Genomic DNA, 144179 nt, shown 5'->3' with positions numbered 1-144179 from the left:
TTTGGCTAATTGCAATGTAGATGAGAACCTGTGGCCAAATCCACAAGACAGAGGTGATGAAGATGTAGAAGTACAGTAATCACTTCTCTGTTTTGCTTTTTACAGTACAAGCAAGTTGAGGAACACTTGATGTTTTACAGTACTGTCTTTTCTTTTCTATTTTGTAGCTAATTATTTTGCTTTGATTCAAATAAATCTATGTTGTGATTGTACTGTATTTTTTTTCATCAATACATTTTAGATTTTTTTTTCAATGATTCCACTGTCTGTAGTATTCTCTCTACTACTGCAGTACTTGTACAGGGATGTATTTATATGTAGTACCATAATGAAACATGTATCACCTATTTTGTACAACAATATTTAATGATTGTACGAACGATGACACAGTGAAACTATGGGTAGCTTGTGTGTGGGTCATCTAAAGTAACCTTTCAATGGTATTTCACAATATATTAGTTTTTTGAACCAATGATTGTGCAAGTGCAAGCTGTCTTTAAAGATATGAATGCACAATGCAATGTTTTGAACATTGGACAGCCTGTGTTACAAGGGATGATCGTTTTGAGTTTTATGTCTAGAGTTTTGAAAAATGACATCAAGGTTCTGAAATTAGTAGCAAAGTGACTGTAATTCCGCATTACCTCTGTTTGGGGTCAACTGTAAAACACTGTTAAATACAATGGATTTTCATCTGCTCTACATCTGTGATTGGTGCTGACAGAACTCTTTAAGCAGCATTACCCCTCCCATTCCCAATTAAGTCTATTTGGATTTCTGTTATTCAAGTTGTATAAGAGGTTAACCAACTGACCTCAAACATAACATCACTATGTACGATAACATACTGTGTATCTCTTTTTCTGTGAATGACTGAGTATACATTTGTTTGTGCATGGCGCATTAAAACATGTAAAACATGATATATTTTCCTTATTTGGTGTAATAACAGTACTTTATGGTTATTTCTGTATTTTGTCACCTTTGACAAATGTGCAAGTCTAGCTTGTGTTGAAGGGAAGGGTTACCGCTTCATTACTTTTCTACATATTGGGTTTAATAAGGTCAGAAAAAAAGAAAAAGAGTATCTGGCAGAACAAAATGTCTAGTCATCATTATTATTTTTAACAGTGGAGTCTGGGAGACCACAAACATTTCAGATGAAAAAACATTGTTAACAAAACACAAGGGTTATTTACTCTATTGGCTCTTGTAAAAAGCTGTAATGATGCGCTTGCATCATATTAGATTTCTGTAGAATGTCACCTGGGAAAATACTTAAATTATGAGTAGGGAACTTTTTTTCTCCGGTGTATATAAGACATACACATAGCTGAGAATCTACTGATATCAGCAGTTTACAATTATAAAATTGTTATTCATCAGTACCATATCATCACCAGTATCATACACTTACAAAAAGGGAGAGGTGCATGATGCACTTTGTATACGGTACGGTACATTTAAACCTAATTATTTTGGATGCAAACATTTCACTGAATGAAACACAAACACTTTGAGGTGTTCAGCTGTGAGTTAAGTCTTTGCTTTTGTCCACACTGTTAATTCTTTATCCTCTATCTAGTAAGCCTGTGCTCCTCTTCACACTCACATCGTGACCTCATTCACCTCCAGACAAGTTAACTATAGTTACACCCCCCCAACCTCACCCCCAACCTCACTCTTGGTCCAATCTGAGGGAGGATGAGTGGTGCACCACTTAAAACGAGCCGAAATAGAGGCGTAGCCATCACCTCCCCACATTCACAAATACCCCATTAAACGAGGAGAAGTCAACGACTGAAATTCTAATCACTTGCCTTCCCCTCCTTTTTTGTTGAGGGAGATAAATAAAGAATAAAATTTGATTTGAAGTGAGGCCAAAGACAGGGGAGGCACTCAAAGTATTGTTGGATGATCTCCAGTTAGTTGATGCAGGTGCTGAAAAACGTGCTTTCTTGTTAGTTAGTATGTAATGAAGTATTTTCACAAGAGGAATCACAATGTTCCATTTGTGTGCTCTTAGAAAATTCACATTGAGGATGGCACTTAACTGCTTTGTTTTTAAAGAAATAATTAATTAATTAATCCTAATATCGTGATAAACAATTCATTTGTATATGGTACGTTTGTCTCATATCCGCCACCAGAGACCTGAGCTTCATCTTTCATGTAGCTGGTTAAAAGGAACGAGAGTGGAGGCATACAGAGGCTAAAAAAGGACCGCCTCTGTTTGGTAATCGTTCTCTCTCTCTATCTTTTCATATGACCAGACCTTTCATTTCATCCTTTTCACCACAAAAGAAAAAGAAAAAAGTTTGTCAGTACCCTGTTTCTTTTGTTGTGTGCTTTCTTCTCCATGCTCTTTCTACTTTTATCCTAATCCCAGCCATGCATGAGCGATCAGTTGTGTCCTGTTGTTTCACTGTTCTGCTAGTTTTCAATCAGTAGGGTTCCTGCTTTGTTCCTTTTCTTTGCCAAACACAGAAAAGGTAAGGAGAGGAACGAGTAATGAAATCTCCTCTGTAGACTTAGGCCTTTGTATCCCTCATCAGGATTTTTAGATATAGCTCTGACTTGTAATTAAGGGGGATTTTTGCTGTGATGCTGCTCTCTTCTGCCTTTCCTGTTGGTCTTTGGAGAGTTAGAGGAAGGCTGCATCAAAGCTTATATCTGACGTCCAGCAATCACAGAAACAGCACTGTTTTGATGTGTGACTCCAATAGAAAAGATCAGCGGACATCAGAACTTGTCGAAAACCGGTACTTGACAGGCCGAGACAGGACTGTTTTTGTCTTCAAGACACAAACAGACAGCTGAGCATCTAAAATCTACCTGAAACAAACTAAATTATGAACAGACCTGCTGCAGGAAACCACTCTGGGTTGTCCTTAAGACACCTCAGAAGAAGATTTGAGATTCCTTTGAAAATCTAAATAATGAAAAAAAAACTAAATTAAATTATTTGTCTTTTATACTTTTACCCAAATGAAAGTTTAGTTAAATATGATTGAGTCAGACTGCTGACATCATTATATTTTTCAAAATTCTCATTTGAATACAGAGAGATGTCCAGAGTGGTCCAGTGTGGCGACAACTGCTGTGTGCTATTGCTGAGGTGATTGTTATTAGCGTGATCATGGCACTATGCTCTCCATATGGGCTCAGCGGGGACAGAGGCTGAGGCCCGTTCAAAGGGACAGTCATTGTTACAGGCTGATCTCTAATCTCTGTGGTTGTCTGCCCTAATTAAAAGTCTTGTGGGTGTGTAGGGTGCAGGGGCCTGTGCTCTGCAGGAAATTATGATCGCAAACGTCATCCTGTCGAGTCCTGCACTTGGCACTACAAAGTGATGCGGGCCGCCATTACCTGAATGGGCTGGAATCAGAGCAGACAGCCGCATCATCCCAGCTCTTCGTCTATCAGGCCGTGCACAAGTGGCCATTGTTGACGCCAAAAACGGGATTAAGGAGGGTCTTCAAGGGAATTGATTTTCATGTGAGAACAATAGTGGGGCGCAGAACACTGGGGCCTGGGTCTGAATCACACGGCCAAAGAGCTTTATGAAAAGGGGTGCGCCGCGAGCACTGAGATTAAAGCAATCAGGTTCTTTACCCCCACTCTTTTTGGATAACCCTCCTCCTCCCTCCTTCTGTCCTCGTCCGCTCGGCACAGTAATTTCAGCCCAAATAATGACCACAGAGGAAAGCCTGTTCAAAGAGTGTGAAGGAAAAAAGGCACAAGTTGTTTACTTTTCCCCACATTTCCTTTTTCACTTTGGTTTAACAAAGGTTCAAGTGCCATCGACAGGGTGGAGGTATGTGAATCACGATGCAGAATGTCAGAGCAGATTCTGGACACTCTGTCCAACACTCCTAACAGCCAGGCCAAAGGCTCATCTGTGTGTATAGAGAAAAGCTGTTGGGAGTGGGTATCTGGGCTGGGAGGCGACATGGTTCTTTGGCGGCGACCAGTGTTGGGGTGAACATGATGTGTCACTGAGAGGGGATCAGGGGTTACGGATGAAAGGGACGGCCGCCTTGTCCTCTGTCTTTGGCCGACTGCGTGCAGCTGTGGGCACCATTGTGGACATGCTCATTAGCATACGTTTGGCAGGAGCTCCGGGAGGCAGCACAGGCCAAGAGGAGCGGCCCTGTTTAAAATGGAGGCGAAAGGGCGGGCAAGTAAACACCCAGTGTATGCAGATACATACCCATACATTATCTGCACTACAGTACACACAACAGCAGTGGCCAAGAGAGACAAAAGGTTTGTTATTCCAGTGTCAACATGCAAATATAAACAGTAGCGAGAGAGAGTGTAAGTTGTATTTCAGTGGGTGATAAGGCCATGCCACCCTGATGTCATAATGACAAAGTGAGCGACTGAAGGAGTGTGCTGCGTGGGGTTCTTGGCTGGCAGCGGAGGGGTGTGTCCTACCCGGAATAGAGACAGGTTTATTGGGCCTGATGAGTGCTAAGCTCCTGTGCCTAGCCACAATGGAGCCTGTGATCTCCCTTTGTGGCTCATTGGGAAGCACTGGTGCGCTCGGCAGCCCCCTCTCTGTCATTAGACAGATTGTGAACAGGCTGCACAAGGCCCAGCCAGGGATGACGGAGCCACCAGCCACTTCATTAGGGGCATTATGAAGAGGACTGGAGCTTTCTTCTCTCCGCCTGTGTCCAGAATTCACAGGTCTGTTTAATCACATAATTCTCCTCAAGTGCCCCGAGGAGGCTGCAGCACAGCAAGAGCCCTTTAGACCCATGACAACTTGGAGAGATTAATTATATTCATCTTTTGGAATATCTGCAGAATAAGAGGGAACTTGATATTGGCTTGCTTTTTCTTTTCGTCCTCTCGTCTATTTCCAACCAGCTCTTTGATGTCCTCCTGTTATTGTTGGGGGACGTCTGTGCAACCCTCTGCTGCCGGAGCTTTGATATGCTCCTGCAGGGGTTAAGGGTTAGCGACCAGAGGTCCATTGCCAGGACGTCCTAACTTCTTGGAGAGGGCTGTCCCCTGGACCTGAGGGTTGGTCAGAGAGTCTCCAAATTCCCGCCTCCCTTTGATGCACACTCTTTCACAGCAGTTAATTAGCCAGGGTGGCTAAACGTTTAGCCTGGGCGTGAAAGAGTCTGGGATAGCATGTGTGTCCAAGACCTTGCCCGCTTTTTTTGTGTGTCACAAGGTCTTTTGAAACAATGTGGTTCTTGGACAACTTGTTTGCATAGCATAGTGGGTGAATGCTGCAGTCTATTCACAAAATCTCATTCACCAGTAAGGAGTTTTGAGAAGGCCTTTCTGGTAATGAAGACAAGTCCTTGACATTTCACTCATTTCCTCTGATCAACTACATGATTTCCCTCTTTTTCTGTGTCTTTGTCTGCTATATGTTACATGAATCTATACTAAGGAGAAGTGAAATAGAAGACCCTCTTATCTGACGAATGGCAGCTGCATCCTGTGAATCATTTCAAGCCACTGTTACATATCTTCCCCTAATCTTCTTACAGTCTTTAGGGGGGCATTAATACACATTTCTGAGGATATGGCTTTCATCAAGTATTCAGTGTTTCAGGCAGGATCCAATTTTCTCTTCCTTCTATTTTAACAACTGCTATAAGCAGTCATGAGCAGAACTGGTAGCCTCAGCTGTAACATACTGGATTCATCACCGCTTTAATATCAGTTCTTCACTGCTGCATGTCAGGGAAAATAATTCCCCTGTGTGCCAGTAGGAAAGGGCAAATAAAGCCTGTTTGTTCAATTTTGGAGAAGCAGTAAAACTCCTTTTTGAATCCTGGCCTTGAGCACACAGGACTACAAGGTAATATATTGTGTTACAGGCAGCAATATACCTGAATCTGTGCTTCTCACTGCACTACCTGTAAGTACAGTAAGTCATTAAGCACCAGTAACGTGTTTAAGTTTTCTTTTCCTACCAAATCTTCTTTAGTCTAAGGTAACCTTCAATCATTTGACCACAGAGCAACATCAAATACAATTTCATTTCATGTTGTTTCTGCTTCGGATAGTGGGAGGAGGGAGACAGTTTGGGTCTGCTTCATATTGTAGATATATTGATCTGCTATTGAGTGCACACTGTGTCCAGACAGTTTTCATCCCAAGGGGCCCAAACACTGAATCATTCTCTCATTTTAAGTTAACTTGTATGTCTGCAGAGCTGCCAAAGCTCTCAGGGTAGACAAACTTTAAAGTGAAATCTCTCATTCTTCCCGCCTGACTCTCTCTTTCTCCTGTGTTCTGACTCCAGCTTTGCATCCATCTCCTACACCATTGTACCTTATATTGATTCAAACATAGCTACTGTCACTAAAAACTATGATCTTAAAGACGTGTTCCCAAACAAGACCCTTTTGTCTTAACAAGCATGAAAGGATTTTAGGAGATTTACACTCTGCCTGTGATTGAATATGTATCTTACTGTCTGTGTATGATCACTCACAATGTTTCCAATGTATGATGGTGCTGTAGTGTGGCCTGTTTAAGAGGAAGTTCAATCTCAAACCACAATGTTCATCCATTATGGGAAGAGGGGCATTTTCTTTTAATAACATATTAACAAATAGAATAGAATTGTACTATGAATCACAGGCTGAGCCAAGGAAGATCATTTACTTGACTCATCAAATGATGAAGCATTATGTATGAGGATCATAATGACTATTGAATCTAACAACTCTCATACTCTAAACTATTTTCTCAAGTCGGTACATCTGTCTGATCCGATGATTGCTGGAGCGTATGGTCCCTCCATATTGTATGTGCTGTTTTGTTTGTGTGTATGTGCCTGCGTATGCGGTTTGCTTGGTAGTCAGGACAGGTTTTGGAGAGCTCAGCACCTGTTCTCCAGCTTGGCCACCTGCAGCTGGGGATCGATCAGCTCTCTGGCACCCCATACTAACCACCCCAACAACCGGCCCCCACCTATAGAATCCCATCCCACCCCTGGCAGTATCAACCAGACCAACAAGCCCTGTTTCTTCATTTCTCTGGTCTGAGTGAAGATCACATCCGCGAGATGTCAAAGGACACTAATACCAAAATAAGTCGACACAAAACTCACAAAACGTAAACCACTTACCAAAGCTGTAATATGTCATGTAGAAAAATCAGGCATATCCTAAACATGCATTTTTCTAATTTTTATTGTGCATTTATCTGTAACACTTTACTATTGCTGGAGCTGCTCCCCCCGCGACCCGACACCGGATAAGCGGACGAAGATGGATGGATGGATGGATGGACTTTACTATACCTCACCATCTAGCATTAAGCTGTAAAAAACATTTATTATAAATAGATTATAACATATAATGTAGTTGTATGCAGATATACATGTTTATTAAGGTATTTGACAACAACTAGAACTACAAACTTCTGTAGGGCACTAATAAGTAGATGCTAGTGTATGAACAGATAATGAATTATAGAACACAGTTTAATAGTAATATAGAATATGTCTTTAGGAGAAGTTAGAAGGATTGAAACATATTGTACACTTAAAAATGTATTCATTTTTTATATACTGCTCATTACCCTTCTAAAGTCGGCCATGACTTATACAACATAAAACTCTGTGGTATAATGTAATATTGAATATCTTCAGATCAATACAATATAGAGACTTACTTTTTTTTTTTGAAGCAGAGAAATGCGCCATTTACTGATATCATCTAACAATTGTAGGCCATACAGAAGCTTTTTAAAATCATTGTGGAATTACAGTGTCTTTGTAACATAAATAAATAATTATAAATCCAAAAATCAACTCACAAATCTTTGGTTTGCTCCGCGACCTTTTCAACCCAGCATTTAGTTTTTAACTGTGTAGCCATTAGCTCCAGCTTTCCAGCAATATGTTTGTTGTCTTTGTAGCCCTTCCAGAAGCTTAGTAATCCGACCGGGAAGACAGTCACTTTTCGGAGAGTTTTCGGAGACTCTGACGTGTCATTCCGAAACAATAAATCCATCTGAACGGCTACTTAATCATCGTTCTGTATGAAAATAATACGAATACTTCACTCCATTGCCCAAGACCCAAGATGGCGCTGACTGATGGGTCTATGAACCAATTAAATGCAGTTTGTCAGCTCAACGTGGCATTTAGTCAGCCAACAGAAACCCCTAGTAGGAGGAACTTGTATTCAGTGTATGTGCATTGGGGAAATAGACACAGACAGGCCAGGAGGCCCCCTGGAGGCCCCCTGGAGGCTGAAATGAGTGTGATTTGGCCTAGTGATGTCTAATAGCAGATAGAAAATGAATTAGAGAGGACACAACTAACATTTTTTGGATAAAAGCGTGTGGACTTTTCTGGGGAAATAACCTAAATAGTTTTATATTTTTGTTAGTTACAGAGTTTATTTTTGTTTCCCTTGATTGCCAACACTGTGAACAACACTTTTCAAAAGCCAAAAGGAATGGTAATCTTTCTTCTCTGTGTGATTTCAATACATTTCTGTGATGTTACATTTCCGTCTTTTCTTTTGTCTTTATAGTCATATAACAATTTATATATTTATGTGGCATCCCTGCAGCATGCATTACCTGATAGCCCAGGTTCTCCTGAAAGAAATAATGTCTATAACTTGATTTTGCATCACAGGATTAAGGTAAGTCAAGCATTATTACACAAGGAGACCAGGCAAACCAAATATTGGAAAAAATGACTTAGATCTCAAAGGGTTTATGCTAAATTGGGGGGTGTGTGTGTACATTAAGGCATGCAATTGCTTACAGAGTCAGACACAAACTCAGACAATTATTACTCATAGCCTATCAACAGAGCACAGGTTGAACTCTGCCCATCCTTCATTCCAAACACTGTAACTAAGAAGGAGATTTGGAGGGCTGCTGACTCAAATCCCTCTTAGTTTAGAACTCCTACACCTCGTCAGCCTTGTCATGGCACATAGGATTTGACAAGAACAAACTGGTCCTGCTGGAGAAGTGGAGGTTGTGCCAGACCCTTACAAGGTACTCCCTGCTGCAGATCCAGAGGAGCGAAGTTTTCTACTTTCAAGAAATCTCCCTTAACGATGAAAGTAAACAACATGAACAAGAGTGTTTAATATTTCATGGCCCACCCACAGGTGTAGTGGTGTGCTGGGAATAACACATACATCCACACATTCCAATGTGGCTCTGATTAAGATGAGGGTATTGTCCCTGTTGCAATTGGCCAGATCTCCTGTGTGTGTGTGTGTGTGTGTGTGTGTGTGTGTGTGTGTGTGTGTGTGTGTGTGTGTGTGTGTTGAGTCTTCAATGTATTTGCTGCCTCAGTCTTTTTTTTCCCTCTCTCCTCCGCCCTCTCTCTGTGGTGATATATGGAACATATGGGAAATTATTGTGGGGTTATAAAGGGCTGTTGACTTCAGCAGACATGCAATAAATTAAGCTGTTTGTGCACGGGAGGAAAAACACGAGCTCTTTAGGAACACTTAGTGCAGATTTCCTGTACAAACTTAACTCTCCCCTTTCTCCTTCTCTCCTTCATTCTTTCTCCCTCTCTTCCTTTCTAACTCCTCCTCTTACCCTTATAGCCCATTCCCTCTGTCTCTTCCTGACTCCCTCTCACTGTTGTAACACAGGCCACAGCACAATCTGATTTTTTTCTCCTAGCTGGTGGTAACACAGTGGGATATATCCACACAAATTACACACATAAAACTCGTAAAGCCTGGAAAATATTTTAATAGTTTCCGCACCCCCTTAGCGGCAACAAGCTGCATGTGCAGAGCTGGTGAGCTCCACCAACGTTATTGGTGCAATTAAATGTGAAACACAAGAGAGGAACATGGGGGAGTGGGAGCCCAAAATGGCTGTAAACAAGAAAAATGACACTTGACAAGTTGTAATTTATGGACGTCGTTTCAAAGGCAAGAGACTCACCGTTCCTACACTGGCAGAGAAGGAAGAATAAGGCACAAGGATCCAGGCATTAGAGGAACTATGCACAGAATGTTAGTGAATAAAAGCCACACAGAGACAAAAAAGGGGAAGAGAAAGCTGCGACTTCAAAGTCCTAGCATGATGAGCAATGCACAGAGAGAGAGGAGGAGAGAGTGAGAAACCAAGAAAGAGACAGGAAGTGTGTGTATGTGTGTGTCAGAGATAGAGAGAGAGAGAGAGAAAGAGAGAGAGAGAGAGAGCGAGAGAGAGAGAGAGCTTTGCAGGATGATAGTACCCAAAGCAAGCACGGGATGGTGGGGGGAGGCCCGTGGATACAGGCGTACTCTCCTCATCTCAAAGAATGCTAAATCACACACACACACACACACACACACACACACACTCACTGTCTGGGGAAGAGACGCCATTAAACAGAATAAAATAGGACTTGAGCTCTCAAACCCGAAACCCATCCAGAAACAAATCAGCGTCACCATTTACATGTTTACTCTCTTTTCAGAAATGAGGACAAAACTGAACCAAAACAGTCACCACAAATAAGCATGCTATGGAAATTGAAGACGTTTGTCATGCTTGATGAAGGCCTCCAACGTTTCCTTCAACAACAGCAGCCGAAGCCAGATGTTTACTGTGATGGTTACACTTACTGTTTTCACTGCAAATACACTTATACACAGCATACAGTATACTGGTGTAATTGTAGATTGCACTGCCAATACAGTGATTCAAAATGGTCTAATTTGTTTATTGTATTCTTATAAGAAAGTTAAGATAAGTGGCACATTCTTCGAACGTTTATCTCAATAATTTTTTACCACTTTCAATTGTATCCACAATACAGAAAGGTTTTGTAAAACTTGTCTTTAAGTAATTTGTCATTTTTAGTCACTTCATCATGAATAAGGCCCTTTTCCCACACAGCACCCAACCCCGCTATTTAACAGCTCTCCAGCTTCTTATCTGCTTTTCAAGAATTACATTTAAAACCAAATGAAAAAAGGATCTAATGCACATGAAGCCCAGCATAAGCTTATTCTTCAAAGTTGTTGGACCTGCTAAAGGCATTGAACAGTGAAAATTGTTTAATTTGGGCAAACTGTAATCACTTTACTTGAAAGTGCTTCTTCTTTCAAATGTGATCCATTTGCATGCACTAAATTCCACAGTGGACCTAAGGAAGTAATAAAGTCTTCACAGCATATATTGAAGCCTCTTTGCCACATAAATACACAAGTCAGATTCACAGTGTAGATGTCCTTTAATTTGCAAAATGACAAGATTCTTGTCTGATGCACCAAGCACCTCCAATTGCAGCTCATTAACTCAGTCAGGGGGAAGTGTTCTACAAGCATACAGAGAAACTATTAAAATACTTCCATTAACTGGAAAAAAAATAACCCGGTTGCAGCCCAAAGTGTCTTCATTTGGGCTCAAATGTGAGATATGCCGTTGCTATGGTAATATGGCAATGGCTGTAGCCCTCCTCCCAGCTGTTGGTGGGTTTTGTGTGTAAGAGAGAGAGAGAAAAGGAAGGAGAGAGAGAGACTGTGTGACTGTGTGTTTGTGTGCGTGCACGCATGCATTGATGCTGCCTCCGTGCTGTGTTCCCCCTTTCAGTCTTCAGAATAGTGTCTCTACTAATCCGTCAAAGTTGCGGCGCTCTGAACCAGTGGCCAAGCCTTTTCCCACTGAACCAAGTCCCAGGGTCTGCGCTCTGCTTTACACTTGATTGGTCCCTCCCGTGGCAGGACTCCCCTCCCTGCTGGGTGTGGGCCCGTCCCCCTCGCTGGGCAGCTCAGCACTGCCTAATCGCCTTCTCCCCACCATAATTACCAGCGCTGAGCCCAGGACTCACCAACACACCATTAAAGTCTGGCTAGCCAGTCCTCACCAGCCCTCACACATCCAGCACTTAGCACAGGCCCAGGCACAGGCCTAAGACCAGGCCCAACTCCACCAACAGAGCACCTGTTCATGCCTGGGATGCCCCGCAGCACTGTGGACTTGGCTGGTGCTGCTGCTGGGTAGGAAAAAGAAAGGGGCTGGCAGCTGTGCTGTTGTCCTCCTCCCCCTGCAGTGGAGGTGATGTGTTTATTTGGGTTGGGATGCTGCAGTGAGAAGCTGTCAGAGGTAACTATCTCCTTGTTGTGCTCTACAGAGTACCAGAGAATCCACCCTGCAGAGACAGAGCCCTTTGATATGTGACCACTTCAAACACACACATACAATGGAAGCAGTCAGTTGTGGAAATAGCCCAAGTTGATGTTTGGGCAAGGTGAGACAAAATTTGCTTTGCTCAAAACCAACCCCTGCACTTTATTTTAACAACCGTATATATTTTCGGCAGAGCAAATACGAAACATATTGTACACTCTGAACATTGACAATCCTGCAATGTGTGTAAAATCAGAAATAGAAATGCTCCCACTTTCAATGTTGTTGTACCCACAAGGTTCCAAATTTCAGACTATTGCACAATTGGTGAGAGCATATGGGACTGGCCAGGTGAAACGCAGTGACCTGGCAAACAGTCCAAAGACTGAGGAGAGTCGGGTACACGTCAGAAGGCACTGGGTGTGCTGGCACAAACACTACCCAGAATGTGGATCAGACACACACCGAGCACTCGTTAGCTTATTACTCTCTTATTAGGAACATTTTTGCCTTGCATGGATTGGCAGAATCCCGCTAGCCACCCTCTTCACATGGCCCAGGCTCTGTCAGAGCTGATCAAAAGACATTTCTTCACATCTCCAGACGCCAGGGAAAAAAGGAGAAGAAAAGAGTGAGAGAAGAAAAGAGCCAGAAGGGGGCATACTGCTCTCTCTTCACTCTGGTCTTTTGGTGAATGAGGACTTTTCACAATGCCCTCTCTTTTTTCTTTCTTTTTTCATTCTTCCATTGGCAAAAAAAAAAATGGAAAGAAAAAAAGAAAAAACATAATTTTGCGTTTCACCAAATTGTTTTTTGCCAAATCAAAAACAATTGTCTTCAGGTGAAGAATGTGCCTGCAGAATTACAACAATTCCAGGGGGAGAAAGAGGTCTTCACAAATCTGACTGGCTTCCCGGCAGCCAAGACCCCCTCGAAGTGGTAATGAAAAGTCTAACTTTAGCCTCCCAGCTGTATGTCTCAATCCATAATCCTTCCCCAAAAACCTAACCGTAGTGCCGCCTACCACTCCCATGGCGTTCCCAGCCTGTGCCGGGCTGGGCCTGCACTGATTTATGTGGCAGTCCCGTGTCATACTCTCAACCTGAAAAGGATTTGCTCTCTTATATTTACCAGGGTGGTCAGGGCAGCTCTCTGGAAACACAGAAAGCATAGTGTTTGGGCCTCACTCCCAGACAGTATTTTTACCACTCTGTGCCAATAACCTGGACATTTTGGACCTTACCAGAATCAGACGAAGCTCCAGTGTTTCCAGAGTGGTGTGTTTCAGCAGTGCAGAGGTGAGTGTCTGTGTGGGCGTGTGTGTGCAGAACTGTCTGCGACAACGTACAGTAGCTGAGTTAGTACCTGGAACGTATAAGCGTGATCAGGATTGGTGGCTCGGCCTGTGAGGTGACAACAGGCCCGTAAACCTCTGAAATGAAGAGACAGTTAACACGTCAGCATGTTTTAGTTGTTAAAACTGTGTTTATTCCGTTGATCTTTGTACATTTGGACAGCCATTTTCAGCTGCTGTTTCCTAAAGATACCAAATTTGGAGAAGATCTAATACATGAAAATATCCATCCACTAGATTAAAAATGTATTGATTTCCTGTGAATTATTCTGGCAAAGTTTTAAAGGAAGATGCTAATTGGTCAAAGTATAACTAATTGATGGCGTGTGTGTAAATTACAGCTTTTCAAAGAGTGGAAAGACATAAGAGAGAGCAGTCTCTAGCAGGTCTGTCCATCACAGTTTTTCCTCTACGGTGCAGCTGACTTGGGTATAAAGTACAGAGTGTGCTACTTACCCATACAGCGTGACTAAGGATCCGGTAAGAGATGAGGGCTGAACACATGTTGATAGGTGTGCTGTTGTGGCTGGCGGTTGTCCATGCCGCCACTCTGCATCCACTCCAGTCAAATAAACATGCCAAGGTGACCTCTGGACAGCTGGGTTTCTACATCCTGTAGTTGGTTCTACGTATGTGTGCATTGGGAGCAGTGGGTGGTTGACACAGACTCTAAGGATATGTGTCTATGTGTATGTGTGTATGTATGTGTGTGTGTGTGTGTGTGTGTGTGTGTGTGTGTGTGTGTGTGTGTGTGTGTGTGTGTGCGTGTGTGTGTGTGTGTGTGTGTGTGTGTGTGTGTGTGTGTGTGTGCGCATGTGCGTGTGTGTGTGTGTGCGCGTGCGTTTGTGTGACAGCCATGTGGTTAATACTAAACACTGTCTGGTGCAGCAAATGAAAGCATTACTGTGCGGAACATGCACAGCGCATGCCTGATATAATCCACATTTTCCGCCATATAGCTCGGTTAAAGGCGCAAATTAAGAGATCTTGTTGTTGCAACATGTCTTGAAATTGATGTTACCATCATCACCCGACCGGAATTTCAAAGAATTGAGGGATGACCTGAGAAAGACGTTTGGACCAATGCAAATACAGACAAAATGGCCGCTGTTGCTAAGCTAACAGGGGAAGAAGAAGATGGAGCTGATACTCTTTGAATGCTGCACGTTCATAGTTGACGTGTTTTATTTTGTCCAGCATGTTTGAGCAGCTTAAAACTCAGTTTGCCTTCTCTAGTACATTTTCTTTCAGATGGGCAGTATGTGCTGTGTTATACAAGTGGTGCACTCTTAAAGGTCTCGTGACATTACAGCTTCAGATTGACTTTTAAGTCATGCATAATAGTTTAATTTAATGAGAGTTTAATAAATGAGATTGTTTTTATTTACAAAATGTTGATGGTGTAAACAAGAAACAGCGCACACTTCAACAGACTTCAGCATTAGAATGAGTGACTACTTAAATATTTTCAGCCAGCATTTGTGAGTTATGAGATGAGTAAAATGTGACAGCTTCATATGAAAGTGTGTTTGAGTCTTTGCAGTTAAAAGCTTTCATAGTATGACACCAGGAAAGCCTTCACATTTTTGTAAGCTTTTTTTTTTTCTCCCTATGCATTTACTTTGGAAAATCATGTGAGCGATATTTTTCTTTGTAATCGAGATTTAAAAGATAAGATTGGTAACTTTCTCTCCCAGTATACTTTTTCATTGATGTCAAATTTTAAAGTGTAGATTATGGAAGTGAATACATTTATTTTTTTACAGTAATGTTAAAGTTTCTTAAAGTAGGTTAAGATAGCAAAAGAAATAAACAGAACAAAACTCACGAACAAAAAGAAAGGAAGAAAGAAAGAAAAAGAAAAAGAAAAAGAAAAAGAAAAAGAAAACAAAGAAAAAGAAAAAGCTTTAAAATATACTGAAATTAAAATGAGTATTGTATCTGTTTTAAAGATTGTTTTTGGGTGGTCTTTTTCCCTTTATTATATAGTGACCGTGGATAGACATGAAAGGGGGAGAGAAATTGGGGATGACACGCAGCAAAGGGCAGGAGCTTGGATTCAAACCCTCACTGCGGCAGGATTCAGCCAACATGGGGCGAACGCTCTTACTGGGTGAGCTTGAGGCCCCCCCGTTCTATCTGTTTAAACGACTACTTTATATCAATGTTGCAATCAGACTTTGATTGTAAAATAATAATTTACAGTGACATTACAGCAGTTAGCATAAACTAAAACAATTTATTTGAACACCATTTTCATTAAAATGTGTTTGAACTTTTAATACATTACTGATGTAAATACAAAAAAAAAGTTTGGTATAGAATTGAGGATTTGTGTTGTGGGGATGTCGAAGTGTCCTGATAAGTAGGAGGGACTCTGCTGACAGTTCAATGTCCTCTCTACAGAACATACGAAAAACAGATGGTGGCCTTTCATTCTGCAAACTGAGAGATGTTTCTCATTTCAATCTAGGAGAAACATCTGATTTGACTCACAGTTTTTGATCAAAAACTCTGCTTCTTATTTATCGTTGCATATTATTAGATTATAATGAGAGCCTCCCATTCCAGACAATGTCCCTTGAAGAAATAAAAAGACTTGAAATAAAAGAATCTTCTAGCAGTTAGATGCCACCTTGAAATAGAGAGCTAATGAATTGCATTGTCTTTTGATGCTGCGCATGAAGTTTTGCAAATGTAAAAACAATTAAAAAGAATTACAAAGAAACGTACAAACAGATGGCTCCTTCAACAAACAGCTAAACTAACACAAAGTAATCACTTTCTGTTCTCGCAGATTCATTTGTCTGACATAAGCCGGAAAAGTTTCCCACAATGGTCGTATAACTTTCTTTTCTCCATCTGCTGAAACTACGATTAAAACCACAATGTCAGTTTAGAACTGTCATTACTGTGATTAATCAACTGCTTCTCTTTCGTGAAAAGTATTTGGGTGTGTATACGAGGTCAAAACCAAGTTCCTGCACACTGAATGAAAATTAAGGTTTTAAATTTTAAGACACCTGTTCTCGCTCATAGTGAGATTGTAAAATTGTAAATTTAGCAATAGTTTTTAAAATTTTTTTTTTTAAATGAGCCCTTTTACTTATCTCATCAATATGCATATACATTTTGTTTTAATGTATTTTAAAATCTAGAATAAAAACACTGGAAATACCTTGCTTTTTATTATCACTTGTTGAAATAGTCTTGTTTTTGTTTATCTACGTCTACATATTGAATAATATAAATAATAATAAAGTTTATTTTTGACCAAAACTTAAAATGTACTTAAACAAAAACCACATACGCTACACCCATAGCTTAAAATTACAGAAACACTATCAAATTCATTTTTATTTGTCTAATTTTAATTTCACATATATTATAAAGTCAACGGTTATGGAGTACTACTTATTCGTCAAATGAAAAGTTTGAAAAACGGAGCAACAAAACTTCGAACAACATTTGACCGTTTCCTATTAATACGCAGTGGCATTATTTTAATGTTTTTCGTTATTATAATTATTTTCAAAAAAACACTATCGGCCCTTAAGTAAAAGGGAACAATAAAATATGTTTATGTGTTTTGTTTTACAATAGATATTCCAAATGTTATTTCACCAATCAGAAAACATAGAAACTAGGAAACAGAGATGATGATGATGATGATGATGATGATGATGATGATGACTGAGAGTGAAGTTAGTATCAGTATCTGTAAAGTAAATCCATTCTAAGAAGTAGGAGGCCTGCTTATATCACAGAGGGCCCCACTTTCATTTTGTCGAGCTAAATTGATTCACCTGAAGGTTCTGGTCACATATTTCTTTAAATGTACCTTAAAGGAGCCTGACCATAATTCTAGTGTACAAAAGGGACATGTCAGAATCCCACAATCGACGAGAAATTAATAGGGAGTAGGTTTTTGTGGATGTTCTTTAAAGGCACTCCAATTTCACACCGTCAAATTAAAGCACCGTTATATTTTAGTTCCATTGGTGTTATTCCTGCTGTTTGGTCTTCAGGCTTTTTCCTTACTTTATGCAATCTGAGAAATTATATTTTTGTGTTAAATTGTTCAAAATTATATATATTTTGTAAAATTAATACATAACGGTTTAGAGATTGCTAGAAATTGAAAGACTGTAAGTTATTTTAACCTACATTTTTACTTTAGTGTTTGGATTGACACTTTTTGCTCGCTGCTTTTCTGCACCCTATAACAGTTCCATTCAAATTTGAAGACATGCAATCATATCTGGGCTACACTTGAGTCATGTTTGTTATTTATCACTACTCTGTTTTGATTGCTGATGTATATTTTGGATGACAATTTGTCAACAATGTCGTTACCTGTCCTGCCATCACGACACATCACATCATGACACTTGTCTGAGCTGAGGGCTGCCATGCATCACTTTTTGTTCTGGTGGTGGTTGGTGTCTCTATTTTGAAAATTCATAAATAACAAAAAATATTTATTTTTTTCAGAATTGAGACTGGTGCAGTACACTTGAGTGGGATCTATAATCTTCCTTTCACTAAAAATGGGTCTGCATTATATAACCAGGAAGTTGACTGCCGAGGTCCTGCAGCTTGTTTATGGTGACATCTCATTGCTTGGTCGGCAGGGTCCTGCCAGTGTACATCTTTATTAGTTTCTGTGCACTGCTGGCGTGGGCACCCCAGCAGCAGCAGTGACAGCCCTTATCCCTCCTCTGTGCCCCACCTCATACTAAGCCCTGGATTTGAAGGACAGGCAGCTCAGGACAGAACAAGTGCACCAAAGCAGAGCGTAAGCAAAGCTTTAGAGCAAAGGCCACTTTCCAGTGTATCTTTTTTGGACAACAAGTACACCACACTCACTGCCTAAAAAAGACATGTCACAGTTAATGCTTCATCTGCCATACAGCTACAGGTTTAGCCAAACAAAAGTTAAAGGGCAACAGCCATGAGCAGGAAGTATCTGTTGGGTGTGTGAAGTTGATCTATAATGAATCCACCACCCAAATCCTCACATCTTTTTTAAAAGGCCCACGGTCAGACAGATCCTGGATCCTGACAGCAAAAATAAACAACATTTTGTTAAATTATAAAAGAACAGAATGATGGAAACATTGTGAAACAGACAGTTGTTATTACCTTTAAATCTGTCTGCTGCATTTTTTATTCCAGAAGAAAAAGTTTCCTCTAGGGGAGCACCAGGAGGTGCTGTAAAGCAGTTATAGCCTTTGATAGCACCAGCAAAAACAAACATGGCTGATGAGAGGGGCAAGGCCGGCAGTAACATATACTTGTACAGGGAGTTAACGCAACGTTACCGTCTGAGGAGCTTTTCAAGGCAGGAGCATCAATATTAAAAAAAGATCCCCTGGCATGGCCTCCTACTTGGGGCTCAGAGAGGAGACACACCCTGCTACGACCTCAGCTGAAAAAATCAAAGTTATGTTAAAAACTATAGCGCTGCTGTTAGCATGGTTGCTAAGTATTATTCAGCAATGCTTTAGCAACCCACAATGCAACATTCAGTAATCAATGTAAAGCAGGCATGCAAACACTGGCCCCCGTGCCGTTCAATTTACTGCATATATCACAACTTTTGCAAACCCCTTTTCAGTTGAAATGTCAGCTGCTTACCTGTATTTATATTTTTAAAGCATGTTGGACATTATACCAAAGTGTCTTAAGAATTTATATCAGTAAACACTATATATGCAGTGAATAGATCAGTAAGATATATGGAGAAAGAATGGGATTGGCTGGCTGTTGATTGAGTGTCGAAGGCTTGTTTTCTTGAGTCCCAGATTAGGCCCAGCAGAAAGTGATAAACTAAAAGACAGGGCGACCTGGTCCTCTGTGGTCTTCATCTGAAGTGTTAAACCTCACCGTGACTTTGCAACGCTGAGGCTTGTGAGTCACAACTGTGAAGATATAATGTTATTTAAACCCAATCTGTCACCAAATGGAGCGAAAAAAATGCTTGCCAAGTGCACAAGTCTAACATAACCTCTTATGACACACACACACACACACACACACACACACACACACACACACACACACACACACACACACACATACACACACCCCTATCTCCATGTCATTATCCTAGCAAAATCGCCAATTAATAAAAAGAGAATTCTTGGAGTCATCATTAACACAATCGCTATCAAAGGTCATGTTAGACATTAAGTGACAGAAGTATCAACACTATTTTATGGCTTACTATGAAAAATAATTAGTTCCTATACCTGACTGATTATTTCAGATGGTAATGAGAAAAAAATGTAAAACATTTTCTCGATGTGATAACATACAATAATGAATAATTTCTCAGTGACGAGCATCACGGCATCCCTCTTGGGTCTTAACTGTTGCCGTGGCGTGTGACCCATTTTGCCTTTTAAGCTAATCAGAAACGTTGCTAATTCCGACAGCTCACTTCACGAGTACCCAACCCTTAACAAGTCTGCAGCCTTCTGCAACAATATTGAAGATGGTGACAGACAAGGAACACTGGCATGCTGATAGAGCCCTGGTGGTGCTGAAATACATGCTGCCACATGCCCATAATGGATGAATGGATGTTGCCTTGCTGGGCCATGTTGAGGCCAGAAAAGTTAGTTTTGCAAAACTGTTTCTGATTTATAGTTCAGATTTTTTTTTTTAAGTGGAGTTGATATCTAAGAGGTACTGTGTGCCTACACTAGATGGTTGTCGACATGCCCCCAGTTCGGAGAAGCAGGCAGAAATACTGGCTTGGAAGCAAAGCAATGTACTGCTGTGGATGGGACCAGCAGCAAAACGTAGCCACCTAAAACAGAGACCACCTAAAAATATCAATATCAATTTAAGTGAACGCTATATTTTGAATATTTTCACCACTTTACCTTGCAACTGAAACCGTTATCCATGCTCTCTTCAAAGCCACCAGATTACTTTGACAAAAACCCATTTTACCTCGCAGAACACGGGTGTTGCCGGTCTACCTGCTGCCTTGATCTGTTAGTTTGTTTGTGTTATTGGTGACTTTGGTGAATCTGAACTAACCCCTTAAAACACCAAAGTCACACAATAACACTAACTAACTAACCGATCAAGGCGATAGACCAGCAACTCCAGTGTTCTGCAAGGTAAAATTACTGTTTTTGTCAAAGGATTCTGGTGGCTTTGGTTTTGTTTGGATAGTTATAATGGATATATATATATATATATATATATATATATATATATATATATAGATATATATATAGTATATAATGGATTCAGTTACCCATCGGAAAGTGTTTCCTGATGGCAAAGTAAAAATATGCTAAATATGATACCTATATTGATTTTTTTAAGGTAATAAAACACTACTGCTGTGTGCCCCCATCCACAGCAATACATTGCTTAGCTTCCGTGCTGGTACTCCTGCTTTCTTCTCCAAACTGGGGATGTGCCGACCAACTATGACTGATTATATATAAGTAACTCATACAACCCCGCTTCAAAAAATCTAAACTATCCCTTTTAGTAAAAGTACAGTGCCACGCTGTAGAAATACTTTGTTTGTAAGTACAAGTCTTGTATTCAAAATTCTACTGAAGTAAAAGAAGAAAAGTATTAGCAGCAAAAGTGTAAGAGTACGTATGGCTGCTTGTCAGTGTTATATTTAGGTAGCATTATATTGTATCATTATGTTGTATTATTATATTCTCAATCATAAACAGTATTTTAATGTTTTAGTTGTACAAGGTTGTAAGTTGAACTACTTTATATAGTATCAGGTAGTTAATTTAGAGCTGCAACGATTAGTCAACTAATCGATTGGTCAATTGAAAGAAAATTAATCTGCAACTATTTATCTGATATTTGATTAATCGTTTTCAAGCAAAATGCCAGATTGGTTCCAGCTTCTAAAATATGATACATTTCCTGCTTGTTTCTATTATATATGACAGTAAATTAAATAGTTATTGTTTTTGGACTACCAGTCAGATAAAACAAGGTATTTAAAGACATCACATTGGGCTCAGCCAACCAAGTTGCATTAATTGTTTTTCACTACTATGACTCAATGTCATACAATAAACATTTAATTTATTATTGAAATGCAGAGGTGGAAAAAGTACTAAAATATTGTACTCAAGTAAAAGTAACAATACTTTGATGAAATATTACTCAAGTACAAGTGAAATTACCTATCTGAAAATTTCTCAAGTAAAAGTAATAAGTCGTTCATTTAAAATGTACTTTAAGTAAAAGTTACTTAGTTACACAAATCCAAAACTATTTTGTTTTTAATTAAAGAAAAATCTATACAAATGTATAAAGAGCTCTCCCTTTACCATTCACACTGCTGATACATTTGATGTGACTGTAAATTCAAAAGCTCGTTTACATTCAAACCGGTGACAATTTTGGTGGGGCACAGCCTATTTGTTCAACCGAGCTAATTAGATGTATGTGAATTAATTTATCCAGTGTCCTACATACGTTGTCCTATGGTTTGCTAGTGCCAAACAAAAATTAGCAATGCCACGAAACACGTTTTGCTAATTGGCAATTTGCTATTAGTCATGAAAACTTCATTTGAAGTACCAATGCACAAATACTTACCAAAACATGCTTCCGCAGATTAGATGTGGAGTTATTGAATTCTGCCAGTTCAATCACCGTTGGCAGGCACATCTGACATTGCATGATGATACTATTGGCCCTCTTGAATTTAAATGAAAAACAGTCTTTCAACTGTGGCCAAGGGTCGTTTTGGGCAGCAGCATTCAATGTTTCAGCTAGCATTTCTACTAAAACCATCCATCTCCATCTCGTTCTCAATCTCCTACAGAAAGACTTGGCGCCTGGTAGGCAGCCTAGATGCTGATCATTCGTCACTGCAGTGGTTCCTGGCACGATTTTTTTTCTTCCTTTTGGTTTTCATTAGTCAAAGTTTTTTTTTTACTCAGTAACGGATGGGAAATTGTAATGTAGCGAAATACAATACTTCACTCAAAACGTAATCAAGTACATTTTAAATTGCCGATTTTAAAAACTACTTGAAAAATACAAAATACACAACAGAACTACTCAATACAGTAACGTGAGTAAATGTATTTCGTTACTTTCCACCTCTGTTGAAATTAATCGATAGCTGCAGCCCTCGTTTAATCCTTAACAATGTATCATTTAACAAACTTATCATACAGTAATCTGAAAAGAAACTAGCAGCTATAGCTTCATTAGAGTAATATTACAAACAATATTTCCCTCTGAGATGTAGTAGAAGTATAAAGTAGCATGAAAGTAAAAAACAAGTGCCTCAAAATCATATTTACATAGTGAACTGATTTTATGACTAATGTATGTGCGTGGCTATGACGTCCATTCCATCATAGTGTAAATGAGGCATTGCAATATCAGGTATTGTCTATAATTTTAGTGCAATATCAAAAATGTCACTGCTAATTCATTTAACATTGTATGTTTTGTATCATAGTTTTGAAAATGTGTTCATACGTTTGCTCTCAGAGAGCTGACCATAATTTGGAGTTTTGTTACAGTTTGTTTGTGTGTCTTTGTATGAAGTAATTCAGGCAAGTAGAGTCCTTGGTTTCTTTCCTTATAATATCATATAACTGAAACCATTGATGGATGTTGAGCCCTTATACTTGCTCAGTTGGTTTGACTTTGTCTTTATGAAGGTCAAGGGATTCAGCTGAATTACTTTACGTCAGTTTGTTTAAATCAGCAGGTCTGCGGTATAATAGAATGGACTAACCTAAGTACACTCGGGATATATCATTCCGGCATATGAATTCAAACTGCTGAGTGAAGCGAAATTTGCAGCCCCAGGCGACATTAAGAACCAAATCAACATGGCTGCTGGGCTTGAAAGAATAATAATATTCTAAAAGAAAAATTATATATTGCCAAAATGAAATTGGCAAAGAATGCAGGGTGTGCATGTGGCAGTGGGCTGCTCTATAAAGACATCTGCTGATTACACAGTTTGGGGAGGCCTGGTAGAGAGGAGCCTGGCAGTGAAACGTGTAAAGAGATTGAGACCACACGATGACTGCTGAAAGAACACAGCACTCAGACCCTCACAGCCAGTCACTCTGAGCATGAAGCCATAAAGATGTGAAGCGGAAAGTTGCATTCACTCTATTTTACACAACAAGAGAACCTGGGCTGCCCAGGGTGGCAAAATATTATTAGGCCCCCGAAATCCAGTCAAGGGCTTTCTCATTTTGTCCAGGCCTACTGCTCGGCAGGCACACAAAATATCCAACTTAGGCTGTGTTGAATTCTTCACTGCTATTGTGAAGTTAGCAGACAAGAAAAAAACAATCCTCTATTTTGAGGGTGCAGATTTGTCATATGTGTCAGATGTGCCGTGTTCGCCTCCCCGAGACAGTGGGAAATTTGTGTCTGTCTCGGCTGACAGTGACATGCCTGCAGACAGGTCTGCCTATATGCATCCCTAGGTGACGTTGTGTCAGCGTTGTGTGTGGCAGGTGGAGACAGAGACCTGCTTCAGGTGGGCCGTGTGCTGCAGCGTGGCTCCCCGGGGAGACGTGCCATGGTGCCGTACTGCAGATGTCTTGCTAGACGTGGCTGCAGGGCTCCCGCAACAGCACCCAGCGCCTTCTACCGAACAGGGCCAGATCAATGGACATAGACAACGCCCACACCCTTCTGCCACACTCCTTTTAGACAATTTCAATGTTGAATCATTACTGCAACTGCCACCTATGTAATCATGCTCATCAACCCTGTCATGCCATTATGAGTCTTCAAAGCTGACTTTGAAGTAAGTAAACAGGCAAACATTTGGATCAGAAGGTGATGAAAATTCAAAATCAAAAAATGGTGGTGCAATATTCAAACACAAATTGCTGTTTATATTTACGCAGAAGCTTTTAGTATTAACTCAATATTAAGGGAAGGAATTTTATTTCTATTGCTTTATCTAGTATATCGTCGCTGCAACTGCATCTGAGCAAGGTTTTCATAATAGATTTGTTAGGATATGTTTCTCTGGTTAGTTACACACAGGCTCTACAACTGACATACATATTCAGAGAAGAAACAGACGGGCTGGAGAGAGTCAACTATTTGTTCTTTTATCACAAAAAAATAATGGCTATAAATAATGGCTGGAACGTTTCCTCAGTGGGCCTCAGGTACTTTTGTTCAGTGAGAGTGCTCATTATATGATTGAACTCTTATTTTGAGAGAAAGAGCTTTTTAATTTGTAACTGGGCAAATATAATTATTTTTTATCAGGAGATAACCAGATAAACACAGTGTTATGGACTCCTAATGGAAGCTTAATCGCTAAATTGAGCATAACTTAAACACAATGAGTACTGTTTACATTGAGCTTATGTTTCACCAGGACATCTGAGGGCATCTGGTTCTACCTCAGCTGAGCCATATGTGTCCCTCTGATCATGTTTAGCCAATGCATCCTACGGGCTTTTTCCTGAGCCTCCTGTCTCCTCCTGACCTCTCACCAAGGCTCTCTCTTTCGCTTTGTTGTGCAGGTCAGAGTCCACGCACCCGCGCCTACACAGCCACATGGCCACGTTTTGGTATGCAGATACACAGACGCAGGTAAGTCTGCTCCAGGTGCACCCCATAGTGATCCTGACCCGTTCGAATTCACTTCTCAGCTCAGGGGTCAGGCCTAGGGCCCAGCAGGCTCCCAGCACAGGTCACAGAGGGCCTCAACATCCCAGAGATGAGACTCCAGACTGGCATGAAGAGGAGCGTTTGATGTGGCCCAGAGCTGGGCTATGTTACCATGTTGCTATGCCTTTAATTAGCTCCAGCAGCTGCTACTTCCTGGTTGACAGGCCCTGGCAAACTCCACTGTCTCTGTAATCTCTTACAGGTGACTGTCAGTTGCATGTCAGCTCATAGTATAGTGACAGGCTGTGTGTTCTTCTTTAAGTCAGGTGTTAGAGCTTTAGAAAGCAACATCGCTGTTTACTAAGCAAATTAACTGTGTAGTGGCTGTAGACAAGATTTAAATGGAGAAAAAAAGAAACCTCTTGGTGTTATAATGACCACAGCATGTTTCCAAATATGTTATGCAAATATGTCTCCGAGCACCAATCCCCAGCCCATTATTATTTCTTTTACAACTTTTGTGTCTGTTTTCTGAGGATGCAATCATGATTAAGAGACTGCAAAGTTCTCTTGGTGACAGTAAAAGTGCCACTCTGCATTCTTTATCTGGATTTCCAGCTTGCACAAAGACATCTTAACCACTGGAAATTGCCCTCTGAGGACTGACAGCGAGAAATTGATCTCAGATTTGATGAGCGCACCTCGTTCCCTGCTCTCCTTTGTCACACCCAAGTTGGTGGATCTTTCCTTAAAAACTCCACCAGAGATGAAAAAATGGAGATTTTGCAGCTGGCTATGGCATACTAATACCCTGGACTCATTAAATTAATGGGGGCCAGATTCCCCTCACTGAATGTGCACTGATGCCCTTTGAGTTTGCCGGGGCTAGAGGGTGTGCAGCACTTTGAAAGCCCTGACCGGCATATTGAACGTGTTTTAATAGAACCCTTTTAACACTCCTGGTAGGATGCACAGTAACTATTTGCCTTTAAGTTCCCGCACCTCTCTGTGTGATCTCGTCAGATAGCCACTCTATCCTTGGATTCAGGCCTGGAGAGGGGGAGGGGACCATGCACGATAAATGAGGCCAGAGGTGCCCATATCTCAGCAGAGGCCATTCTTTCCTGGAGATGTGAATCTTTGAGACATGGTGTGGAGCAAGCTTTGATGTAGGAAGGTGCTCGGCGTAAGACTGAAACAGGAGGCTTACAGGCAGACATTCAGTGGCATTCCCTTCTGGCCTCTCATTGGACAGCGTTGGTTTAATTACTCCATACCTAGCCACTAAGGCTGCACTATAAAATAGATTCAGTCCCACATATGGCCATTATGGATGTTATTGCCTATTTAATGTGAAGACACCACAGCGAATCACTCCATAATATAGGCAAGCCACGGGAATGTACAGGCTCCAGTGAAGAGGCTTTCATTGCCAGGATTTCAAGGTGTAAAGGGCGAAGATATTGTTTTTGATGAAAATGCATTGAATAAGTCTTAATATATTGGGAAGAATAGAATATTAATATATTAATTTTGCATATTTGCCCAACAGCAAAAAGATGAATTGATAAGAAAAGAATGCTGGTTAATTTGCATGACAAAAAAATCCCTTTAGAGTACTAATACATTACCCTCATGGTTATCAGAAGCACAAGTGCCAGATATTAAGATAGGGAGAATTTATCTTTAATGAAATTAAGATATTAAGCCTCAAATCTTTTTAGCTTTTTGTGATGTTTATATCGATATTGTTGTTAGGTTAACAGCAAGCCAAAAACATGTAGCTTTCTCTGCCCTGAGAAGAGAGGATATCATGATATAATGATAATCTTGCTTTCAGTTCTGCTCTGTCATCTTGACTACATGCTTTTGAATGCCATGAAACAGGAAAAAATTGCTGACAATGATGATATTATACACAGTCAGGAATGGGTTAGCAGGACTTCATCCCGGCGGGCTGAAATACCATTTAAATGCAGCTGAATAAAACAAGTGGATACTGACAGGAAGATGCAGCATCTGAGCCAGACAATGAGGCTCTAGCTGTTGAATAGTGAATAAACAGAAATCCAGTCGAGCTAAAAATGGCTGACTCAGGTGTGCAGCAGAGGAAGCATCGCATTTCTCGATTACAACTCTCTCTCTCCCTCTGCCTCTCTATCTTAGCCTTTGCATAAGATCAAAACAGCACCATATAGCACTTACAGAAAACCATGTTGGGCAATCATTTGATTTGTATAGCTCGTCTTGACAGTAAGGATTTCATAAAGCCTTTGATTTTAACTTGATCACCATGGCTGCAACATCGCTGGATATTGCTCATTAGTGATTCCATAAGCAGAGAGCAATGCACTGCTGTAGCAGCTGATTCTTACATGCCTCCCACTCTAAAGTGTGGCGGTAATTTATTCTCTCCATTTATTCTCTCCCCGGTGCTCATCATCCTGATGCAACTCACACAGTGACAAGAATCCATCTCTGTGCTACCTGGGAACAAAGCGGGAGGAGGGGTAAAGGGAGGGGGATCACATAATTTGTGATCACAATCAGAAGGGCGAGTAACGGTTACAGGCAGGTTTACAACATCCTAATGCCATTTTACTACTACTAGAACATCCTGTGAACATTAAAACCAGAGAGGGGAAGTAAAAACAATTCACTGGCTGAGATATGATCCAATATAAGCTATGTCCTCCTGCCAAAAAGAATTTCTCAGAGTATGACTTAAGCACTTCAAAGTTAAGTACTATATAGAGAGTATGATTCATTTGGCAGCTCATATTGTCTAGCTTTAAACACCTAAAGCGAGCCAGAGACACACTGTGGGCTGTTTTCAGCTACAGAGAGGAGAAAGAATTTGGCTAGAGCTTAGGCCGCCCATCCCCATCCAGAGATGGGCTCTTTTTCATCTTATCGTAGTCTTAGCGCATTGGTGTGGTGACTATGTGCTTCACAGGTGGGAGTCTGCCTCTGTCAAATAAGCCAGTTCACTAAGGACGGGATTTACCGCTGTTATTTTTCTATTAGGGAAGAATTATGCTAAGCCTTTAGAGGCCATCTTTGTGTTGCTATGGCAGCCCATATTTCCTACCGGGTTGAAACCTTGAATGACTACAGTGCAAAGCCAAGTAGCGCCCAAACCCTTTGAGGATTAGAACCAGGGTCTCATAGTTATGCAAAACACCTCTGATATGATTGAACCTTGAATAGTTGAATGACAAAGTTTATTGAGATTGCCTCTCTTTTCATCTGATTATTGTCATTTGATTATTTCCAATCACTTGGCATGGCTTCAAACGCAGCTTTTCAAATGGCTATTTTTTAGCACAACACTAAGAGCTTTTTCTCTAACATGTCCACAAACCTCATATCTTTGACTATTATATCAGTGAAATCAAGAATGCATGATTCATGGTGGTAGAAATTGAATACTTAGGCAATCATCTCAAACTGAAATACAGTGTTACGCATTATTTTGGAAGGCTGGGCTAAAACTATTGATTCTTTTTATTTTATCTGTTGATTTCTTTCCATTAATTGATGGTTTGATTTTTGAAAATCCCCATTACAAATTTGAGGGCTTTATCTAAAGATGCTTGTTTTGTCTCCAAACCTAAAGGTATTGGTTGGTTTTAAATTATACGAAGAAAGAAAAGCAGCAAATAGGCCTACTCAAACATTAACATCTGGCAGCAGCAAATGTTGACACTACATGCTGCTCATTCTAAGTAGCTTAATATGCAGTGTGAGCCAAACTTGAGTGTTGGTATCTATAGATTTAGAGATAACCTTTTGTCAATTGCAGCTGATGGGGAATTTCCTTCCTCTATCTCCCACGATGCTTTTTAGCCTAATACCTATATGTTTCTGAGTTTCTGTAACCATCAAACACAATTTTTTGCTTCTGAAAGCAAATTCACAAACCACAGGTCAAATTTCACGTGCAGCCAAATCAATAGAAATAGTTTTTCCTTTTTGGATTTTTTCATAATGTTCCCAACTGCTTTCAGACCAGCCATCAAAGCTTAGACTCTATTCGCAGACATGTATAGACAGCTACTCAAAGCTGACACGGAGATGAGGCTTTGAAAGTATAAGATTGACACTATTGTGGTCACAAAGCACAACAGGAAACTACTTTGAAGGGGAAAGTGCTTTGAGTATCGGATTTCACTTTAGAAATTGTGGCCGAAGACTAGCTCAAGTATGAGACATGTTGAATTGGTGTACATTAAACAACAAAACCAGACATGTGCACTATACGCCACTTCTGTAAGTATGTCCAAACAGAAATGTCAGAAGGTTAACCATGGATAAATATAACAGATTATTTATTTATTTTTTGCTCAAATTTGCTGCACGACGATATGGTTGACAATATATCCAAGCAAGCAGTACTTTTTTTTACTTCACAAAATACTATCAGAGCCATGTCTTGTTGGCAGTTTGGGAATTGATCAGTCTCAATCCCAAGCTGCATCCTTGTCAACTGGCAGGTCTGCTGAAGATGACACATTTTCTGACAGTGCCTTGTCAATGACTACGCTGGAGTGAAATCCCCAGCCATGTTTGCTCACTGCTAAAGTGATATCTATCATCTTATTTTTGACAAACTCGTCACACCCATCTCTCATTCTAATTGGTCTTTGAGGTTCCTGTAAGACAAAGACTGCTAATGTGTGTGTGTGTGTGTGTGTGTGTGTGTGTGTGTGTGTGTGTGTGTGTGTGTGTGTGTGTGTGTGTGTGTGTGTGTGTTGAATACTTCTCAAGTCTTTGAGGCTGTGTTCAGCGAAGTTTGAAAAACATGACAGTCACATTTTAGGTGCTCTGATGTCACACAGTCTTTCTGGCTTAAAAGTTCACTCAATATGAGGTTTGGTATACTTTGATGTAGGGTCTCTAGTGAAGCGATTTTAGCATGCTATCAGCCTCTGCTGTTCTCTGTCACCCACTCCTGCAAAGAGTGACATGGGAGCTGCCAGAGCTGAGACTCAGCCTTTTATTCCTGGTGACTACAAATTAAAGATACGAGGAAGGTAAATTCAGGCAGCACCATGACAAGCGGAATGTTGAAACTTCTGCCAGTTTTTACTCCTGCAATAAAAACTGGTATCTAGATTTTGGTTGTGATCAATCATGATTTTGTTTTGTTAATAAGAAGAAAAAGATTTTATTTTTAATAAGAGCCTATTCTTCTTCAAATATCATTTAAAACAAAGATATCAAGAGCCCAGCACCACTGCCTCTTCTGATTCCTTTACATGAACAACGTCACCTACTCTTTTCTTAAAGGTATGAAACCCCTGGAAAACATGCAGGGGAGTTGATTATCCATTAACAAAAACACAATTAATTTCTTGCTCATTATGGACCATTTTCTATCAGAAGCTGAGATTGTGAAGTTGCTGTTCTGTAAGGGGGAAAACGCTCTCGTGATAAAGATCTGTTAGCCTAATCTTGTTTTATGCTTATGACGGCGAGAGGAGATCCTCCGCCTCCCCACCCCCTTCCCCCCCGCGACGCATCGCTCACCTGAAGAGAAACCGCAGCTCCACATGACTCCTCCGCTGCTCACATCTCCGTGTCCTGAGAATTGGGATTTAGGGAGGATTAAAGCACAATTTTTCAATTTAGCGGGGGAATTTACCTGGCTGTGCCAAAGTAATTACCCCTTCTGGAAAAATGCTATTATGGAAACAGTAAAACGCACCTACAGACGGCGAAGACATAAAGGGCTCGAAGCCAAATAAACAGGAAATCTACGACTGTAATGAAAGTAATAATAAAAAATAAGACGCAGCTGCCAGAACTCTTAATTTGCCTAAATAGTCAATAGGTGATTGAGCTGAAAAGACATAAAATAAGACAATGCTGCATTCAGTGTTAAACGCAGAGACAGTTTGAAGAAGTCTCCAAAACGGAGAACGAAAAGAAATCGGAAACATCTTGAATATGAATTTATAATCGCAGGAAAATGCAGTGCTTCATTATTTTGTGTCTATTTAGTAGTGAATTAGATCAAACAAATCCTGTATAATCTGTTAAAATAGCCTAGATTTGCCCACACAAATGTGTGTACTCTAAGACCACTCAGAAATAAATGATGGGAATATATTTTTTAATATTGATATATTTATAATAGGCTATATTTGTAAAAACAAAATTTAAAAAACGACATTGTGGAAACATGCATTGATTCAAGTGATTGTGGGGAAGACTGATTGGCAGTAGTTTGAGGTTATATGTGGAAATCATAAACAGGGGGAGGGAAAAAAGTTAAAAGATCAAAAACATGTTGTTAATATTACAGTAGCCTGTAACTTAAACTTGGCTTAATGCTGTAAATAATGGGATTAAATATAGGATAGATGATTGGTGCATTTAAAGTTATATGGTACAAATTAGATGCCTTTTGTAATTCAATCAAATTAGACTCATAACAACGTCTTGGCTTGAGTAGCCTTCTATGCGTTCAAAAACAACAAGTGCACCTTATTCTGGTTAGAAATGCACGAAGCCTAATCCCTTAGGTTAATTCTTCCTTGTTCGTCTGTGTGATGTGTTCCGGTGCTGCATCGAAAGTTCTGTCAGTTAGGGCCTAGGCCTATACCTTATTTTAGTAAAGACAAAAGAAAAAAGGCCTGGACTCAATCATTTGATGGTCATATCTGTGATATGCCTATTGGTTACTACCGAGTCTTGTTTTAAGTATAACTAGCCTACAGTTACACCGTCTAATAAATGTAGGCTACTGAGGTAAACTTTTCACATTTCGCGGAGTAGACTTTCTGACATAAATGTCTCAATGAAATCTAAATTTGGAATTATTTATCTTAGTGAGCAGTGGCTTTATGAAACGGCTGTGAAAGGGTGACAATTAGCAATAAGTGAACGATGCTGAGGCTCTTTGTAACTGAAGTCATATTTATGCTCTTTCTGTATAACGCCACTCTATCTGCTTTGCTTGCAGATATGCTCATTTACGTTGCCTTCATTCGCATATGAGAGAGTGAAAAAACAGTAGCTACCTCTGTCCGGTCTGAAATGTATGGGAGACGAAACAGAGGCCCTCTGTGGGTATATCCCATGCAAGCAGGGCCCTGTGCATTGTGTGAATTAGGTGGATTAGCCTCTGCTTTTGTTGTGGTGTGTACACACGGACACTGATTCAGCTCTCCTAAAGCCATTTTGGCCCTAACAACTTTAAGGAAGTCTTACATTCCCAAACCTTCAGCCGGAGATGATCTAAAGGGGGACTCCTTTTGAAGTTGCACAGCATTAATCACTGATTTAGTTCAGGTTTTGTTTGGCAAAATGCAAAAAACATTGAATTCAGTCGGAGCCCTCCGTTATAGTTCACAAAGAAGAAGAAAAACATCCTGTTGATGTCTTAAACGCATCGCATGGCGCCTGGAATTTGTTTAGCAAACTGCTGAACCGCAGACTGATAATTATCGAATCAAAAATAATCAACAGACGCATGAACGATTGATTTGAGTGACATGACGTTTATCAGGAAATGTGACCATGTTGCACAATCCTCCACAGCCACACAGTCTCAGAGCCCACCCGCCGCGTGTGCACGTGAGTTCGCGCATGCTGTATTCCGAGGTGTAAATATAAACATTTGCACATATTTCTTAATAATTGCAGTATTTGGACCAATTAAGCCAGACAATTTTAACGACTGGTTTATTAGCCGTGGCTAATTAAAACGTCCCCAGAACGTATCCTATCTTTATATCAATCTTCATAATTTGATTCATCCAAATAATTAGGAATAATAAGGAAGTGCGATGTTCACTGTCAACTGTCCCTCATGCCTTTCAGGTGGTTTTGAAGAGACTATATTTTGATGTTATTTTAAGATTCTGTACTTTTAGTTTTGCAAACTTTGCAGAAAGCAGTCCCATCTTTTTTTTATCAACTTGTTTCTCTCGTAAAACTTCTATTTTTACTCTCTCCACTTTCTTCTGCCTTATTGTGAATATGAGATGCAACAGATCTCTGAGAAGAAAGAGGAAACTTTATATCATCGGGCACCAATTAATATGGAATTGACCTATATGTAACATCATGACCCTTTTAATAATTTTGTGACTAAAGTAAAGCTGATTTGAAAATAGTCTTAATGCGGATTTTTGTTTTTATGGGAAGCTGTGTAGCCAAAGTACATCAGCAGGCCTAAAGGCCCCACTCTGGGCGATATGTTGTCATTATTCATCACCTGTAGCAGCGAGGCTTCTGTTCATTTTGCTTCAGCTGAAATGTAGAAATGAAAACTTTTTTTCACATATGCCTAACTGTTTTTGCCTTACTTGTGTCTGCCATTTTGTTTGCATTTTTTTTTTTATTTTGATAATAATTTGATAATAATAAATAAATTGTCCAAGGAGTAATCTATAGTCATAATTATGATTAAAATAAACATTTAGCATCACTGGCGTTTGCAGTTCAAAAAAATATGTATCACCCACATATTGTCGTGTTTTCAATTCAGTTTCTATTAGACTTTAGATCGCCCGGAAGCTCGATCGCGCTGACTGACTTTGATTCTGCTTAATGTGAAATGATTTTGCGTCTTTGTGTCTGTTTGTGAGTAAACGGATTAGACTTCGACAGAGGAGTTTCAACATGTGGTGATAACCTCTTCAAAGAGGAGAACATTTCAACGGGTCATCATAGTTTCTTATATTTCATTAAATGTTTTTTCTTGTTTATTTCTTTTCTTTTTTTTACAAAACAGACATAAAAATATCACACTCCTTATCACATTAGGAAGGTTTGAACTAAGTGAAATTGTCTTCAACATGCAGATTAACAAGCCATTTCATTTATGGTTGCATTATAGTTTTTCAAAAAGAATAAGGCTTCACACCGAAGTTTGTCTTTTTCGTGGAGGAACAAGAACGATGCTGAAATATTGTGAAACAAAAAAAATCAGGAAACCCTCTGTTATTTTGATTATTGTGAAAACTGATTCCATACGTGTGCACAGGTGGTTATTAAAAGTAAATATGCCCACCTGTCTTTGCATAAGTCTTAATTATACAACATTTCCTCTGTGTTTTGTGAAAATGAGAATATTTCATTATCTGCTCCTTTGAGATATACCCTTGTACAACAATCAGGGGAAATCATAGTAATTCAGCAACTACTTCAAAGTACAATGCAGCATGAGTCACTGGTGCAAAAAAAAATAGCATCTTTGCATACCTGAATCCTAAAAAGTAACATTTCAATGTGGGAACATTTCTGTTTTGATCCCATCAGGATCCAGTTAAGATTTCCACGTGCATCTTACTGTGAAGACATGATAAGGAGAAGATTTCCAGCAAAATAATGCAGAATTTGACATGAAAGATTCATCTCTTCCTCCCCTCGAAAAGTGACAGTAAGAGAAGTACCATAAGTGTGACAGAGGCCATGTAGCAATGAGCTTACAGATTTAACATGTTTAATGATACAGATGAAGTGAAAGCTGTGGAAAATGCAGGGAAAGCTTTACATTCAATGGATGATAGAGGGTGATGAATCATTTTGCGTATTCTGGGATATGTGCCGTATATTTGAAAGACAGTATTTATTAAACCATTAGAATAAAGCTCATTTCCCACTCTTCACCTTCATGTATTCTTTATTTAAAGACAGGGTTGTTTGATTCATTGGTGAATGGTTATTTTTACATGTCTAATTTTTACAGTAGAGTGGAGTGAAGTTTATTGTACCTAATCGTGTGTGTCCTGGAATGTGTGCGCTCATCATAGTTGTCTTTTTGTCTGTGCCTCCATGTGCCCATGTGCCAACGCAAGTGTGTGCCCATATGTGGGTGTATGAGTGCTTCACTGTTACTCTGTGCCTGTGTGTATGTGTGTCCATGTGTGTGCCCATGTGTGCTGTATGCAGCCTATTAGTGGAGTTTAACCCCTGTGTTCAGGGAGTCACATCCCCTCAACACACCAGGCTCCATTCTTACTGCAGCACGTTAACATTTTAACTCTCTTCCCTCCCCACCCACCCCCTTCACTTTTGTCCTAAGAGGGCAATTAAGGAAACAAACGTTTTCCCCAAGATAAGCTGGCTGCCAGTTTTGCATACTAATGCCATGCCAAGTGCTTACAAATAGTGAGTGCTCTAATTATCACCACTGTTTTCAATCAGAAATTGCTCAATTTCCCAGGATGAGGTCTCCATGGCTGGAGAGAAAAAGCACAACCTGACAGAGGCAAGAGACAATCATCTCTGTGCAGTGTGGCTGATTTTGTCTGCCTATGTGTGTGTGTGTGTGTGTGTGCTTATGTGCCCACATGTGTGCATGGGTGTTGGTGCAAATAATAATCTGCCTCTGTGTGTAGACCCCGGCACAACCCTCTCCATCACTGCTGCTCTTGACAAGTCAAGAAATGGATCCTGTCAGCCTCTACAGCATTTAGCACCACAATTATCCCCCTTTTCACAGCCTGGATGCATTAATGTAAACCACACCAGGCAGTAGTTACCACTTAGTGATGAGCATGATGTGGTGCACCATCTCTGGGTGAGCAATTTGAGGCAATTGTGTTGCTGTGTGATCATCAGTGCAAATCAGGGCCTGCTCATTTATTAAGCAATTTCTGTTAGAGAAAATTAAAAGGAAGGCTCTTTTAATTTGACAGGAGATAGTAATATCTCTAAAAGCAACAATAATGCATAATGTGGCTGACATCAAACAAAAAAACAATATTGGAGCGAGTTTAGGGAGGTGTCTACTATTCTGAGAGGAATAGGCATCGTCATGTGGCCACCAGGAGTAGGGGGCAGTACAGACCAAAGTGACAAGGATTCACTCCTTGGGTGTGAGAATAAGTCACTCCATAGGACGCGCACACAGGACCCATCCGTTGGCCTTAGTTGACCTTCAGCTCTGACGGTGGCTAATGGAGGGCTGGCCCTCGATCAATGCACTGAGAGACCAGGCTCCCCATCCCTGCCCTTTCACCAGGCCAGGAAGGGATGGATGATGCCAGGAGCCACGCCGTGGAGCCATCGACCCTGCCACTTTCCCATCCTGTGGGTGACAGCTGCAGTGCCAATGAGCCTGGGGACGCCACGCTGCCCTTCCACGTAGGAAGGACAGCCAGCAACTCCATCTCTGTGGTGGCGGGAAATAAAGTCACTGATGATCTGCTTGTGAATGTCAGATCCATGTTAACAACCCCAGCAAACACTTTGGTGTTGAGTAGATGTTGATATGGCAGCTCGCACTAAAGTTAAAAACCTGCATAGCAAGATGGAACTTGTTCATAGTTGTCCAGAGCTACGAAGTGCATTATTATGTGGAATATGTTTGTTTTCAGCTCAAAACTTTTTCTTAAGCTCTTTCAATGTGTTTTTCCATTGCATTGAGTTGTAAAAATGCAGTGCTTATTAGTGTTGGTGTAAACATAAGCATCAATCAAATGCATGCTGCGACAGCTTTGTTTGTATAAAGATATTCCACCTTATTGCTTTAATTTAAATTGAATAGAGTTGGACCAAAAGCTGAGAACTCCTGTAACCTTTTGCCAGTAAAAGTTGAAGTCACATCAACATAAAACCCGACTCCTGCAATGTTACCGTAGGGAATATATCTTTATCATGCTGCACCATGTTGCTAAGAGGTGCCTGATGTTGTGCTTGGTGGTTTACTTTGTAACCCAGATGGTGCACCACTGTATACCTTTTATCAGCCTTTTTTGTCAATAAAAATGTCTGCATAATAAAAAAACACAAAACCATATTTACTGTGCATTTTAATTGCATGGACTTCAATTCAAACATGTAAAGCTTTTCAAAACAATAGCAGATAAAACACTCGTTCCATATGGGGAGAGAAGAGAAGACATCCAAGAGGTTTAGCACAGATTGTTCTTTTTATTATCATTAACAATAATGTAATTCTGAAGCCCCCCCGTGACCTCCTCACAGCAGCACCTCATCTCAGAAGTCATTCATTAGAACAAACAGAAGGCAGGCAGAAAGACAGCGAGAAAGAGACATGGGGAGAGAGCACAGTGTAAAATAAATTAGATTGTTCTTATTAGATGAACCACTTTAAGATGTAAAAGAAAGAAATTCAAAGGATATCTTCAGTGTTTGGAGATGAAGATGTCACGTAGAGCCCGTGATCCAGTTGTTGGTTTTGTGCTTTGTGTGTAATCACAGTTACACTTACTGTCCATTTCAGGATAGTATGCCCACAGGGAGCCTTGGAATATGGGTCTGAGAAGTGCATGTTTGGATTGAGATTGGGCTACAGTGTTTTTGTTCAACACCATGGGCTGATGCGGGCTGTGGTGAAACTAATCAAAAAGCTTCTTATGTCTTCTTCCTCCGATATAAATGGATTGGACAGTTCCTCCGTGATTTGGCCCAGTGTTTACTGAATAAGATTTCTTATACTGGAGTGTCAGTAAAGGCCACCTCTCTCAATTAAGCCCCCCTGGTTCCTTTCCATAAGAGCAGTCAGACGGTGTTTGGTCATATCTGCACCCCCTGGTGCTTCTTATCGTACCGGGCCTGTAATGGTCGACCTCTATACATGTTAATGTGTGAATGTATACATATGTGAGGATAAAATATGATACAGAGTGGTCAGAGGCTCGGTTGGGCCCGGGCGACAAAATAGGGGGAGGAGAGAGGAGGGGCTGAAGAGAGCCGTGTGGATCCTTGGAGTGGTGTGACAGACTCCCCAGCCTCCTGGTAGGATTTGTTGGAATGTGAGAGAGGAGGATTTTAGCACCAAGCGAGCTACGCCAGAGTGCTGCAGACTTCATGCCATCTGTCTCAGCCTCCATCCTCTCTTTGCCAAACTCATCAGACCTTTATTTCCTCTCCCTCTATCTCCTTCTCATCCCTGTTCACAAGAGTAGCGGACATACTGAGATCTGCTAATGTATTGGAGGGAAAAAAAATGTCTGGGCTTTATAAACAGATAAAAATCTCGATTGATTAATATGTATTCTTGGAGCTAATTGTCCAACAGTCCTCATGGAGAAAAATGTGTGTTCAATAGCCGTGCCATTTGTGACTTGACCAACAGGGAATGAGATTCATACCATAGCAGATCTGTTGATCAGTTAATAATGAAACATGTTTCAAGTGAGAGCCAACAAGTTCACTTAATTTAATGCATCATAATAAACCATTACCTTATTTTTTTTTTTTTATATCATACTGTAATGTAATAATGTCTGTATAAAAATATATCATATGAATGAGTAATAATGCTCTGTGTGTAGTTTTTTCTCACTTAATTTAGAATATTTTATGGATGCACTGTATACAAGATTTAAGTCCACTCAACACCTGCCAGTCCATGAAAAAAAGAATGTAACCAAAGGTTAAGGTAACCAAAAATTGCCAAGTCACTTTCATGTAAAGAGGTCTGCTTTCTTAGGCCAACAATATATTTTTTGACATTAAATGGGTGTGTGATTGTGTGGTGTTTAGATGGGACTGATCTCTCACTCTGTGGGCAACTGGGGAGGAGGCTGAAGGAGATCACAGAGAGGAGCTGTACCGCCTTCATGTCCTTAACCTGTTTGCAGAAGGGCAACGGAGGGTGGAGGGAATGGAAAGGAAATGTACCCTTTGTCCGAAATGGAACACTAGGTGGCAGGAAGTGGGCAGGAGGCCTTTTAAAATGACCCTGATCTCTGTGCTAGGACGGCCTAGGCGATTGATCCGGCCAGAGATGACAGGGAGGGGAGCCAGGTGACCCCAGAGAGCCTGCAGACCACGCAGGTCTATTATTATTGCTCTCAGTCATATCACTGCTCAGACAGCCAGAGTCAACTGGCTGCATCATAACAAGCAGGCAAATACTGACAACAGTCTGGTGCACAACAAGCTCAACAGGCATAATATGAGAACTTTAGGAAGGATTTCCACTGCAGAATGCTGTCAAATCTGTGTATAAAACATTGCATAACACTGACTAATTGGTGAGTGTGCATACATGCCAGTATGGTACACATGACAAAATAAATACATGCAGATCCATGTAGAGCTTTCGGAGATTTAGCTGCACAGAGCACACTTAGAAAGAAATGGAAAATTGTTGCTTTAGTATAATTATCTTACAGAACACAACCACATATTGCATTTAAATGACTCGGGAAACTGCTGCAAAAGTAAATTATAATAACAAACATCAGGATTTAATGATGCGACACAACAGAAAGAGGAAAGAAACATCAAACAGGAACAAAGAATAAAAAGAAAACACAAAAGCAGACATTAATTCAGCAGATGTTTGTGCACATCTGCACACGCATGTGAATGTGGAGAGGCTGCTATAAGTGATCCAGTAAATTGCCGACATTGCTTTGAAATTGTTAAAAAAAAAACATTGGCATTTGTGTGCTTTGGGGTACCTTTGCCTGTAACACTAATGCACAATATGTGGGGATAAAGCTGAAATAATGAGAGAAATGTGTATCCTAAGTAGGTTTTACATATCTATGAGTCAAACATCTCATTCAGCTAGAACGACACTAAACTGTTCCAGCATTTGTATTTTGGCCAGCCTTGAGAAGGTGAGTGCTATCAGTGTCTACGCGCTCATCCCTCTGTATATCTAAGATGTTTACTGCCCACAACATGCAAGCAAACACATGTGCACACACACACTTAAATGCACAAACAGAAACTCTAATCCTGACCTCCCCCCCCCTCTCTTCCTCTCCCTGCTTCCCTCCCCGGGCGTGGAAATGAAAGCTGGGCACTTCGGAGAGGATGGCTGGAAGACATGAAGACGTGTCTGATTACCACAGCAACCAATGGTGATGCAGCGCTCCGTACTCTCTGCCCTCTGATAGGTCTTTGTCACTCTCTTCATCTCAAAGCCCATGTCCTTCCCTCTAATCCCCCTCCCAAACACAAACAGGCCAATCCTGAGACAAGGCTCAGGGGCTGGGGAGGGATGAAGGAGCTGAGGCTTGGAAGGAGTGAGGGATGTAGTTCAGGATGAGAAAAAGGAGCACCAGAAGCTGATGTTGGTGTGAGAAGGAGCCAGTGTGTTATTATTAATAAAGCATTAAAAAAGTGAGCACTTCAAAGCATACAGGGGCTATGCTATCATACATGAAAGTACTGCACTATGGCTTAATGTTTCCTAAGGCGTGTTATGGTGACGCTGCTTTCATTTGAAATGCATTGTGTGGAAAATGGATTTTCAGGAGTGGGGAGAGAAAGCTTGGTGTGGGTGCAGACCATAATTTAAAACCTGACCTCATAGGCTCTTCAAAGTCTCTGTGTGTGGGGACATTTAGGACTTACGTACAGTATGTGTGAGAGACCTAAAGCACAGCTACATAAACAACAAATAGATACATACGTGAGGGATGTGGACAACACCTGCAAAAACAGAGAATGAGCAATCAGTGTCACAACAAAATCCAAAATGCATAATTTCACATTTTGATCATTAGGAACTCACTTTTTTTTTTTTCTTCTTCTTCCTTTTTCCCCCTTTCTGAGCAAAGGGTGTCTGCACCTCATTATATCGCACTTGCTCCTTCGTCGATCGAGGTAGTGCCACATATTACTCATCGTTCCCCTGTGGCCAGGTAATTATCCTAATCTACCTTCCTTCTGTGCTCCAGCTCCTGTGCCACACTGGCTCAGACCACCTCTGTGGCTTCATTATCAGTGCTGGGACTCATTAACGGCTCGACGGCCTAACTGTGCAGGCTGCTGGCAGAGAGAAACCATCGGTAAAGGAAAGAAGAAGAAGCAGGAGGAGGAGGAGGAGGCGGAGGAGAACAAGAAGAAGAGGGAAGAAAAAAATGAGACACTAAAGAGCAAGGGGCTGCCCTGAAGGATAACATCTCAATCATGAGGGACAATTCTTGCTAGTCCAACGGCTTTGGGTCCTTAAAAAGTCATCGTTCACTGATGGAGGGTGAGGCTACAGGGCATAACGGTGTCAAAGAGGAAGGCATGAGATCAGCGAAAGCGCTTTCTGCAGGGCAAAATGACCATGAAGTGTGTGTGTGTGTGTGTGTGTGTGTGTGTGTGTGTGTGTTTGAGGTGACAAGTCGCCATGTCAATGTGTGTGTCCCTTACACACCCCCACCTTGTGTGTTTGAAACAGCTATAACCTCACAACATACAGAAGGACCGGGGGTGGGATATGAGTTTCACTTTTTTTCTGACAAATGACACCCTGACAGTTGGAAAAAATGTTGGGGTCCCTGAACAGATTTCGCAGTTACAAAAATAAAATGTGTTGGATTAGACAAAGACAGACATTTTACATTCTACTTTTGAACCCCAATGAGAGCACTGACAAATGCCACCCCACCCCCACTCCGTCTGTGCCATGATTGTTTTTTCTCTCTCCAGAAATGTCATATAGTTAAGAGGTGATAATTCTATATGGCACAAACAGACACTGACAGCTTCCAAGTGTACATAGCATATAGGCTGACACAGATTGGGATGGTGTAATATATCTTTGCATTACTCTAAATAGCCATGCGAGCGTTGCACATTTTTTATAGATTCCAGTGGAAACTTTTTGAAATGGATATGAAACTCAACACAGAGCCCTGGAGGTGAAAAAAAAGATATTCTTAGGTTAAAGTTATTGCAGACCTCAGTGATGTGTGAAAATTTATAGTACTCTTCTTTCTGTGTAGAAGTCTACATTTAAGAAAATCCAGAAACGCAGAAAACATCATCGATAAACAGTATGCTTAACCCTCCAAAAGTTGGTGTTAACATATTTGATAATTGTATAGGTTTTATATGTCATGCAAAACTTAACTGCAGCTGCCACTACAATGGTCTACACTCACATTATGACACATTATTAAAGTGTAGGTGGGTTTGGCAATGTCAAATGAGAAACACCTCCACACTGAAACATCCTCTTTCACAGACGAAAATTAAACTGATCTCTGTTGCAATCTGGTGGTAGAGTGACTGGGACCAAATCATCTCCAAATGAACAGAGACATTAAGGTAACTCACAGGACTGCAGGAACAATATGGTCCATCAAAGCAAGATTATTATTCTCAAGTAATGAATGAAGTCTGTCGACCCAGGAGGGACAGAATACTGTACAAGTTATGGTGCAGTGAGTGGCTTCAGAGTTTACAAAAAGAAAAAAACTTGAGACATCTAGCGATAGATAGTTTTGGTTTAATTTGTCTGGGTTTTGAGAGATTTCTGCCTCCACCGATTGAACAGGACTATTTCTTCAATATAAAGTAGTTCCATTGAAAACATTTCACAGGGGTTTGAGGTTTTTGGATTATACAGAGTAACGGGGCCATTGCAAGGCATTGCTTTATTTAAAAATGTTTTCTTTAAATGTAAATGAGATAAGATGGATATCTCAAAACATGCCTGAATAGAGCTAAATCATATTGCATGGCTACAAATCACTAGAGGCAAATGAAAACAATATTATTTATTTATTGTTATTTGGGTAAACCAACCATTTAAAATGGAATCTAAGTGATTATTATTGAATCGTGAGCTCACTGTTCATGCTGTGGTCCCACGCGGGTCACATACTGGAGATGAAGAAGTGTCTTCTGCTAGAACAAGAACACCTAGCAGAAGAAATCTGTGGGTAATACAATTATTATTGTATTAAATGGTTGTTGTAAAAATTAAAGATTCTGTGTTGTGCACTGCAGGGTGCACAACACAGAAATAAATGTTTACAAACTGCAAAATATCAAGATCATAAAAAACTATTTTACTAATATTCATATGCAAATAACATGGCCCATATTCTTTAAAGTATATTCTTGTTTCCTAGATACACTGCCCATCACCACAACTCAATTTACAGTGTCAGTAACCAGTTCTAGGGTCTGTAATTCCAAAATGAATCAGATAAGGCCGTTCTGACCTCAGCCAGCATTAACATCATCTTAAGTTCTGCCTTTAAAAAATAGCAAATTGGCAAATTTATATGACTGAACATATGCTGATATGATACTTTCAGAGAAAATTAGCCTCACCCTTCTGCTACAGTATGGCTAAATATTGAAATGGTTCCAGCATAAAGTACCTTTCAGGACACCTATATTTGATAAGCATATAAACGGATGAATTAAAAGGTGACAGTAAATGGGCATGCTTAGGGCTCAGGAGGATATTAATATATTCTCCACCCCAACATTATTGTCAGAGTCAGATGGCACATGCAGTTATATCAGAGGGGTAGAACTCTGTGTGGGGTTTGGTGCAGACAAGCATGAAGACATGCTTTATTTTTTGTCAGGGGTAATGTGATGATCCTTGATGCCACAACAACCTTTTTGCGCAGGATTTTGAATCAGAAACACGCTATAAATAAATATGCTAAAATGGGTTCCGTTGGGTTTATGCGAGAGAGACGGCTTCAAATGTTTCTTTTTTCTACCCACAAGAACGCTTTCAGTTAGAAAAGAATTTTTGAAAGTTAGAGGTAAAACCAAACCTTTTAATGGCCTTCCCAGGTCACAAGACTGCTTGAAAGGTACGGGTCTGCTTATCTGAGCACCTCAATTTCTCTGTAGTAGATCACAACTTTTTGTTTACCATCCTGCGTCATGCTGGCACAGTGTACCTTTCTGCCTCAGGTCTTGTGCTGAGCAATGCGACTACATAGCATTGAATATTGTGAGGTAACAAATGTAAGACTTCTCAGTGTGTAAAGTGAATGCATGGGAGGATACAGGCAGTTAAAGGTAGCGCTCACATGTAACAACCCAAACCTTACTCACTCACAAGGATAACGAAGGAATGGAACAACCTGCTGTTCTGCAGCTCTGCTTTGACAAATCAAAATAGGATCCAGCTATGACGAGTGTTCCTCATAAACAAGCATCTCTATAACACATGAAATATGTGTTTTCTTCTCTCTAAAGGCTGCTTAAAAATACACAAATAACACTCACACTAAATATTGTTAGCAAAACACAGCCATGTCAAATCTTTTGCAGCATTTTGACAAATTGCAGTGTGTGTGTTTACACGTACCTTCACAGAAATGTGATATTAGTATGTTAAATTGCAGCTGACATTTGGCAGCAAAAAAGCTATCAGCAGGTGTACAGGCAGGAGCAACAAAGCCAAAATAGCTCTGAGAGATAATATGGAATATAATATGTTGATCGTTAAAATATACTGAGCGTGAAAGTTCATTCTTCACCTTGGAAACAGTTTTACAAGATAATCTCAACTCAAAGGCCACTTACTAGCTTTTTGGACTTGGAATATGAAATGAAGTATTTTTACACCTACTTTTACTTTAGTTAAGGACGTGACCACATCTTCTACCAATGTAAAATATAGAATGTTTGCTGAAACACTTACACCAGGCTACTCTTAAAGTAAATATGGGTTATTAACAAAAGAACCCGGCCTGCCACCGCTGTTCTGTACACGTCATTAACAAGCTAATTGTGTTTCAATGTTTTCTTCTTCTTATGAAAACTACAATCATTGCTGAGATTAACAGGAGAAGCGGGTCAGATCACAAGTATGGTTAGAGAATTAGGTTAGACAACCCATGATGACCCATTCACACCAAAATAAAACTTGTTTATTTCCATTTCAAAGCTAAAGCAGTGTGAAAAAAAGAAGTATAAAACATACTCTGATCCCCATCTTAAGCTGTTTTGGGGTGTACTTTTAGCTTTACAGAGGAGTCTGTTAAGTCAAACAATGGGAGAGCATTAAAACATGCCAATAGAGCAGTATTAGTCAACAGCCTGAGTCAATACACCCCACTGGGCTGCATGTCTTCCTACAAACACAAGCAATTGCTTTAGAAGGCCTCGGCACTAGATGGAAACATCAATTACTGTAAATTACACCAAAACAGTGTGAAACACTTCAATTTGTTAAATCTCCAGAGCAGTCTGAGCTGTTTTGGATGAAAGCAGAGCAAAGCACTGGAGTAAGATAATATTCAATAGCCCTAAGATACAGCACATTGCCCTATCTCTCCTTGGTCGTGTTTATGCATTGAATGGGGGAGTTATTTATATTTAGATTCCTGGGACTTACTTAGAAAGCATTATCAAGCACCTAGAAAACCGAGCACAAAATATTATTTTTCCTGTGTGCAGCTTACTTTTTAAACGTGCAATTCAAAATAGGAGCACTCTGTCGCAGCCACACAACTTTTAAAATACACATCAGCTGCACCATGTGCCCAGTCTTCGGTTGGCCTGTAGAAACACTTGCAAAGGCACGTTATGTGTTTATTAAGGCTTTCATCTGAAAGTCTCGGGACACAGATTGATACATTCTGCAGTACGACTACATTGAGACAATGTAAACAAAGGATAAAATACCCTCTTGGTTTACACACTCACTTTCCTACACAGAATAACCACAAATGATAGCCTTCTAAAGGAAGCGACTATGCTCCAAAACAAAACACGTCCAATTTCGACTAAACTTTGTAGTGCTTCAATGACTTCCCTCGCTATGGTTGATTATCCAGGAGGGGTGTTGGTTGCTGGGGACAGATGAAGATTTGGCTGTTTCAGGGAACATTTTGGGAGGAGGGCGGGGGGGCTGGAGTAAATGAAAGACAAATGCGAGTAGTGCCCACTCAGCTATTTTCCCAGTCAAGATCAAAGGCACGCCGGACTGGCCGCTCCACGGGAAACTTGAGATGGGTCCTGCCTTTGTTTGCTGTTGCTAGGAAACCTGCACAAGGCTGAAAGTGTTTGCAGTGGGGTACAACATCAAAACCATTTCCAATATAAATTTTGAAGACAGCCATGTATTTGTGTCCTGGGCTTTAAATTTACTGAGTACACTGAAAACACTTAACAAATAATGACTCATCCCTTCTGTTAGTCCTGGGATAAATTTCTTGGTGTTTGTTTAAAAAAAGAAGTCGTTACAATTACACATGTGCACATTTAGAAAGGGCACTTGTGTGAAGACTATGCTTAGTATCAGTGCTCTGATAGTATGTAAGCATCACCGTGTTGATGCACAAACTAAATGCACTAAACAACAGTAAAAGCCAGATTAATAAACTTTGTGGCCCAGTGCAGGAACACACAGCACGTGAAACTGCACACGCAACTTAAATTTAGTTTGCTACATTTATAAGCTTAGGTTTGGCTTCCCAACGAAGCTAATTATGATGCTGTTATGTATTAATGGGCCCCATGATAGTAAGACATGGCTAGACATGTGTCACAGAGAGCTCATTACATATCATTAGTTCAACACTCCAATAATGTCTACACCTGCTGAGCAAGAGATAATGACTTGGCCCCTGATATTTGCAGGACTATTGTCTACCAAGCAAAGCACCACCAGGAGGATAGGTCCACAGGCTGGAGAGCCGCATGAAAACTGATAAAGCTATAGAATAACTTAAGGTTGTTGAAAGCTACAGTGAATGCAGCACAACAAAAAAGAAAGCAGCATTTGTTTGGTTTTAACAGAATAGGGGAATAGTTGTCACTCAAATAAAAAACAACATCCCTACCATCTGTTGTCATTATATAACTCTTGCAAAAAAGCTAGAAAAATATTACAAGTTAGATGTGCATTTACATCCTTATAATATAATTGTACATGTCCTGTTTGAGTGGCTCTAGCTTACCCAGTATTACATAAACTTGTCTGTATAACTTCTCTTTAATCTATTTTCCCTTATTTCTTTTATTTTAATGGTGTACATGGGCTGAATCTCGTACTTAACTCAGTTAAATACACACATGATGAAAAGCAGTAAGAGTTATGGTCTACTGTAGGAAGATTTATAGATCCATACATAGTATACGGAATCTGTCTTATGACTAATGGGACACAAAAACAGCAATCGCCACAAAAGTGACCTTCGTGCCTGGAACGATAAAGATTAGAATGGTGCTGTGTCTGCCTTGTGTTTTCACTACTTCAGCCAACTGGCACAGCGCTGGCGTCCTCTCCCCGGCTCCCAGTCTGCCATGATGACAATGGCAACCAGCTACTACATGGCATGTAGAAATGACAAAGCAAGCCAATGGATATTTGGAAGATATGAAGATAATACAACACCACTGACCAATTGCTCTGTTAAGAAAACGTAGTCCTGGGCATCGCTATAATTCCTGGGCATTGCTATAACCATTTTGCATTTCTAGGACATCAGCCTCTTCATCAATGTTTACAGTACAGTGTGCTTTCCATGGCTTTAAAAGAGGCAATTGCTATACTGGAAAGAAGAAATTAAGTTCTTGGAGGATTCTATGTTTGTATCCTCTAAAGGGCTGATTTTATTCTAACCAACTAAAAGTGGCCTACATTCTAGTGTGCCACGAGCTTATCTGCTGTGTCCTGCCTTAACCTGCTCCAGTCAGTAATAGTGTGTGTGTGTGTGTGTGTGTGTGTGTGTGTGTGTGTGTGTGTGTGTGTGTGTGTGTGTGTGTGTGTGTGTGTGTGTGTGTGTGTGTGTGTGTGTGTGTGTGTGTGTGTGTGTGTGTGTGTGTGTGTGTGTGTGTGTGTGTGTGTGTGTGTGTGTGTGTGTGTGTGTGTGTGTGCGTGCGTGCGTGCGTGTGCACGTTTGAAGCTTCAGCTGAGAAATAAGCAGTGTAGAGCAGACAGTGGCAAACAGATTCAACATCCATTTGTTTCACAATTAAAGAAAAAAGTCAAGGCTAATCCTGCTGTTATTGTCTTCAGAAGACAAGAGTTGTCTCCTCCTGTCACTGCAACCAGAGATCCACCCCTGCGTGACATCACTGTGAACAAACTGCAACTAAATCCTGCATCAGCAGTCAAAATACACTTTAATTGGTGTGTGAAAAGCTGTAGCATCAACTGAATATCCTGTAGATTTATGACTGTATGAAGAATGACTTTGTTCATTTGGCTGCCACCTGCCTCTCTAATACAAATACTTTACTATAGTTATCAACACAGACTCATATTGGGTCTAATTTGTTTGCCAAATCTCTGGCTACATTTAGGAATTCCCTGCCAACAGGCTGCTATTCTGGAGGGTTGAAAGATTGTTTGATTAAAAAAAAAAAAAAAAAAAAAAAAAAAAAAAAAAACGTACATCTGAAACATAAATCTCAGCAAATTTTGAAAATTCATAAATCATCTATTAGAGAATTTATGAATAATGTAGACTTATACAGCCATCAGAAGTTTGAATATATAATAAGTATGAAAACACAGTAGGAAAGATTTGAATAGAGCCATGCAAAAGTATGAATATTACAAATATAGTCATCCAATAATAATAAGCTCATAAGATCTGATCTGATGATGTTAAAAGTTAATTATGGTTCATTTACATTTGATTGATAATTTATGCTAACAATTCCATTCCAATGATCTTTACACCGTAAAGATGTTGTATCAAATGACAAATTATCTGCTTGTTTGAGATAAAGAGGTCAATAATTTTTTTACTTTCAACAAGTGCAACAAGAGCTTTTGTTTATTAGTGAGACAAACGTGCCTGCGCACTAAAATCTACAACTAGTTTACAATGAAGAACCCACCCTGTGTTTGTTTTGTGCTCCTTCGAAGCCTTGACAGGTCTGAATGATAAGATAGCACAGTAGCCAAGATGCTTCCCTAAACAGTTCACCTCTGTTTTGGGGATGACTGCTGCCTGAACTCTGTACCCCCACTGAGACAATAAAACGGCTGGATGACTATGGGACTAGCAGAAAGGCCGACAGTTTATAACTCAAGAGAGGCAAAGCTATACAGCCTGTGTGAAGATAAAGATTTAGTAACGGTAAGAGATTGGAATTCTCTTAGTCTGAGGTCAGACAGCCAAAGTTACCTTTCTTAATTCCCTGAGGGCGCATGAGGAGACCCTGGACTCAAGCTGGAGCACACAGTTACATCCCTTCAGCTCGAGACAATGGAGTTGTCGCAGTGAATCAGAGACCTCATCATTTCAGCCAATAATTGCTTACTTGGTTTGTAAATGGCATGCACTATCTTCAGTATGAAGAACATTATAGTTCATCTCTTGCGTTCACTTTGCTGCAACCTTTTACAACCTAATAGAAGTAGTAATATACGGGCGTGTATGGAAAGAATAGTTCACTTAATGTCTCATAAATGACTGGCTATAGCCTCAACAATAACTGGCTCTACATAGACTTAATTTGGACCTATATGATTTGGTTTACACTCAAGAGTATAAAGCATGCAAACATTAACAGGTCTTTTATTTTATTTTCTTCTTTTTATAAATCTTTAAGAGGTTAATTACACTGACATGAGAAAAAAAAAAAAAAGTCCATGTTCTGTCCACTAGTGAGAGAAAAATAAAAACTACACAATGATTTAAGATTATTAATTTAATATCTTGATTTGTGAGAAGTAAGTAATGAATCCAACTTAAAGTTGCAGCTTTTTTTTTTTTTTTTTTTTTTTTTTTAAGGTTGTAGCTTTTAGTTTGGATTTCTTTCACACAAATAAAACACAAACATCAGTGTATGGACCTTCAATGGTAGCTTTAACTGCTGCATTCAAGATATTCTAATATAATAAAAAGAAACAAGAGCATTAAAGCCACTTACTGCAGAATATTTGGACTATTTTCATGACAAATTTCTATACTAAGAAAACCTAGAGTATCCTAAGACGGACAATGTATCTAAATTGGAATCAGAATACTTTACTGATCCCCTCAGGGAAATTAAGTTGTAGTTAAGTTGCAGTTGCTCACAGTTAGATTTAAGGTAGAAAATTAGAGTAAGAAAAAAAACTAGTCCATAGGTGTATAAAGTAACATAGCTACAGCCATATTTAAAAAAAATAATAATAATATAAATGTGTACACTGTACACATTTAACTCTTCATTTTGTTAAAAGCAACCAAAAGTTTAAACATTAGAGCAGTATTATCTTAAGAGTGACCGGTACATTATGATACAGGAGTAGTCTTGATCTTTTCACACTCTAAGAAAGAACTGTTATTGGAGAGGATTTGCTGTGAGATTCCCTTTTCATTCTAACGGTATTAAAAAGCGTAAAGACTGGGAGACAGAGGAGTGGGGCTGACGTCACAGACTAAGAGTCACCCGCCGTGTGTTCGGCGTCTCCAAGTAAAGACTTATCTGCAAAGAAGTTTGGACGGACAATGTGGGTGGACAGGGCGTGAAACTACTATCATCATCAGCTCTGAATGAAAAAAAGAAAACATATCTTCCACAAAAAAGGAGGCTCATTCCAATTCAGCAGCGTTGTTAGGACAACGAGAACCATCCCTCAGATGATTAGTTCCACTTCAAAAGAATTTACTTTCCGCAGTGGAAACGTCCCCCTTTTGTGTCCTTACACAGGGTTTTCTCAGCCCAAAAGAAGAATCGTATGTTTAGTCAGCCTGTTTATTATTCCTTCTGTTCACACTACAATTGTATTAAATAAATAGAGTACTACTAACAAAGGCCTATTAGCCAATAAACATGTCCTGGTACACACAAAAAAAGGCTAAATCACAATCTCTGCATAAGAATTAAGATACTCTAAATACTGGTAAAGGCATAAACTACATTGCTCGGGACATGGTGCCAACTCAGAATGTCTTGTCACTGACATCATGAAACATGCACGTTATGTTGCACATATTTTGTCTAACTGGGGATTTGTGGCTCCATCTCAGTTTGACAGACGCCACCCTTGCAAAACAGCACTAGTCACTGGACACTGGTGATGCTGTAAAGCGGCAGTATGCAGGGCATTTTCAGGCACACATATTATACAGAAGAGTTAGCTTCTGATAAGCAGAATGGCCACAGTCACTGATAGAAGTTATAGAAGTAGTAATAAAAAATCTAATAAACATGCTATGCACACTTTAAATTTACATTACACACATTTCACATGTTAATACTTTAACTTACTCCAAAATGGACTAAAATGTCAGTCTGCCAAAAAATAAAAAACATAACGTAATGTGATTATTAATGTGTGGTTAAAGCAGCAGATCAAAGAGAGTTACAGTAGTTAGCTTGATTGATAACCCGACTTCCTTGACATTTTAAAGACACTTAAATGGAAAAACGACTCAGTTGAAGTTCTCCTAGTTGTTCAGATAAACAGACATCTTGCCGGAGTCAAAAATCACAGAAGGGGTGGAGAAAGAAGGTAGTGAGCACACCTAAACGCAGATAAGTGAAATCGGGATGAAAAGTTCTGGGGTTTTGACGCAGCCTGCAATTGGCAGCTGTGACATTATGGTTGGCTTTATTGGATTTTTTTTTTTTTTGGTTTATTTTTGAAGCTGAATTTCTAAATCAGCCAGAAATACAAACATGTCTGCATGCCTTTAGGCAACATGCAAGCAGTCTACCAACAATAAGTAAAGCTGTCCTTTTTGAACAAATAATCAGTTTATATAAGAAACCTTAACAACGTATCAATTATTGTATTATTTATTAATTTATATTTTGCCAGAATGAAACTCTATCTTGTTTTTTTTATATAAAATTCGACAACTGTAAAATCCTGGTAGATATAAAAATAAATAGTGGGTCTAACCACTTCAATCATTCCAGTGGTCCACTACTGCACTGTCTTTGATGACTGTATATTGCAGAATAAATATTGACTAGATGCGTGCCTGGTGCGGCTCAGGAGCATCTATCCTTCCCTTTATGATCAATGATGAGCCTCTTTGTGACCTACAGTATATTAATATGCTCAGCAGAAAGAGGCCTCTTGGCACAGGACACGCTAGCAGAAGCCCTTTAATAAATTTAGCAACTGTCAAAGCTTTGATTTCTGATTGATGAGTAAGGTTGGCGCAATAGCAGAGTGACACTACTGATCATCTCGGCCCTTTTCCCACAACAGGAAACTGCAAAGCAGCCCTGCCCCTCACACCCTCAGCAGCTACCACATCACATTTGAAACTGTAAAATAAGTGCCTCAAGGCTAAAAATGTACAGAATAAACAAGATGTGACATATATTGACTGAGCAGGATGGAGGCAAATAAGTCAGAATGAAAGAGAGAAATTGAAACAACTTTCTCACTACACCTGTAGTTTTTGTTATTTCAAAAGACTATCATAAAACATGTACACTCAGGTGTCAGTTTTTTAGCTACGCAAAGCTCAAACTCAGTTTAATACAGCCCTGCAGTAAATAATATGTTTTAGCAGTGAGGTTATAGTTGGTGGTGTTTCACGGCAGACATGTTGGCATGTCATAGTAGGAAAGGCACAGGTGTATTCAACACCATTAGTGATGGCTGCATTCCACTTAGGAGAGGCCCTGGTACTGTGCATGCTGACTCACTGAAATAGCTTACTGGGACACTTGATGGAATTGAGCCATCGTTAAGGTTATCAATTTCAGCTGTGCTTTTCCTACTATGACAAGTCAAAATGTCTGCTGTGAAAAAGGTCCATTATATTCAAAGGTGTTTCTAATATTCTGCCCCCTCATTTGTAAATAGGGAGGACACAAATTAGACCTGTCAACACCTCTCAGTATAATGTAGCCAAGTGCAACACCACCTTTGACTACAACCTCAGTAATAAACAAGTATTTTGAATTTACAAATTTCAAAAGGTAGAATAGATGGCAGAGCTGTTGAATTGATTGCACAGGTGTACCTAATAAAGTAGCCACTGAGTGTAAATAAAGCCCAAAAATGAAGACGTAAACTGAATTATGGTTCAAATGCATTATTGTCTTTTTTCTCCCTTTTTCTAATAAATGAGAACGAACTGACTTGGAGAGGGGAAAAAACAACTTTACTCAACTGCAACTAATTGCTCCTTTCATCTATCCAATTAAAAGCCGAATTCTAATCCGAGTAGTTTATTTCTTGTTTTGATAGCTCATCATGTGCCACAGCCTTTTAATCAGCACAAAAATGTAAGTATTGCATATTAATTCAGCACACGTTATTTACACTGCTGATTTTCATCACACTCTCCCTGCGCAAGAGTCCTCTTGCGCTGATCCCAAAGAGACTGGGCCTAATTGACAACCAGGATGTGTTGGCAAAGCTAGCCTGCTAACTGCTAACATTTTCAATCTATACCCACTCAGGTCTGTATGTGTGAGAAGGTGTGAGGAGGTTGTTAAAATGGTGCTGAGGATCAATAGGATGTTGTTGTTAGTGAGAGACCTTTTAAGGGAAACATCAGTAAGGTGGCATCACAAGTTGTCATGTGTGATGTTTGTGAAATGTATCTGGAATGTCTCTACCTTCAGCAGCCTATAAACAGTCTGCAGCCTCCCTGCATTTTCTGTGATGAAACAGCTCAGTTGCATGAGGTAATCTCACCCTTACCCAAATGAGATGGTAATGCTTTCACTCAGGGAATTCAGCAACACCTAGAAGGAGGCAGTGCAACTGAAATGGGACTAATAATAGAGCCTCCGTTCTCTTAACTTGGAATCTATATTATACGCTTCAAAAATGAGATCAACTATATGGGTCAGTGGGATTTCTGTAAGAGAAGAAAATAAAAAGGAGCAACCAAACGAAAATGTGCTCTGCTGACAACAGATCTGAGGAATGCAGCAGCTAATAAGAAAATTATTTGGGCAGAGTAACAGCTCAGAACTTTAATTACCAGAGCTGGTTTTAACTGATTGAAAGGGAATACATGTCCACACTCGTGTGCATGCAAGCCTAATTATTTTCAACCCCTTGATTGTCTAAATAGGCTTTATAAATAAAAGCACAAGTGACTTGAAATGTTCAAAGGAAATTATTTTAAAAATGGAAATGATCAAAGAGCACTCTTTCATAACTTCTGTGATCTAGAATACACAGGGACTTCAGTCCTCCACGCTGCTGTGGCCTAGGCTTAACTTTGACACACACACACACACACACACACACACACAGACACACACAGACAAACTACTTCACCCATCCGGCTTTCTCAGGGGACAATAAAAGACATGCACTGTCCTCCATCTTTGCTCAGGCTATCCACCCATTGAACAGAACTAATAGAAAAAAACAGCATAAATTAATATCAATATATCTGATATGATATATGAGATGAGAGATCATCTATATAGGCATCCTGGGTGATGGATTTAAAACAAAGAACAACCGTTTTTATTATGGAGATGAATACTAAAGCATGTTTAGATAATTATGTCAGTGACTTCACGTTGCCTCTGGCACCTTGTTCACATGTGTATTACCAACAGCCCACGCTGGTTCCTGATCCGATTACTCGGTTGTTTATGTTACTGGCTGGTATCTTTACTTTATGTGTTGATAAAAGGAAGTAAATGTACATTTCAAAACATTTTGTACTTACAGTACAGCTGTGTGGTAGGAAGCTGGAGAGAAGAAGTGGCGTCTTCTTTTCCCTATAAGCTTCTTGGCATTATTCATGGCCCCTCAAACGTGGTACATCCTAAATGAAGTCAATGTACAGAGCATGGTTAATGATGTGTTTGATCAAGTGAAATACAGTACAGTTTTTAGTGATTAATGTATAGCTGGGCTTGGTATGCTGGTGCTCTTAAGTTTCAGATATTGTACAATTTCAAACAAGAATGTCACTGATTCCACAGTAAACTCATCTCTGTTCTCTTCCACATGTGTTGACCTGATATCTGTCAAAGCAGGGTGGGGATTTTGGTTTTGTTATACTGAAGGCGTTGCATTTCCAAGGGAATAAGTTATTTTTGTTGCAGATCAATATCTCCGAGACATACCCCAGTTACACAGAAGAATTGCATAATTTTGTCAGTTACATAACTGAAGGAATACCATGACATTCACACCACAACAATACAGATAATGTAGATAAAGGAGTGGAGCTGAGGATAAGTGCTAATTACCTCAGCCATATCCTACTTTAATAAAGGGACTATATGAAAAGCTCTGTTTTTGCATAGGTGATGGATTTTTTATCCCCTGCCTCTTCCAGATACCTCGAACACAGGATTATTCCCTGCAGACAGAAATAGATGCAGTCAGTTCTGCCTTGTTCTTTTTGAAAGTCATTGGAAGAGTGCAAACTTCACTGGTTTAAGTCAACAGTGATACTGGCATAGTACTGATCCATGGGACAAAAACACTGCAGCTGTTCTTGATGTTAAATGTGTTAAAAGAGCTCACACACACACACCTACACATCCCATTACCATATCATAGCATACATCCAATACAAGCTTAGGCTACCTCATTGATCATTAAAAAGATGAAGGGACAGTCTATCACTTTCCCTTTGCCACTCTTAAATCCGTTACCTGGGCTCTTCAAAGCAGCACTAGTGGCTAATTACTCTCTCTCATGCCCCTTGTGCTCCCTTTAGCCTGTGGCTAATGATAAACAGGTCCCATCAATAGTTCTTTCACTTCAGAGGAACCTAAATGACAATTTGGTCTGTTTGGATTATTTTATTGTTGACTGTAAACAAATAAAGCAACAATAGATTACCTTGTATTTATTCCTTCTATCTCTGTGCCATGAGAGTGCTTCTGTCTGTGTCTTGCACTTTAGGGTCAACACCACACCAAATCACATTTGTCCCCTCCATTAATGTCACGGCCTTAAAGCAACATATCATCACAGTGCGGAGCCTGGTCTAACTGTAATTGAAAAGGCCCAAGGGGAATTCCTGGGTAGTGTGTGGGGCCCCCTAACCCCCGCTACCCTACATCCATCATTGTAAAGTTAGGCCCTGGGGTGTTCTTGTTACGCTGAAAGTTAACAGTGAGATCGCCGTGCGTCCACACTTACAGCTCTCTAAAATGTGGCCCTGTGGGCCCCCAGGACTGCAACAAACGCTATACATCGGCTGACGACAACATACAGCATCATGTCAAGTACATAATAATTTGACGGCCACATACGCAAGTAGCGCAAGCTTGAGCGTGTCAACACGTCCATGTTCATCGAATGGATGGACTTCAATAGGGATGTGATCAGAAACAGAATCCTTCCTTCAGATGTCGAGTTCACAGGCTTGATTACACATCCGCCTTGCAATGCATACTGCAACAGATAAAATTAAACACTCCCGATTACTTACTGCTTTGAAACACCCTGGACTGTGATCAATGTGATCTCTTTTTTTTTTTAACGTTCAACCTCAAAGGACAGAGATTTGAGAAATCATACAAAAAGTATTCAAATGCAGTATCTCACAATATAAGTAATTTGTTGCTAATGAAATGTGATAGTTTTGAGAGACAGCAAAGGCAACAGGCACGTAGGGTCTCTTGCAACTGTTTTTGTAAAATCTAAGGCATTATGCTTTTTAGGAGTTATGATCAAAGCCTTTATAACATTTTCTAACAAACGCTTCAAATGAATTCAGTAAAATATAAATCATTAAGCAGAGGTTTTAAAAATGTAACAAAAAAACATAACAAAGATCATATACTGTAGAAGTGTAAAGAACACAGATTAAGATAAAGGCATCAATTCCTGCTCCTACGTGCAGATTTAAGCATATTCATCTGGCTCTTCACGTACATGAAAGCTACCAACTGCCCTTGCCAGCAAGTGGAGGACATTAAGGCGCAGCCTGGTTGATCTCTGATGACAAGGGTCTGGAGGAGGGATTAGAAGCAAGGGGACCAAAGTTATGGTCATTCCCTTAAAAGGATGGCACTGCATCATCATAGGCCTAGAGCTTACAGGAGTTGAAAGATCTTCAAAGGTCTGCTCACCCCACACAACCTGCTCGAACTCCTCCAAAAAACTTAGGTGTATGAACTTTGAAAGATGGGGACTTTTAAAATATGATTTATTTTCCTTTTGCATTGCATCAGGACGCAACAAATACAGCAGGCCATATCTAAAAACTTTTCCTCTCAGTTTGTTGTTTATTCTTCGCATGAGATCATCATTGTCAGTCATTTGGTTATCTCGTGAGCTTACCAGCTCATAGGAGACCATTAAAAGCCTTCATGATATCTCAGAAACTGGCTCATCAGAAAATGTCAAAATATCAGTTATGTAAGGCATGGATAATAAATGAAAAAAAGAAGAAAAAAAGACATCTTTTTATGAACCATCCACAGGGGCAAGTTGCAATGCATCAAAAGAGAAATATGCATTAGATATGAGGATAGGCGGGGCATTTCTATTCCGCTGCATGTGGGCTATTCAGCGATACTCAGTTTTTGGCAAATTCTGCAACAATAGATGGGAGAGCGGAGTGTTCAAGGGGCTTGGGCTTAAGTTGACAGTGGAGCAACCATTGGGGAGAGTAAATAGGAGCCTAGTTTAATAAGCCCTAGTGCAGGCTGGACTACACAGGGGGCTGGCACCGCTGAAATCAGAAGACTGCAGATGAAGATGAGAAAGAAATTTAAAGGATCAGTCTGATTAAGTCATAAGAGCACAGCGCAGGGACTCCACATTCATTTTCACCATTCCATGGTTTGTAAACACATTAAATATGTGCAAATAATTGTAATGATTGAATTATCTTACATTAGAGCCCTGCTTCTGAAGGTGTGTTAAAGATTATTAATTGTCAAGCTGTCAAATTAACACAGGCTTAGACAGATTACCTTACCTATGTTCTCAGAGAAGAACAAGTGACATGAGCTACACATTCTTGTCACTCCACTGTTTCTTCTTATTGACAGTTCCATTATGTATTGTTCAATCTTTTCCTTTAGAATTAATCGTTGTTCATTGTTACATTTGCCCTTAGTGTGCATTGTTAGCATCACTGATGCTTCAATGCCAACCCCCTCCGTAGCTACCATTCTCCAACTGGAGAGAATGTGAAAAATATATTAAAGCAGCAGTGAAGCTACATCTAGTTTACCATGAGGGGTTGCAATTTTCCACGGAAAGAGGGGCAGTGTATAGAAAAGCAGATATATGAGTCAAGTTCCATGCATGTTTGGAGGAGAATCTGGCAACTTACCATGGAACCACACTGGCAGAGATTAGGGGGCCGTCATGAAGGAACCATAGAACGGGGGAAGATAGCCAGGAGCTGCAGGGATAGAGATAGATGAGACGGAGGAACAAGAGGACCTGGAAAAAAAAGGAGAGGGGGCACAGAGGGGTGGATGAAAAGAACGCAACTTGGGGAGCAACATCACCACTGGCTTGACCAGGGGAGGCTGGGGGAAAAGCCAGAGATTCAATTAAAATTGCACTTGGTCAGTCCGAGTCAATGCTGATACAGCCTCTCCAGCCCGAGCCGAGTGCTTAAACCGTACTTGGAAAAGTATGGGAGCTGCACAGTGTAAGTTACGCAATATGTCATACATGGTTATGATGATGCATAAAACCAAAGACCCTGGTGTGAAAAAGCAGCCCACCTCCTGGTACACAGCTGGGGCTCAACCCAAGTATGGCATAACAGAAACGCAGGGGGCAAGATGGCAATTCAATGTGTTCCAAGGTGAAATGGATTTATTTACATTAAATTGATACTTATACCCTGTATACTCTATCCAAAATGGCGCCAGCGCTTGTTGCTAGGCAGAGAGCGCAAGACTAAAGATGGCGGCGGGCAAGTGGCAAACTGGGAAGCGGAGGTCTAATCAGTTGTGATTACTGGGGGGAAGGGTGTGGCAGGGTTCAGTGAATATGGAATATTACCACGGCTTGGTCAAAAATACACGACTGAAGAATTACATAGGCCACTGTAGTCGGAGAAATTCACTGTTTAGGTTGCTGCCTTTTGGCTTCATACATGTCCTCACACAACAAACGGAAAATCAGTTCAGTTCCAAATTGCAAAATCAGATGCTTCTCTATGCACAAAATAGTGTCTGATCACCTCTATTGTGTTTTCTGTGGAGAGATTTACTATTTTTAGAAATGGAGAACAGAGGGGCAGAATGTGGCAATGCATACAATAGTTAGGGTTTAGAGCTCTGAGGTAGAATATCTTGATTCTTCTAAAAGCATTGATACTACAGTAACAAAATCATTTGATGCAAGCTATTGATAAGGTTGCAATACAAGAGAAAGATATCTCATACATTTCAGTCATCACATCATTAAAGTACTCTGATCAAAGCCAACCTTGTTCACCTCAATTTACTGGAAGAAAGAAGCACTTCACAACTTAAATATTTTACAACATCAACCACTTGAAATGATCTATCTTAGACCATATCACACCACTTACCACATCTTCAACTCAAGGAAAATTATTATCTGAAACGACCTGAGCAGCACTGAATCAGCAGTACTTATCAGATACCCATTCATTACTCATTAAACAAATAATAAAAAAGACTTATGTAGTTGTTGTCTTTATCAAAATGGAAATCCAGGTACTGAAACTGATGGATGGCTTTCAGCAAGATGCCTCATGGAAAACTAAAAGCGGAAATTTACTGCAGTGATACTCAAAAGGGATTTGCAAAAGGCATCATCAAAAATACTTGACTGTCCCTAAAGATGTATCCTCATAAATATCATGCGCAACATGCATTTTTTAACCAGCACACAACACACAAACTACTTCATCATAGCTTTGCAAAATATTGAGAACAATTACAATTTGAGCATGTAAAATGTGCTTACAGAGCAATGTTTCACTCAAAAATCTGAGAATTAAAACCGTTTTGGGATGATTGTTATTTTGAAATGTTTGTTTGAATATAGAAGGATGAATGTAAAAATGTAAAAATAATATGAGTGTCTTGTGGGCCTATCTACCTAGCAATTTGTCTTATAACAGCACAATAATCAAAGTCTTCTGAACTTTTAAAGTGCCAAAAGTGTATTAATATGGTTGACACTGGAAGGAAAACATCTAATGCAGTCTTGGAGCATTCACTCCATGTATTTTTGTGGCCATCCAGGCATCCAGGCAACTGGATACAGCTAGTTAGCCGTCAGATCACTGTAAGCATATATTTCAAAGAGATGTAAAATGAACGCAATCTTGACCTGAATTCCTTTTGATATGTGTGAAGCAAATAGCATATATAATAGCAGTCATCATCCCGATGCAAAATGCTGACATCCATCCATATAGGTACAAAAGCTTTGCTACTGGCAGAGGCTTTATTTCATTACCTTATTCATCATAATTGTGACCCATCCGACCTCCCTAATAATTAACCTATTGCAGTACCTTTCTGAGCGGAACGAGGACAGACACTCACTGGGTACATCATCTTCAGCTACACGCCATAAAATGGCCCAATAACTGTACTGTAATAACTGTAACCTGCTCACTCAGCTTCCAATCACTCTCCCTTTTAAGTTACTAATATTGTTAGAGAGAGGTGTAATGTTTGACATAGGAAACAGGGAGAATGAGCTGTATGACAGTAATAACTCACTACAGAGGAATTTAGCTCTGCTCCAGGACTAACAGTGAAACTGAATTCAAGCTCTGCTGAGGAACAGGCAGGCTTCAAACAGAAATCTAGTCAGCTTATTCCTCTAAAATAATGAGGCGTTGGTTGAAATGTACATTCAAGAACACAATAAACAAGCAAACATGAGCAAATATGCCAGCAAAACTGTAAAGTAGGCGGAGTGAAGCAAACATTTTACTATTAGCAGTGTGTGCACACAAAAAATGAAGAACTAACCTCTCTCGTTATATTTTTTGCTTTTTTAAAAATACTTTTTCAACTTTAAGTAATAGCCACATTACATAGAACACAACATATATGTCCTCGCTTATAGTATTGTGAATAGGAATTCAGACTAAAAAGTTAAAAGCTCAGTTATTTGAATGTAAAAACCTTTTAGAGTAAATATAAGTGTTATTTGTGTTATGAATAGAATAACTGTAAAAATAATTGAGCGTTTAAATATTAGTGTTTGGACAATACAAACTTGTTTTGATGCTACATATTTGTGTTTGCAGCTTGCTTTCCTTCGAGGTTAAGATGTTTTAGTGTGTGTGAGAGAGAGAGAGAGAGAGAGAGAGAGAGAGAGAGAGAGAGAGAGAGAGAGAGAGAGAGAGAGAGAGAGAGAGAGAGAGAGTGTGTGTGTGTGTGTGTGTGTGTGTGTGTGTGTGTGTATTTGTGCATTGAGTGACAGAAAGACAGAATCGAGTGGAAATATAAAAATTGATTAATAGGATATAAAATCCGCAAATTGACCTGAAGTGCAAGAAAAAGCACTCAAGGACTCGCCTCATTGAAAGACAGAATGCGCGTGACCTTTTGGCAAATACACCTGTATCCCAAAAAAACAAAAATCTGATTTAAAAAGTGAACGCTTAGTTTAGTTTGTTGTTTGTTGTGCAGAGTGACCATCACATTATTTGCATGATTTGTTTTAAGCAATTTTGAGTACATTTTAGTATCTCACGTTAGTGTTCACAAGATTTCCCTTAAACAAATCAGTTTAATACCTTTGTGGTAAAGGTCTGACCAATTCCTGATATAAATACAGAATATATATTTTGTATGTGAGAATACCCGTTGTACTAGTTTGCACAAAATTGCAAACCTGCAAATATGGCTTGGGCTACTAAAGGATAAAATGAAAAAAATAATGTGATGAGAATGCATTGATTGGGTTTAATCACACGCCTGATCAAAGAGAATATAGACACTTTAATAAAATATAGAATACATTAATTATACAGTATAGGCTTATGTACAGTAGAACTGTATGCTAATTAAACGTTTTTAATAGTATCACGAACACTGGTTTATGCTCACACTGGTCTTACTTTGCACAGAAATGTGAAATATACATATAATACAAACAAGAATACGAAAGTGTAATGAAAAGGGGACGAAAAGTGGAACTTAATCAAGTTGAGGGGAAAAAAACCTACTGAGCCTCGCAGTATTTTAATTACAGACAAATCATGCTTCGGGCCCATCACGCAGGCTCAAAACGTAACTTGAGAAAATATCTTTCTGATATTTATTTCATCTTGCGACATACATAAAGACATGAATAAAGTTTCTATCTCTCTGGCATACATTACATCTAGTTTACATTCAACAGAGACCCCTACACTTAATGAAGGGCTACATTCAGCAAGACGTCTCCTTCCAGTCTAAGCTCAGAAGACTTAACACGCAGCTTTCCATTAAAATCCTTTGTAATTTTTTTTTGTCTCACTTAAGATAGATATCTTTAAAAATTACGTAACACAGCGAACAATTAGGCATATAAACTTTGTAAAAGTTCCTATAACCCACTGTGGGAGAGATGTGGCTACAAGCCAAACCCAAACAAACAGGCCTCACAACAACACATAAAGCTCGCCCACATTGCACAATGCAATATTTCAATAGGACGACTCAGGACGTGTCACAAAATATTTGATACTACATTCACAAAAATTCAGAGAGTAATATAGATACAGCTGAACGTTTTTTTTAGGCTATAACATGAAAAATAGGCCCGAAAAATAGGGTAGGTCGCCCGCATGTGTCCTAACAGGAACTCACAGAGACGGGATGTTGTTACATTGCTTTGGTGGGAAGGAGTCCACGCCGCTGTGGCATGTGTACCATCCGTTGACAATACTTTTCTGAAAGGGAGAAGTGGTGGGGAAAGTCCTTGAGCTCTGGGCAAAAGTGTGACCTGTCTGGCCGCAGGGGTACTGGGAGGACTGGGACCTGTAGCTGCCTCTTTGTAGCAACAAAGGGTCCAAGAGGGGCTGTGACCTGTGTGTGGAGTAGTCCAAACTGCTGTCAAACGTGTGATGGAAACGTGACCTCGAGGTCGAATCATCTCGACTCTCTGGGGACAGGGGGACTTCTTGAGTTGAGGTGGGAGGGTGAGGAGGGCTGATATGGGCTCCATCGGGGACTCGGGATGACCTGGCCTCCGCAACGTGACCCCCGTCCCCGGGACGCGCGTCATCGCTTTCGGCGACGTGGGTCTTGTTGCAGTGGAGCTTCATATGCTTGCGTAGGGAGCTTGGGTGGGTGTAACACTTGTCACAGCCCCTGACCTTGCACATGTAGGGTTTGTCACTGGAGTGCACGTGAGAATGCTTCTTTCTGTCGCTGCTGTTCGCAAACCTCCGGTTGCAGCCCTCGAACTCACATTTAAAAGGTTTTTCACCTAAACGTGCAAAGAGAGAAATGACGGCGAGTTACGAAAATGCTTGCAGGCCCGTGCATGCTCTCCTTGGCCATATATGCTAATATTTATAGCACTAAGTCAATTACGTGCACTCTATATCACCACAGCATGCTATATGAAAAGTGAGCCTGCAAAACAAAACAAAAAAATGCACATTCACGCTTCACTCGACACTGAAATGACTATATATCTGATCTTAAGCTTTCAACCAGTGACTTGGCAAACACAAAAAACGCTTTTCAGGATTGGTTATAGAGGTTTAAAAATGCCATATCTTTACGGTTGTTTGTTACTGATGCGATTGGTCATAAAATTACAGAGTTCAAACTATTTGCTGAAACTTTGGTGCAGTCCTGACCGCAACAAGTGAGGCAGTTTGTCTGCGGACTAAATCAACAAGGCCGTAGTTAAACATGCATTAGATTATGATAAACCTGTGGCAGCATGTGCAAAGATGTGTTTAAATGGAATTATTATGCATAGAATGAATTATGGCTATCAAGATGCTAATGGCTCTTCTTGCACAAAATTGCCTCTACAGCTGCGCACTGTCCCTCCTGCGCACACACACTGATGTAGCGGACAACTAGAAAGAGCTGGACTCCCAATAAAACCTTAATAGTTTCTGTTAAATCATTGTGCAGGCCTGTATCTAAATGGATGTCTATCTTTTGGAATTTCAAAGAAATGTTCATATATTTTTCTGACATAAATTATGTCTAATTAACACAATACGCATGTGCAGTAATAACAAATGTCATTAAGCGACCATTTTCTGTCTCTATTCTCTTTGCTTTCATTAGTAAAACAATTTAACACCAGAAGTAAAAGGGGGCGCCTAATAAATATTTTTTTTTATAATATCTTTTTCTCTGAGGGCCATTCACACGTTAATTATATTTTCAATTGAAATGCCTACATTTCAGTATTATTACACCTTGTGAGATCACTTGTCTGCTGAAATCCCTGAAGTGTGTGTAAAACGTAAGTATAAAATAAGATTGCACAGTAAATCCTTTTTATCGAAGATATTAGATGCTGTGCTCAAATGGAGCATAGAAGGAAAAGCCCAAAGACAGTCAGTTTTACAATTAAATGCATTTTATGACAATTCCACAGTGCTGCCTTCATGGCAAGTAACAGGCCTATCAAAGTGATGCAAATTAGGATAAGGTTATAAATAAATTAGCTTTTTGAAATGGGACTCATTTTGTTTGTATTGCTAATCATTTCATTTTGCTGACTGAGGTCATCCGTTTGCTCGCCTTTTTATTTCCTACTAGGCCTACATCCTGTGTGATGTGCTCTGCTAGTCTTCCTGCACAGGAGATGAGTCCCTGTGAGGCAGAAACAGCGTAACAGCTACGTCACAACTCTCCGGTGTCCCGGCATTTATTTAATAATTTCAGTGAATGAAGTGGGAGAGGCACCCAAACCACTAGGCCTGCAGAATATACTCGTTTGTAACTGTCTTACTACTACTCATCTATGGTTCCTGCATGGAGCCTAAACATGCTTTTCTCCTGCAAAATCCACATGGACGGCAAGAAGCAGCGAGAGAAGCTGTGCATGAAAACATTTTATAACAATGTTGGCCAAAATAACAGCACAGAATAAATAATAATAATAATAATAATAATAATAATAATAATAATAACAATAACAATAACAATAACAATAATAATAAACAATAACAATAATAAATTGTGACAGAATTGGCAAACTTCCATAATCAATAACATAACGAAACATAATAAAATGTGTTCACACAGATAAACTCAAATAGTTTTTTTTTTATTTAAAATATCACTTATCAAAATGTATTATTAGTAATATTATTCGTGTTATTAATATCATCAAATCGTGTGCATTAGTGTGATTATGAACTAACCTGTGTGAGTCCTCTTGTGGATCTTTAGGTTTTCTGATCTTGCAAAAACTTTCTCACAGCCGTGAAAGGGGCAGGGAAAGGGCTTTTCCCCTGTGTGGACTCTGACGTGGTTCACCAGCTTGTATTTGGCTTTGAAAGGCTTCCTGTCTCTCGCACAATTCTCCCAGTGACACACATATTCAGAGTGATCTGGTCCTCCGACATGCTCCACTGTTACATGGGTGACAAGTTCATACATGGTCCCGAAGGCTCTGGAGCAAGAAAGCTTCCCAGCCCCCTCTTGGCCGTCACTCCACTTGCACACCAGCTCATGCTTCACTGTTTGTTTAGAGCACCTGAGGAAAGCGTCGCCGCCTCCACGCTGAATTGCCATGTTGAGGGGTTTGTACAGACCCAGGAATTGTGAGACAAGTTGCTGGCTGTTTCCCTTGGGGTTGATAGTTTGGCCATAAGGGTGCGTCCGGCCGAGGAGGTCGCCAGGTATACCCAGCATCATCTGGCTGCCAAAATCTCGAGATGCGTCGGTGGAGGCGTGGGCCTGCTCCTGATAACTTGAGAAAAAAGCATGGCTTCGGTTGTCTCTGTAGCCAGGAAAGTCACGGTACCTTCCAATCCCGCCATGTTGGTTAGCTCTTGATGCCAGTTGATCAGTGACGGGTGGCATGCCGGCTCCAGAAAGATTGGCTCCAATGATAATGCCCCTAGGGCTGTGCTCTAAGCGGTGGCTGGGGTATCCAGAGTCTGAAGAACTGGGAAACGAATGGTCAACATATGCACTGGACCTCGTCTCGGGATAGTCTCGCAAATTGTGCGAGGGGCAGAGTTTTAAGGAACTGCCAGTGGGGAGTCCCATGTGCTCCCCTGCCAAAGGTGGCAGCACCACGCTGGGTTCAGTATTGCTCTCCCCGGGGTTGACGCAAGAGAGAGGGCAGCCACTAAACCTCGAAAGGCTTGTCATTTTTTTGTTGTTGGTTTGGTTATGAGTTTGCAAAATCAACCGAATTCAGCACTCAGGATTCACCTACAAATCCTCTTTCCATTTTCCCTGTTTGTGTATCATCTGCATGTGAAATTCTTGGCTGTGAACTTCGCAGAAGTAGGAACCAGACTCAATTTCGTTAAAGTTGGTGTGAGTCCCATGCCGTTCACTTTGCCCTCTTGATTTGTGGCAATAACCGTGGTAGTAAAAATGCTTCGAAACAGGCCATGGTGCAATATAAAAGCACAGCAGGCAAACCTGCTTTTAAAAAGGGAGCTTTGGGATTGGTTGGAATGCGCTGTGATTGACAGGCGCTGGGTTTGTTTTAAAAGGGACACGCAGGCGTTCACTGCACGACTCCGTTTTCAAATATCGCAGAGAAAATGCTTTGAAATATGCCGCGATACATGCAAATATTGCTGCCTCTTTAACTCCAGGCGCCTTCTCATAAGACCCCTTCTCTAAATCTCTACATGTGAAAAAAATGTAAAGGTTTATGTGTTGTACTAATCATCTGATCAAGTGATTAAATGCAGACATGAGCAAAACACAAGACTATCTACCGTCCTTTATATCGCTGGAAATCTTGCCAAAGCAAATGTCCCACTCCTGCCCTGCAAGAATAATAGAGAGTGGCCATAGCGTGTCCAGGCCAATTATTGTCAAGACTTTCATTTTGAGTGGTGTGCAACATTTCAAAACGATATAAAGTCACAGGAAACAAATTCTAACAATTAATTCAGTTGTTTGACATTATTTAAAATAGCCCATAATGCTTTTGTACGACAACAAAGTTTAAGGGTGTATTTGTTGGCTATATGTAATATATAGTTGATTGAGCTCTCATGGAGGTAAGAGTATCTTTGCATTACACTTTACTTGGATAGTAAATGCATTTTTTTTAAGGGAACAAAATTACTTGTTGGCCTCATGTCCAAAGAAAAATAAAACTTTCATAAAGCAACAAGTAGTTCTATGACACCGGAAAACCAACATATCATAATTATGTTATTGGAAAAAGTTATTTCAGATCATTTTCCAGCAGTGTCATTGAGGAATACTGCAGAACAGGACCTTTGAGTCCAACGTGAACTACAAGCTTTAATAAATTAATAATCATCAAAAGTGCACCATGCGTCTTGAAGCCTAGCACAGAAGTTATGTAAAATGTAAATTATGAAACGTCACAAACAGCAGTGGACAGACTCCACTGTTCCTGGGAAACTCTGATAAACTTTCTTACTTTGGGGTGCTGTGAGGACAGCAGCGTCAAGCTCTGCACGCTCCTCTAGTGCAGAACATATTTCTGCACGTCTCCTCGCTTTAACGTGGCTCTGATTCTATCAGAGCACTGTCTTTTAGCAAGCCCAGTTCAGACAAATTCTTTTATCTGTTGCTTTTATTTAAATCTACAAGACGGAATGAATCTTCGAGATTTAAGGTGAAAAAAAAACGTATTTCCAAAGACAGTAGCTGGCGGAATTGTCATCCTTTTTTTAAAATAAAAAGCGGAAAAAAATCCTTTTCCACATTGTTATGCTGACGTCACCTGCAGTGGATCCTAGGCAGAGACAAAGCAAGGGGCCCACTTGACATTAAGTGCTGCAAAATAGTAGACATGCCCAGAACTGGTCTAATTCCGTCAGGATTGTAATGGACGCTCATGTTTATCAACCTTTAACCCGATGTATTTCCGAAAATGATTGAGGGTTGAAGGCCAATAAAGCGAAGGTTTCCAATCTGTCATTCAGAAAGCAGAAATTACTGACAGAGCTGCGCCCCGAATCATTCCAGGTCCTCATTTGCAGCAAGAAGGCCAAACAAGAAAGAGGACTACCTCTTTTGTGATTTAATAAACCGAACATGTGAGGCATGCTCACCTTTTCAATAACAGTCACAAGTGTGTGCTATAGGCCTAGTATATTTTGTATAAAAGACAAAGGTTATTTACAGGCTCATAACATCTAGGCTGCATTTGCTTAAATCTTCAAATTACCCTTAATGTGGTCATAACTTAAATTAGAATTTACTCTAAGCAGTTATTAATTTAACTGCAAAACAGTATGGACGTTTAATAATAACAACATAATCAACTATGAGTGTTAGACTTCATTTGTACATTTTAATTTAAATCAGAATTTGCCAAATACGTTTAACAAAATTTGTATTTCATAGGATTAAAGTTGGTAGCTTCACAGTGTGAACAATACAATTGTAATAGTAATGGCAGAGACATGCAAACATAAACCACAATTAGTTATTACTTAGTTGAGGACGTTTTCATGTCCATCTTTACCATATTATCTGTTAAATTTGACAAAATATGCCAAGTCTGTGACAATGTAGAATTTTTTTAAATTCGGAAACACATGAAACTCCAGTTTAAACATCTACATTGTACCAAATTCTAGCATTTTGACATTTGCAATCCCTTCTAAGCCTCCAGTTTTATGAGTTCGGTCATTTATGCTTGGTTGCTTGACAGGCCAGACAAAATCCTAGTGACTGTTGCACACAAAATATTACTCCCAACTATCAAAACACTCATGTCTTTACATCCATAAGATCCCAGTCACTTCCAGTACAATGAATATGGACAAAATGAATGACAAAGGGGCGATATGAAGAGATGAAATCAAACATAAATAATAAATGCCAGTTAGAAGACCAGAGTTACAATATAATGCCATGTTGTAGACAGGATTGAAAATTCAGCTCATTTTATTTATTTAACCCGGAGAAGAATTCTTTTAACATAACATGCAATGCCTTTTTGGGGAAAACTATTTGCTCAATGGCGATAAACATTTAGACTATAAACAGTGTGTATAAGAAACACCAGGTGTTACACTACAAAACGTAAAGTGTGTGTGTGTGTGTGTGTGTCTCAGACACAACATTACTATGTTCATATATGTGGTACAGACAGGAATGCCTGTGTGTACATGCAACGTGCAACTGTATTAGTGTGGAGTAGTGCTGAGATATTGTAATTGATGAGGGAGAATTTATGAAATTTAGATGAATTAACAGGTTTGGGATGCGTCCATTTGCAGACAGATGCTCCTGTAAATCACAGCAAGAAGTCAATTAGCCCTCTCCATCAGCCATATGAAGGCAAACACCTAGTTCTGTACCAGTCACTCGAGACCCAAATGACCATATAAAGTATGTAATATCCATGACAATCTTTGCAGTTATACTGTATGCGAGTATAAACCTAAGTTGAACAATATGAAGCGAATACGAAATGACAAAACATTTCTGTTTCCTCTGATAAACACATAGATAGCACAAAAATAGGCCCGAAAGCAATGCAATACAGTCAAGTGTTACATTGTGATAATCCAAATTACAAGATACGTAAATTGTCATTTGTCATGTAAAGCTTTACTATCTATGGTGGAAAATTCCTTGTCATTATCAGCTGCTACACTTGCACAGAAATCTGAAACAACATTTGATTATACTATACATGTGTTTGAAAATACAACGCATAATGTAAATATTTGATTTGTGAAAACCCTAAGCATTCAGAAAAAAAGTGGAAGCAAATGTTGCATGTATAAACAGAATTTTCGCTTAAAAAAACGTGAGCCAAAATTTATTTTATTCTATAACGTATGAAATCTACTGGATTATAGAAGTGCAGACCACAACCTGAGCCTGTATACTGTTGTGGGATCAAATGAATGTAAGAGAACTGAAAAAAAAGTGTCATGGAGAATGCACCCAATGCAATTAATTTTCTTTTAAATCAAGGCAAAGACATAGTCTTGGAGTTGGCTCATTTAACCACAGCAAAAACCTGCAGGTTCATTCAACACAATGTCCATTTAAGCAAAATTGTGACTCACGATATTCATTTAACTGTGCCGTTGGGATACACTGACCATTGTCTACCTGTTGGAAATACGGAAAACACATTCACATACAGTGGTATGGAAGTACTATTGGGTTAATGGTTTTGCTATTGTTTTCAGGAGATGAAGATTTAACGTTTGTCTGGTCACTATTGAGTTAACTTCAAGTTCACAAACTCTTCCATAGCAAAGGCGGCCTGAGCCAGCCAAGCTGTAGGCTACCGGCCAGACAACATGGACAAAAAAAAATTACTCAACATTGCTGTAAGAGAAAATCCAGACGTTTGGTCTGCCATAGGCAAATCTCTTTTTATGAGAAAATATGATCATGCACCTAAGTCATTTATCAAATTATGCACTTAAATAACCTTTAGCTGCTGACTCTAACACATCTAGTTAGAATGAATGTATAAATGTGAGTTGTTTACCATTTTGGCTGATGGTTATGTTCTGCTCTTTTCCAACAGCATGGGCCTACTGTCAGAGGTATGCACACTATATTGTGATATTTTAAGGTAACGCGCATGCTCAGTTAGAAGAAGATTATGTTATAACCAATGGGCTATCCCAATGCCCAATGAGGTAATCCCAGCAGAGATAAGTAAATCATCAAATTATACATAGTCCTGCAGAATAATGTGCTAAAATAGCATGTTGATCATTAAAGATTTCCAGACATTTGAACCAAACACAGGCTTAAACTAAATGCATATTCATTCAATCATTTTATGCAATTAAAATGAACATATCTAAAGGTTAAAATAAATATTAAAAAAAATGGGTGGTTGCAAAACTAGAAAATATAGGCTGTATAAAATGTACCAGAATTAAATTAAATAGATATGTAAAAAAAAAAAAAAAAAAAAATGGAGGTGAAAATGTGAAGGGCTGCATATATAGGTATACATATTCTGGCTGGTGTGAGTGAGACAAACGGTTAACAAAAGTGTAGCTCTTTTGAAGGCCTATTAAGCTGCCTTTTCCCCTCTTTTACAGTTTCCCCATTTTCTATTGTCCAGTAAATATAGTATGAATGCGCCAAGGCAACCTGCTTCTTTCAGATAAGAACAGGTAGATTTAAAAAATAAATAAATAAAAGGAAATTAAACAATAGGACCTAATATTCTTGCAATGCTGACTTTCTAGATTTATTTAGATGCTGGTGAAAGACATCATTAGAAAATGTGTGTTTGAAGCCCCTAAATTCACATTCACTTAAATTCCACATTTGTAAAATTAATAAATACAATATGCAATAAATAGTGTACCAGAAGAGATCTGCAACAGTTTAAAATGTAACTCTCAAGCAACAGTTTCTTTAGGATACATTAGACCTAGTTGATGACCGCTCCACTTTTTCTCAGCAAAAACCCAGTGCCTATGTGCTCTGTCGCTTACAAACATTTCTAACTAATCTAAACCATGTTACTTAATTATTTCATTGCGATGATAGGGCTGCAAATACACGGCACATAACTTAAGTGGCGTACGGGGCCTTCACGTTTCAACAAGCCAATAAAATATGGAGGGAATACAGGAAAACTTAACAGGCTGCTTGTCACTTGTAGAAGTTCACAGAAGGTCGCCATAAATCTCATACTGCAAAACTGCAAAGGAAAACTCTGGTAGCTGTGTGTGTGTGTGTGTGTGTGTGTGTGTGTGTGTGTGTGTGTGTGTGTGTGTGTGTGTGTGTGTGTGTGTGTGTGTGTGTGTGTGTGCGTGCGCGCTCGTGGTACACTGTGTGTGCCCGTGCACGCGCATGATGTGTGCCGTGTGAGAAGACGAGTGTGCGAGAGTAAAGGGAGGAGTAAACTGTGAGAGGCTATGCCTCCGTGGTGAGAGAGAGGGAGAAAGACGGAGAGAGAGGCAGGCGGACAGGGAGGGAGAGAGAGAAAATGGGAGAGGGAGAGCAGCTTACGGAGGAAAAAGAGATGAAGTGAATCTCCTTCCTCGTTTTGGTTCAAGATAAATTGTTGAGATTATGTACAAAAGCGCCAGTGTTGAACTAATGTGCACGACGACCATACAAAACAGAGGTATGCAGGTCCTTGCAACAATTTAATTACCATATGAGTAACATGCGCACTGGCCAGGTTATGTTCACTTCAAGAAAACTAACTCCCATTCAACCTCCACCGGCTAAATATAATAAACTGTAGATTTACACACTTGACCATGCAGTCCACACAGGCCTGCCTCTGTTACTAACACAGACAGACGACGGATAAGTAAGAAAACTCACCTTTTAAAGCTATAACTCTTTCTCGAGGATATGTTCTGGAGTGAATGCGGTAGGATGAGGGCGAAAACAGAATGAAGGACTGATTTGAAGATTTTTTTTTTTTAGGTCCAGATCCCCTAAAATGAAGAATGTGAGCTCCTTCCTGGGACAGATTGAGGGGGAAAGGATGTGAAAGGCTTGGAGTTAAAAAGCGCCGCTTGAAGCACTCAGCGCGTCTCTGAACTTGATCAGATTGTATGTGTCCTGCAGCGAGTCAGCGCCAGCCCTGTGAAAGTTGCTCAATGGCACGGTTTTTTTGGCTGAGCGAAAAAATCTCAGGATATTACAATTACTGCCATCTTTCTTTCTGTCTTTTATTCCTCCGACTTACACCCTATAGAGCTTTTGCAAAAAAATACCCCCCTCCCCTTTCAAGCGGCTTCAAGAAAGCCACAGTTTGGAACTGTGCCAAGTACATTGAAGTTTTCAGTTAATAAGAGCTAAACTGGTCACATGAAAGAGAAAAAAATAACACATAAGTCAGTGATATAGTATAAACTACGATAGATAGATAGATAGGTAGATAGATAGATAGATCGATAGATAGATAGATAGATAGATAGATAAATAGATAGATAGATATTTTTTTAAATATAAAGGCCCTCTAACAAAAGTTAAACTTGCTTTCAAACTTTGTTGGAGGATTTTTAATATGAAGAAGCTCGCGAACCAAATACATTTTATGTTGCAGAATAACTTCAGAACTGTTTCTGTAAAATAACAATAAATAATAAGTGGAACACTAAAAGTTTGAACGGAATGTGGCTGGCTATAATAGCCTTCACCGATTATTTTTATTTAGAAAACTGCTTGGGAGTCTCTTGAGGTGTAGCTGCATGCGCTACACATCCAGGATCTGCGCTAGAGCCCCGTTATACCTGCAAAATAATGCCTGCAAGAGCCAATCAAATGAAACCAATTGAGACGACCTGCCATCTTCAATACCAAACTGTGCCAATCACCAGAAATCTAGCCAATTAACACCCTCCTTCCCAGTCACGTGTCAGAGGGGTAGCTGAGCGCTCATTGGCTGTCGTAGCACTGCCTCCCGAGTTCATTTATGTTCTGGGAGTGAGTGATTGACTTTATCAGTCCAAGGACATCATCCGCCTGGAAAGGGGGGGAAGTTTGATCCTCTTTCTCACGGATCGCAGTCAACGGGAGTTTTTTTTTCTCCCAACTCTTTTACGCATAGGATTTTCCCCTGTTTTGGCTCCGTTTGGTTTTTTTTAAATTTTAGGATTTGTCGCAAAACGTTGTAAATCTCGGCGCGGTGTCTGCAGCTTGTGCGCTCCGCTACACTGGATTTTAATTTTATTTTCTGTTTTCTTCCCGTCTCCTAAGTTTGCTTCAAGCTCATGACTATGCTTCTTGATAGCGGTCCGCAGTTTGCATCGTTAGGAGTGGGGGGTTTCGGGACACCACGGCACCACGATATCGGGAACAGAGACCCGGGTCTGGGACTGAATCCCTTCACCGATTCCTCCCACTCCGCAGCTTTCAAAATCAGCCCCGTGTCTCACGATATCGCCTCCAGCCAGACATCAGCGTTCACCCCGCAAGCCACTGGATATGCAGCTGCCCTGGGACACACTCACGGCGGGCAGGTGGGCTCGTACGGTGGAGGAGCGTTCAATTCAACACGGGACTTTCTCTTCCGTAACCGGGGTGTCGGTGAGTCCGCAGCGCCTGGCGCCCAGCATGGGATCTTTGCAGCTTCGGCGGGGAGCCTCCACGGGCCGCCCGGGATCGGCGATAACCCCGGACATCTGTTGTTTCCAGGACTCCACGACCAGGGGGTGAGCCACACTTCACCGAGTGGACATGTAGTTAACAGCCAAATGCATCTTGGCTTACGCGGGGACATTTTCGGAAGACCTGATCCCTACCGTCCGGTCGCGAGCCCTCGGACGGACCCCTACGGAGCTCAGCTCCACAACTACGGCCACCCTATCAACATGAACATGGGGATGAATGTGCCGACACACCACGGCCCAGGAGCCTTCTTTAGATACATGAGGCAACCGATTAAACAAGAATTATCCTGCAAATGGATAGACGAGAACCAGATGAACAGACCCAAAAAGACTTGTGACAGGACTTTCAGCACCATGCACGAGATGGTCACTCATGTGTCCATGGAGCACGTCGGCGGCCCCGAGCAGAGCAACCACATCTGCTTTTGGGAGGACTGCCCGAGAGAAGGGAAATCTTTTAAGGCCAAGTACAAACTCGTCAACCACATCCGTGTGCACACGGGCGAAAAACCGTTCCCATGCCCGTTCCCCGGATGTGGGAAAATATTCGCCAGATCGGAAAATTTGAAAATCCACAAAAGAACACATACAGGTAGGCACCGAAAACATCATGGCACGGCGTGTGTTAAATAACATCATAAAAGTAAAGCTATATTCTGAATAGAAATGGTTATGTCTTGTTTCAGAGTAGCCTACAAGAGTGTATTTTTGTTTATTGTTGTTTACAAGAACCGTCTGAGAACTTGTGCCCACATAAATCATGTTAAACAATTCCTAGATTGTCATCAGTGCAGTTTATTCTGAATTATTTCTAAATACAGTGATAAATTAGTGTTTGCTCAATAATGCAGTTCATGTAGTTCTGTTATGCAACTCTGTGTGTTAACCCTCATTAATTCTTGTAGCTTACATGCTAAGAAGTTGTGTGCGATTCAGACAGATACTTTACATATAGGCCAACTTGTTACAAGTTTGAGTGCTTTAGCTGTATGAGGCTATTAAGGTAGACATGTGCTTTCTGATCGTCATATACAAGTAGCCCATAATGAATCCGTTTCTGGCTGTGTTTATAATTCTGGCCCTTGTTCAGCTATCATATAGCGCAGAGCGTGCCCTGTTGATTCAGTGTTTACTATAGTATACGAGCAGACGCACAGAACAGGGCAGTAGTAGCATGAAGGAGTAGGCCTCTTGAATAAATAAAGCCTGACAGAGCAGAGCGTAGTAGTGGAGCTGTATCCATGTCGCCTCGAAAATGTAGGTTACTCTTGTTATATAATAGGCTGCAGACAGTTTACATCTCTGTGCTTCGCGTTTACAGGTTGTGTCAATGGGAGTTTGTTTGTGTGGGCCATTGGGGTAATTCATGGTATGTATTTAATCCTGCAGGTGAGAAGCCGTTTAAGTGTGAATTTGATGGCTGTGACAGACGCTTCGCCAACAGCAGCGACAGGAAAAAGCACATGCATGTGCACACATCAGACAAGCCATACATCTGCAAAGTGTGCGACAAGTCATACACACACCCCAGCTCTCTCAGGAAACACATGAAGGTAATTAACGTCTTCATTACTCCTTAAACACATTAACACACACACACACTCTACCCCCACCCCCTCCTCCACTGCCACAGACAGGGACTATCACAACTTCAGGCATTTCTTAAGATGTTCCAGCAGTGTTATACTGCACTCAAGCAACATTTAAAATGTAATTTAGTCTATTCGTGAAACTTAAACTCTCAATTTAAACAATTCATCATAGCTTGTGGATATTCCACGTCTGTCACTCTTTGATACTACAGCTTTAAGCCTATTTTTGTCTTATTTAAAAAAAAAATGAACCTGGTTTAAAGAAAACTGTTTACATGTTACCTCATCATTGACATTTGTTTTTTAAATAACATAGCAAAACTACATTTTAAGATACAAATTAATGGCGTTTGTTTACTTTTATAGTAACTATAAAATCCATAGTTAATCCGCATTTAAGTTCAACACCCTTCTACCGAGCCACTTTAAATGTAGTTACAGGGCATCCATGAATATTATACGTCAGTCTCAGCAACTCATTTTTTTTTTTTTTTTTTGCAGGTACATGAGTCTCAAGGATCTGAATCGTCTCCAGCAGCAAGCTCTGGATACGAGTCGTCCACACCGCCAGTGCTGGTCTCAAACAGCACTGAAGACCCGACAAAAACACCGCCGTTAGCCGTACAAAACACGTCCGGCCACAGCGAAGGACTGGCACCCAACTTTAATGAATGGTACGTTTGAAGTCAGAGGAACAAACCTCACAATGTGGACCAAGGAGTTAAGGATAAAAACCTTAAAAACTATTCCTGTTCTCTTCACACACACACACTCACAGAGAGAGAGAGACACACACACACACACACACACACACACACACACACACACAAACACAGACACACACACGCTGTCAGACACACACGGATGGGATTGGGACAACAACTACAACAGGAGATGAGAGCAAAAGCCAGCACCAAGCAGGCCACATCCGTTCTCAGGATCACGAAATTTGACTTTTACTCCGCATTTTTGAGAAAATAAAAATAAAATCACGAATAAATAAAGCGTAATACTTTCTCAGTATAAAAAAATGTTTTTTTTATCTTTTAGTTTACAGAAAAAAAATGTTTTATTTTTCATTTTATGTATTTTCTCAAATTTTTATTTAAAAAAAAAGAATAAAAAGGAAGATTATTTCACGCTGTTTTTATATGACGGTGATGCGCTATTGTCGCCTCTTCAATTGATTGTTGGAACTTCAAACAGTCTTAAGAAACGTGCCAAAGTCTTTGTCATGAACTTGAACACAGAAAAAAAAAAACTAAATAAATATTATACTCGTGAATGTATTTCCTTGTTTGATGGGGTCGAATCTATTGTCAACGTCCGTTTTCAGGTGGAGAAATGTGGTATTAGGTTACGATTGTTACCGTTGAATATAACGTTGCCTTTTGTTAATACCGTTGTAAATACATATCCATGATGCCATATTTATCAATTTGTAATTTAATTATGGGTATAAGTTCTGAAACTTAAATGATATTTATGGAAATGTTTTCTAACAAGAGCTGTACAGTTTTGGTCATAACCAGCTTAACATTGAACAAATTATAAACTCTAAAGCTCCAACATCTCGATTGTATCCTTCTGTTTTTTTTTTTAACCAATAGGCCTATATGTGTCTTATTTGGATCGAAGAAATCATCTATATGAATATTATGGACTTGTCTATATATAATGCAGATATTTCCGTCACTTTTATTTTCTTTATGAGACCATTGACATGTAAATCATTGACTTTGTAGGACTGAGTTCAGTTGAGCTGAGAAGCTATAAAACGGTTCTGTTGATATCTTTATTTTTGGTTCAATTTAAACTTTTTTTGTGTGTTTTACTTTTATAGAATCAGAAATAGATGTCAATTCGTAGCATAAACTCAGTATTGGAGTGGAGGGGGGGGAGGGAAGAAAAAATCAGCCTATTGCACTCCTATACAGGTCTTAGACGAGTGTGCGAAGTTCATGATTTCCAAATCAAGGAGACAGCATTTTGAGTATTTCAAATTCGGGTCAAGCACCCAAATATATACGCCTGTGTGGCACTCTTTATAGTTCCAGCTATGTCTTTGTGCAAGTATGTTTAAATGTGTGCATCGGCAACAATGGAACTGTCACAACACAGTATCTTCAAAAATAAAAAGTTTTTTTGTCTGTCAGCTTGCATTGTTTTAAATGTAATTCTTCTGTGAAACTAAGCGTGTTATTTGTTGTGGTGTTGCATATAGAGCAGTTTGTGAATAACTTGTCAAGATGACATTTTTTTGTGTTTAACAAAATTTAATGGAAGGAATTCTAGATCTATGTGGGTTGGGGGGAGAATAGTTCAGTGGCAAAAATAGTTACAGCATTGCATTGTAACCTATTCTCAAGAATTAAATATGCATAGACAAAGTATATTGTACTCATATGAGAACAATTTCAGACCACCAGCACTACTTTTAAAATAAAATGTAAAAAAAAAAAACGGTACCTCGTGACAGTGATATATGAAATAAGTTTATTTAAATAATTTAAGGAATATATGTTTTATATGCTATTTTCTATACCTTAATTTAAATGAAGTACTTTTTCTTATTCCCACCACCTTTCTGCCCCATGTCCTGAGGTCAGCGAAAAATATCTGATGTATAAAAACAGCTAGAATGTGATGTTGTAACACTTTCTGGGAGAAATGGGTCACACTCCAAGTTATTCCTGAAGAGCAAAAATGTTTTACTGATGAACTGTGTCACTGTGCCACATTGAGGCAAACCATGTTACAACAGCAGGCCTATGCGTTAGCCTATTTAGCTACCAGAGGCAAAGGGTCCTTGTACTTTTTAGGCTACTGTATGTTGGTTGATTTGTTTTACCAACTATTTATGAAGAAATGTGAACGGAAATTTTGACTGAAATTAAAAAAAACATTGTGAAAAGCGACTTTCAGACTGCGACGTTGATTATTACCACCATGTTGTTCTGCTCCCTGCATCTTTACGCATGAAGCCGACACTGTTTGCCATGATGTTTGTATCAGACTAGTAGGAGTCATTTGAACTTGACACTGATTAAGGCGCCATCTTAGTATCTTGGCTATGTGTGTGTGTATGTGTGCCTGTGAATGGGAATATTGGGGGGTTAGTTAGAAAACCACTTATTGGCACAGAGTACAGGGTTTAGATGGGATGTGGGTTATCCGTCTATGACTGCAACAGTTGCAAATGCAAAGTTTTATTATTTTATTTTATTAAATGAAAACTTACAAATAATAATCCTAATGTGCAAACTGGAAGGCGGGCAACCGAGGACACTGTGTGACCGTGAAAGTGGAGTGGTATGTTGCCAAAAGTGGAGCTGCCTCAGCGTCTCCCGATTAACAAGGAACCGCTTCGTAAACACAACCAAAGGAGTTACCACACATCAATGGGCGCCATAATAAGCATTTAAACGGCAAAACATCAGCGCATTTACAGGGTCTGCATAAGTAATAGCACACAGTGTAATTTACCTAACGTTTTATAAAGCTACAACTGTTTGAATGCAGGAAAAACAACAAAAGCACACTGTAAAATTTGTAAGACTGCTGTAAAGAGAAGACTTCAATGATTTATTTCTCTAAAAACAGAGGATTTTTACACCAACATCGCGGATTTTTAACCCCCTCCCTCCTCCCATCCTTCAACTATAGAAAGATTTGGAATATTGATTCAAATTCTGTTTTTGATTTTTGCGCAAGCGCAATCTTTGCATTCCGTTTGATTTTATTTATGTTTTACCCGCTCCTCCCTCCCCCTCTTCCCCATCGCACCCTCCTCCCCGTCTCGTCTAGTCGCACATTTCAAGTTCCCCTCTCAGACACCGTGACGTCAAATAACCGAGACCCGGCTTCCTCCGAAACACGACGGGCTCACATGGAGGCTGCATTTTTACGCATGCATCTGGGATGTGCTAAACCGAAAGGTGCCTGAGCCGCTCTGACCTGATAATCATAAAGGAAAAAAGCAACATATGATAATGAAATAAATAAAACGTTAACATTTTTACATCCTAACACTGATCATATCACGTTCATTTGAAACCGGGTGCAGCAGCTATGGGCTAATGCTGCAAATACAACATGTGTGCTCGGATTTTTACGTACCGGGAACAGCCCGTGTTATTGCTCATGCGTGTGTGCTTTATGATGATGCCCAATACAAATCATCGTTTCCAGATTATATGAGAAACCAGAGCAGCCGATTCAATCCAGAAGACAGAGAAAAAAACATGAAAGGCTCCTTTCTGCTGGATTCTCAATGGATTAGAAAGCAGTGACGGTCACGTGGATGCAGTTGGGTAAAGACTGGCTGTATCACACAGCAGAGCACTACTGCCTCTGAATTACGTTAGCGCTCATTCATCTCAATTTATATTATGGATTGCTATACTGGGCTGTGGTGTGTGAACACGGAGGATGGCAGCGTGCCTCTAATCTCTCTCTGTCTATAGGGTTGGTTTATAGTATACGAAGGAGGAAGGGAGCGGAGGCTGCTGGGTGGGGGGGATAGGACTGAGTTGTACTTCTGGTTCGCGCCTGTAGCTGAAGTTTGATATCGGATTGATTGGTCAAACCCAACCCCTTCTAACTTCATTCGTCTTCTCAGTCGCAGATTATTTGCTGGCTCAGAGCGTGCTCTTAAGAGGATAAACCGACACAAGCAGATCCTCAGCGCCCTTTGTCACGCAACGGAGGCTGTGATTTTAATGAACCAATCGGCTAACGTATCACTCAATAATTTGAGTAATAATCAAACGCAACATGCATAGACTGTATCCACCTTTTTAACCCCTACGTATAAATTATATATTTTTTCTTCATTAGAGGCTTTTACATGGCACTATTAAAGCATTACAGCAAGGGGACGGTGTAGGGTGCAGTTTAGCTCGAGGGCATTTTAGCAGGGCACTTGGCCCTTAATCGCAATAGGAGACATTTTGGATATGGGACGGCCGTTACGCAGCAGCACTTGGCCAAACTCTGCTGTCCGCAACACACCAGGATGCTCAGATTCCCTCCCATCACTGCTCTGAATAGACACGATGCTGCCAAAACTGAATCATCATGAATTAATTCAGTCATCTGAGAATGTGACAGTGTGTGAAGTGCAGGGTTTATCTTTCCACATATGGCAACAGAACAAGTTAACGTAGTGGATTACTGCAGATATGTATGGCAGTCGTTTCGTTAATCAAGACATTAAGCCTGCACGGGTAACTACATTTTGTCACTAAACGCACCATGACAATTAGATTGAAGTGAGATGGATTTGTAACATCATAAGGGGAAAAATATGGTTTGATAAACAAATAATTGCATAAGAGCTAACATACATCTGATGATTGCTTAAACGAGGGCTTCCATTTGCGCGGAAGTGGATGCCAATTATCGATGCTTATTTCACCTCCAGCAGGCTGTTGAATATGCATTCACAAAGTACCTTAATCCACGGTGTGTCTTTATATTTTAACGTGTTGCATGGCTTTTGTGATGCAAACTGATTAGCACAATGGCTTTGTCTTTGAGTTCAATTATTCTTCAATTGACTGCTAGAGACATTTACATATACCCATCGTACTGTATACTGTAGCCTGCAGGCACTTCTGCTGACGAGGAAATGAGTGAAAGTACAGAGTCGGCCAATTGAGAAACATTATACAATAATATTAAGTCACTCAATGAGTTCAGTTCCTCGAGCATTCATACTCTACTTTCACAGAAGTAAACCTGATAACAATGTCTAATAAATTAACAGATTAATAACATGTAAGCCTATTGATTCTGTTACCATAGATAGTGGCAAAATGTGCAAAATAAAATAAAAAAATATATAATTTACAGCTCACAAAACATCCACCTCCCATGTGATAGGCTATTTCTATTCTGCTATGTGCTGAAAGACAAACTATTAGTAGGATGTCCAACAGGAGACATCGCTAATTCCCCAACATCTGGCGGGGTGTCAGAAACTTGATGAATTCCTTATCAGAGCAGGCGCAGGAATCAACGCTAATAGGTCCCCGGAGTGAAGGCTCCTGCAAACGCTCATTCAGCAAAGCAGATGTTCGGCAATTGAGCTTTGCGTTTGTCTTTTGACAGATATATTTTCAACACTTTGAGAGGTGGTAAATGGGTACATGAGCAATTGACATCCTTTTAATGGGCCGTTGCTCTGCCCTGAACGCTGCTGGTAGTGATGCTTCCCACAAATCCGGCGCAGTAACAAGAAGTCCCCCTGAGAATGAAGACTAGTTTTATGAATCATTGAACTGCAGGTTATTGGAAAAGGGGTGATGTGTTGAGGTTTTAATTGTTAAACAACGAGTACCCGAAACCACCATCCTGTGTAATTAAATCTGTAATTAAAGCCATAGCACAACTGCTTCTTTCGCTTGTATATCAGCTGCGGAGTCAACAAAATGTTTTTGTTTCAGATTGCATGAATGGCGTGATTCGGCACTTGAAGCAAACTTTTCACCTGAGAGCCGCCCTCGTCCCGGGACAGCCTCCACCTCACAAGACGGGTTCCCCCCTGAGGGGACGGACAGCAGCGCTCACATATTCATCAGCCTTTCAAAATAAAGGGGACAATGCTCGTTAATGTCCCATTTTCTAGAGACAATGAATTAGAATTGGAAAGTGCCTTTCCATTATTTAAAGACTTCATTCATCGCTTCTGTTGGCGATTTATCCGCGCACGCGCAGTGCTCGGAGTTCTGCAAAACTCCAGGTTGGCTACTGCAACATCTGGGAATGGAAGGGACACGTAGGCCTATGTGTTTTGATATCAAGATATACATGCTCGCACAAAAGATATTTCTTGCGGTATACGGAGGTAGGTGGGTGGTTGGATAGATCGAGTGCATGAATGAACAAGCAGTAAATAAATAAACCGTCTTTAGCATTTGTTCCTTGACAAAAATAAAAATATGTCACTACTACGACACAGCGTGAAACAAAAGTAGCCCATATCTCTTGCACAATTCCAATTTGTGCCCCAGAAATGCCAATCAAAGCGGGGAAAGGCGAGCTCTGGTTGCATAATGTTTGCGCAATCTTTAATCCGTTATGGATATGCATGAGGCAGGGATAGCACTATGAATAACAATCCGCTTGATCCTGCCGCCTCAGAACGTGCGCGCGCGATTCCTTGCACCACACACAGAAAAAAACAAGAAAACCAACGTCCGTCCGTCCCCCCCCCCATAACTCTTCATTCAGGCAGGTGGTGGGGGGCTGCCCCCGCATAGACTTAGTTTACAGCTTTATTTATTTATATGGACCTAGCTTATCTATTTACTTAATTATTTATTTATAGAAATAGAATATAGTACACATTTCAACTGTGTGATGTAAATGTATGGAACACATCATGGTAAGAAAAAAAGGGTCACACTGATAAAATGGTCTTTCAACCAGAAGGCATACATTAGCAACACATATATGATTAGATCACTTTTGTTATGATTATTTACAAACCTTTTTTATTTACCTCTTAATCACTCTCTCAATCCCCTCCATAGATTCAACTTTACTGGCTGTAAGCCACCTTCATCAACACTGCAGTCATTATTTCCCAAAAGATGAACAGTTCTGAAAGATGAACAGACCTGTTATGATTCAGACTAACATGGTGCTATATTGGCACCTTCTGTGAGACTAAATATTCTTCATCACAGCATGCATGATAAACTTTTTCAAGTGCTGCCTTGTGCAAAACATTGCTGCAGACACACTTCTTGCACAGCAGTTGCTCACCAGAATGTAAAAAACAAATTAAGGATGGTCAAAGTAAAATGATGCCCATGCATCTCTATTTTCAAATACATATGTGAAAAACAGAAATAAAATAAAACAAGTTTTGTTATTAGACAAGGATGTCACTTATAGAGGACATCAGTGCTGGTGTCATACTTGTGTCACTTTGAGCTTGAAAATACATATCAAACATAATTAAAATCAAGTGACACTGAAAAGAAATGCATGAAAAAGTTTCTTTAAAAATGGTCTTTTGTTTTCCACGTGTTTTTTTAAAGGGCAGTTCACTGAATAAATATCTCCAGGGTCCTTTAAAAACTTAAAGAATCACAAAAAAAGGAACAATTTCTTTGTAAAACAAAGTATGGTCCTTTGTGCAATTTCAGAATCTTACAAAGGGATTACCAAAGCTAGGAGCTACTTAAGAAATATTTCTGTGTGAACATCTGCGGTATATGGCCACAGGCTTTGTGGATGACTATGAGTTAAGAGAGGAAGCATGACACATACAGGAGCCTGAATCCACCACAACAACAACAATACAGCCTGGATCGTAATGCCCCAGCCCTTGTTGTACTGCATGAAGAGGGCTGATCCTGCCATAAGGTGTGTTTGGATAACTAGGCCTTACAGGAAAGGACCAGGTTCGTGGATGAGAGGTGGGGGGTTCTGCTGCTAAAGGAGAGTGATATTCAACAGCTGTGTTATACAGGTTTTCAACAGCCATAATAAAAAGTGTTAGACATAGCACCAGTTATTTTCTTCCCACTTTTCCACTAATCTAGACTTGACTCTCCCACTGAGCATTTTGGCCCAAACAGTACACCGGTGGCTCATATTTTCACAGCATTAGACATACTATTATTCTGTGGTTTTGGGGTATTTTCAAGGTTCTGTTTTCAACTAGACCAACAGAGCAGAGTCAAGGACATTTTTTCCCCGATCAACAATCACTTCCATCATGATGGGAATCAATACAGCATGATTGCACATCTTCAACTTTGTCCTATACTCATTGGACGGTACAAATGTTGTTTTTTCTATTAATGGTCTCCATCCTAGGACAATAACAGGCGAGCAGGGTTTGGAGAGGGAGGAGGAGGTGTAGGAGGAGAAAAAGGAAACAGGTAGGAGGGCCTGGTGAAGGGAGGGGGGGTTTGGGAAAGCCAGGTGCAGGCGATTGCCAAAGCGACCTCATGCCAGGATAATGCATGGGGCCATAGGTGTCCTCCAAGCCAATCCCAACCCTCATGCTGATATCTTTTCAATGCCTGTGGGACAATCTCTACAATAATTGCTTTTCCTGTTTCAATTCTGCTCTAAGGGCCAGTAACAAAAGAAAAGGGACTTTGTTTCTCACAACCATTGCAAAAGTGCATGGTGTATAGTAGTTGGAGCCATTCTTAGTCACCACATAGCGTAAGCAGTGGTTTGGGATTTTAGATAACACCACAAAAAGAATGTGCTTTCATAGTTTGTACATGGCCATGTGATTGGCAGATCTCTCCGTAATATATTGCACATTTTCCTTCAGGAGACCTTTGGACGTTGTAACTAATCTCCTGTTTGTTAAAAAGTAACATAGCTAAATATTTTCATTTGCATCTCTGAGACACCCTATCCATCCTCTGCTTTGAAGACCGATGACATATTTCTCCCCAGATGAAGGGAGTGAAGCTCAGCGGGCCTGGTAGAAACCTGAAACCTCTCTCCACAGTTTTTCACAGTTCCCCCAAAATGTCCTAAGTCAATGGAAAGTTTGACTTGTTGCTCTGACAATAAGAGTCATTTTCAAAAAAGTTTTTGTTATGTTTTTTTTCTTCTTCTAAATAAGCTATTCCACCTTTTTTCATTTCTATAGGTACCCATCTGCCTAACTTCTGGTAAATATATTTACTGATAAAAATATTATTATATAGGTCTATACTAATCACACTATACAACTTCGTCCATATAAATACTTCTAGTATTAGTCCTAAGTGTATTAGAATATTATCAATCTCTTCAATTCTTATTTAGGTTATTATTATTATATTTAAATCAGATGGTTTGTAAAATTCCGTTGACTTCAACTTTATTTTTCATGCTTGTTAATTTAATGGGTCGATGTCGCGCATTTAAAGTTAAAAGAAACCTACAAGGCCTGGATTATCCCGCTGCAGTAACTTTCCTCTAACCGCCTTGCACAACTCAAAAGAACAGAAAATAATAAACGTGCGCACGTCTAATTATTAGCGACCCACTTGTCTTGTCCTTGAAAAGATTTGGGCGTAATGAAGTCAAGGAAACCGAGTTCAATCAAAACAGGGTAGATTTCTGTAGAGGGGAATTCTTTAAGTAGCGGTGCAACGGTGAGGAAAACCTTCTCATTAAAAGGACCTGTTAAATAAGGAAACGAAATTCACTCGACTTTTCTCAGGACAAAAATAATATCAAAGCCACTATCAACTCTTTAATTTGTATGAGTAGACTTATTGTTTTTGTTCTGTAAAGAATCGTCTCAGCGCGATGCTTTCATTCTCTGCTGCACAAAAGAGGCAAATAAAGATAACGTAATTTAGATAGATACATAAAACAAAAGGGTGAGGGGATATAACTCAAGCTGTGTGTGTGTGTGTGTGTGTGTGTGTGTGTGTGTGTAGGTCAGGATACAGTTTAATACTGAGAAACGTTACCACGCAGGCAGTTTGTTTTCATTCTAGCGGAGCATAAATTATGTAGAACCTCGGCTGTCTGTCACTTACAGTGAAAATGCCTTCGTTCATGTATTAGAAATGAAGCTGGTGGAAGCTGTTGTAAAAGGTGATATTATAAGACGTGACTTTGAGAACTGGCTCAACCTTCAACGACCAAGTTCACACCTTGAGAAGAAATGGAGAACATGGCCTCTAAAAATAAAAACTATATATATATATATATATATATATATATATATATATATATATATATATATATTAGTATTTTTATTTTTAGAGGCCATGTTCTCCATTTCTTCTCATATATATATATATAAATTATAAGTGGAGGGGAAAACTTACTTGGCAGTTTTTGAGAGAGCTGATTTTAAAATAGATCAGTGCATCGTTTCAGTAGTAAAATGACTCCAAATGTGCAGGTTTATGAAGTGGAGTAAAATCTGTGTAGAGCTCAATTTCAATTCCAGCGTTTTACAGTCAAGTTTATGTGGTAGAGCTCACCCCTCACTGCGTGATACTTTTGATATTCTGTTGAAATTGGCAACAGTGTGCCAGTCCAGTACCTAGTTTAATTTACCTTGTCTTGGGAATGATTTTTCTGTATTACCTAAATAAGGTGAAATCTGGGGCATGCAGACTCTCTACTGCTTGTCAGAATCAGTGGAGTGTGAAATTGCAACACCAGACAGCCAGGATAATAGCTCAGAAGGGGGCTAATGCCCCTGCTACATTCACAGAACATTTTTATAATGACTGAATTAAAAGGGGGGAAAGTATAGATTTTATGCTGTCTGTTTTTTCCATTTATTCCTGTCTGTAGGTGCATTTGTCCTGTTAGGATTTAGCAGAGAAAAAAAGATTTAGATCCAAAATGCTATTTGTAAAATGGAATTAACCTGTGCAATCCAGTGCAGCACAGTCTGGCCTTTCCAGGCTCTCATTTGGGCCCTTTAGGACCCTCCTCTCTCACCACTCTCAGGACCAGTTGGAACAATATAATATTATTGAGGGCTGTTTCTGCTCCATCATCCCAGTCCCACATACATGGCCACAGAGAGGGCACACATTCACTTTCAAACTCTTTCAAACCTCTTCCTTCTCGGTCAGTCCTTGTAACACATGCACAGACACACACACACTTGTACTCCAACACGCACATAAATTACATGGGGATTATTGAGACATGGTTCTGTTTTGCGAGGGATGACACCAGCAGGGCCTGATTTTTCAGGCTTTACCATACCTAAATTCGGTTGGTAATTTGTCTGCTTTTAGATCATTCCAAATAGCCCCCCAAATCCCTGCAACTCACCATTTAACACTCCCACTAGTGCTAAACCTAATCTTTCCTCTGACTGGGGTCACCATTCTGGTGGTCTTAGCTTTCCAGCCACTGGCACCAAGCACCAACTTCTACCAACTCAGTCAACAGCCTGTCTCACATCAAAGCACACATCTGACACAAGAAGTACTCTTTTTTTATTTTTTTATTATTATTATTATTTTTTTTTTTTACCATACATCTATTAACAAGACAGGGTGAAGCAGCATCAATAGGTGCTGGAAACGCAACAATCAGGTAAATTAAGTGTTAGGGTATATCACATATTTCACCACAAACTAATAGTAAAAGAATAATAAATGCTAAAAGCCGGTCTAGGATTTGCTTAATCAAAAGCATGAAAGAAGAAAAACTTTGGAAAATCAAAACCATGTTGATCGACTATTGGGTAAACAGAACACCTGCTCATACACTCATAGTAAAGTCAAAGTAATGCTTCTTTTAAGGATGTTGTTCTGGTGATATAAAAATGTTCCCGATAATCCTGGCTTGTTCTCAGACTCAGAACCTCGGGAAATCTGTTTAAATAAGCATGTTTTCATGTACTCTCAAGCCCATAAACTAAACCCAAACCTCTTCATTAAGAAGATATAGTGTTTTTAGATTGTTTTGATGTGGTCGAGGAGCAGACGGACCATTGGCTAAGTATGGAAAGAGCAGACAGACAGACAGTCCAAGCGGTTTAGCCTTGTTTAAAATTATTAATCCACTTCTAATTCCAGCTGGCCCCCTGGCAGCATAGAACCCTATCAAAAAAATCTGCGCTTCCATTGTGAGGCCTGGCAGAAGGAGACTGGGCGTATTTTTTCTGCTCCAATCAGTTTCTAGAGGTTGGGCGATTAAAAAAAAGAATCCCAAACCCCCCCTTCCTCGCACAGCGGGAGAATAACGGAATCATTAATTCCCCATTAATTTCTGAAAAAAAAACTGAAATGTCGACTCGATGTAGTCACAAAATAAAAAGACAGGAGCGACAAGTGCTTTTGGTTGACCAGAATGTGTTGAAAGGCAACATTCCCAAACTCTACATATCCGTTTGGGGAGAAAAACAGCGTAATGTGATGTTTAACATTCAGTTTAACTAGAAAACAGAAAATACAGTCTGTAAAAGTCCCAGTTATGGATGCACAGGAACACAACTTATGGTCCTGTCCAATTTCATAAAAGGTGATCTCTTTTTGAGTGTTGGGATACTTTTTGTTCTTCAGTGTTTTACCAACGCTCATCAAGTAGATTTTTTTGGAAAATGCATTTAAAAACATACTCGGTGTTGAAGCTTGAGGCTGATGCATAAAGATACATCAGGTCATTATGTGTAGTTGCACAAGTTTGGAAGTTAGATGTCAAACTTAGTAAACAATCACACTTCAAACATACACCCACAAACAAATCCAGTTTTTCAGAGGGTAGACAAAATAATGTATACAAGATCTTTAACTCTGAATTAACTATATAATAGCACACACAACGGAACCACATTCAGCTGCTTGTTGGTTGCCAGCAATTGAAACTCCTCAATCTATATTATTGAAACTAGAAGATAGTTACAGCTCGTGTTTCTCACATCAGTGCAGTTTGTCTGTGTTTGTTATATGATTTTGGTGACCAATTCTCACATTCAGTAAAATGTTTTGCAGTTTTGTAACTAATTCACTTGCACGTATGGGCACAGAGGATTCAAAGTTTTGTAAGTTGTCTCATATCATTTTGAAATCTCAAAAATTAAAGTGCTAATGGCCAGACTTTTTATTTGACATATAACAATGTTATTCGATGACAGGTTTACATTATTTTGTGCAAGCTGTTCATAAATACAAGGATGTTCCAGGCTGCCAACCTTACATACAGCAGGGTGGCAGGCAGGGGGGATGGGGGGGAGAAATGTCAAATCTTAAAAGGGGACAAAGAGGTGGTACTCCATCTCTCCCAATGTAAACAACATACAGCAAGCACACTGATGCACGAGCACCCAGCGAGAGGATTTTGATTAGGAAGCATGGCTGGGCCCCCAAGTGTGGGCCCCTATCATCACCCTTTCATGAACACACACACACACACACACACACACACACACACAACACACACACACACACACACACACACACACACACACACACACACACACACACACACACACACGCTCTCTCTCATGGGGCCATTATAGCTGTCTCTGCTTAGAGTGACAGCCTTTCATATCTGTCTGTCTCCAAGCCAAGTGCTTATCATCTATGCACCCAACCATTAGGAAATGTCACAAACACACAAGCTGACGCATATACATACATGCAAGTACACACACATGCACATAAACACACACACTTTTCTTTCAGGAAATGAGGTCCAATTAGATGTAATCAAGGGCGGATAAGTAAAAAGCATTTAAAAAAAAATTCAATGCTTTTAATTTTTATAAATTGATTTTTCCACTTTTTTTTTTTCTCTCTCTCTCTCTCTCTCTCTCCCTCGCTTGCTCACCCTCCTTCTCTCTCCATCTCTCAGGGTGACTTTTGAGCACTCTGAGATTGACAGAACAAAAGAGATTGTTGTGGAGATACTAATTATTTAATGAATTCTTTATTTATTTTAAAAGTTCCCTGGGTGGCGAAGTGCCCAGACTGTTACAGTAGATGGAAAATTACAGGCTGGAAGACAGTGAACACAGTGACACATGAACAGAGGCAGAGGGGCAGGGGGTGGGCCGTGCCATCCAAACATGCCCATGCCCTTAAAAAGCCATGGCAACATCCCCCACCCCCCCAAATCCGATCCCCATCAACCCCTCCCACCCTCCATTTGCCACATTCCATTTTAACAAAACTGCCATATTAATCATGTGTGCTCACTTCAAATCCAGCTTCAGTGTTTAGTTGTTTTTTTTCCAATTTTTCAGAAACAATCGTTAAAACGACAACAAATGATTGTCGTTTTATTTTGTCGTTTCGAATTTACCTCAGTAAGGGGCAGCATGTCCACTACAATGAATGAAAACCACTAAAATATCAAAATAATGTCCACTTCCCCCCAAAACCAATAAGTAGGGCATGGGGAGAGTGGGCCACTAAAGACCGGGTCATTATTGATTTGACAAGTGAGTGAATAATTCATCTCTAGTGGCAGGCATCAGCTGGGACGGCCGTTTCTCGACTACTACTGTTACTATGAGAGACGTATCCCAAATCTGACCTTTCCTCCAGGTCTCCCACCAGTCTGTTATGTAGTCTAGCACTCTGATACTGTAAATCCCGTGTCCCACCTCTGTCGGCCTTCCTCACTCTATGGGAACTCCTCTTATGGTCTTTGGTAATCATTCCAAATGTTCCATTCAATCCCAGATTTTGTATGATTTCCTCAGCCAAGTGCTGCTTAATTTACGATCATTTCCAGCTTCCCTGTAGCTCTTGGCCAGCGGGACACAAGGACAGCTTTATGCATGGGTTTAATTCACACACTCATTGGCACCGGCCCCAGCAACTGCCTGCTATACAGAAATACTGATTTACACACTACCTCAGCAATAGAAGATACAAGAAAACAGATTTTGATTTTTTCAGTTTTGATTGGCTGAGTCATGTTTGAAGCTGTTGCCTGCCAACACAGATGTGACTGCTAAGCTGTTAATGTAAATCAGACATCCCCATTTGTGCCAGTACTATACTGCTTGGCACATGAATAACTGCTAGTTAGTCAGCCGTTACGACATGCACAGTAGTGCAAATCTGCTATAAGTCAATCTTGTTAGTGCTAACAAAAACACAAGGGAGATGAAAAACAGCCCTTGTGGTGGTAACCTCACTGAAAGGTCGTAGGCTGATTCTAGGATTTAACTCACTAATGCCCAGTGACCATCTGAGACTAACAAATCACTGGCCCAGCCATGACTTCAGTTCTCCTTCTTGATTTCTTTAAACAAGTATCACTCAAACACAGGCATTGGTTTTATTCATACATTGGCAGTCTCACAGGTTATTCCAGTAAAATCTGAATGGCATCAATTCTTTGCCACACACGCACCGTGTGAGAAAATGACTATGAGCTGAGCAACCCTGAACCTATCCACATCTGTACACAATAAAAAAAGAGCTCCTGCAATTTCTTCTACAATAAAGGAACCGTCGTGCTCTTGAATAGAGCTCTCGGGGTGTGTTGAGCGCAGAAAGGCAGAGTTAGTTTCAATCTGTACGCGGACTACCTGCTGAGTTACCAGATCCCCAGCGAGTGTGAAGTCAAGCAGACTGCTTCTGACTCACGCTGCCTGCCACCACCTCCACGCTGCATCATGATTTATTCCCTGACAGCAAGACATTGGGACTGTAAGATTAAGACACGTTCTGCAAGATGCCTGACACTGATCACCTGGTGGAGAAAAACATGTAAGACAAGCAATTAAGCGTGCGCACACACACACACACACACACACACACACACACACACACACACACACACACAACACACACACACACACACACACACACACACACACACACACACACACACACACACACACACACACACACACACACAAACTGCTTGTGCTTATTCAGATTTAGCTACATTTATTTGTGTAGAGTACTGTATATGCACACACCAGCATGCACACACAGCCTGCATGTCAGTAGGTCAAGGCACCACAAAGAGTGTCAGAGCAGGCTAAAAGATGAGTTATGTGCTTGAGCTGTCTGTGACCTTTGCCGTTTGTCCATATGATATCACTCAGAGAAGAGGAAACCATGGGACGCCTTAGTCCCAGTCCTGCAACTCTCGACCTGCATACCAGAAACAGACTATCTGCATTTTGGGAGCACATGCAGACAGTATAGTCTAAGGAGTTTAGACTATCTCAAGGAGTATAGTTCTAATTTATTTTGCCATAAAGTCTATTAGAGAGCAGATGTGTAGCTTGAAAAGTCTTTTTTTTCTGTCTTTCTTCCTTCTATCTACGTCTCCCTGCTCACTTACACACACACACACACACACACACACACACACACACACACACACACACACACACACACACACACACACACACACACACACACACACACACACACACACACACACACACACACACACACACACACACAAACACACACACACACACACACAACTCCAAGTTTCCATTCATGCTTCTCATTACCACGGCATGTCGGTATTTTATGAGGTCGTGTAAACCGCTGAATTACTGCACTTTAAAATGCATCCTGACAATATTATGCGACCATGTTGATGGAAAGGCCTTTCATTGCTGGAGCGAGGACCTAAAATGGTGGACGACAAAAGAGCATGACTTGTTAATTATTTTTAACTGCCGGATAAAAATGATTATTAAGTAAGGCAGGATACACAAATGGCCGAGGCCACATCATAAAGTGACCTCCCGTCTTTGGAGGAAAACTAACTTCAGTTTTAGTAGTTTTTCTTGTTTGTTTAGAGAGAAGCAAAACAAATATATTTGGGCTTCAAGAATGCATACCAGATTTTTCAATCTCGTGTCCATTATTTATAGATCATAAAATGAAGGAGAAAAAATGGTATATAAAATGGTAATGAAAAATGCATTACATCAAGTTGACATAATTGTTTTTCAATTTATTCTGACATGTTATTAATTACAGCAATAAGTTAAATTATTCATCCCAATTGTCTTTTCAATTTAATAGACAAGCATTTAATTAAGTGCTTCCAAGAAATATAAGCGTGTGTGTGTGTGTGTGTGCATGCTCCAACCACAGCCAGAACAGTTTCGATGCTACTGATTTTTTTTCTTGCATAAATGCACACTGATCAAAAGACATTTTTACAAATAGTTGTCACCATCTCAAGTCAAAAGACATTAACTCTGACCATTTTCAAATGCAAAAATGCAGATATTCATTAACATCTACCACACTACTGCTCACTAACAAACTGTGTCTCACTCACACTTACTCACCCTCGACTACATGTATAATGCTCATATGCTCTATTTGACCAGTGCTATCATCAAAGCCGATTCCAATCTCTTTAGTATGCCCTGGGGTTTTTGTGTGTGTGTGTGTGTGTGTGTGTGTGTGTGTGTGTGTGTGTGTGTGTACATAAATGTGCGTATGTCAATGTGTATGTTTGTATGCGTACATTTGCATTCCTGCTTGCAGTGCACGCATGTGCTTGTGCACAAGTGTGTGCACATATGTTCCGTGAGCGTCTCTCAGAGAGCCACAGTGGCAGTATAGCTGAGGCAGGAGCAAGCTGTTGGTCGGCAGAGTGGTGACAATAAAAGGTGGCAGACCAGTCAAAACAAGCCCTGTTCTTCCAGGCAGGGCCAAAGTGCTGCTGAAGAGGTTCTTTTGAGGCACCCTAAATGTGGTAAAGTGATCTCCTCCTCAAATGGGACACTCCAAGAGGCCATCCCTGACAACCAGAGCAAAGCAAACTCCCTCCCCTCTCCCTCGGCCTTGTCACTTTCCATCTAAACCCCTTGGCCCGGATATCCCCCAACATGGCAGACTTCTACGTCTGTAGAGAAAAAATTATACTTTTATCAACATTAACTGTTAGACAAGTTCTTATCTTTATCTGTATCTATGTAACATCACCCTGTTTGTTTATGTATCCATTTGGATACAACACTTGTATACGTTCAAAATAATTGTCTTTTGTTGAGATATTCTGAATGCAGCCGAATTTATTTTTGGCTGATTGACAACACCTTTCTCTCACCTTTATATCTGCCATTGCTCTCAATATCTTAGCAGCTATTTCAGTGCTCAGTATTACAGTGCTCAGAACACGACAGCAGACCCCAGTTGGCGTCCTGACAATTTGGCCGACAATACCAGCAGACTTAGCACTCACTTTTTACAAGGCTGCCTCAAATTGCTTCTCTTTTTCTCTCTCTGCGGCACTCGCAAAAAAAGAGACTTTATTGGAGGCTGTAGCCAGATATTGTCGGTAATAAGTATGGTTGCCATGATCCAAATAAATAATCACCATCAAAGGGAATAATCTGAAACACAGATTTGACCATTCTGGCTAATGCTTCCAAAGAGGAATGGAACTTTGGGCTCAACTTAAATGAAAAGGGGGTTTCTTTTCTTCTTCTCACCCTATTCTAACTCTTCCTTTTTTCCCCTCTTTACTTCTTCTTGTCTGTTGAAACATGTGGTCAGCTGTTATGCTTCCATGTGGTCAGATGATCAAAGCTGGGGAGCAGCAGTAATTGTCCCCCGCTGAAGCCCTGCCCCGGCTGGGATCAGGATCCCAGCAGGTGGGGGGGACAGCCATGAGAACGGAGGGAGAGGGTGGAGGAACGCAAGAGGCCCTGCCTGGCAGAAATAAAGACTTCCTAAGGGCTGCTCTCTGACAACAGAGCCCCAAAGGGAGAGTGAAAAATGAAGCCTCCACACATTTGGAGGGGTTTTCACTCAGGGAAAGGGGCCGCCATCGGGGTGAACATTAGAGAGAGAGGGCAAGATGGAAAGCATAAGAGAATAGGATTATAATATTTGCTCAGAGCGAAGAGGAACAATTGTGCGCCCATTTCACAGTGTCCTTAGAACTGAGCCTGTGTCGAATCCAAGAAGGGATTTTTTTTCTTTCTTTTTGATGGTTCATGAAATATGGATGCTGTTTATTTCACCTGCTAACCCTGACTTCTCTAGTCAAACACCTTCCACTGGCAAACATTATCACTGGCAAAAAAAAGAAGAAAAACTACAGAAATAATCCTGGCAGCCTTTCTTGTAGAACACACAAATACACAAGCCGCTGACATGGACGTAAACACAAGAAGTCCACTCTTTCCCCTCACAAGCAAGCCAACAAACACATTATTACCATACACAAACAAACACACACACACACACAGAGGAGGGGGAAAGACCACGCATACCTCGCCTGTCAGTGTTTACCTGAAGACCAGAGGGAGCTGTGAAAGCTCACAAGTCGGGCTACTTTGCATGTACGTGGGAGCCCGCAAAACACTTCTCACTGCTGTCCGTCATTTTGATTGCCCAGCACGACTCCTCCGCCCCAAACCTCCCAACACCCCCACCTCGCTTCCACACACACCCCCCCACACTGGCCAGATGGCTTTTTTTTTTAACTGTCTGTGGGCTCTTGCACCTCTGCTCTACCACACTAAATCCCAGAGATGGCTGGGTGGAGTGGAGGGTTTGGGAGCTCTGCTTGGACAAATGGTTCGGAGGTAGCAGAGCACATAAAACGGATTAAGAGGAGTCTTTTCACAGATACTTCAAAACTATTTTGGCGCTGAGCCATGGACCCCCCCTCAATACTCCCCCTCGATAGGAGGAAAAATCAGACACCCACAAAGAAATTTTCAGAGCATACAGACCTTGTCTTTGGGGGATCTCAGATGAAACGATTGTTCATGTGCTGCATTATATGTAGATCAGAAATACTATACAGCAATCTGTTCAGAACTATATATGAAGCTATAATAGAGGTCCCTATATTATTTGTATGTGCATTATTGCTGCAGCCCTTCAAAAGAGAGGATTTCTAAATATTGTATTAATCGAATACCGAGTCAGAATAAAGAATCTTGTACGCCGGATGCTATTGCATTTGCTAGTGCTCCAGAATTGAATAAAATATTACGACCATGGCATAATGCAATAGCAGAAGACCCTCAGCCTCATAATTCAGCCCATTAGTCCTCTTCCATTTTGCATTATGGTAAGAATGATGGCATTTATTTAAGTAAGTGTAAGTGTTTTTATGCCCTTTGAGTAGAAATATAAAGCCACTGATGATGGAAAAAAGTAAATGCACATGTCTACAGAGCAGAATGACTCACGTGAATGCACGTCTATATATAAAGACTGTCTGATATTGATTGAATGCTTTCAATTTTCTCACTGGAGTTTAAACCGTTTTTATCCTTAAAATACAGTAACTTTGAAGCATACTTTAAACCATTTGAACTCTAAAGTGCAATACAACCACAGTCAGAACACAGTTCATCAATAGAAAGTAATATGAAGGAAAGCCAAATGTCACCTCTTGGCTCTATCCAGCCAAAGGTTAGATTCTTGACTCCCTGCTGTCTCCTGTCATTAGGTTGCTTGGCAACGGGCTACAAGCTATAATTAGCTTAGCAAAATTAAGATTTCCATTTTGTTAACACAAAAACGCTTATCTGAAAAGTGTCACATGTTCACTGAAAGAGATTCCAAAGGCATGCATTGAAATATGCAAGAATATTTTTTTTGAAGACTTGGCATGCTACAACTGTCGCTACTGAGTGAGATGTACAAGTGCAGCTGTTGTAGCATACTTAATGAAAAATCATAAGATGGGGCATGATATCACCCTGTGAGCATCTGTCAAGTGTTATTGTCATATGTTCGTATAGCATACTAATTTCGAAACAGTCTAACAGTCCCTCCATCCCTTCATCCTCTTCCTTATGCCTGCATACCTGCTGCAAGGAAAATCCCTCCAGGAGCAATAAACCGTTTATTTCTCCATACGCTTCTTGTATGCATCCACTCACACTTTCATAAAGCCACAGGCCAGAAGTTGGGTGCTTTTGTTCAATGTGCCTTAAAGCACTGATTTCAATCAATTCTAGCTCTGTCAGCCCTGCAAGTAAACAAAGCAGAAACGTTAACACCATCAATGCCGAGCCACTGAACCGCACTTAACCTTGCTTCCTGGCTATGGTATAGCCAGCACATCAACCCTTCGTCTATAATCTATCCATCCATCATTTCATCCATCAACGTACCAGTACATCCCACAACCAACACCCATCCGCCAGACTTCTAGTTATGACTTAAAGCAGAGGGCCGCGACACCAGCTCCTGTTGACGTGTTACCAGGCATCAACAACAGGGCCAGGATCACTCAATTAGCAGGGGTGACAAAAGACTCAGCAGGATCCAGCCCAGCACGCCCCCAGCCTTGACAGAACATCAGCCACCACAAGCAGGGGCCTGCTGCCACCAACCTGTGTCTATGAGTTGTTAGTTATCATAGATGTGTAACTAATACCAGTGCTTTTCTGGCTACTGAATGTTGATGTTTTGTGTCAATACTCAATCTTGAAGATGTCTCCTTTATGAATAATCCATCCAGTCAACTCCATAAACACCACTTAGATCATCGTAAGAAAAAAAGGCTCAATTAAAATCCTGAAAAATGCAATTATCTTAGATTCAGCAGCTTTTAAAGGTCCCATGACATGGTGCTCTTTAGATGCTTTTATATAGACCTTAGTGGTCCCCTAATACCGTATCTGATGCTGGTGCAGAATTACAGCCAATAGAGCCAGTCCCACAATGAGCTTTCCTTAGTATGTGCCATTTCTGTGTCTGTAGCTATTGAGGAGGAGAGAGCAACTGCCACTTTGCTTGTTTGCAAGCCATGATGTCTCTCTTTTTCTCATGGGTGGGCTAAATTCTCTGGGCGGCCAAAGCAGAGAAAGGGGAGGTAACCTTGCTCCTTATGACCTCATAAGGAGCAAGATTCCAGATCGGCCCATCTGAGCTTTCATTTTCTCAAAGGCAGAGCAGGATACCCAGGGCTTGGTTTACACCTATCACCATTTCTAGCCACTGGGGGACCATAGGCAGGCTGGGGGAACGCATATTAATATTAAAAAACCTCATAAAGTGAAATTTTCATGCCATGGGACCTTTAAATTATTCATTTATTGTATAGTGTGGCGTTTAACAAAAATGTATAAATCTAAAAACTGGATGTTTTTGAGTGGCTTTTATCATTGGATTCAAGTTTGCTTGGTTGCTATGGAGATGGTATAGTAGGGCAACCATGCCTCCTAAAAAAATACATTTATGTGGTACTTACTTGTTTTGCCAAATATGATTTTGAGGGAAATGTAACTGCTGCTAATATGTTGCAACCTAGTCTCATGGCAGTTTGTGAAATGGTCACGTTATTTAATCTATTGATACGTGTTCATGGGGACGTTTTTGTCGTTTTTTCACAAAAATGTAAACAAATGTATTTAAATGGGAAGCATATGTCGTGGTCACAGCACGACTACGGTAGCAAGTAGTATGAAATGCTGAAAATCCACGTAAGGAGGTTTGTTGGGGTGGTAGATGGGTCAAACAATTCCAGACTTTCACCCCGGACGCCGGGGATCATGACCCGCGTGTGGCGTTTTGTTTCCCGTTAACTGTCCCGTTATTGTCGCGCGTCCTCCGTGGCCGTGTCCCAGTGTGTGAGGCGTCCTCCCCTGCGGCTGTTTCCCTGTGTGTGAGGTGTCCTTTCCCTGTTGTTTTTTTCCTAAACCCAACCTCCGCCATCCCGTTATTGTCACGCGTCACCCGCGACCGTCTCCCGGCGTGTGAGGCGTCCTCCCCTGGGGTGTGGCGTTTGCTTTCCCCGTTAATCTCTGTATTATTATTTTGTGCTTGCCACCACGAAAAAATGACAAATACGTCCCCGTGAACACGAATCAATAGATTAAAATAACGTGACCATTTCACAAACTCCCGTGCAAAAACAATTTCAGTGGATAAAAGCTATGTTCCAGAGACCAGGGTTGGTAACCTGAGTTCTGCATGTTGTTAGGTTTAGGCAACAAAAGCATTTTGGTTAAGGTTAAGGAAAGATTGTAGTTTCAGTTAGGAAGTTACTACAACGTAAACAAGTCCTGCCTCGTGTTTCAAGACTTTTTTAATCTTTAACCAAGAACACAATTTTACACGAAAAGTGCTCAATGAATCCCATCAAATAGGTTAATCATGCTTTACCTGCCACAAGCAGATATTGTAGGGAAAAGGAATTAAATATGCTGACAGTAAAACATTGCATCAAGCATGAATATTTGTAACTTGGCAAACTGGTTCAATAAAAACGTGGCCTGGGTCGGGCCAATCACAACGGTTTATCTAATATGGGGCGTGTTGCAGGCGATGACAACTTGTGGAACAAGTGGAGCCTTCGCGCTTTACACAAAATACGTGACTTGCACACCCTCATGCTGGGGACACTACGGCAAGCATAAACCTTGCTTAGTAAAGAGGTGCGCTGTTGAGGCATTTTCAAAAAACAACCAAGATGGCTGCAGCTGATGTGGAACTTTCTGTTGAAGTACTATTTTCAAATTCTGATGGCAAAAATGGCAACACTCGTTCATAGACATATTGATGCTACACCTTCACAGCTCATCTCTGCACACTGTAGTCTGTTTACATTTGCCAGTCGGCTCAGTGCTAAGTCACATTTCGTTGCGCTGTTTGGTCTCGTGATGGCAAACTAATGCAGAAAATATTTGGGATATTTGCTTGACAAATGACAATTTATTCAGAGAAGCTGATTTAAAAAAATTATACATTAAACATTATTATACAGATCATGACCAGGGAATCATATCACAACTGGGTGACTGATTGGCAGAGATTTAATAAAAAGCAAGTAGTGGTACAACATACAGGTCTAATCTTCAAGTGTATACATGTGAATGCAAAATACTGAATGGATTCATCGCAACACACAGATGTGCTCAGACTGTTGTGCAGGTATCCGCATGCACATACATACTGTATGTAAGTGTTATTGTGTCTGTCTGTTCGTTAGTCTACTTTTTTCTCATCCTCTGTCTGTCAGTCTGTCAGGCCATCTGTGTGTATTTCCCCTTTGTGGCAACCTGCCTGCCTGCATTTCTCTTCCCCCCCTTACTGTCCTATTTGCAGCGAAATGACTCCTGCCTAGATCAGTGTTTGGGATATTCCTTGCAGCAAAGAATACACATAACCCTGTGTGTGCTTTTGCGCATTCCCTGTTGAATGGACGCTTTTGAGTTTAGGATGCTGCAAGTTGAAGATATATTGCAAGAGATAGGTGTCAGCGAGAATGGCAGCATTGTTAATTAAAACATTCCCCTTGATGGGTCTCCACCTCAGCTATGATATCTAGGGCAGTAGTAAAATAAGATGCCTTTGATTGTTGAAGAATATAAACACACTCAGGCACACACTCAAGAGTACTATACTGAAACAGCAGTGGAAATAAAAAGATTTAGAGACTTAAAAAGGAAAACAACTCTCTTGAGTCTTTCAAAGGATGTGTGTGTGTGTGTGTGTGTGGGGGGGATGATAAGACTCTTTAAGCTTTCAGCATGCTTGAAGTTCTTGTATTCAGTGCTTTCCCTCAGTGATCACTGTCACTCCCATCCATCCAGGCAAAATTGATTTTTTTGTGTAGTACACCAGTAATAACAACAACAACAACCACCAGGAGTGCAAAGATTTAGTGGCTGCTGCCTGTTGCAAGGCAACACATATTGTTGACGTCCATCATTTCATTTTCACGTTTTATTTCCTCCTTCACCAAGATGGAGGAAGTAGGAGTTGAGACAGTGAACATGAGTTAGCTGACTGATTGACAGACTGAATAATGAAACTGGGATCATACTGATTATCAAAAGAGCTGCAGGAAAGTTGGTAGAGAGAAGAGGTTTCCACAGGAAAGCACTGCATTAAAGTAAACTGCATTTCATCCTTAAACATAATGCATTTGATCTTGCAAATTTGGAAGACCCAATTGCAAGACAAACAGGTCAAAGCAGCGCAACAGCTGGCCCCACAGTTTACACAGACTTCTACAGCTGCTCTCGTTGAGCAGATAAATATACCCAACAGTGATACAGTCAAATAAACCCGCCTCAGTGACCAATGAACTTTATGTCTCCATTCATTGCATTTGCATGTTGCAATCAAAATTCCAAGTTTGTTTTTCTTCTGAGTTCTCCTCCTTCAAGCCCTCATCATACACCGAGCAGGTATCGCAAGTTAACACTTCACTAATGGTTCCCTTTTGGTGCCCATTAACTGCCCAATGATTATCTTTACACTCAAATAAACAGTCACACGTTACCTTGTGTCACCACAGGGCCAACAAACTGGCCAATGAGGGGCTGGTTTGGAGGGTTGAATAAAGTTGGTCACTGAAAAAACTTGATAAGCCAAGGACTTATGGTGCGTTCCATTTGTACTCAGAAGTCAGAACTTCTGAGATCCAAGTTGGAAATTTCAAATGGAACGCCCCCAAAGTCGGATTTCCGACTCGGAAAGTTGGACAACATCATAGTATCCCAGGCAAAGCCGACCTTAAAATCCGGTACTGTCCAACTCCTACAACACAACATGTTGCTTTGGTGTTCAATAAGCATATTTCCCAAGATGTTGAATAACTCTTAAACACAATTTTATGACGTTGCTACATTAGATTTGGAAATACTTTGTCCAAGTTAAGTTCTGTATGGCTAAAAAATATATATATATATTTTGTTCCTTAACCAAACTGTTCACCAATCTGTGTAGAAATCTGTTCACAAAACAGAAAAATAAGAGAGATGAAGATATGACCTCCCTGCCGGAGAGATTTTAAGTTAAAGTGGGGTTAATGTTTACAAATCCATAATACTTAAGCAGAATGTTTTAAGTAAATGAACAAGTCAAAGTACAACTGTAACTTTGGCCCTGTAGAGAGGAATGACAAAGGCAGGGGAGGAGCGTATATGACACCTCTATCTGTTGACTCTACACGTTTGTAGTGTTTAATTAGCTGTAATCCAATTGAGGGATATGGCTTCCTGTTAAGAGAGGTGCAAAGGGTCGAAATAAACAGCTTACAAGACTATTAAACACTAAAGATGCAGCCTACAGCCTATAGGAAGACAAATCCCTGATCTTAACACACTGAGCATCAGTCCACTCCTCAGGTGTGACCTGATCTCCGGGAGCTGCTTCATGTTGCTTCAGGCTCTAACTCTGTCAGATCTACGCAAGACTTTCCCCTCATTATTAAAGCAGATAAAATAGGAAGAGGGACACAGAGAGAGGGTGTAAATTGAAAGGATAAAAGATAAAGGACATGCAGGATCAGTGTAAAGACAATTTTGGTCGTAAAAAAAATATCAATTCTTATCTCACTTTTATCGTATCTTGCCTGCGTTTTTTTTTTTTTTTTTTTTTGATCAAGGGAGATCAAAAAGTATGGCAAGCATGTGTTTCTAACTAGAACCCCAGTGCACGCACAAAACACTGTTATTAGGTCATTATGATAGTGATCTCTTTCTCTCATCAAAGCCTTTGTTTCAAAACCACCCATGAGCCAAAGGTGTCAGCTTGTAAAGACTCTCTCCAAAGCTCATCCAATCAGGCTCAAATCATCATCCAAGCCCCCTATCCTGCAGATAAATGAAATTCAGTATATACATGATTTAGAACAATTGGTCTGAGAGGAACAACAGTTGGTTGATGCAGAAGGCATGGGCTTTTTTGAGGAATAAATAAAGCTTAGTGGTCAAAAAAAAGACTGATTGGAACATGGCTGAAAACCATGGCAACAGACTCCTTAGTAAACAGTTTATGGAAGCCCAGTAGGAAACCGGGTGGTTGGGTAAAGACAGCCTTTTGCTAATCAGTGCATACCAACACCTCCAGCGCCCAAACCTCCATGAATTTCTCAGGAACAGATGTGTCAACTCCTGCCGGCCCCTACACTGTGCCGCTGCAGGGATTAAGCCAATCAGAACTGTTACTCAAAGAGAATGGTTGCATAAATTACTGTGTGTGGGGATGTTTGTGTGCTTCGTGGTGCACAGTATGTTTTAATCTACTCAGATATCGGTCTTTGAGCAAGTGCCACCTGAAGACAAAAAGGTCAAACTTGCACATTTCAAAGAACTGTCTAGTGAGATCTAGCATACTTGAATTCAAACTATAAAATAAACACTAAATATTACATTAGATTCTTGTAGAATATTCCACATCATAAATCTTCTTTTCCATCTGACAAATTAGAAGAAGAGCAAATGGATAGATACTTAAAACTATAAGTTCAATGAAAAATATAAGAAGAAAAAAAGGTATCTTGACCTATCTGCCTATAGCGGGGAGTTGTGTCGTTAAATATAATGTTGCAACTGGCTGTGATCAATAAGCCAGCAGCAGAAGGACCAAAGCAATCTTACAGGATACACTACAGACACAACTCATCTAATCATCTTCAAAGTTTCACCACCCAACACAAACCCTGGGTCCAGCTCTGAATCAAAGACTATCACTCTCCAACAAATAGGTCGACACAACACAGCACGTTAGAATCCATGGAAGCATACACATATGCAGATGCCAAACAGACACACTCACTCCTCCTTGAGAAACTTTTAGTCTCATTCACAGCCTGCTCTTCTCCCAATGTGTATCCCAATGTATAATTTACTCCTATCATTTATCAAAAATAATTATCCGCTGGGGCAACTGGAGAATATTGGTGGTGAAGTGACCCATCTGAGGTCAACGGTAAATTATCTTTCAGGGACTACTCCGCACTCTGTGGGTTGTTGCCAAGCTGCGGTGCTGGATGGTGAGGTTGCGGCGGTGTATGGGATAAAAGGGGAGGCATGGTGGGGGGGCTGCCAGTGCAGATGCCCGCAGACAGACTGCCTTGCCTGAGAGACACGAGAGCTGCCGGAGCCTCAGACAGCTCTCTCCATCACCCCCTCCAACTCCCCCACCCCTCCCGTTGCCATCTGTGAAGCACACACACGCACACACACACACAAACATGTAAAGAAAGACAGCACCACTAACTAAGAGGCCCAGGGACACTTAGCCACGTTAGCAGCCTTACTAAGACCGCTGTGCAGGGTAACTGCTGACATGCTTTAAAAAGACTAAAAGAGTGAGAGTTAGTAAAGAGGGAGGGAGACAGAGCTGCTGAGCCAGATGGTTGGTCTAAGCTAAGCTAAGCTAAGCGCCAAAGAAGATTGAGATACCAGCCAGGTGAATTCTCTTTTTTTTGACAGGTGGGCAGAGAAGAGCCGTCTGGGGTTGACAGTGCTGCCATGTTTTCAATAAGCAGTGCTGCGCATGTGTGTGTGCGTGTGTCCTACAGTGTGGCAGGAGTAGCCGCGCTGATGGTGCGACCATTTTTGTGTGAATATGTATGCGTGTCTGCTATTCTGTTTCTACGTGTCCATATGGGAAGTATGTGTGCGTGTATGGTCACATTTTGTTTATTTTTCAATGCATGTGTGTGTCTTATGTATGGTAAGCCTTGGTGGTTTAGCCCTGCACTTGTATCAATTACAGCGGATGGTGTTGACAAGTGTAATGACAGAGTGAGGACCTCTAATAGGCCAGACTGTCACGGAGAGGAGAGTAAGCTACTGTGTTCAGCACTCTTCACGTCTCCTTTTTTTTTCTCTCCCCTTTGTGCTATTTTTACTTTTCCCACTCGCCTATTCTTCTCATGGCTTTCATTTTTACTTCTCTTCCATCCTCTCATCTGTTGTAAGGTTAAAAGCGTAATTTAAGGTGAGAACAGAAGAGAAGAGGTGACTCAACTTTAGCTTTTTCCTTTGTGGGAGATTTTGTCCCACTGTCAAGGATAAAGCAAAAAATTTTCTTTGAAAGTTTAAATCTGGAATCAGCCACGTAGACCAGGGCCATAATCACCTATTTAACATGGGGGGCATTATCAATGAACACCTTCTGCAACCCAATCCTCTGGGGTCTGGGGGGGAATTGTTTTAGAGACTTAACAGCTAAACTGACCATTTTAAAGCATTTTGAAACAAAAATTTGAGGATTTAAGTCATGTTACACGAAAGGTTAAGCTCAAAGACCTGAAATGATAAATGTTTAATGTACTTCTTTGAGCTGTTTGGTCTTTTAAATGTAGATGTAGAAAATGTATTGCAAAGTAAACAAAGTCTAATACTTTATTGTACTCTGTCATGTTTCCAGGAGGGTGTCTTTTCTCACTCCTCCAAGTCACCTGTTCCTGCCCTTTCTCCAGCATCCTTCTGTCTCCATCTCTGTCCATCGAGTTAACATGAGATTATTTGGTAAAGTACTGCATGCTGTCTATATTTGTTGATATTTGACCAGCGTTGGGTCCTTGATCCTTTCTTATTTACCCTTCATGCCTCGTCCGCTGCCATCTATCTCTTCTCTTAACCTTTGCCTGATTACAACAAAGTGAAAAGTCCCCAAGCATAGGCCACCTGACAACACCTGAGGCAGGGAAGGTAAACCGAACATTCATGCATGGGAAGGAACTGCACCCTTCAGGTGCAATCAATCACCCAATCACCCAGAGGCTATATATACTGCCTCCCTTTGTTCCTTCTTTCCCACCTCAAATATGATGTGTGCATCCTTTGAGGTGTTTTCCTTATAGCTGTTTTGATTGTGAAAAACACAAAGACAGAAACAGAGGCAAGCAAAGAACTTGAATAACAATCTGCCTACTGAAATAAATGCTCTGCTTTAACTGCCAACCTGTTGACTGCGTCTCATTCATGCTAACATCAATTGAGTCAACTGATGTCAACTCTCCAGTGTTTCCCTACATGCCATAATGAGCAGCATTTGGTTAATATAAGAAACTTCCATATAAATATAGCTATTGAATCAGCTACTAATTTACACTCTTTCAGCTCACCCTCATTTGTGGTTTTCTAAAGAAAAGCCTAATGTCCCTGTTCCCCTCCAGGGTTATTGTTATGACTTTAAACACAAGTCAAACTGCCAAAGCGTGAATATTGTGGGTCGTGGCTAGACCGGATACTAGTGTCAAGACTGTGATCTTCTCGCGAGAGTTTGAGAGATAGCTGGAAGCACATTGTCACATCAGCTGTTTACTTCTATTAGTAGAGCGATTTTTTTTTTACAGCGATGTGTCAGCAGTATGGTCTGGCTACGCCGCATTTTTATTCTGGGATAGGAAAAAGATATGCCCTGGCTTCCGGGATGACGCTAAACCCCGGATGCAGCAACGGTGCCTTTCTAAAACAAATAGCGGAAGGGGAGGGACATTTATCCAAGCAAAGTACATCCGTTAAGTCAGACTAGTAGAGTATAGAACGCTGTCCCCCCACCTCACCCAAGTGTCACTTTGCTGTTCAGCTTTCAAATATTACAAAAATAAGGTCACTGATGATGTTACCTATGACGATTCTCTCTCCTTTGAACCCAGATTTGGAACGTCAGTGCATTCTCGTTAAATGAGTCAGTACGTTATCAGGGTTCACCGCTGTGCTGGAAATTATTGTTGATTGGTTCCAAATTTTACGCACATTATAAGAGCATGAAAATAGTCAAAATCAATACATTATTGGGGGGTCCTTGTACGCCCCAGACATAGACTGGAGAGGCTCTGTGTATACAGATTGTAGATTTAGGTTTTAATAATTTCCCTTTATGTTCACACTGATGTTGGATTTCTTTGATGGTGGCAAAGGTAAAATAGAATTTCATTTGGTAAAAGTATGAAATATTCCTGCACTTTGATATATTATTCAGTCAAAGGAGCCATGACAGCTGTTGCAGACAAAAACAAAAACAGTAAACATGGGTCAGCTTTTATCACAATTTTCTGAGTTTGGGACAAAGCTGAAGTTACTGTGTAACCCTTGACCCTTGATCAATTCCAGATATCAATCTGACTAAAATCCTGCATGAGTGAATCTTATGTCATCTAATTGTACACATGATGGTGAAAATTTGAGTTAGGATGGCTCGTTTTGTGCTAAATGAGCTCACAAACTCTGCAATAAATCTTGTAGTAATTTTCCTCTAACATAAGGAATAGGATTTCAGTACATTTTGATTATTCGCAAATGTATTTAAGAGCAGTCTTAATTGTCTAACAGTGGTTAGCTACTACATCGATCTAAGGATGCTGAGGCAAATCTGCCGTAATAATTAATGATTAGTCCGGGAAAGGCAAATGCATTTTGTGATCACTTTGGTGAACGCAGACAGTGCACATTTGTTCATACAAGATAAAAGTGCTCTGCACAGATGAGCTGTGTAGACACACAAACTCGCACACAGACACACACACAGACACACACACACACGCACATATACATTTGTGTGCACACAGTTTCATGGGCTCTAATCTGCAGTGCATTCAATATGTGGAGTTATTGGCCAGTGCTGTGGTAGGCAAAGCTAAATGGCACACAGAAACCTGCACGCTAGTCACCATACATGTATCCAATCAGGATCTGGCCTGGGTCCCATGCCAGCGGGGCCAATCAGATGCCCCAGATGCAGCCCACCCCCCAACCCCCCCGCGGAAACACACGCATATCTACAGTGAACACACATGCACACACATCAATCCAGCTGTGATTCTTGGACATAATCCAAGTTGCCTGCAAGGTGGAGTCTCTGTGTGTGTGTGTGTGTGTGTGTGTGTGTGTGTGTGTGTGTGTGTGTGTGTGTGTGTGTGTGAGAGAGTGAGAAAGAGATGATCTTCTATCATAAAACAGGAGAATCATATCAGCAATCATTGTTGGCCACACACAAAATAGAGAGGAGCTGAACACTGAAAGAGCACAGGTCACTTTGCAAGATGGCAGAACAATACACATCCAAGTGAGAATTAGAGAACAAGAGAGAGACAGTGAGCGAGGGAGAGAAAACGTTACTGAGAGCATAAGAAAAAAGCAGGCAGTCATTGAATCATTCTCACACAGAGAGCTTTGGCCCAGATCAGCCAGAGAGATAAAGGAAGAGGATTACACTGGCTGAAAAGACTTGGAAGTATCCTGAGTCTCCTCTGACTGTCTGCCACTTCTACAAAGTCACCTCTGACAATGGAACTGTGTTAGCAGAGTGATAGATCAAAAACACAGAAGTACATTTGGGAAGTACGCTGTAGTGATGTGGCGGTCGTTCAAATGTCCCAAATCAAACATGAATAGATGTATGTTATAGAATAGGCAAAATGAGCAGTGTTTGTGGGGTTGACTAAGCGTGTCCATGACGAAATGTGGAAAACTGGAACCATTTGCCCAAGATGTGGTCGGTTTACAGGGCGGAAAGGACTCACCTGTGGTACAGAGGGCCTGTTCAATGCTACCCAGAACTATACGTGCCGCAGGGAGACAATCTGTGTCTGTTAGGGTTAAAGACAAACAACAATGATAGTTAGTTTCACCTTAAAGGGATTATTTTACAGCTTGGGTCTTATTTGCATGGCTTTGGTCGTCTTTTATATCAGTTAAGCCCCTGACACACCAACCCGACGGCTGACCGTCGGCAGAAAAGGCAGTCGGACTGATCAGTCTGCTCCCCTAGGTCCAAAAAGTGCCTTGGAACACACCGAAGCAACGCCGTCTTGAGCGTACGCTCTGTGCGTGTGCGAGACGTAATACAAAAAATGAAAACCGGAAATGATGAACGCGTCACGTGGGTCTGGCTTCTCCAGCCTATAGTAATGGCGGCTTGTTTGAAATACGATCTCTTATTTTACGAAAACAGTTTACTGAAATGTGTTTCTGAAAACATTTTAAGCAAGAAATAGGCCATACAGTTGCTGAATCTGTCTTCATTTCAGATCGACAAAGCTCAGTTTAAAAGATTTTCGTCAGATTTTGAGAGGCGTTCGTCACTCAATCTGCTTGTTATTTCTGTGAGTCCGACTTCCCGCCCTCCAACCCAGTAAGTCAAGTTGGCCAAAATAAAGGCCGACGGGCCCTGAAACGAACGACGACACGGAACACACCAAACAGACTCGAGTCACCGACATCGCCAGAGTGTCCAACGGCCAATTATCGGGTTGGTGTGTCAGGGGCTTTAGGGTAACTTTGGATTTATCAAAGTAATTGCTGAGATTTGCAAATAAAACAACTTCGCTACAACAGTTTCACAGGGCAAGAATGATCAGACTACAGTTTAGCAAGCCCATTTAAAACACTTCACAGCACTCACAAAATGTTTTTTATTATTGCACAGGAAGCCGTGTTTTGCTGTTGAACTAGGAAGTAGGTCTGTAAACTGGGGTGGACAGTTTTAACTTTGTTCGGTCTTCCAAATAAATTTGGCTAATCTGATTGTTTGTTTAAAAGATAACTGAGTGTATGGGTGTGTTGGGGCTATTACCACTATGAATGGTAGCCACAGCTAGCAGTGTGCTATTTGCTAATGGGTATTGACTGTGACTGTTTGAGGCTTCCTGACAATAGTGTTAGCCTTGTTTGTTGTGGACATGTTTGCACATTTGTTTCTTAAACAGGAAACATCCCACAAATCTGGGATATTTTAGCATTTTTGATTTTCTTACCTCTCCTTTAGGCAGCACTTGAACATGCTCTTTCAGAACCAGGAAGTGCCAAACCAGGTCCAGCCTATTTGGACTCCTTTTATGGAGGTGTTCCTAGGGGAATGCACCGACCGTGGTATAGGTGGAGGGGGGGTTGTGATGTGTTTTGAGAAAATACTAGTTTTTAAAAAGTTTTTGTTCTGATGACACTTTTTAAAAACTTTTTTATGTGATTTGCTGGCTATTAACTTATCAGGTATATCTACTGAGAAACTGATGAATTGCTGTTGTGAGTTGATTGATTTATGAATTGGTATTTCCTGAAGTAGGATGAGGGTCATAATTTAAAAGGCCTTTTCTTAAAAAATATTGTATTCCTTCTGCTGTTCTGTCACTTGAAATAGATTTGAAATATTGAAATGGGAATGGTTTGCACCTTTCCTTCTTTGGCTCTTGAGCTGTAGTTTAAGCAAAGTGGTGGCCTGAACATCAGTGCCAAACCACTGTGCCATATTGCTTAAGATTATTTCCAAAAATGTTTTTTTGTAATATCTTTTAAATGAGCGGTTAGTAAAGATTAGTGTCTTTTTCAAGTCACTTCTTGGGACAGCAGTGAAAGTTTGTATGTTTTCCCCTTCCGTAGCAGCTGGAGTGATGCTGCTTTCTGATGACCTTAAATAGCTTATTGATTTCTGGTAAAGCAGGAATGGACAGACTAGAGTTTCTTTCCCCTTCTGTGTTTTTTTCTCTTCCAAGCCATTGGGATTATCAGGGTCAGATTTATTGTGGTATAAAAATACTTGTTTACTTACTCTGCCTTCTGCTGAAAACAACACACACACACACACACACACACACACACACACACACACACACACACACACACAACCCTTGCTATGGTGTGTATCTGCTGTGTGTTGTGTTTACGGGCAGCCGTGGAGTTACTTATCCAAAAAGGTCAAAGGCATAATGGGTTATAATCTCCTTGTGGACAACCTTCTTGCCCAACAACACTGCTACTTGTAACAAAGAGCTTGGCCTCAGCCCTCAGCTGTCGCTTCCCCTCCTTGGCTTCCATCAAGCAGACCTTAGACGACTGGTCCATTATCTTAGTGCCTATCGACTTGTCAGACAAATTCAAATTTCACATGTCAATTAAATGAGTGTTGCCCTGGTGATTAGCAGATCCCACTAATTGTCGCTCCCCCACTCCCTCCTCCTCTTTCCTCCACTTTTTTTGCCCCCTTCCCCTCCTCTTGCTCTCCTGCCATTTTCCACATGGAGGAGCAGGGAATGGGGCTTTGTGCCATTGGGCCCAATGATGGCTCCTCAGCTTCATCCCCCAGCCACGCTCCTCCTCTTAAACTCCCAGATCCCCTCTCTCAACTCTGGGGTGTAAGGAAAAGATGGACTTAAAGAGTGAATGTGTGTGCATGTCTCTGTGTGTGTTTGGTGGGCACATATAGATCACACAAGCGTGAAGAAGTATATAGAGTTGAGTGCATATGCATTTCATCCTGTTTGGGGCCACAGCATCAGGACGCAGGATGGGATGCTCAGAAAAATCCAGCCCTATAATCTCATGCGCACCTTACAAACATGAGCACAGGGACACAGCCACTCTGACACACACTCCCACACGTGCACCCTGGCAGATAATTACCCCAACAGCCTCTGGAGAGCAGAACGCCCATGTGGGCCCCATAACCGCTTTAGACAAGGGCCATGGCACACCCAAGAACCTCCTTCTTTGTCTATCTCCCAAGCCATGTGGTTGTTTTGCTTAACTCAATGAACTTGATCCCAGCGGTGTTGAAAAATGTTAAATCAAGCCATTGAACAACAAACAAAATGGAATAAGTTTAAGTAGAAGTATGCATTAATGTGTAATCCAATACACAGCATTATACTTAAAAGGTACACACTATTTAATAATATTTCCTTACTACACTGCTTGTAAATGTCTCACTCCTTGATCAAATAAACTCTTAAGGTCACGTTCAAGTAGCTGTTTGCTTCCATCTTGGCTTGCTCACAATCTAGGAGTACAAAATCTTCATGAAATTATTGCATATTAAGTGAGTCACCCTTTTGATTTCCAACGAAAGTGGTTCCTGCAGGTGTTGGATGAATGCATTGAAATAAAAACTGGTCTATTTCCCACATGAACATCAATACACCCACACACATATGCCCTGCTCTGATCACTTTGACAAGTGTGTCATGTTGGCGCTGTCTGAGAGCTCTACAATATTGGGATTTTAAAACCTTTGAAAGCAAGCCAGACAGAAAACTCTCCTCCAGTCTTAAGCAGAGCTCTAATCATCCCACATCACAATTAAACACAGTGGACAGCAGCTCCAAACACTGGGTGACATCTTAAAACTGTGTGAATGGTCCCTACCCCCAGCAGCCCCCCCATCACCTAATGTTCAACACTAACCAAGCATTACACAGACCTACATTCACAACTACAATAGAAAACACTGCAGCAGGCCAGTGCAGCCCAGACGGTTTCGTTTGCACTTTATCAGACTATACAAAACAGCAACGCCTCATTGAGCCACAATTTGCTGCTAGTTTCCTACAAGAAGCAAAACAAAGAATGGGGCGGCCTGGCCTTCCTTTTTGTGCCAAAGCACCGGACCAGAGAAGGCACATAGACACACACACATATACACACAGCCAGAGTAGAGGAAGTACATACAGAGAGAGAAAAAAAGTGAGAGCAGCAGAACAACACACTCCAGAACACGTCTGTCACATCCTACAAAGGACAACATGAGTAAGCTGCTGAGCCACTCAAAGTAAAAACAGTGACACTGCACACTGCAACACAACAAACCTCTCATTTTATTCGTATTAGTGCAAATGGTATGTGTAGAATAGACTTTGCATATACAAATGCATGTTTTCAACTGAAATGAGTAACTACTACAACTTTCATGTCTTACATCGGCCTTCCTACAGAAGCCACAGGAGAGAACAATGGCTTGTCCTCATGACTGGGTCACGGACATGGCAGCATTTAAAAAACGCTTGGGGATAAAATACTTCTGTTCAGGCAATCGCTCTCCTTTTCCCTCCCTCTGCTTCCCCCGTCTCAGTCCCTCTTCCTCTCTTGTTGTCTCTTTCACTCTTCCTCTCTAGTTTTACTACCACAATAATTCCTCAGTGAGTAAGCGAGTGTGTTTTGTGTGCGTGAGCCAGTCAAGGCTAAAGTCCTGTTTGTGCATTTGTGTAGTCATGCGAAAGCACGTGTGAATGAGTGTGTTGCTCGTGGATGAGTGCTGCGGCAGAGTGTGCTGAGGGAGACAGAAGTCTGCACAACCAGAGGGGCTTACTTACAGTCAGGCTATCAAACAGGCAAAAAACTACAGTTAAGAGTTTGGCTGTGTGTGCCCCTGCACACACAACATAGGCAAAAAGAAACCCTGTAACTGCAATTCTCTTTGGAATGAGAGTAATGCAAATGATAAAATAATGTCTGAAGGATAAAGGCTCCACATATCTAAATAAACAAAGGCAAAGCAATGCATACATAAGACCAGATTCATTAGCATACAAACTCAGATCAAAAGGCTTTCTCAAGTTCAGTACATCATAGCCTTCTGCTCAAAGAATTCCTTATCAGAGTGCATTCAAGAGCACTCTGCCCTCCTCCCTTTACTTCCAACCACCACCAGCCTTACAGTGCAATTTGAAACAGAAGAACAGCTCCTCTGGAGAAGAAAATTACGTCGCCATGACAACACTGAAGAAGTTCAATCACTGACAAGACGGTGCAGATGATGTGCTGATTGTGCCTTGTGTGTGAGAGTGTGTGTTGGCCTCCCTTGTTCCACCTTAACCCGCCCCACCCCAACCTTGCTATACCCTCTTCTAGCTGGCAGCTGTTGGTCCTGGTACAGGATGGGCGTGTGTTGTTTTGTCTGCCTGCGTGTGGATAAATAAATGATGAGAGTGTTGACTCTTTGGGACAGGGCTACGCTGCTGCTCTGTCCTGCTGCAGCTTTTCTGTCCCGTCAACATGGAGAAAAAAGGGTCTGAGATGACCGCTAATTGGAAGTGGCGAGGTGATCTGATGACACTGCAGGGATACTTTGGTTTGTCACAACGTGTAAAGGCCCTCACATTTCAAGGGTGGCTGCCTTCAAGGAGGAGTTAATCAATGCACAGCTTAAAGCAAACGACTCAGGACAGAGCACAGTTGCTGGTCCTGGGGTAAGGTTAAAATCAACGAGACATTTCAGACAGACAATTACTTTCCCCGCTGACTTTGAAGCTATTAAAACACAGAAACTGCAACTATACTGCACCTTTAGAAATACATCACACAAGAAACTGTACCGTACCAATATATTATATCAACACCGTTATCTAAAGTAAACACTCTTGTGATTTTGATATTATACACAGCTGCTGAGGTAACTGCTGATAGCAGAGAACACCACATCCTGCAGACAACCGTGATAGAGAGCCTTTAAAAGATAAGATTAAAATGCATAAGCTCAGAGCATCAATCATGGTCCGAAAAAAGTGATTCCATTCACAATCGATTTCCATGGTACCATCACTCCCTACAGCACATATGATACTTTTTCCCAACGACTTTCTTCACACTCACAAAGGCATTTGATATGGAGCACAAGAAGATAGAGGAGGAAAAGAGATTTATGTGTCTGGGAATGCCTACATACCTGCATCCTAACATGTCATATGTTCCCATCTAATTCACCTTCTGAAGCAAAGAGCATCACACATAATATCTATGTCTAAACCTCTCTCTCTTTTTCTTTTTCACTCTCTCTCACTCACACACATGCACATTACCCGCCACCCTCTACGGTGCGCTACACTGACTTGTAAAGTTGTGATTTACACTTGTGTACTAAAAACAGCTTGAGACAAACAAACACATTAAAATCACAAATGCTGAGGTCTTCAAAGTGTGCCAGCAGTTGGGCTAATTTATTGAGGCATCCTTAATTTAATATTGAGGCAGTCAATTTTTTTCCAAAAAGGAGAAATGTTTCTAGAACCTTGAATCATACATGAAACCTGGGTCTCGTGTATATGCTCCCAGACCACCTCTGGTGCGTCCCTTGGTGAAATTAAGACCTTTAGAAACCCATTTACATTGTAAACACACCATGCAAATCTTGTTTACCATGTTGGGGGTCTGCAGGCATGGTGGTTGGTTGCAGGTCTGAGGATGGAGGATCTAGGGAATCTCCTTGGACCACCACACAGACATAAACACACACAGTACTCACCCTGCACCCACTAACTGTATGGCCCCCCTGGGGAGAGCGCCCACCTCCTGACCTCCTCCAACAGGGGGGTCAAAGGGAATTTAACACAAGGGTCCCACATTCCTTAAAGGTGATAATTGATGTAGCTGCTGGCAGGGGGTCACCAGGCACAGGGTAAACATGCAATGACTTTCTATGTGCCCCCCCATTCCTGCTAAACAGTATGCATGGCTGTGACCTCGTTAAATTATGCCATCAAGCCTTGCGTGACAGCGTGTCACCCATTACAGTGAACTGGGTCTGCTTGGTGTCTGAGCACCCAGGTGTCTCAGTTAACTATAACCAAACCATCAGCAAGACAAGCCGCTTTACACATACGGTCAAATACATGCTAGAGGATAGCTGTATTAAATGGACTAGAAGCTAAGTGGAAGAACCATGAAGAAAAACAGCTCAATAACAAAATAATCAGTGCAGCCTAATCACAACTCTCCATCTTCTCTAAAGCTCGGCAAACCTGGGAGCAGGTAAGGAGACAGTGATGGACGACAGCAGGGAAGCTGTGAGGTCTACTTTGCTCCATCTTCCACTCTGGGTCTCCCATGCGCTCTGTTGCATGGGGCCTTGCCCTTATCGTCAATATCCGCAGACCAATAAGATAAGATAAGATATACTTTAATGTTACTTTTAGGTTACTGTTTTATCAAAGGTGGCTGACTTTTTTTATAGGAGGAATTTAGTACCTGCTGTTCAATTCAAACTAAATTTACACTGCTTCAGCACAAAAATCACAGAAATCTTACTGGATAACGCTAGGTGATATTTTATGTTTTTCTTATTATCCACAAATCAAAAGACTAAAAAACAATAATGAATTGATCTGTAATGTCTGTGTATTTTATTCTGCTGTGCCACAGACTTCCATTGTTGCCCAAAAACTTTTCAAAAAACATCAATGTGCCACACCATTGCACTGGATTACATGTTCTATGATTGTGCTGAACATGGACACTGTAGTTTATTTTGAGTCCCAGATACATCATCCTGCTGCTGTAAATACTCACAAGTGCACCAAATGTGTATTAATCTGTAGCTGACAATAGTCCCCAATAAATGCTTTTAAATTCAATTCAGTTTCCATTCAATTTTATTTATAGTATCAAATCATAACAAGAGTTATATCGAGACACTTTACAGATAGAGTAGGTCTAGACAACACTCTATAATTTACAAAGACCCAACAATTCTAGTAATTCCCCCAAGAGCGAGCATTCAGTGCAACAGTGGCGAGGAAAAACTGCCTTTTAGGAAGAAACCTTGGCAGACCCAGGCTCTTGGTAGGTGGTGTCTGACGGGGCCGGTTGGGGATGTGATGAACAGTGCTAAATAATAGTCACAACAAAGATAATGGAACAGTGACTAAAAATGGTAGTCATAGTAGTTCATGTCAATGGCGTTACAAATGTTTTCTCCTGTTTTAAGACATTTCTTAGTCTAGCTTAGGTCTTTTTATGGCATTTGTTGACAATAAAAAAAATACTAGCAAGGAAGCTAGGTTTAATAAAAAAAAAAAAAAACTTACATTTCTATGATAACATGATTCAAAGAACATCCGTGAAAAAAGTAAAAATTCTCTGATTCCAGCTTCTAAATTGTGAATATTTTCTAGTTTCTTCACTCCTCTATGACAGTAAACTGAATATATTTTAGTTGTGAACAAAACAAGACATGTGAGGACATCATCTTGGGCTTTGGGAAACACTGATTGACATTTTTCATAATTTTTAGACATAGACCTATAGACATATAGATTAAACAACTAAGCGATTAATCAAGAAAATAATTGACAGATAATTTTTTTTAAAACATTAAAAAATATATGATTCATTTAAAAATACTTAAAAAATAGATGATATATGCGCTGGTGTCCTGTGCGTTGTTAATGGTGTTTATCTTAGATAAGAGTGCCAGGCAGTGCGGTTATTTTCTAGTCTCTGCCCACATGTGGTTCCCCCCAGCCACACACTAGGCTTGGGGAGGTTATAAAAGCCAAGGGGGTGATTAAGAAGCAGGAATAATGGCCTCCACAAAACTAGGAATGTGTTTAACTGCTACAATGGCTCCGGAATCGTTCTAAATCGGACTGTCGCCGTTAATATCAGGAATGATTCTGCTGCTCTTGAGCAGGGAAAGTTTCTGGGGTTTTAACGTTATGTTCAAAGGAACTGGCCCTGGGAGAATATGAGAAGCAGAGGCAGGATGTACTGTAGGTTGTGATTTATGTCCGAGGGTGACCCCGGAGGATTTAGGTTGGGTATATCTAGAGCTGTGCCGACCTATCCACCAGTCCTGCATTGTTGGAGGTTGGTGGATCCTTCTAAATCCAGGATTGAAAAGTCACATATACAAACACCTTCACCTCTCCTCTCTTTCTCACATACAGACACACCAAGAAGAGAGAGACAGAAAGAGTTACCGTTAGCTGCTACCTGCCTCCTAAGCATGCCCAAACCACATCACTTTCCTCATTACTGGAGCTTCATGGCTTTTTAGAGCTCTGTGCTTTATCTGGGATTTCACATTTCCCAGCCTGCCACTTGACATGGCTCACCCAGCTGCCAGCAATCAAGTAGCAGAGGGCAGCAGCGGGGCTGGCTAAGTCTTCAGGCTGCACCTTGATTTGAGAATTCCACATCACAGCCACTGGTCCTGCTAAGCTTCTGTAATTACAGGCCACACATCCCATCACGCCTCCAACCCTATTTCTACCCCACATCATACACTGACCTGACATAATGGGTGAAGGGGAAGGGGGTGCATACAGGGAGATAGAGATGGTCACGGGTCAGGGGTAGATTCTACGGATGTGGATCTGTGCCTCAAAAGGCATAAAGTGTGTGACAGTGTTGGAAAAGGAGTGAGAATATGCTCCATTAAGCAGCCTTACTGTCAATCTCAGATTGTTGTGTGTATGAAACATCACTGTGTGTGTTTTTTTGCATTTCTGCATGCATGTACGTGTGCGCTTGCATCTACAGTACACACATAGTATGTGTATGTGCCTAATTGAGAGGTAAGCAAAAAAAGTTGCCTTTAAAGTTGCCAATAAATATCCTGCCAGTAATGTTAAACACCTGCCCGTAAAGCCCGGAGGAATGCTAAATGAAACCAAGTTGCAGAGCCTGTCTCCTGTCTGGGGTCTCAAGTCAAGACAGCAGGATTTGTAATGGCTGTATCCAGGATTACTGGGTTCAAGCAGAACAGCCAGGAAGCAAGAAAAAAAGACATGACATGGTCGGCAACACTGCTTTTCCTCCCTCCAACGGCCAGTCATGTGTGTCCCGTTTACAGTACAGAATAGTCAAGAGTATTCTTCAGTGTAATTGCACAGCAGAATCAATGCTACAACTTTTGGCATCAAAATGATGTCAAAACACATCATGGCAGCATTTTTTTAACACCACTCTTACAGCTGAGTGATCAAAGCTCCTCATGGAGTGCTGTAAAATACTAGTGGACATATGTGTGTCTAAACAAAAAAAAAGTGTTCTTTGTGCAAGTGTGAGCTAGATAAAGTAAGACAGATGATTACCGCAACTCAAAACAAGCCCCCCTGATCTTCTTGCCCCAGTGCCACACACCCATAAAACATCCCCCCCACCACCACCACCACCACACACACACACACATTTAAGCACACATGCCTGTACATGCACAAAGATAACTGTGCACACATGCACTAAAGCACCTACATTCACAAAGATATAGTGTCAGGACAGGAAGAGGCTCTCGCTGTGCTTTTGAGCCTCCAGGGGTGAAAGAGAGCATCTGACCCCAGAAGCCAGAGACGCTGCCGTTTGGCCTCAGCTCTGGTTTCGATTCCCTAAACTCCTGACGCCTTCCTCCCACTGCACCTGTTGAGCGCCAATAGACCCCCTGCGCAGACCCTTTCACCACAGAGAATATATGGCCCAGCTCCTTGGTCCAGTCTGGCTAATTGCTACTGACCTCAAACTGGCCCCAAATGCCACGATGGGACGGGGCGTTTAGCTGCTGTTGCCAACCTGAGGCCCAGCTCAGCAGTCCTCCCACTCACTGGTGCCCCTCCATTCCTCAACAAGGGCCAGTTAAGGCTGACCGAGCACAAGCATTTACTTCCAGAGTCACAGGCTTCCCCATTCAGCTCAGAGATTAAGCACTGCTGTCTACACGCAACCATGAATAATGAAGTTATCACTCCAGACAGGCAGGCAACAGCAGCATGAGTTATATACACCAGTAATCCCATAGGCTGCTGCACACATGTGCCAAAACGTATACAGTAGTAGCACCACTGTATACTGTAGCTCATGCATTATTTCACATTGCACCAGACTTGCTTAGAGCCAATAAAATATCTTCAATGGCCTTAGGTTTAAGTGTAGGATCTTCAATTTAGCTTTACTATCATCTTACAATAAGACAATGCATTGGCGTGAAAAGCCAAGGGGCCCAGGTGCAAAGAAGAGTTACGTGGCCCCACTACACGCTAATTTTGCACAAGTGCCTTTGGAAACTACTTCAAGTGTCCTGTATACACACAGAACACACAAAGAGATGAATTTGTTACTGCACTAGGGGTGGGTACCTGGGTACGTTTTAGGCACCGACCAAATTGCCTCCTTTTCACAAAATGTCTCGTCATTTGATACCAAATTTCAATACCTAAAGAGTAAATCTCATTAGCGTCAGTAAGCTAATAAGCATGTAGCATGCTTCTACCAAGATATAATAACACTGGTCATTGGCTGTCCAACGTTACATGTTGTAGAGACACGCAGGAAAAACTCTTATGTTACGCACAAAGACGGGGCTCACAGAGTAGGAGCTGAAAAATATAGTATCGTTCAGGAACCGGTGAAGTCATGGTATTGGTATCGGTACTGGTATTGAACATTTTTTAAAGATACCTAGCCCTGTTCAGCTCTGACATGTAGTATGGTTGTATTATATAAGACGTCATCAGCACAATTATATATATGTGGAGACAGGTATAATATACCTAAGAATTTATACCTAAGTTCCACTGTTACATTTAAGCAGGTTATTTAAAACTGTGGACTACAAGGAGAAAGGTAACATCTGCCAGGAGCGGTGATATTAATTTGACAAAATTGATATACTTGAAGATTTGTCGGTATATTATCATAATTTATTATTATCTTTTAGGCTAACTATGACCACCTCATGTCAGGCTAAAGTCCTGGCAGTCAGGACAGCAGGTGGCGAGATGAGAGAAGCAGCCTGTTCATCATCTTCAAAAATAATGTCCATCTGTCCATCTTTCTTTGACTGGAACCTTTTATTGTGATAAGACATCTAAACTGGAATTATTTAGACTTGTGCAGTGAGGTGTAGTGTAAGTTTAGTGTTGTACATTTATTAATACAAATTAATATTTTTAAGTGCAGTGTGATTATCAGTGTTGACGTTGTTGCCTGCTTTTCTATATTATTATTTGATATGTCTATGTTTTCTTTTCAACTCTAGTAACACTTTGGTATAATATTATATTTGAGTTATAGCCGACGCAATTTTCTAAATTCAAATTTTCTTTCTTATCGTTAATCGTGGAACATAACCCTCCCTCGTGCTGCCTCTTTATAGTTGTACCTGGCGTGAGGGTGGATAATAGCAGACAGCACGTGACTGCAGCACTCTCCCGTCTGGACGCACGGCAGGTCTGTCAGAGCCTCCCTGGTGAGGACGACACACGCACTGGACGGATAAAAATAGACGCCATTCATGTTTTGAAAGGGCGCTTAGAAAGCTACACGATTCTCATCCAACTTGGTAAACTTCATCACAAACGCTTGCTTTTAGTAGTGGTATCATTACAAATCAGTCTTTAAACTGTCTGTCTGTTTATTGTATAACAATGCGTAAAAGCACACAGACCAGCCCCGCACGGATTTCACTCCTCCCTCCTGCACTTGCCATTCAAGTAAAAGCAGTAGTGTTTTCTGTTCCATCGCACCATACACCTCACCCCCGTCTCATAAGAGCGACACTGACACAATTCGTTCACTTGCACAAGTCTTATCGCCTCTGCTATGAACTGCGTCACCGGCTTCAGAGAGGGGCAAGGTATGGCACCATATCTGAACTTGCATGAATGAAAGTGACGGAATTAAAGCACTCAGTCAGCAGGCGACTCACTCAGCCTCCAGTGCGTCTGTCTGTCTCGCCTGTGTGGCGCTCTGCTGCATCCTTCAATGAGCATCACTTTGTGGAGCCGGTGCGAGCCATCCTCCTTTACAAACACCGGTCCTGGACATCCTAGACAGTCCGTCCTGCGACATATTTTTAGTTTGGACCCGTTGATGTCACTTCCTGCTTGGGTAATAGCCTGCACAAATGAGCACAAGGATGTGGAGGGGTGTTCAGGGGAGCCGTAAGAATGAATGTTCGACGTCACGCGGCAGGCGAGTTCACAAGGTCATGCAGGAGCGAAATTTCCAGACGCAGACAAGAAGCGCGTTAGTCTCTAAAATGACAGTCATCATCCCATCTGGCTCATTCCAACTGTGCCCTATACTTTTACATAACCAGTCACATCCACATCATCCTACCCCCCTGTGATGCGCCGGCGAGTTTCATTTCCTGGTACGTTGTGCGCATTTACGGCCACGGTTATGCAATGATGAAGACGGCATCATCACTTTAGCTTATTTTGAGCGTGCATCTGCATCACAACCGGTGATAATACAATCAAGCACATGAGGCTCTATAAAAGCTATAGTTTATCACAAAGTCCTAGGAACACCTGTTGGAGTCAAAGAATGAATTTTAGGAGATGCATAGTTAAATTCGGGTCTCCTGTTCTTGTTCAGTTTAAAAGGAGCTTATGGCCTATTTGAAGTGTGTTACTACTCACTGCTGTGTTTAAGTTTCAAGCCACTCATTGCTTTAAGAAATCTGCTTGTTCTTTGACACGCATTAAGAAAATCTGTAAGAGTCATAATGGGCTTTTTTTTTATCTGCCTGGGGAAGACTGATTGCGCTTGCCTGATGAGAGGTGTAGGCACACTGAGGTGATCTGCTGGATGCGTGATGGAAGCCGTCTGAGTGTCAACTCCTGCTAAGAGCGCTATCCTCTTTCCTCACCCAGGTCTCTCCTCTTTACCTTTGAACCCAGGCCCAGCAGCCCATCTCTGATCTACAGAGGGTCTCCTCTTACCCCCGTCCCCTCACAGGCCCCTATGATAGATGACCATCAGCATGCCAATACTGCACAATATTTCAATTTCCTGCCCAGGAAGAGGAATTTAAGGGGTTGAGTGAAGTTCAGAGGCACAGTGTGGTGCCTCCAGCTCACAACCAGCCCCCAGCCTTGTACCGAAGACCCAAGATCCAAACATTCAACCGAGAACATTCCAGAAAACAGGTCCTCTCTGTGTCAACAAAACAACCCCTGCTGCCATCGTCCTGCCTGACAGACTGCAGTGCAGAGGACAGTGACAGGAGACCCAACAGCCTCTGTAAGTGCATCATTACAAAGAGGAGAAATTGTTTTATTCAAAAGTGAATATCCTGTCTGCAGGGTTAGGCTTGGTATTGGCCTGTTGTGCTAGTCACTGCCGGTATGACATTTGGTTTCAAAGGTTTCCTCGATAAGGATACAATTCTGCAAAAAAAAGTATTTTGGGGCAAAATTGTGAAATTCAAGCCACTAAATATTTTCACAAAATACTTTGGCTATCACCGATGTCAGTTATAAAACTTGTTTAATTTTCAACCACATCTTTTTATTTTGGGTGGGGGGGGGTGGTTGTTTTATCTAAAATTTAAAAAAAATGTTTTAAAACAAAAATCTTGATATAGCAAACACTTTTTTATTTCATCCTTTTTTCATGTACTGTAACAATATAATGATAGAATATACAAAACGCAAGGAAAATGAAGCTGTGTTTGATTAGTTGTGGATTAGTTATATTTATATGCCACGGTGATTCAAACAAAGTATTATTATGTACATTGTATTAATGTGAGTAAGGCGGGCAGATTTTCAGTAGGACTGTGTGGGTGCATGCAGCCTGTACACAAGTACACATGCATGTGTGTAGTGTAGTATAGTATTTTTTGATAGGAAGACACTCTCATGTGGCTCTGTTGTAAAGGTCTACGATTGGTTGGATTAGTCAGAGGGCTGTGGTAAGAAGGAAGAGAGGCTGCGAGGCAGGCACTGCAACCTAGTGGTGAAGAGGGGTGTGTGGTGCAGAGGGGAGTGCACTTCGGATCACACAAATACACTCACAAATACACACTTCCTACTTGCTCATAGACAAACACAAACACATACATTTAAACCCACATTCTTTGTTTATTTTTTGTATAGCAATTTATCTCCTTGAAACACATGCTCTTAACCTCTAACCTATGTATTTGAGCTTATGTCCTCAATACCCAATATAGTGTTCCAGGTTTAAAAATAACAGATAATTCCCTACAACCCACCCACATACATGACTTCACGCTCTCTAACTAGGTTTGTACGCATTTGTTATGTCAACCCACTCTCCTAGCCCCTCCACCTTACACCCCCCCCACTCCTACTTCCATCCTTTCACAGCCAAACCCTACTCTTGAACCAAATGGCACTGATAGCATAGTCAAAGTCAGGAGCTCTGTGACTACCCAACCTTCAAAAAGGAGCACCCCTTTGCGTCTGCTATGAAATATTAAGGAAGTACAACCACACCAGCTGACTGAGCAGTAGTGTCCACCTTTTTCCAATCAACCAGCGGCCACTTAGCCAGGCTGTTTTTGGAGATGTTCTGCCTAGGACCCCCCCAAAAAAAAAAAAAAAAGACAGATTACCCCACCCTTCCAGATGTGTTTTTGCAGAGATTAAGGGGAGAGAGAGAGAGAGGGTAGTTGGGTGGGTGGAGCTGGTCACCAGTTTTGGACGAAAGAGGAGTACGGCATGGACAAGTAAAGTCCCAAAAGCAGGATTTAGTAGGTGTAGAGCTGGGCTACCAGAGCCACGGCCCATTTTTTTCTTGAAAGGGATTAATAATGAATTAAGGCACTCCCACCCCCCTTCTTAAAAGATATTCATGCATGCTAATGCATCCATTATTTATAGTGTTCATAGAGGCTGGCTAGTGGTGGCCACATGCAAGCGGGAGGGATGTAAGGATGAAGTGAGGAGGTGGGGGTCTCTTCCCCCAGAATGAAGCTTCGAGGCTCTGGAAGCAACATCCGCCCATTGTGGCTGGCCTGGAGCTGGGTGGGGATGGGATGGGGACTGGATATGGACAAGTAGGAGGAGGTGGGGGATGAGGGGGCTTCGCTGCCAGACAGGCAGCTCGTGCATAGGGAGAGGGCCGCCAAGTGTTGTGGGGGGAGGGGTGGATTAAACAAATAAATACATGATAAGAAATAATCATGCCAGGGAGGGAGGGCGCGATGGAGACAAAGAGGCTAAGAGGGACGAGGCGGGGAGGTTATTTAAGTAAGACAGGATTTACTGTCTGGACGAACCCATCCTTGACCAACAATGTACGTGGAAGACGTGACAACTTTTTAGGATGTTCTTCTGATTTGACTGTTTGATTTGTTAGTTTGTGCTGATGATACTCTCATAAAGAAGCTAACTAAAGCTTTTCCACTTTGTCAGGATATCAGTAAAGGAAATAAACTAGATAAATCTCATTGAGCTCTTCCTGGGATTTCAATGCCAGGTTTAGCACATACAGTAATACAGTAAGGTAGCCGTGGGTGATAATTTAATAAAGCATTACAGAAGTTAATGCAGTGAAAGCAAAAGTTGAAATGTAGAAATGTGAAATAGAGGAAAAGTGTAAAGGTGAGAGATGGAGGAAGAGTGAGAAGAGGCTGAGCTCTTTTCATGTGTGCAGCATGCTAGGTATGTGTGCTGGTGTAGTGAAGAAAGTCACAGAGCGAGTAGAGTGATAAGATAAAGCGAATCACGAGCCAGATGAGCTTTCTACCCTACTGATCCCCATATTAGCATAGATACAGTCATCAGCATAGCAGGGGACTGGTGTTGTGGAGGTGACATCAGGGCCATAACACCCCAACTCATCTCCATAGATATGACTGGGGCCATGCACGTAAATCATACACCAGGCTTATCTAAGACATGTCTGTAGTGCGTGACATTCTGCCAACAAGCTGCCACCATATGTTTCAGTAATCCTTGTAAGAGATTCATTCCTAATACTACTTTGGTTGTCCCCAAAATATAGAAATGAAACACAACTTAAAAATTCTGGTGAGGCTCCTTAGAGTTCAGTGTTTTTGTCCTTGTTTCTTGTGTTCATGACTACACATCTGCTGGAGATCTGGTGATATTTGATGATATCTGGGGTAAGAGGTTAATCAGTATGGCGTAGCAAAACCTGTATCAATAGGACTGCCCTACCATTTCAACGTGTTGGTCTGGCATTATACCCATGACATGCCAGTGAAGCAAATTCCATGGCATGATGGAGTTATGGAGGGTTGTAAATGCACCAAATATTATTACATGAACTGTATGATTCAGGAACAATGCAGGTAAAAGCCAGACATCCATTAATGGAAGACATGCAACATGTTTCCCAACAAGTAGCACCAGAGGCAAGACCTCCCAGGAGTGACAATCTGCATTATGCAAACATTGCAACCTTTCTTCCCCCAACAAACCCAAGGTGAGGCACTTAAGTGTTTTTTAATAACGAAACCTCAACCACACACAGGAAAATCCATAAAAATTGGAATGATGTCAAAACAACATTGTGAGGTTTTTTCCACTGCTCAAAGTAAAAATGGCTCCTGCAACATTTCCTGCACCCCCGGTGATTTTTATGACAAATACAACAGCAGCTTAATTATACATGCGACCACCGCCATAAAAGCAAAACCATTAACTACCATCTTGTTAACACAGAGGACCTGCCTTGAAAGTGCTAGAGTCGAATTTTAAAATCTTTTCACTCAGCGCCTGTCTGTTGTGGCAGATTGGCACCATTTAGAGGAAATATAAAAATGAACGTGGCAGTGCGTACAAGCCTCATGCATGGGTGTCTGGTTTGAATAAACAGGAAAGTGACCACTAAAGCTAATGTTGATGACCTATTCTTGATGTACTGGCTGTTAGCCGAATACCATCTGGACACAGACTTATCCAAAGAGTAAAAAAACAGGAGACATACTTTAACTGACTTTGAGTTTGTCATACAGCTGCGAGAATGCAGGAAGAAAGGTGGCTCCTGGTGTCCGTGACCTACCCCAGTGTGTCCAAGGAGAAAGCTTTGGAGTTTCCAAATGAGTGAACTTCTAACCTCTTCCTTTTTTAAAGTTTCAAAGGCTTCCTGGTTTTACGTTACTGACCAAACACGCCCCAGCTGTACAAAAAGTGGCCACTCTAGATGAGACCTTATGGAGGCAGAGGGAGATCAGACACCCTGTGACGTAACCAAACATCTCAGTTAAAAGAAAAGTGAACAGAGGGGATTCCATTGATTGCTTGCTTAAACAGGTCAGTGTTCGCTCATGGCAAGTGTGATATTACAGAAAGTAATAGGATACTTGTGAGCAATGGTTAAAGCCCAGAGGCCTATGCAACGAGAATCCAAAGTTTGCCACTGTCATTAAGTAGAGCGGCCATCTGAATATTTCATACTCAGTCCTTTAATCTACCTTATCCTAAAATGTCCATATGGAGTTCATAGAATGTGTCAATCTCTTGAGTGATAGAATGTAAAACCCACAAAACACCCCCTAAAGGCAATCCCATCAAGCAGCATTCATTGAGAGATGTATAGCCCTATGTTAAGCAAATAGGCAGAGAAATGGTGACCCACTGAATCCATTATTACTCCTCCTATATCCATTGTCTTAAAGCCTGCCTTATGTGCCTGAAGTGCCTTTAAAGACATGTTAAGAGAAAAGAGCTCTCTCCCTTGGAATGAGCTAACTTAATTATCATAGCAACTGGCAGTGCTCTTTAACATGTCAATGGTACTTGGCCCGCATGCATAATTTTGCTGTGTTATTGTGGTGGCCTCAGTGTTTTTCACTGACAAAAACCCAAACCACAGGCACGGGGGCCTATTGTCATGGGCAGATCCATCTGGATCAAGGCCATTAGAGGATATTTGCACTTCCTCTGTGGCTCCTGGCTTTTTTTGACATGCGGCAGAAGGAGCAGGCATCACCCACCAGTAAAGGGCCAATTGAGGTGCAGATTGACCAGAGGGACAGTGAAGAAGGGCAACCAGCAGGGCAGCGCTCCTGTCAAATCCAGTGATGGACACCCACGTGGGGGTTGGTAGTTGGCCTATAGCAATTGATGGGACATGACGAGGCAGGCGCCCTGGTTTTATTCTTTTGTCCCTGGGGATGTTGTAGGGTGTACCAGAGTGTCAGAGGCTATTGGCTACAGCACACTTCTGGTGTCAACTGCCTACGATATACAACTGCCCCTTGCCTGCCCACACATACACTGATAAGGAAAAAGATATTCAAGCGGTAGTGACCGACAGGTATGCCTTAGAAAAGAAAAAAAGGTAATTTTCCCTTTTTTGTTCAACCTCAATACATGAATAAAACATGAATGTATAGAACCTATATGCTGTGAACAGAGCGCAAACAATCTGAACACAAATGCATAAGTGATGCCCTATGAAGCCGTGGAAACGTGCTGATAAGGCACACAGATAGGCCTAATGTGGTTAACACCACAGCATTTACAGGGATCTTGACTGTTCCTTTGTGTGTGTGTGTGTGTGTGTGTGTGTGTGTGTGTGTGTGTGTGTGTGTGTGCGTGCACAGGGGAGACGATTAATAGTAAAAGAATAGCTCACTATAAACATATGGGAAAACACCTCACAGAGACATATCAAACAGAACCAATTCCGATCCAACACATCAACACCTTAGCTGTCAATCCATATCTCCCCACGTGTAACTTATATGCTTGTCGCTGCACACGCAGCCCCTCTGAGCTGTGTTGGAATGCTGACAGCACAGAGATATGAATCTTGATTTGATTAAGAGTCAGAGTTGAGGGTCTAAACGCTGGAGTCAATATCAATCTGGGCGGGCGGGCAGGGAGACTGTTGCGAAGGAGGTGAGGTGGAGGGGAAGGGGCAGAGTGTGATGGCAAGGGGGGTGGGTTTACCTGTGGCCCTGGCTCTAACTGGGAGTAATTTGGAACAGACTGTTCCCAATGTGTTCATTAGGTTGTGATTGGGCTGAGCGCAGGTGGGGAGGGCATGCCATGCCTGACGCTGAATAGTCCTGATTGTGCCCAGCATAAAACGCCATCTGTTTCAATGAGGGAATGAGGGAGAGAGAGAAAGATGGGCATGAGGAAGGAGGAGGGAGTTACCGGTGAAAAGTCATGTTTTATGATGCCTGGACAATTTTGTGTACTAACAAGGGGACAAAAATGAAGGGGAAGAAAAAGTAAAGTAGTAAAGTCCTGTACAGCGACATGTGCAACTCTCTTGCTTGTCTTAAATTTGAAAAAAAAACGGCCATTTCTTGTGGGGAAAAAACCCCCTGTTTAAGTCAATAAAGTAAACTAATGACTAGGCATGAAAATGATTGCCATATAAGCAAATTTGGTGTAAAAACACAAAGAGTGACTTATTCTAGACAAGAGGTAAAATGGCGTCCATTTCCAGCTTAAATGACAGGTTTCAGTCTAGCTGTGGCTTGCCACTGTGAGCAGACGGCTGAAGAGACAAGGGGATTGGAGATGGGGCAGCAGAGTTTATTTATGGGCCTTCTGCTTTAAAGCTGGGATGTTTTTGGTTAATCCTGTACTTATACCAAAAGCAGACATACAAATGTTAATCTAGATGTTTACACGCACATTTAAACTGACTACTTTGCTGTAGACACAACATTACCCAAAATCACATCCATAAGTCTCATGTGAGTAAAAACACAGAAGACAGAAATATCTTTTTACTCAGTCAACCTCCCTTTCTGTCTCTTTTTTTTTCTCTGTCACTGCAAGGTCCTGGGAAGAAAAAGAAGAGAGCAGAAGAGAAGAAGGCCACTGTTTGCTGCTCGACTTTTGAAGCGTCTTTATCGGGCTTGGCAGCGTGGTCCTGCGTGTCCAAGCCTCGTCGTGCTTTTCATCCTTTGTGATGTCCAAGGTGTGTCCAATGCACTGGGGCTTTGTGTGGGGAGGGAGACGACACATCACATTCTGTCTTCTGTCCCGAGCTGGGGGATGGGGGTGATGGTGTGTGTGGGGTGGAGGGGGGGGACGGCTGTACAACAGAGGGGAGACAAAAAGCAAACTTATAGAGGACCACGGCTCTTCAAAGCCGCAATGCACAAAGCGTTACTTCATGTAGAGTTGTGCCAGATGTAATTGCGGGGTTCCTGGAGATAGAGAATCACATGCAATGCTTAGCCCCGCCCCTGACACCATGAAAGGGCTGTAAAGCTTCAACTGCAAAGGGGGGTGAGCAGAAAAGTTTGCTTCACTTTGATGCACAATAAATAAGTGAGTAAATAAGTTATCTTTAAAGGTCCTGGTACAAATCCACAACTTGCTGCCTCAGAAAGGGTAATTTCATGCGCAGAGCTTGATGGATGCAGGAAGGCTGGCTTTTCCCATTAGAAATCAAGAAGGGTAGAATCTGCACCGAGCGACAAGTGATACACCCTCCCCTTTTTCACTCCGCCATCAGCTTCATGGTATAGGCTCTTTCAAGTGTGAACACTGCTTTCTACAGAAAATTACATTGATTCATTGTTAATAAGCCCAGAGGTTGGCAGGGTGCGCACAGTGCATGGCAAGTATAGGTAGGCTGTAGTTTTCCTGATTAACCTGACTAGTCCTCATCTGTTTCCTGTGGCCTCCTGCTGAGATGGTACGGGTGTCGAGTGTGCATTGTTAAATATGTTCCAGGGCACAAACACTGCCACTGTCAGGTACATTTGCACAGCCAGCTCCCTGTTCAGTGCGTGCAGGTGGGTTTTTGCATGTGTCTTACTGACAGTGAATGGTGATGGGTGTGGAGGAAAGGGTGGTGCCATCACTTTAGGCCTGCAGATGGGGTTCCCAAAGGAGGGACACGCCCCGGTGATTTCCGAGACAGAGGCGAAGGCAAACATGGCGGCAGATCCATCTTTGCATCTTAAAGGTTCAGCAGATACTTCTATCGCTAGAGAATAGTACGTTCCTGTTGTCTCTTCATGTGTCATGTCCAAAAGCCTCCTGCTAGGGCTGCGGAAACCATGGTGTCTGTATCCACAAGGTCAAAGCTTAGATGTCTTGCACAAAGATTTTCTTTAGCAGGCTTCATTTTTACAGAGTAAACTAAATCATGTAGAGCATCATCAAGGTGACATAGTGTGAGCATTATAAAAGCATGTAAATGCACCTCATCTTTGGAGGTTGGGTTTACTTAGGGACCTGTGTTTGTTTTACAGACTTCTTTCTCGCTACTATGGATCAGAACTCAAGTTTACTTTATGTCTCCATCGCAGTAAAAGGGCCTGTGTTTGCTCTAAACCAGCAGAATTACTATTGCTGTTCATGGCAGAGTGAAACCTTGCCCGTGATTAGAGTGGAAATGAAGGATCTTTTGTATATCCAAGTGATATTAAATGGCACCTGGCAGAGCAGGGGTGCTAAAGCCTCAGCCCGTACGCCTTTGCATATCAATAAGTAGGCGCTCCCATGAAATGGAATAATTTGACTACGCGTGAAAATATTACGAGAAAATAAATTACAAATGGAACTAGAAGAGAGGATCCAAACATGTTGCAACTCCTTTTTTGTAATGGCTGCCATTAGGCAGATGGCAGTGAATAACAATAAATGTTATATTCAATTACAGAGGAACATTGTAACAATGTGCACAATAAAATACAGTAATAATGCTGCTATCGAGTGGACATATATATCGGTGCTAAAGTGTGCAGCACTTATTTGGTGATTTACTACTGCAACGTGTGTTCACATAAAACTTTTGGATTAGCTGTAAACTGGCCAGTATCTCTACACATGTACGCACCATTCTCAGGTCACAGAACAAAGCACAAGGGCCAGCAAGCAGGTGTCAGGGGTCACGGTATCCCAGGGGGACCTTGACTCTCATCCCAAAACCTCTAACATTTTTCAAAGCCCTCCTGCAGCCCAGGCCCTCATCAGCGAGTGCCCCCTATGGCCCTGTGCACATATGCACCACCCCAAACTCCTCTCCATTGGTTGAAAGGGGGAACCTGAGTGCATCACCTGGAGCCCCAGTACATGACGAACAGGCTTGGTCTGTCCAAAACCAGCCTGAGACCCGGTAGGGGGGGGGCAGTAATGATGCTGAGGGGGCAGAAACACATAGAGGGGGCAGATTTCATTTTCTCCATATTTCACAAAGGCTTTTCGCACATCCTTGTTGGACTGAAAGCCTAGCAAGAGAGGGTTTCACCCCATGAGAGATAATTACATATAACCCACATGGCCCTGTTAGCTTGGGTTCATATACACATTCACTCAAATTTCTAAAATTCTATCACCGTAGGTTTGCTCAAGCAGTGCCACAATAAAATATAACTTTTATAACTTTTGACCATAGACAGTGAAAAACCACCACCAGCTTTGAGAACAAGGGTAACGAAGAACAATCATATAAAAATATAGGAATACTACTCGTACTAATCCTGCATTCATTTGATGACTGTGAAAGTGTCCATTGGGCCTTGATAAAGTGATGTGGTTAAAACCGTTGATGCAGCTAATCTAAACCCCCCCCCCCCCATCCCCTTGTCTGCCCAATCAACCATCAATACAATCTCTCCTCTTCACTACTGCAGACAATTACAACACTTGCCCAGCCCTACCTTAGATAGGGAAAAAGACTCCATGGCCCACTATGCCACATGCAAGAGGCTGAGAAAAAATTAAGGTGATCTATCTCTCAGCAGATTATACTTTATCCGAGATGAAGGCTTGAAAAAAAAAGCGAGTGTAGTTCAGTCAAACTAGCTAAACGGGTGAGAATTAAGATGTTGTAGCGTGGGATGAGGCAGTTATGCATACATAACATGTTGAGGCTGGGACCCCCTACTGGGGAGAGGCACGACAAAGCCTCTCAAACAGCAATACCTCTGGGACAACTAATGATTAATTAGCTTGTGTCATTAAGTGAGGCAAATGTCATCCGAGCTTCCTGGGGAAGCTGTCACACCATGTGTAGGCTACTCACAAGTTTCCCCCTCAGGTGTTGGTGAAGGGTGGGGGGGTAGTGCACCGTTACTAGGCAAATCCTGACATCTAGTGGTCAAATATAAAACTGTATCAGTCTCAGCTGCCATAATAAAAGCAGATCCTATCCAGAAAACTTTGTTTTCCATTGTCTTGAGCAATGTATCTTAGCTATATAGACAAAATGTGAACTTGTAAACATATTACGTATGCCTAACATTTCTAACAATAGGCCATCAACAAAGTGGTTATCCAGAGTCAGCCTTTGGATTACTTCCTGATCTCTGATCCCTGATTACTAAATTGGGTGAAGTGACCTCTGACCTTCAAGTGGCATTCACCCTGTTGACTGTGGCATTGACGTCAGAATTGAAGAGCTGATGCTTCATCACTTCCAAGTTTTTGAGGAGGCGTGAGCTGGCATATGGGGATGCTCGGCGAGACAGACATTTTTATAATTGCAGGACCTGGCATCACACATACATTTTAGATATAGCTCGCCCTATATTATATTATAGTTAAAAAAAAAAAAATTGTAATTTTAAACATTTAAAGGCAATTAAAGTTTTCTTACCAAACATCCGAGACGCAAGGTGGGAATTGACGACTTTCTTGCACAGTTTGGAACTAATCCAGACGAGACAAGCCGCTGAAATAATGATAAGAATTAAATAACTTACTTTAAGTGCAACTTAAATGCTATTTTATCCATCGGCAACCACCAACTTTTTACTGCACACATGCTCACACTTCATATCTCTCTCTCTCTCTCTCTCTCTCTCTCTCTCAGGATCAGTTAGTCTGAGTCTGATGAAGGTCAGCGCTGAATCCTGGCCTGCTATTAGACCATACCAAGAAGAAGTCTCTTCATCAGGGAGTGGCAGGCTTTACGCTCACAAACGCACACACATACACACCTCACGTCTGTGTTTATTCACGTCCGCAAGTGCACGTGCACACACACACACACACACACAATCTGCCTCACCCTCGCATAGACATATGCATACAAAAGCACACCTGTCAGGGTCTTTCCACTGTGTGAGCAAAAGCAAAGAAGTCTGGCCCCCCCTCTGTCTCTCTGTATGTGGTATCCCATGTCTGTTATATTAAAGCAAATCCATTCAGTTCCCACTTTCTCATCTGAAATAATGGCATGAGCAATTTTCACATTTAGACAAGCAAGGACACATGCAGTCTCTCGCTCTTTCTGTGTGTGTGTGTGTGTGTGTGTGTCTCTCTCTCTCTCTCTCTCTCTCTCTCTCTCTCTCTCTCTCTCTCTCTCTCTCTCTCTCTCTCTCTCTTTTTGCTTAATGAATGGAATCGGATCTGGGCCCCTGTGGCTGTGCTTTAATCTGCCTTTGAAGATTTCTACAATTTCCAGATTAAAAAAATAAACCCAAACGTTCTTACACAGTTGTATTCTTTTGCAAAATACCAGGAAATAAGACATCTACTCATACCTACTTATGCATTTACCCATATCTACAAGTGCATGTGATTTCTGTTATTAACCTCAGCTAAAAGAGCCCGAGGCCTTGCCAGGAGCCTCCCGATTGTGCCAGTCTACTGGTGTGTGACGTCCATTTGAAGGGGGAACCTGTCCAATAGAATGATTAAATTAAAGTGCACTTTGGTCCGGAGTGCTCTCTCTTTGCCACTTTGCACCATAACATGTCTTGTCTTAAAATAATTAGATTGAGGCCTTGGGTGGTGGAGTGGCCGGATCTTCAATGGTCAAAAGAAGGAATGGTCTGGCTTTGAATGGAAGCCTCCCATCTTAAAAAAACACTTTATTTCTTTACACTTGAGGTTTGTTGTCTTTTGTGACTATTATCCCCATTCACCATTTGCTTTCATGCAGCTGTGCCCCTCTTAAAAAAGTCTTTGTGCTGGCACCATGAATACAGGGAATGTGTCTATGGCAGGTAGCCCTTATTGCAAGTTAATCTCCTGAAAGAGCCTCATACAAGTACTTTTAAATTCTCCCCACAGAGCCACAGAGGGCTCATCATCAATCGAGCACTTCTCCCCTTTGTAGGGCTGATGAGTGTGGTGCCCGGCCGGTGACAATGGCTGCCAAGTGTGGCAAAGTAATCACCTTTTGGGGAAAACACTAGTAATTACTTCTAAACTGTTTGGGCTTCGGAGACAACTGCTATTGTGCAATAAAATGAAAGGCTCCCTTTAGAGAGCAGTGCTGTTGATGGTTGCTCTCAATCTTTTTGTCATCTGTTTGTTTACAGAGATTTCTCTTTGCAGTTGCCTACTACAACCATGCTTTATCATACGTGTGTATGTGTGTGTGTGTGTGTGTGTGTGTGTGTGTGTGTGTGTGTGTGTGCACATGGTTTGTTTTTTACGTGTCCCACTGCTTCACACACTTCTATCCCTGTATTCTTGACCAGAGAAAGAACATAACGACATTCCTTACGCTTACAAAAACACATGTTGCATTGCATAAGCTATAATGTTAAGAAGAGTCTCTTAATTTCAATTACACAATAAAACAAGTGTAATGTTCCCTCCATTTCTAAAGAGTATGTAAATTGAGCACATTCCTGTATTCACCCAGACCTGTATTCATCCTCTATTGGGCTCTGAATAAGAGTGACGGAAGAATGTCTCAGACTATTTTCGGAGCAATACTCATGAGACAATATAGTTTTTGTTGATTAAGAACATAGGTCTCATTTCTGTTACCACATGACACGTCCATTTTAACTCATTATGGGTGGGAGCACTATTGGAAAACAGCAGAAAGATTGAAAATAAAGTTTATGAATTCTGAAACAACCTAGCAATTTTTATAAATGTTTATCCCTCTGGCTGAATTATTAAAATATATTATGTATTGTAGAAATACCTTGAAAAGAGTATAGGATTCTTTAAACATGGTCCCCATTTTTATTTTTAGTATGATTTTTAGTAACACTAATCAGCAACTGTATAGCCACTAATGGCTCTAATCATGTTTATCGGTGTTTTAAGCCCCCAACGTCTCCTTCCAGGCAGCGCTGTGACCATTGACTTCAAGGCACCTAACCCTAACCATAACCATTGCCTAATTGACTTCAAGGTAGCGCTGCGACCATTGACTTCAAGGCACCTAACCCTAACCTTAACCCTAACCGTAACCATTGCCTAATCCTAGTGCCTTCCAGGCAGCGCTGCCTGGAAGGCAATTGAGTAATCACCTCTAATCACCTTAATGCTTACTTAAAACAGTCATAGCTAAGAACGTCATTGTATCACATCATATCCAGGAAGGTTGATAATTTTGTTTCCACGAGCGCTATAGTAAAAGATGTATCTTACTAGGTGGGGGCTGGTAGATGAGCAACGCAGCTTAGATAAACTCCTCGTCCCATAGTATGCCAACACTGAAAATTACCACAGCATTTAAGCATTTATTAAGGTGCATGTAGGAGAGGGACTTTGGTTTGGTTTGCTGGCACTGCCATATCTGATAAACAAAAATACACACTAAATCCACAACACAAAATATTAGCTTATTATAATATTATTTGCTATATGTATTAATAAATACTACTATTGTTTTATTCACCTCATTTTCTACAGTCAATTCAAAGCATTAACAAATATATTAGTATGTGTTGGCACACAGTGATGGTGTTGAGCCTTTGCTGTGAGGCACTAATGTTTCTCTGAGTTTCTTTTGGTGAACTTCTTTCGTGACATAATCTGTTAAAAGTATAAAACTACTATATAAAACTATATGTCAGTGTTGATTTTAATATAACTTGTTGGGCTTTGCTGTGTATCTGTAATAATTTACCGCTAAGCAGACATCTGTTTTTTGTATCAGTAAGGAAAGTTGTTGAAATTACTGTGACGGAGACACCAAGACATGATCTTTGTAAAGGAGTAAAACAATTCCTATGGCAAAAAGGAAGACCTTTATTTTCCTTACAATCTCTTAAAAGTAAAATATCAAACACTCTTTATATGTGTGTTAGACAGAGATTATCAATAAATACAGACATGTATTAATTGAAACAAGAAATGGCATTTCAAAAACAATCCTGGTTTCAGGAAATTAACTTTAATTTCACTGTTGAAGACAGACCAATACAACCATTAGCTCATCTTGTCAATTTGACACAGCCATGTGGGGCCTAACTGGAAAGGCATGCAGGACTTCAGAAAAAGAAATAGTAATTTAACACACTAATAACATTTTACTTACATCATTCAATCTATCTTATAATACAGTACATTTTGTGGCCAAATTTGTAAAGGTGATTATAAAACATGGTTGCAAAGTGAAAAAATACATAGCATTTTTACTTAAGACACATAAGGGATAAGCAGTGTGTTTTTGTTTTTTCTTTCTCCTGAAGAGAAAAGAGCTGTCTAATGATACTGTAAATTCAATGTAAAGAATGCAGTATATATACTGTGTGTGTGTGTGTGTGTGTGTGTGTGTGTGTGTGTGTGTGTGTGTGTGTGTGTGTGTCTGCGTATGAAATCTAAAAGTAACCCTGAGCATGTATACATGTACAGTATGTATACAGTATTCCAATTTGACTATTATTGATAATTATTTATTTAATCAATGTTATGTTTACTCTCATTTTTATTGTCATATTGTATTTATGTTGTGCTTTTGGTCTAGCAACAATGGCTGATACTCACACATAGTAATAGAGACACAGAAAGGAGTTGAGGCCCTTTCTTACCTGCAACAATGCTGGGTGTTGTTATCTGGGGATATGGTAGTGTGGTTTTCCTGACTGTTTATGCCAACAGCTGCATTGCTGACATAAGCAGAGGGACTAAGTTGGTTAGTGGTTGTGGAAGTGAATAAGAATCTGTCACTCAGCTAAACTTAAAGGAATACTTCACTCTCCAAATCACCACTTGTATATTAATTACTCACCTTGTGTTACCTTAATTTCTTGAAGAAATTATTTTGCTTGCATGCCTCCAAGGTGAATGAAAAATTGGAAGTAATAGGGGGCCACAATTAATCAAGAAGAAGTATTTGGATTCTTCGTTCACCGCGAGGGCATGTGAGAAACAAAATATTTTCTACAAGAATTTAAGGTATCATGGGTTGAGTAATAGATATAGCCTACAAATTATCATTTTAAGGGTGAAGTATTTCTTTAACTTGTTTTGGCCAGCAGAGTGTAGAAAACATTAAAACAAGCAGATAATCAAACAGCAGGATGACAGTGTAGAAAGAAAAAACTAACAGGTGTAAGACGTAGCAGAACATTTTAGGTAGTAGCCAATAGACAATTGCTTGCTAGCCATATTCATCTTCCGAGTGGCCAAAAATTTAATAATACAACATTTTAAAATGAGTAACATATTAGCAACCAATAGCCTATGTTTTCATATCTGGCAGTCATGGAGCAACATTATCATTGATTTGGAGTCATGTTTCTGGTTATTTGACAAATGTAAGTTTAACATTTACTCACCATTTAACGTTAGCTATAGTGTTTTGGTTTCAATCAACACCTGAGATCTGGGTCTTTATCTTGCCAGATGCTAGCCTTTTTGTTCCCCAGACATTAGGCTAAAGTTACTTTGTCTGCTATTTGGTGTTGAGCAACTAATGTTAGCTACAATACAGCAGAGAGACAGTGAGGAAAGAAAAAGCATCTATGTTAGCCGGCTAAGGACCGAGATATTGGTATAGGTGAATTTTGTGTTGAGCTCTCTGTTTTAGCTACCGAGTGAGATCTCACTTCTGTTCCATCTTTGTTGGGAGTCTCACATGTGCAGTAGCTAGGTAATGACTACTACCCAGTCAGAAGCAGAGGGCGTGCCACGCTAGCAGCTTGGCGAGCGTTACAACATGTTACACAAAGTGACGCACGTTTGTCACTGAAGTAAAGGCTGGACTACAATAGAGCTGTTTGTGAACAGTGTTTTCTGTTGGACATGTTACGTGCCTTTGGGGTGGACTTTGGGCTTTTTCACTTTGTAAACCTATAACGTGCACAAAAAAGATATATAACACAATAAAGGAAAGGGGGAAAGCCAAAAAGCATAATAAGAGCACTTTAACATTAGATGCTTCAAACCATTTTAGACCATTTGTTATGTTATACAGAATTACTGCAGTACCCAATCTACACACAGGAGGAATTCACCTCATTACGGTAATGTGAGGTTAGAGGGTCTATCTGCCTCTCTAATCTGTCTCTCTCTCTCTCTCTCTCTCTCTCTCTCTCTCTCTCTCTCTCTCTCTCTTCTCTGTAATGCTCAAACCTCCTTGAAACTCAAACTAGAATTTGATAGCCAGCTATCGTAAGGACATGTTTAATTTTGCTGTTGGTGATTGAGGACGCATCTGTGGTGTCTGGCTGTCCACCACAATCAATAAGCTCTCTGAGCAGATACTGGAAACAATGTTGGTGTAAAGGTCTGCTAAATGTGAAAATCAACCGGAGTGTTTCGGGGGAACAAATGCTGACATAAAAATGGGCAATTTCTTTTTTTCTTTCATTTATCAGGCAACCCTTTCAAAAAAAAAAAAAAAAAAAAAAAAGGTCTTATTGTACTCTGAAATGAAAGAATAGAACAAATGAACAATTTAAGTTAAAAAAGAAATCATGGAATCAATTTATAAACCAAAATGTATTCTAAATTTTTGACTCATCAAAGTAGCCCCCTTTGGCAGATATAACAGCTGAATACACTCGTGGCATTCTTTCTACAATGGAAATCAAATATTCTTCAGAAAGTTCTTCCCAACTCTGTTGCAGAAGTTCCCATAAATGCATGGCACTTGTAGGTTGCTTTGCTTTCACTTTTCTGTCCAGTTCATCCCAAACCAGCTCAGGGGTTTAAGTCTGGTGACTGTGCTGGCCACTCCATGTTTTTAAGCTTACCATCTTGTTCTTTTTTGCTAAGGTAGTTCTGGCATAGCTTGGACTTATGTTTTGGGTCATTATCTTGCTGTAGGATGAACCCCTGACCAACTAGGCACATACCAGAGGGTACTGCATGGCGCTGCAAAATGCTGTGGTAGCCGTTTTGGTTCAGGGTGCCTTTCACTCTGTACAAATCACTGACTCTGGATCCAGCAAAACAGCCCCAGACCATCATGCTTCCTCCTCCATGTTTGACAGTTGATGTCACACACTAAGGAACCATCCTTTCGCTTACTCGACCGCGTCCAAAAATCCTGCGTGATGAACCTAAGATTTCAAATTTTGATTGATCAGTTCATAGCACCTTCTTCCAGTCTTCAGTAGTCCATTGGCGATGTATCGTGGCCCAGGCAAGCTTCTTTTTCTTATTTTGACGTCTTAGCAATGGCTTTCTTGCTGCAACTCGACCTATCAAACCTGCAGCTAGAAGTCTTCTCTTTACAGTTGAAACTGAGACTTCTTATTACGACCACTAGTAAGCTGTGCTTCAAGCTGTTGTCCTGTGAGCCGCCTATCACGCAAGCTGTTGACTCTCAGAAACGTGTCTTCTGATTCTGTTGTGGCTTTGGGTCTGCCAGACCTCTTCCTGTCAGAGTTTCCCCCAGTTTCTAAGTGCCTTTTGATGGTGAAGAATACTGTACTCACTGACACCATGACTTTCTTTGCAATTTCTCTGTAGGAAAGACCAACATTCTTAAGTGTTATGATGGTCTGTCTCCATTGTTAATTGCCTTTTTCCCGCCATTTTTATAGCAACACACTACTTTCTGCAGTACAATACTGTTCAAATAATGCTCACGAGGGTACGGTACCACAGTGTGTTCCAACAATACTTTTATACAAACAGAGGGGGTTGTAAGTAATCCAGACGAGTTGGAACACCTGAGGGAATAGCACCAACTTTCAAAGCTTGATCAACTTCCATTGCTGCAGAACAGCTTTACATTGTTTACCCATTCATTATTTTTCAGTTTTGGGTAACCTTACTTTTTTTTTTTAACATCAGGCAGTTCACGACTTACCTTTGTACCATTTTGTTCATTGGACTTGAACTGCTAAAATTTCAATAAAAAACTAGAAAAATTGGGGTATATATATATGTAAAGTTTGAATATATTGAATGAAAGTCTGAATATATGGAAGTCTGAATATATTGAATGAACCTTGAATATATTGAATGAAAGTCTGAATATATTGAATGAAATATATTGAATTAATGTATATATATATATATATATATATATATATATATATATATATATAGTGCTGCAAGGTTTATGTTTTAATGAATAAGGGAACAGGGATCTATAATGTAGCCTATAGTTTCTCTTTTTCTCTTCATTACATTGATAGATTCTTACATTATTAATTTGACACAATTTTGCATTTACAGTCATGCCAGTTAAGCCCATATTAACAGAAAGATAAATTGAAAATAGACACAGAGATAGACAGGGGGAGATAGTTGGTTATGCACAAGCTGTGAGCTTTGAAGCGCTAGTCCTTCCTGTCCATTGTGTGTTTTTTTTTTTTTTTTTTTTTGGCCCTAGGTGTCAGTGAGTGACAGTGAATGGGAGAGAAACTGCATAACCGAGCGAAAGACACCTGAGATCACTGTGTGTCTGTGTGTGTGTACATACTGTATAACCAGTCTAATAAGTCCATGAGGCAGCAGGCCTGTGGATTTCTCTTTAAACCGTACATTCAACAAAATAACAGGGAAACATCACCCCCACCCCTTTCAGTCACCAGCATTTCATTTGCAATCCAAAACTAAAACACTGAGTGTTCGTGAGTCACATCAAAGGGCTTTTTGATAGCTCGGTGAGAGCAAAGACTTGAAATAAAATGGCTAATTACGAGCATTGATTTGTAGGCCACAGAGCTACAGACTAATTGGATTGCACAATGTAATGCTGCTTTTGTTTTCTGTGCATCTTAATTAAGTCTTTTTGCTAGTAAGGCTGAAATGTTGGAGCAATTTTTATTTTTAAAATGCATGGTGGCTTACACAAATGTGTATATTATACAGCCATTCGTAGGAGATAGGTTGTGGTTATTTTATCAAAACTGAGTTACCTACATAGTCATAGTAAATGTCAGAAGTTCCATGTAAATACATTTCAGCTCTGGGTTCTATGTATCTATTCAGTCTCTGTTGAATTTAGAACGAATCGAGGTCTAGTTTTTAGCCTCATACTTGCAGAAGTTGAATAGTGATGCCTAAAGGAGTTGTATGGAATACATGTATTTCACTTTTTACGTCAATCTAATTGCTTGTTTGGGAAAATAAAAGATTTCCCTTATGCTAAGTGTTTCTTAAAAGGTTGTTGTGTTGATGTAGCAAGTATGGTATCGATCAGACAGAGCTGCAGCCAAGTATAACAGCAAATATGGAATTTAAGATGAAATATGAATTGTCCTCCGGTACTTTGGGATTGTTCTTGTAACACAAGGTCAGGTAAACCAGTGCAGAACTAAAACAGGTATTGTGGCTCAGAGTGTAGAGGGTCGGTCCTCAACCACAAGATTGGAGGTTCGATCCAGGCCACATGGGCAAGACACTGAACCCCACGTTGCTCCCACGGCGCTGTGTGTATGTGTCCATTGCTCCTAATGCTTAGGATAGGTTAAATGCAGAGATCAAATTGTGACAATTAAGATGAAAGTTTGTTCAATTCTGTTTTAATTGTCTGTCTGTGTGAATCCTTGGCAGAACAGGTGGGAGTGCTGATCTGAGGTGGTGCAGAAAGAAAGAAGAAATCAGCATGAAAATAGTTGATGATGAAGTGGTGTGACTGAAAGCACCATAGCAGCTACTAAATGGACCTTTTAGTGAGATTGTTTTGTCAAATGCTGTTTCCAAAGTCATGAATGAACTCTGACGCTCAGCATTTTAAGCCAACACGAGGTCATCAAAGTGCTCTAGGGAAAGAAAGGGAAAGTTGAACATCTACAACTCCTGGTGACAACGGTGGGAAAACTACATTTGCTAATGAAGATAGTGTGATATGCTCAAAAGCTCCAAAACGAGCACTAATTGGACCTTAAGGCGAGAATGAAAATGAGCAAATGTGAATTATGGTCTTTCAGGACTTTATCAAATAGAAAATACTTAAAACAATCTAGTTTTCATTATAGTTTTGATATTTTGCCTTAATAGTGCCATAAGGTACCAAAATGTTTCACCACATAACAGATGCACCAGGGATGCTAAAATTCTGATAGTCACTTACCATTTAAATTCCAAACCTATAGTACTTGGTGCTCTGCAGAGATGCCTGCAATAGTGGTTGACTATAGTCCTATTTTGTTCTCCCCTGGCAGCCATGCAATGAGCCTATGTGTTTTCACTATAAGATCACATAAACAGCCACCTGATTGAATCGCTTGATGTTTCTAAGGAGATTTGTTAAATGGAAAATCAGGCTTTTTTTAGTGTGGGGAGCCATAGATTAAGTCTAAGACATTTCTTGCGCACTGATTTTGATATGATCCATATACATTGGACTAGGTTACATTATGCTTGAAGGAACAAATAATAGCCTATGTAACAATCTAGATATGTTCAACCCTCAGTTGATGTTCTAATATGAGATAATGAGAAAATTACATTGCCTATTTAAAACTATAAAAAATGGGAATAACGGTTGTATCATGTTACCATGTATAAAAAGGTGTCAGACAGCATCGAGAAACTCACTTGCACATTCACAACAAAAGGGAAAAAGGGATGGGAGGGGGTCGGTGACAAGCTCCAGCGGGGGAGATTTCAGCGCAGGTGTCCTTGGGTATTTTTTTTTGTGACACCTCGGAGACAAGACCCGACCGTAAGTAGCCTAAGACTGCTGAGGAGGAATCAAAGCTGATAAAATAATAAATGTTTGATCTGCCATGAAATCCGAAAGGACCAGCGAAGGAAAGATATGCCCGTCTGGATGAGAGACCCCCGCTGGGTGAAGACACGCAGCGTATGTTAGCTGAGCCGTGAAAGCTCGCTGCCATTGACTGGAGCTGAGGCTGAAATGGGAGCAAAACGATGAAAACCGAGCGCAGGGGAGTGAACATCATCGCGCAAAGCGTCGCATCACTGATCATTTCAAGGTATTATACATCATTTACAGATTAGCAATTCGCGATATTTGCCACTGTCAGGACATTGTCAGCCGATGCTGATAGGTTGAACGGTGGCATTTATGGTCGCCAGGCAAATTCCATTTTTCACTCTGCAGATGTGGGCTGCAAGAAGAATAGGGCCTGTTCGGTGGGTGAAGGGTTTAATCATTGATCACGATGAACAGCAACTTGATCATCTCCAGCATTACAGGCTACACATGGATGGGTCTTCTGGACTGCTTTCACATGTAATGGATGATGAGGCATGTTTAGGTGAGATAGGCTACATCATGTGAGAATAATGAGACATGCATGTTGAATTTTGCAATAAGAAGGAGCACCTCATTGTTGTTGCACCCGAGAAAACCAACAAAGCCTGAGCTGGATTCACATCATTCTGATCAAGATGGTACTAACCTGACTTTATGTCAACACTTTGCTGGATGTGAAGCCACACATGCAGACAATGCCAAGCTCTCAGGCGCCCGATATGGGCCCAAATTTCACTGATGTTCCCTGGGAGCCTGTTTCCAGTCAAAACCCGTTCTGGTCCTCCACTGTTAACAGCGTGGTGAAGATGGTGCTCATATCTCTCATTGTATGTGTGTCCTTGTTTGGGAATGTGGTGGTTCTGCTAGTGTTCCAGAGGAAGCCTCAGCTCCTTCATGTGGCCAACCGCTTCGTCCTCAACCTCCTCTTGGCAGACCTACTCCAGACCATATTAGTCATGCCCTTTGCCATTGCAGCCACCGTGCCAGGTGTGTGGCCCCTGGATGCCCGACTGTGCCAGACTCTGGTGGTGCTCATGCACCTTTTTGCATTTGCTGGGGTCAATACCATTATAGTTGTTTCTGTGGATCGCTACCTGGCCATCATCCATCCTCTGTCCTATCCCACCCGCATGACCCCTCACCTGGGCACTAACCTGATCATCTGCACCTGGGTGCTCAGTTTCCTGCAGAGCACGCCTCCCCTCTACGGCTGGGGGGCCATTGACTTTGACCACAATCACAACGTGTGCTCAGTGGTGTGGTCCTCTAGCCTGTCCTACTCTGCTGTGGTGTCCACCTTCTCCTTCTGGCTGCCTGTGCTCATCATGCTCGGATGTTACTGGATGGTGTTCAGAGCAGCTCGGAGGCAAAACGCACTTGTGCACCCCATACAGACACAATCTTACTCCCAGCCCTGCCCACAGGACTTCCAGGGACCTAGCAGTCCCCAGAGGCAGCCCCAGCCCCGGCAGGCCGATTCACCTGATTGCCCCCATTCAGCCAGGGGGTACCCTGTCCGAGTTAGGCACAGACGCTTCCACTACCACTGCAAGGCAGCTCGTGTAGTTTTCGTGATCATGGCCTCATATATCCTCAGCATGGGGCCTTACAGCATACTAAATACTATATCTATGAGTGCTAGAGCAGCTGTACCGCCCTGG

At 40.9% G+C, this 144179-nt stretch overlaps 3 protein-coding genes and 1 long non-coding RNA gene across 5 annotated transcripts in view; 2 read left to right on the top strand and 2 right to left on the bottom strand.

The window, feature by feature from the left end:
* Positions 1–41937: 41937 nt before the first annotated feature.
* LOC114563217 (uncharacterized) lies at positions 41938–121058 on the bottom strand. 2 transcript variants are annotated; one of them, XR_003693593.1, is made up of 6 exons: positions 120695–121058; positions 108030–108095; positions 57907–58019; positions 54325–54423; positions 42585–42669; positions 41938–42034 (listed from the first exon to the last, which is right to left on the bottom strand). It is a non-coding gene; the product is annotated as an uncharacterized LOC114563217 (long non-coding RNA). The 2 variants fall into 2 exon arrangements; XR_003693592.1 differs by lacking the exon at positions 120695–121058 and adding an exon at positions 109263–109302.
* zic6 (zic family member 6) lies at positions 62070–65988 on the bottom strand. Its single transcript, XM_028590055.1, has 2 exons — positions 64915–65988; positions 62070–63002 (listed from the first exon to the last, which is right to left on the bottom strand). Exons 1-2 carry the CDS (start codon positions 65870–65872, stop codon positions 62377–62379), a joined length of 1584 nt encoding a protein of 527 aa, XP_028445856.1. The 5' UTR covers positions 65873–65988; the 3' UTR covers positions 62070–62376.
* On the top strand, positions 73127–76187 carry zic3 (zic family member 3 heterotaxy 1 (odd-paired homolog, Drosophila)). The gene is made up of 3 exons (XM_028590056.1): positions 73127–74386; positions 75184–75347; positions 75888–76187. Exons 1-3 carry the CDS (start codon positions 73396–73398, stop codon positions 76068–76070), a joined length of 1338 nt encoding a protein of 445 aa, XP_028445857.1. The 5' UTR covers positions 73127–73395; the 3' UTR covers positions 76071–76187.
* Positions 121059–142835: 21777 nt separating the features above from the next.
* Positions 142836–144179, top strand: part of gpr101 (G protein-coupled receptor 101) — a 3076-nt gene continuing 1732 nt past the window's right edge. Inside the window, exon 1 of the mRNA XM_028589909.1 lies at positions 142836–144179. This exon is cut by the window's right edge and continues 1732 nt beyond it. Coding sequence (XP_028445710.1) covers positions 143205–144179 — 975 coding nt within the window. The 5' untranslated portion in view covers positions 142836–143204.

This window comes from Perca flavescens, chromosome 10, assembly GCF_004354835.1.
Source record: "Perca flavescens isolate YP-PL-M2 chromosome 10, PFLA_1.0, whole genome shotgun sequence".
NCBI lineage: Eukaryota > Metazoa > Chordata > Actinopteri > Perciformes > Percidae > Perca > Perca flavescens.
Note: the sequence above shows the minus strand (reverse complement) of the source record. Positions and strands in the feature narration are given on the sequence as shown.

What these genes read in the sequence shown, in the direction of transcription:
- zic6 (XM_028590055.1), bottom strand. Translation starts at nt 65,872, where the DNA reads ATGACAAGCCTTTCGAGGTTTAGTGGCTGCCCTCTCTCTTGCGTCAAC. An exon ending in CCACAAGAGGACTCACACAG is followed by an intron (nt 63,003 to 64,914) that starts GTTAGTTCATAA and finishes TTGCACGTTTAG; the next exon opens with GTGAAAAACCTTTTAAATGT.
- zic3 (XM_028590056.1), top strand. Translation starts at nt 73,396, where the DNA reads ATGACTATGCTTCTTGATAGCGGTCCGCAGTTTGCATCGTTAGGAGTG. An exon ending in CCACAAAAGAACACATACAG is followed by an intron (nt 74,387 to 75,183) that starts GTAGGCACCGAA and finishes TTAATCCTGCAG; the next exon opens with GTGAGAAGCCGTTTAAGTGT. An exon ending in CTCTCAGGAAACACATGAAG is followed by an intron (nt 75,348 to 75,887) that starts GTAATTAACGTC and finishes TTTTTTTTGCAG; the next exon opens with GTACATGAGTCTCAAGGATC.